The sequence below is a fragment of the Prunus persica genome, chromosome G2 (genome assembly GCF_000346465.2).
Source record: "Prunus persica cultivar Lovell chromosome G2, Prunus_persica_NCBIv2, whole genome shotgun sequence".
Classification (NCBI taxonomy): domain Eukaryota; kingdom Viridiplantae; phylum Streptophyta; class Magnoliopsida; order Rosales; family Rosaceae; genus Prunus; species Prunus persica.
The window spans coordinates 18536552-18646031 of record NC_034010.1 but is presented as its reverse complement, the minus strand read 5'-3'; the positions used below and the strand labels follow the sequence as shown (position 1 = coordinate 18646031).

The 109480-nt window shown below is 39.3% G+C and overlaps 9 protein-coding genes and 2 pseudogenes across 9 annotated transcripts; 5 read left to right on the top strand and 6 right to left on the bottom strand.

Moving 5' to 3' along the window:
* Positions 2324-5114, bottom strand: LOC18769141 (annotated as a pseudogene).
* LOC18770122 (cell division cycle 20.2, cofactor of APC complex) lies at positions 24920-27524 on the bottom strand. The gene is made up of 2 exons (XM_007201994.2): positions 27280-27524; positions 24920-27178 (listed from the first exon to the last, which is right to left on the bottom strand). The coding sequence occupies exon 2, from the start codon at positions 26913-26915 to the stop codon at positions 25584-25586; it is 1332 nt and encodes a 443-aa protein (XP_007202056.1). The 5' UTR covers positions 26916-27178; positions 27280-27524; the 3' UTR covers positions 24920-25583.
* On the top strand, positions 28478-33452 carry LOC18771531 (annotated as a pseudogene).
* On the top strand, positions 43051-50145 carry LOC18771422 (plasma membrane ATPase 1). The gene is made up of 21 exons (XM_007204457.2): positions 43051-43505; positions 43651-43770; positions 43888-43986; positions 44222-44359; positions 44575-44709; positions 44935-45114; positions 45266-45472; positions 45619-45738; positions 46148-46267; positions 46368-46490; positions 46584-46688; positions 46770-46914; positions 47029-47193; positions 47277-47515; positions 47614-47646; positions 47744-47825; positions 47911-48071; positions 48374-48586; positions 48892-49074; positions 49226-49404; positions 49519-50145. The coding sequence occupies exons 1-21, from the start codon at positions 43452-43454 to the stop codon at positions 49613-49615; spliced, it is 2898 nt and encodes a 965-aa protein (XP_007204519.1). The 5' UTR covers positions 43051-43451; the 3' UTR covers positions 49616-50145.
* LOC109947396 (receptor-like protein 12) lies at positions 50246-52511 on the bottom strand. The gene has a single exon (XM_020557354.1). The coding sequence runs from the start codon at positions 52509-52511 to the stop codon at positions 50379-50381; it is 2133 nt and encodes a 710-aa protein (XP_020412943.1). The 3' UTR covers positions 50246-50378.
* Positions 53071-53661, bottom strand: LOC18771460 (receptor like protein 30). The gene has a single exon (XM_007204347.1). The coding sequence runs from the start codon at positions 53659-53661 to the stop codon at positions 53071-53073; it is 591 nt and encodes a 196-aa protein (XP_007204409.1).
* LOC109947394 (receptor-like protein 12) lies at positions 56888-59806 on the bottom strand. The gene has a single exon (XM_020557353.1). It carries the CDS (start codon positions 59804-59806, stop codon positions 56888-56890), a length of 2919 nt encoding a protein of 972 aa, XP_020412942.1.
* On the top strand, positions 62122-65700 carry LOC18770948 (pentatricopeptide repeat-containing protein At2g44880). Its single transcript, XM_020558212.1, is given in 5 exon segments — positions 62122-63425; positions 63427-63593; positions 63596-64570; positions 64776-64870; positions 65095-65700. Coding segments are annotated over 3 exon segments (1785 nt in total). The 5' UTR covers positions 62122-62379; the 3' UTR covers positions 64168-64570; positions 64776-64870; positions 65095-65700.
* LOC109947625 (receptor like protein 30-like) lies at positions 65119-69581 on the bottom strand. The gene is made up of 2 exons (XM_020558210.1): positions 66484-69581; positions 65119-65584 (listed from the first exon to the last, which is right to left on the bottom strand). The coding sequence occupies exon 1, from the start codon at positions 69424-69426 to the stop codon at positions 66496-66498; it is 2931 nt and encodes a 976-aa protein (XP_020413799.1). The 5' UTR covers positions 69427-69581; the 3' UTR covers positions 65119-65584; positions 66484-66495.
* LOC18771048 (pentatricopeptide repeat-containing protein At2g44880) lies at positions 95712-98069 on the top strand. Its single transcript, XM_007203858.2, has 2 exons — positions 95712-95794; positions 96219-98069. Exons 1-2 carry the CDS (start codon positions 95712-95714, stop codon positions 97681-97683), a joined length of 1548 nt encoding a protein of 515 aa, XP_007203920.2. The 3' UTR covers positions 97684-98069.
* On the top strand, positions 107260-108489 carry LOC18770319. The gene is made up of 4 exons (XM_007203960.2): positions 107260-107336; positions 107504-107618; positions 107960-108020; positions 108091-108489. The coding sequence occupies exons 1-4, from the start codon at positions 107300-107302 to the stop codon at positions 108376-108378; spliced, it is 501 nt and encodes a 166-aa protein (XP_007204022.1). The 5' UTR covers positions 107260-107299; the 3' UTR covers positions 108379-108489.

Below are 109480 nucleotides of genomic sequence, written 5' to 3'. Positions count from 1 at the left end.
TTCGAGCCGACTGTCAAAATAGCACATATCATGTTGCTTGCATATGCATTTGCAAAAGGACTTTGGTGCTAATTGGTTAAGGTGGCTATGAACTGATTGTACAAAGCGCATCAAAGAATTGGAATTCTGTCCATACTTTGTTGTTCCATTTCCAAAAACAAAAGCAAAATTACTAATCTTAGATAATATTGATCAGTGCGTACATGCCTCTTTTCCTTTCTGTTCTTCTCATTTGTCATCTTTTTTGGACTGCCTATAACCAGTTTTAAGTATAAGTTGAGGGTGGTTTTGGATCCAAACAAAATTTTATTGAAAATCCTGGATTGAGGAGATCAAGTGAGGCCACCAAATTGTAAAGCCTGCAAAGGCCTAACTGAAATCAGCCCCAAGCTTATCTTCTTTGGTCTTTGTTATCCAAGTGACATTAGAGGGCGTATAAAGAGGCCAAAATTCCACAACTGTTTTTGTTTAGGCCATGGTTACTAAACTGTTATATATACAAACAATGTTAAGTGTGAACCATCCATCCCCAAAGCACAATCACAAGCACAAGCACGAAAACACAATATCACTATCAAGATTTTCACTTAGATTTCAAAAGACCAAGAAAAAAAAATCATGAAGGGAATTGTGATAGCAATGTTGGTTGTGCTAGTCCTGGCTCACCTAATGGTGCAGCAAGGAGAGGCAGTCAATTGTGGCCAAGTCAACTCGAATTTAGCCCCTTGTGTTACCTATCTGACCTCCGGGGGAGTACCCCCGGAGGCTTGCTGCAAAGGGGTGGAAAACATCAAGGCAATCGCGCAAACCACCGCAGATAGGCGGTAGGCTTGTGAATGTTGCAAGGCGGCCGCCAATCGCTTCCCTGATGTTGAGGAAGATGCAGCTACTACTCTGCCTGGCAAGTGTGGAATTGCGTTGAACATCCCTATCTCAAAGAGCATCAACTGCCAGAAGTGAGCGTCACATTTTAAAGAATTGCTCTTGCTAATGCTAAATGTGGAAATTTTTTTGCATTTTGGCATGAAATTTATGTTTTTTTTTTTTTTTTTTTTTTTTCTCTTTCTCCTAATTAACTTATGTATTTTGCTACATATAAAAAGCTTGCTAACTTGTCTTGTTTCTCTTGGACCAGTATCAACCAAGATGGAGGTGAACATGAGCGCAGGAAATAAAGCAAGGGATAGAGTTGAGGGTTATATGATCATGTCATTGTATGATCATTCCTTGTCTTAATAAAATCTTTTATGATTTCCGGTTGAAATAATAATGACTTTTTATGATTTAAGTGAGCCACTTAAATAAAAGATAATTTTCTTGGTACTTTTCTTTTCCTTCAATGCATATGAAAAAAATTCAGAATAGGTTTCAGTATTGCACAGGCAGAGTCTTGATGATGATGGTGTTTGCCCAAAACAAATGGCCACATGAATTCATCGCCGGCTCTCTTGCCATTCTCAGGCACAAATTGCTGTCAAAATGGGAGGGTGAATAAATTGATGAGCCAGAGTCATCACTCTGTGGGCTGTTGATCTCATCAAGTTCATGGCTTTCTCCCTCATCATCATCATCATCCAGAGATGGGGTAGAACAGGAACCACAAACTGAATGAAGAGCACAGCTGCCTTCCGTGGAAGAAGAGGCCTCACAAGGACTGCAAGGCTTAATTTCAGAACAAGACAAGGCAATAGGTTTATAACCATAGGCATATAATTCATCTTTATCCATGAGATCACATTCTTCTGGTTCTAGTTCTGGTTCTAGGATTCGGAAGTGGAAAGCCTTAGGGGGCTTCATAAATCGCATCCTTGGCCTGCAGCTTTGAAACCCAGGCTTGATCATTTGTGATGTACCTTCAATGTTGGAAGCCATAGATTCACGGCTGCCCAAAACCGATCAAACCCAGAATGCAAAAAAGAAATTGAACACCAACAAACAAGAAGTGGAATTTGGAACGAACCCAAAGGCCAAAAATTCAAGAAGAAATGGAAACTGAGAATAGAGTTGTGGGGTTTCTAATTTCCTAAAGAGAGGTATTATAGGGTTCTGATTTGGCGGTCTGCAAGTTTTCAACCTGATTACCGTTTTATTTTTTATTTTTATTTTTTTTTGTATATAAATCCTTTTCGCTTTTTTAAAAAGACCTCGTTTGACTTTAAAAAAACAAATATTAAATTCGTTTATGAAGGACTTAACGCATTTTTTTTGACACAAAGCTCAAATCCTCCCTTTTCTCTTTCTTAACTCATTTTTTTTCTGTGGAAGTGTGGGATTGAAATTGATTATTCCCATCTCAAAGAGCATCCATTGTACTTGCTCATGCTAAGTGGAAAGTTTATGCGTGTACTATATTTACTGACCAAAATTACAAACATGATAATCGTATTCAAGCTTGGAAGAACTCACACAAGCTCACTAGCAAATACTGTTGATGAGAAACCTTATGGAGAGAGATTGAAAATTCAGGGAACACGCTACCCACAAAAAAAGCAGGAAATGTTAAGGAAGAACATTAACAATGTCATTGCTGCTAGTGAGCTAGTTTAATACAGCAAGCTAGTACTGGGCAAATGCTAGTACTAATTCTGCTGCCTGCAGCACCAACAGCTCCACATTACTTGAATCTTCAAAAGCAAAGTCCCCCCTTGGGTCTCGGTGGCACATTGAAGAGAGAATCAAGGCCTCGGTGGCATACTGGTGTCGGCCTAATTGGAGTGATCAAAGAGACAACCACAAGCAATATATGGGGTTGGGTGTGATTCCAAAATTGGAATTCTTTTTTGCTGGGAAAAGAGAACTTATCTTTATTGATGTCTACGATTTCAAGGATTTCTTGAAATCCATTACTACCTAAATAATAAAAAGATTTCCTATTTCCCATCACTCTTTATACAGTGGAACTGAGAAAGTTTTCCTATTTCCCATCACTCTTCATACAGGGGAATTGAGAAATAATATGGCCTAAACCCTAAACCCTAAGCACTGCAACTGTTTGAGACCTTCGCTGAAGCTTTTCATTTCATCCCAACTTCAACTAGAAAGAATAGTACTGATCAAAGTTCCAGTTCAGCGTCCCATACCTGATTGTAGTTTTTGGCCCATAAAATCTCCATCCGATGTAATTTCTCATTTTCTTGTTCAGCGGATACAATTCACATGGGCAAAAGGCTCTTTGGGAGCTGGTTTAACCTCATCAGGGTCCCCAAAAACATTCCAGAAGTTACAGTCTTTCACCAGCTGCCGTTGCTACTGTGCAACCATTTGGGCTCTGAGCCATATGAAGGACTCTAGATGTATGACCCGTGTGTTCTGCAATTCTAACCATTGATGGGTATTTCCAAAGAGTAAGCTGATTCTGAGTAAACCCATGTGAGCTAAGCAGTTCTCGTTCATTAATATTCCACAGCAAAGCACAAACCAGAGAGCCAGTGTCCACCGAGTTCAGGCAAGCACCTGTGTGAGTGTTCCAGAACTTTATGCACCGATCATTCCCACCTCCACCAGAAGCGAGCAAATTTCTCTGGAAAGGACACTAAGCAAGGGCTTTTACAGCAGCTGTATGGTCTTCAAGCCTGTGAAGCCACTGTGTTGGTGCCACTGATCTGTTGTCCCATATATGGAGCAGGTTATCATTTCCTCCACTTGCTAATTGCTGCCCTGAGGCTGACCACTTAAGCCCACAAACCTCGCGTTCATGTCCTCTGTATGTCTCAACAATGTGCGATCTAATTCTTACATCATTGTTTACAATGCGGCCATCCATTCCTCCAGTTGTAAGAATGTGATTGTTCCATGCTAGTGAGCCTAACCGTGATCTGTGACAACCTCTCAAGGTTCTCAGATACTGCTTTGCAGTTGAATCCCATAGCTGTACTTCGGAATTGTCCAGTCCAATGGCAATGTGGCGTCCATCAACAGCCCAACTGACACTGGTAACAGGTCCCATTTCAACCTCAAATGTGACCGCTTCCGAATTAGAATGATCAGTAGCATCCCACAAATAAACTGTCTGCAAGAGCTATTGCGATAACATTGGAGCTTCCCCAATCCAACAAATTCAGGTAATAATCATCAATAAGGTGAGGAGCATCCAGTGTTGTCTCCGGAGTTTGAGGAATGTGTCTCTGTGGCTTAGAGTTCGCCGGTTTATCCTGTGGGAAAGAAGAGAAGTTTCTCGGGAAGAGCTCTACAGGGCTACAGGGGGAGAAGGCTTGTTTTTGAAAGCGAGGATTCTAGTGCGATTCATGTTCATTGCCTTTGCCAACTGCTTCCTATAGTCTCTTCCATATCTAGATGGGTTTTCCTTACCTTTCCTACCTTGAGTAAGCATGTAATGCGCAAAATCAAAATCCATTGCAGACCTATTTGGTATGAACCTGTCCAAATTTTCCCGAGAATTCCTTTTCTGAAGAAGCCGTTCTTCAAGAGGGCATCTAGACCTCATTGTTATGTTAAGATGCCACAAGATAATATATATGTGAAAAATGAAAACAATAACAAAAAAGCAGAGAGAGAGAGAGAGAGAGAGAGAGAGAGAGAGAGAGAGAGTAAAGATCAAATATCCTGCAAATATCCAACAAAACAATACGCAAAAAATAAGAACTCCTGCAAATGGATCACTCAGTATGCAAAACCCAAACAAAAAAGACGCAGAGCGAATATGAAAAACCCAGCAAGTAGATTAACGGGTGCACAAAATTAATGCCTGCAAACAACTCGTTAGGTTCAATTCAATAAACCCAAAAGTAAATTATATAAGAATACACAAAAGGAACGGAAATTGAATAGTGGGTTTTAATCTCTGACCGTTGGAAAACTAGGGTTTCCGGCAGCCATTTAAGCCAAAGATGGAAGCCCGCCGAAAACCGAATCAAACCCAGAAAACGCCCAAAACGAATTCAGAGAACTGAAGAGAATTGAAGCGCTAATCAAGACAAGAGCGAAGTCGACGGCCACTGAGCGTAAATTGTAGAGTTTCTAATTTTTGTTAAGATCAGAGAGCGGATTGGGTTGGATGTGATTTCAAAATCGAGTCCTATGTTTCGCGGTGACGACGATCGTATTATATTCCGTCGAATACGCGTAGAATAAGCATCGAATACGCGTCGAGTTAGCGTCGAAGGCGAATAAAAATGTTGAGCGAACGCCCAAACTGCTCTCTGTTATAAAATGACCTGGAATATGTACGAATATTGAGCTGCACGTAAAGTAGATGAGACACAACATTTAACGAGGTTCGGCTATGCCTACGTCCTCGGAGAGCAGCAGCAGTAACTTTTCACTATATAAAATAATATGGCTACAACTTTAGTGTTTACAACATGTGTGGCTCACTGAATTTTCTCTCTAGGAGAATTTCTCTCTGCTCTCTCTTTCCTCTTTCTTCCTTCTCTTCCTCTTGTCTCTTTCCTTTTCTCTCTTTCCTCTTCTCTCTTTCCTCTCTTCTCTTTCCTCTATTTGTTTCTTTCCGTTTCCCTTTCTCTTCTTTTCTCTTTTCCCTTCTTTCTTTCCTCTTTTCTCTTCTTTTCTATCTCTCTTCTTTCTTTCCTCTTCTTTGTTTCTTTCCTCTTCTTTTTCCGTTTCTCCCTTTCTCTTCTTTTCTTCTCTTCCCTTTCACTTTGCAGGTTGCCTATTTATAGGCATTGATAAATGGCACCCGTGATTCATCTTCACTATTCACTATTCACCCGTGAATAAACTCATGCACCAAAGTCTACAAACAAATAGTAAGTGGGCTCCACTACTTTATACTTTACAACACTCCCCCTTGGAGACCACAAATAATATGTCAGTTGCTTCATCAGATTTGCTTGGAGAAAACCTAATAAGGTAGAGAACTGATGGAAGGAAGAAAGAAGAGTACAACAATCTGTATAGCATACTTCTGGATGCTCCCCCTGATTAATATCTCCCCCTGATGTCTTCATGACTATCTTTTGGAGTGAGTGGAGGATGTAGCCATTAACAATTCTCATAGTTGAGTAAGTAAATATATTTCCAGTGAGCTATCTCTATGTAAATCATAGAAATTTTCAGAGTCCGCATATCTAATAACGCTTGGGCTATTTATAAGTTCACTTGAAAGAATATGCCCATACATGGTGTTATGCGAAAATAGCATCAAATATACCTAACATCATCCCAAAATGATGGTGATGGAGTTGAGCCCTATCTGGAAAATATGATGTCCGGTCGAATATACTTCCGGAAAATCCTTAAAGTGTCCAACGGATAATCCTCATAAAAATGCTTCAATACTTTCTTAGTATAAGCAAGAATCTCGTTAGTATAATGCTCGATCCTTAAGTCGAGACAAATATTTCTTGAATTCTGCAGAATCTTTAATGTGTTGCAATCACATCAATGTACTCACTGAGGTAATTTATGCATATTAATATTGAGTACAAATTTTGTGCTTCAAGCACATGTCCTTTAGGGACTTGCTTTATGCAATGTCAATCCTCTCAACGGATTTTGTTTAAAAGGGATTAAACTTTATGACACATTATATAGCTTTAACCCAGCTATTTATACATCTTTAGGAAATCACTTCAGGTGATATGCTCTGTGCATTTAATAACCCTTAAAGATAACATGTTGGTCTCCGTAAATGTGCAATAAAGGGGCACAATTGAATCCATAAATATGGAGAAAACCCAACATTCCTTGTTTCTGCCAGAAACATTGTGTCATACGAAGTAGGTATATTCTCTTTTATTCCGAACACCTAAGTATAACATTCAGTATTAACAAATTTTGGGGTTCGTATTGTGGGTTGTTCCTTCACGTTCATTCTTATCTATAATGGAATTACCTCATTCCATTTTGGCCAATGATATTGTCGACATTTAATAATTGAACGTGGTTCCAATCAACACAGCCCATTGATGATTTGAGTAGTTACTCCAAAATCAAAAATTGTTATTCATCAATTCATGATCCCACCATTCTCATTTGCATGCGCATGCATCAATTATAAACATTTCTTTACTTTTGGGTACCCAAGCCACTGCAGGGGGCTTTTATTATGTGAGAATGTGGATTATAACCTCCAATGGAGCGTTATTTTATAGTAGGGCGTGGATAATCTCCATTTAGGGAGTTGGAACATTTAGAACCCATATATCTGTCATGCTGCAGGCATGCCACAGATTAATACATACATGTTAATTAATTTATGGGACTTTAACCCATATTATGGGACTTTAACCCATATAATTTGCTACGCATTAGGCGTGCATAATATCAATATTGACATGTCAAAGGATTGTCCTTTCGGGACTTCAATCCACATCATTTGCTACGCAACAGGCGTGCATCATATTGATCACTGCTATACCCATATTCTGTTCTTATGGGACTTTAATCTGTGCAGTGTATTATCAATGTATCCAACTTGCAATCTGTAAAATTTGCGTTAGTAATTCATGGATACATACAAGCCATTCTTTTGGAACGGACTTATCTCCCCATTTGGTTACCTTTCAAGATAAAATATCAAATAGGTATATAAGCATAAAATAACACAAGTATTGCTTACATCCTTAGATGGGAGAAACTTTTCTCAAGTATCATTCAAGCTCGTATCGGCCCAGTAAATATAAAGTATCGCTTGATGATCTTGTTATATCCTGCAAGAGCAAAAATCACAATTCTCTTCTCTGTCAAAAACAAATAACTCTCAGAGTTAGGATCACTGCATGGATTCATTCTTCAGATGTTCATTCTAAAGAAATAAAATCTCTTATGAACAGAGAGTTATAAAAAGAGAAAAAAATGCAAAAATAATGTGATATTGATTGCAAGAGAAGGTAAGCAATCAGGGAAGGAAGCTGGTGGGAGCAGACAACAAGCTCAGCAATCAAGGAAGGAAGCTGGTGGGAGCAAACAACCAGCTCTCATTTCTCCTAGTCTAGAAGAACTTCCGGAGATTAGAGCATAAGGTCGCCTTCACAGTTCCCTGATGTGGCGGAAACGTGATCAGGGATAGTCTCACTTCCTGAATGGATGATCAGAGATAGTCTTGCTTCTCGGGCATATTAAGTGCTCACTGATAAGAAAAACAAGTAGATATCGCATCACTAGGTATGGAGAAAACTGGATGTCTTCTGCAAAGAAAATTTTGTTAGTAACACATTTATACACAAATACAATGAATAGGTAGAACCGGTGAATTTCAAATTAACCATAGGAAAATTGGGAGATTCTCGGGATACTTTTGAAAAAGTAGCTCCGTGAAATCTGCAAAGCAAGATCGGCTTTTGACAAAAATAATACTTGCAAACGCCGAAAGTGCCGACATGCATTATCAGAGGCCACGTGAAGTTTTGGACTCTGGGAAAGAAAAAGATAATATGGGGATCTGAGATAATATTGGGATCCTGGAAACTGTAGCCATATTTCCTCCTATAGATATGGCCTTTGCAAAACTTGATTGGAGCAACTGCGTTTCAACTTGCTCCTTTCCTGTTATAATAATTGCGCACATTCTTAAAATTTGCACCTGTGGTTTTTACGTCTTTTCAAAATGACGGTTTGGAACCTTGTGCCTTATAGGTTCAAATAACCACATCGACTTTCCCAAATTTCATATTTCAACGTATGGGAGCCCGGAACTTTTGTCTTGGGCTAAACACAAACTCAGAATTTATTTGCCCTTTTCAAATGGACATGAAATATGAATTGAGTAAAAGCCATGATAATATCACAATATAGTAGTGAAGAGCATTAACTACTATATACCCACAACTTCAAGTTCAGGATCTCTCATATATTTGGATCCATGGGCTTCCGGCCCAGATATAACAAAATATGTGGGGAGCCTCAATTCATTATTTGAGGTTTATATTAATATTATCCATTTCGCGGTGTATTCTTAACAACCGAAATTTACAAAATATATTTTTTCCTTGAGGTGTCGATTATAACAAAATCGAACTTTAAATTCATCATCTTCTTATGCCAAAGAAATATGTGGCATACCACAATTTGCAATAATACCTCAAGGGTTGTCCATTTAATTGTTGGAACTTCAGGTTCTCAACACTGTTAAATTTTGAACTTCAGGCCAAAGCCACATATTCTCATAGTATGGACATTTTTACAATTTTCTGTACATATTTCGGGACTTCAAGCCCTTACATAATTGTCCATATTTTGAGGAACTTCTGGCATCTCATTTAATTGCTCATCCATGAGTTTAAGGAACTGCAGGTTCCCTTTTGTATACAGTGACGGTTTACCCAAAATGGTTCATATTTATGCATACGTCACTATTCATGTGAATAGTACTATTCATCAAGTCATGAATACGTATCTATTCATCTGCCAGTACAGTTATCATCAATGTGTACGGCACTATGAACCAATACGGTACTGTTACATCATTAAGGAACTCTAGGTCCTTATTTACATGTCAGGGATCAAGGACCCTTAAGTCCGATCACATGTTTACAAATACAGTACCGGAGAGATTGACAGCTCTCATATTAATATCATCATCAAGGATCTTCAAGTCCTGATGTAATTGTATGATGAGGATCAAGGAACTTCTGGTCCTGATCTGCATACTGTAAAAACTCATCATACAGCACAATTAATCCATAAAATAAATTGCTGATAAATAAATTACTGGTATGGACGATAAACCCGCACCATACTTTAAATAAATGTAAATGTGCGGTAAAATAAATTCATAAATTAAATTGCTTGCTTTATGGACGTTAATCCCGCACCATACCTTACATAAATTAAATAGCTTGCTGTATGGACGTTAATCCCGCACCATACCTTAAATAAAATTAAATGTGCGGTAAAGTAAACGTGCTTGTATGGGCACTAATTCTGCTCCATACATTTAAATAAAAGCAAAGGCGTGGACGATAAACCCACACCACCCTTTAAATATTGCCGTATGGGTAATAAACCTACACCATACCATAAATAAAATAAATAAGCAAAGGCGTGGACGATAAACCCGCACCACCCTTTAAATATTGTCGTATGGGTAATAAACCTACACCATACCATAAATAAAATAAATAAGCAAAGGCGTGGACGATAAACCCGCACCACCCTTTAAATATTGTCGTATGGGTAATAAACCTACACCATACAGTAAATAAATTAAATGTGGGGACAAAACCACCACTAAAAATATATGGGGTTAAACAGTCCATAGAATTACTATATAAATAGATTATATAGAGTATATAATAGGCAAGCGAAGGAAACTAGTGCATGATAGACAAATATCACGCTTGCTCTGCCTTTCCACTTGTAACCAGCACACCTGTACTAATATTGGTGTTAAATAGTGTAGGATAATAATGAAATAATTGAAAGAATAAGGAGGCAGAGAGCTTTGCTTTAGCACTTCCCTGAGAAAGCTGTGTGGACGAAAACAAAAGGTACCAATACTCTTCAGCACCCAAAGCTATGCCCTTGCTGTAGCCACATATAAACTATTAACTTTACCCACCAAAATTGATCATATAATAATATAATATTTTATACTAATATATTAGTTTGAAAGCTAGACATATCATGTTGGCTTTTCTTCTTTCCACTTGCAATTAAGTTGAACTTGTTGTGTAGAGAAATAATAAAATAATAGAAAGCATAAGGAGCAACTTATCCTTTCGATGTTGTTTCTTTTTGACCAATTGCAATCAAAGCCCAAGTAAAGCCACCCGCATCTTCTTTTTCCAGTTAGTACTAGTTGTTGTCATTCATGAACTTTGCAGAGGCCAAGGCGCTGAGAGCTTCTCGTGCTGATAACGTGTTATAAAATGACCTGGAATATGTACGAATATTGAGCTGCACGTAAAGTAGATGAGACACAGCATTTAACGAGGTTCGGCTATGCCTATGTCCTCGGAGAGCAGCAGCAGTAACTTTTCACTATATAAAATAATATGGCTACAACTTTAGTGTTTACAACATGTGTGGCTCACTGAATTTTCTCTCTAGGAGAATTTCTCTCTGCTCTCTCTTTCCTCTTTCTTCCTTCTCTTCCTCTTGTCTCTTTCCTTTTCTCTCTTTCCTCTTCTCTCTTTCCTCTCTTCTCTTTCCTCTCTTTGTTTCTTTCCGTTTCCCTTTCTCTTCTTTTCTCTTTTCCCTTCTTTCTTTCCTCTTCTTTTTCCGTTTCTCCCTTTCTCTTCTTTTCTTCTCTTCCCTTTCACTTTGCAGGTTGCCTATTTATAGGCATTGATAAATGGCACCCGTGATTCATCTTCACTATTCACTATTCACCCGTGAATAAACTCATGCACCAAAGTCTACAAACAAATAGTAAGTGGGCTCCACTACTTTATACTTTACAACACTCTCGTTATGTTATGATATTTATTCGTCTTAATAGAATATCTGTTTGATTTGTTAAAATAATGATTAATTATAATTTAAGAGGGCCACTTAATAAATAAATAAATACATTTGTGTGATATTTAAGGAAAAATTAGGAAAGTAAAATACTGAACAAGAAAAATAATGTTATTCTTATCATATTTGTATACCACATCCTTATACCATCTTATGTGACAATTAAAGTGAATAGCCACATTAATTAAAAATATTTAATATTTTCTTTTCTTTTATGATTTATTCCTGTATTTGTTTTTCTAATTGTATTAATAAAAATACACTTCATTGATTTAATTAATGTAGCATATAATATGGACATGTCACGTCATGTGGCATAGAAATGTGGAATAAAAATATAGTATGTGTAGCATTACTCTTTTTAAAAATGACACCACCTCCACTTCCATGTCCAACTCCACCACTTGCATCACCACATTCACTACCTCCACAACCACCGCCACCACCACCTCCTCCTACTGCACCATTTCCACCACCAGCTCTTCCACCTCCACCACCACCTCCACAACCAACACCACCATGTTGCCACTACCACCATCATCACCAGCTCCTCCACAAGCGACATCCCCACCACTACCACTACCACTACCACAGTCACCAACTCCACCTTCATCACCACTACCACCTCCACTCCATCACTACCACCACATGATTAGTACATAACACTTTTAACATCATATCTATTTTAGTCATTATTCACAGTTACAACAGTTTTATATTAAAATTTACCAAACAATATTGACACTGCTTTTTGTACTAACAATACTTTAAAAATATTGTTTACGAAACATGGAACTGCTTTATTTTACAACTAATTATTTTCAAAGCACAATAGAAGTAACTTTTTTTAAAAAAAATGACAGCAATTTCAAACTGGGCCTAATTCATAAGCTGCAATAGTTGTAGTTGCATAGACTAACAAAATTCACAATATATATCTTGGAAAGGGGGCATAAGTTACTAGCTTGTACTAATTAAGTTTCCTGCATCACCAAAAGCTCTCCACATTAACCAAATGTTCAAAAGTAAAGTCCCCCATTTGGTCTTGGTGACAAATTCAAGCCATAATCCAGGTCTATGTTGCATACAGGTGTCGGCCTGATCGGAACAATCGATGAATCAAGCACCTTACTATGACAAACAGGGCACTTTATCTGAGACGTGAAAGAGCAGCCATTTGTCCAAACAATCCCGACAAAACAAATGACCACATGAAGTCACAACTGGCTCTCTTGCCATCTTCAAGCACAACTTGAAGTCAAAATAGAAAGCAAGTCTGGTGGAGAGGATGGTTCTGGACTTGCAGGGCAGAATGAAGCGTCAAGTTCATCGCTTTCTTGCTCATTATCATCATCTTGATGATGGGTAGAGCTCGAATCATCCCGATGTGGAGTATAGCAACCACTTTGTGAATTGTGTCTCTCATGACCTGGTTCACTTTCATGGGCATCACATGAATCACAGATTGAATCAACCCTAGAGCTCTCATACTCAAATTGGTCATATTGGGGATTAATTTCAGAACCAGAATATTCATCAGATACAGAGATATCACCATAATCATCTTCAACCATGAGTTCAAACTCATCTAGTTCTAGGATTCCATCAAGTTCTTGAATTTCATGCTCATGATCATCCTCTTGATGATGGGTAGAGCTTGAATCATCTCTTGAATCATCCAGAGATAGGTTAAAATCATCACTTTTTGGGCTAAATGTCTCATAACCATCTTCACTTTCATGTGTAGAATATGGATAAAAAATTGAACCCACATCAGAGTTATCGTACTCAAAGTCACAACCAAGATTAGGGCTTTTACCTTCCATGGAAGCACAAGCCTTAGATTCCGAGCAAGAAACTCATAAGGTTCAGAGATATAATCCCCATGGCCATAATCAACATCTTCATCCATGAATTGATACTCCTTTGGTTATAGGATTCTGAAGTGGAAAATCTCAAAAACGCAAAGAAATTAGACACAGAGAAAGAAGCGTAAATCGTGAGAAAGAACGAAAGCAAAGATTGAAGAAAGCACACAAAAAGAGAGAGAGAGAGTAAATATCAAATATCCTGCAAATTGTTATAAAATAACCTGGGATATGTGCGAATTTTGAGCTGCACGTAAAGTAGATGAGACACAGTATTTAACGAGGTTCGGCTACGCCTACGTCCTCGGAGAGCAGCAACAGTAACTTTTCACTATATAATAATATGACTACAATAGTGTTTACAATGTGTGACTCACTGAATTTTCTCTCTGCTTACTTACCCTCTTCTTTCCTCTTCTCTCTCTTTCCTCCTTTCCTTTTCTTCTTTCCGTTTCCTATCTCTTTCTCTCTTCTTCTTTTCCTTTTCTTCTTTCCGTTTCCTATCTCTTTCTCTCTTCTTCTTTTCCTTTTCTTCTTTCTCTATTTATAGACATATTAAATGGCACCCGTGATTCTACAATACACATCCGTGAGTGTGCAGCTGATAAACCTCCAAATATTTGCTTAATTTCTTTGTGGGCCCCATAAATGTGGGCTCCACATGTTTCTTCTTTACAACACTCCCCCTTGGAGACCACATGTCCCTAGATTGGATGCCTCATTAAAACCTTGCTTGGAAAAACCCAGTGGGAAAAAACCTAAGCGAAGGAAAAAGAGTACAACGTGCATATGTCCTATGTTAGAGGACTTTTGAATGCTCCCCCTGATTTTGCATGCTCCAACTTGATTGCTTGCAGAGTTGTCGTAATCCGATGCCATGCACTAACTTTTGGAATGTACATTTCGGCAATGATTTAGTGAAGAGATCTGCCAGGTTATCACTTGAACGGATTTGTCTGACTTTGATTTCTTGACTCTTCTAGAGCTCATGTGTATAGAAAAACTTTAGTGATATGTGCTTGGTCCTGTCACCCTTGATATATCCTTCTGTGATCTGAGCAATACAAGCTGCATTGTCCTCATTCAGAATTGTTGGAGTGTCTATTGTTGAGGGTAGGGCACATGTGCTTCGGATGTGATGGATTACCGACCTTAACCAAACGCATTCACGACTGGCTTCATGGAGGGCAAGTATTTCTGAGTGATTAGAAGATGTGGCCACTAATGTTTGTTTTGTTGAGCGTCATGAGATTGCAGTTCCTCCACATGTAAATACATACCCAGGCTGTGATCGTCCTTGATGTGGATCAGAGAGATATCTTGCATCAGCATAACCAATAATACTCTGGGCATTGGTCGATTCACTAGAATAGAATAACCCCATGTCTGTTGTCCCACGAAGGTATCGTAGAACATGTTTGATGCCGGTCCAGTGTCGCCTTGTTGGAGCAGAACTGTACCTTGCTAACAGATTTACTGAGAATGATATGTCTGGTCTGGTACATTGTGCTAGGTACAATAAGGCACCTATTGCACTAAGATATGGTACTTTTGGACCAAGGACCATTTCATCATTCTCTTTTGGACGATATGGGTCTTTCTTAGTGTCAAGCGATCGAACGACCATTGGAGTGCTAAGTGGATGGGCTTTATCCATGCCAAACCGTTCCAATACTTTCTCAGTATAAGTTGATTGATGCACCAAAATTCCATTAGCACTGTGCTCAATCTGCAAGCCAAGATAATATTTTGTCTTTCCAAGGTCCTTCATCTCAAACTCACGTTTGAGATAATCAACAGTCTTTTGAAGCTCTTTAGAAGTTCCAATTAGATTCATGTCGTCGACATATACTGCCACTATCGCAAATCCAGACTCTGATTTCTTAATAAACACACATGGGCAAATAGGATCATTTGTGTATCCTTCCTTCAGTAAATACTTACTGAGACGATTGTACCACATTCGTCCAGATTGTTTTAGCCCATATAATGATTTTCTCAATTTAACTGAGAACATGTCCCGTGGTTTGTTTCTAGCTGCTTCAGGCAACCTGAATCCTTCTGGAACTTTCATGTATATATCTGTATCCAATTCTCCATACAAATATGCGGTAATGACATACATGAGTCTCATTTCAAGTTTTTCTGAAACCGCCAAACTTATTAGGTAACGGAATGTAATTTGTCCATTACTGGAGAGTACGTTTCCACATAATCAATTCCAGGCCTTTGTGAAAAACCTTGCGCAACGAGTCGCGCTTTATACCTTGAGATCTCATTTTTCTCATTGCGCTTTCTTGTAAATACCCACTTGTAACCTACAGGGTTCACATTGGGTGGAGTTGGACTAATATGTCCAAAAACACTCCTTTTTTCCAAAGAATTTAATTCTGCCTGGATTGCATCTTTCCACTTGGGCCAATCTTGCCTCTGTGTACATTCATTAATAGAGCACGGCTCAATATCATCATCTTTTATAATCTCAGCAGCCACTGAGAATGCAAATATATCATCGATGATCATCTCATTTCTACTCCACAATTCATCAGTGGACGTATAATTTATGGAGATTTCTTGACTTTCAGGTACGGTTGCCATTCCAGGGGCACTTGTCTCACCAATGACGTTTTCCTTGTCAAGAAGTACCTGTCCCTCTTTGGGGGCATTTGAATTATGAATTGTGGGCTCTCTATTTATTTCATTTGGATTCATTTTGTCCATCAACTTCCTCTTTCGAGGAATTGAATCCTTTGAGCCTAGTGGTCTGCCACGTTTTAGGCGTGCAGCAGATGAACCATTTGCTGGGACATTGCTTTGTCCATTATGGACATCAATCCGTGCGGGTGCATTTGCAGCTGGGATATGAGATTTCGTCATCTTTGCTGCATCATTAAATGCATCTGGCATCTGATTGGCAATACTTTGGAGGTGAACGATCCTTCTTACTTCGTTTTCGCATTGAGCAGTATGAGGATCGAGATGAGACAATGTGGATACATTCCAGGATAATTCATGTCGTTTTTCAGGAATGAGTTTGCCTTGTTCTTTAGACACAGATTTTTCTCCCCCTAATGATGGGAAGATTGTCTCATCAAAATCACAATCCGCAAATCGTGCGGTAAAAATATCACCCGTCAGGGGTGCCAAGTATCTGATGATAGATGGTGAATCAAAACCAACATAAATTCCCAATCTGCGTTGAGGGCCCATCTTAGTACGTTGCGGTGGTGCAATGGGCACATATACCGCACACCCAAAAATTCTTAAATGTGAAATGTTTGGTTGATTTCCCAATACGAGTTGTATTGGAGAACATTGATTGTTGGTGACGGGCCTCAATCGCACAAGCGATGCTGCATGTAAAATGGCATATCCCCAAGCAGAAACTGGCAACTTTGTTTTCATTAGCAAAGTGCGTGCTATCAATTGAAGGTGTTTAATTAAAGCTTCTGCCAAGCCATTTTGAGTATGCACATAGGGAACAGGATGTTCAATATCAATGCCTAGTGACATGCAGTAGTCATCAAAAGTCTGAGATGTAAATTCACCAGCATTATCGAGTCTGATTGACTTAATGGGATAATCTGGGAATTGGGCTCGTAATTTAATTATCTGAGCCAAAAGCCTAGCAAATGCCATATTCCGAGTAGATAAAAGACAAACATGTGACCATCGGGTAGATGCGTCTACCAAGACCATAAAGTACCGAAATGGTCCACATGGGGGATGAATGGGTCTACAAATGTCCCCTTGAATTCTCTGCAAAAATGATGGAGACTCAACATCAACCTTTGGTTGTGATGGTCTGATCACCAACTTCCCTTGTGAACAAGCTTGGCAAAAGATGTCGCTTGATAACATAATGTGTTTAGTCAACAAGGGATGTCCTTTAAAGTTGGTGATGATCCTGCGCATCATGGTGGATCCAGGATGACCCAACCTGTCATGCCAAAGCTTAAAAGCATTTGAGTTAGTGGACTCTTGGTCCATGACACTATGTGCCTCAATTGTCCGTATGGTTGTGTAATACAACCCTGATGAGAGTTCACAAAGCTTTTCCAGTATACGCTTTTGAGTATCACTGGAGGTAATACAAAGATATTCCATGTTTTCCTCTTTCTTTGTTTCAACATGGTAGCCATTCAAACGTATATCTTTGAAACTCAACAGATTCCTTCTGGAGTTAGATGAATACAAAGCATCTGGAATAGATAGTATTGTTCCATTTGGTAACATAATTTGGGCTATTCCTGAACCTTCAATCAGATCTGCAGGACCTGATATGGTTGTTACCTTTGCTTTTGTAAGCATTAATTTTGAGAAATACTTCCGATCTTGAAGGATCGTATGAGTAGTTGCGCTGTCTGCAAGACAAATATCTCTGCCATAGCCTTTGTTTTGAGGGCATCCATAATTTGCATCCATGCCACCAAATAAGTAAAATAAGCTGGGATCAATAAAGAAGAAAACATTACCACTTTTATTGGATTGAAATTTAAACAACACTTCAGCTAATACAAATAGTATATTAAGGAATTTAATCTAATTCGGACACATAACCTTCATTCCCTCTTTCAGTAACAAAATCAGAAACATCTAGATGCGTCTTGTTTAGCTGACGTGATATTTCTGATGAGCCATCTGTGGCTGGCGGAGCATGGTCAATGTAATTTATCTCCACTTTCCTGTTCTTAAGTGAAGCTTGATAGAGATCCGCCAAATGCCTGGGCGTACGACATGCGCGCACCCAATGTCCCTTTGCACCACATCTGTGACAAGGGCTTTCAACATTTCTAGGCACATGGCTCATCTGTGCCTTTCCCTTATTACGGGATGCATTTTTGCCATTCGTGGATGGACCGCTCCTTGGACCTAAACCCTGTGAATGAGCACCACGATTTTTTCTACTTCCTTGCCAGTGGCCACGCTTGCCCCCTCGCTCACGTTTGTAGATACTGCCACGAGATGAAGTGGCATTCACTTCCTGAGATGCAGCATTTATTTCAGGAAGTGGTGCTGAGCCCGTTGGGTGAGATTGGTGATTCTTTAATAAGAGCTCACATTATTCTGCTCAGCTAACAAGAGGCAAGATACAAGTTCCGAGTACTTCTTGAAACCGCTATGTCTGTATTGCTGCTGAAGGAGGACATTTGAAGCATGAAAAGTGCTCAGAGTTTTTTCGAGCATATCCTCATCAGATATATTTTCCCCACATAGCCTCATTAATGAGGTAATTCTGTGCATAGCAGAGTTATACTCGGAAACTGACTTGAAATCTTGAAATCTCAAGTGGGTCCATTCGTATCTAGCTCTTGGGAGAGTCACCGTCTTCTGGTGATCGTATCTTTCACCTAGAGCTTTCCACAGAACCAACGGTTCATCAACCACCACATATTCGCTCTTCAGCGCTTCATGGATGTGGCGGCGAAGAAAGATCATGGCCTTCGCATTCTCTTCAGGCGAAGCATCATTCTCATCTACAATTGTTTGTCCGAGGCCATTGGCTCGTAGATGAATTTTGGCATCCAGGACCCATGATAAATAGTTGTCCTCGGAAAGGTCCAAGGCAGCAAACTCTAGTTTTGCCAAATTTGTCATCCAAAACTTTAGGCTCGAGATCTGGAATATTAAGCCACTTATTAATAGGAATTTCAGGTCCTCATCATTTAGGTATATTAATTGATGATAAAAGTAAAGTGTTATGAATTTGCTGGTATGGACGATAAACCCGCACCATACCTTAAATGTGCGGTAAAGTAAATGTGCTTGTATGGGCACTAATTCTGCTCCATACATTTAAATAAAAGTAAAGGCGTGGACGATAAACCCGCACCACCCTTTAAATAAATATTGCCGTATGGGTAATAAGCCTACACCATACCATAAATAAAATTAAATGTGGGGTTAAAACCACCACCGAATAAGAAAAAAAAAAGTTAGTATTAGTAACGGTCTCCCACTGATAATATGTTTAGTATTACCAAGGGTCCATTTTTGTTAATGGTTAGTAATAGAGAAGCAGATAAATATAGTATATTATATAGTGTTGAGTTGGAAAAATTTCAGAAATAAAAGGAGAGACTATCGTGCTGATAACGTGTTATAAAATAACCTGGGATATGTGCGAATTTTGAGCTGCACGTAAAGTAGATGAGACACAGTATTTAACGAGGTTCGGCTACGCCTACGTCCTCGGAGAGCAGCAACAGTAACTTTTCACTATATAATAATATGACTACAATAGTGTTTACAATATGTGTGACTCACTGAATTTTCTCTCTGCTTACTTACCCTCTTCTTTCCTCTTCTCTCTCTTTCCTCCTTTCCTTTTCTTCTTTCCGTTTCCTATCTCTTTCTCTCTTCTTCTTTTCCTTTTCTTCTTTCTCTATTTATAGACATGTTAAATGGCACCCGTGATTCTACAATACACATCCATGAGTGTGCAGCTGATAAACCTCCAAATATTTGCTTAATTTCTTTGTGGGCCCCATAAATGTGGGCTCCACATGTTTCTTCTTTACAACACAAATATCAGATTCCATCCATTACCGATGGCAAATAGCAAATACTATTCACTTTTAGTTTTAAATTTTTTTTTTTATCTAAATAATTAATTTGGTTTTCAGTTCCCACGTGTCAATATTTATTATGCACAGAGAGAGAGAGAGAGAGAGAGTAAATATCAAATATCCTGCAAATATCAATTTCCATCCATTGCCCATGGCAAAGGGCAAATACTATTCACTTTTAGTTATAATTTATTTTTTACCTAAACAATTAATTTGGAGAAGATTTCGGATAAGATTTTCGGTTCTCGCATGTCAATATTTATTATAAAATATTGCCATGTGTCAATTTTTTTAGAAGATTGTCGGATAAGATTTTTGGTTGCCATGTGTCGATGTTTATTATAAAATATAAATATCAAATTTCAGATAAGATTTTAGGATAAGATTTTTGGGTGCCACGTGTCGATATTTATTATAAAATACAAATCTCATATTTTAGATAAGATTTTCACCCTCTAAAATCGCGCCACGTGTCATGTCTATCTTCTAAATCTCTCTATAAAACCAAAGGCTCAACTCATACCTCTCACACCATATCTTCTCTATCTTTCCATTTTTCAAATTTTAGATTTCATACTCCACTCTAAATGTCAGATATAAGGAGATGCTTGGAGAGGCAATTGAAACTCTCTACACTAGGGACTACCTCTGCAAACCTACGCCTAGGGGCCTCCAAAGGCATCAACAAAAAGCTGAAGCTCAAGGTTTTCCAGGCATGATTGGAAACATCGACTGTATGCACTAACAATAGAAAATTGCCCAACTGTGGGGCAAGGAGATTATGAGAATAGGAAATAGCAAAAAAGTATCATTCTGGAAGTCGTTGCTAGATTAGATACATGAGTTTGACATGCCTTTTTCGGAGTTTTCGAATCTCAAAATGACATGAACATGTTGGGTTAATCCTTGGTATTCAACAATGTCTTCAGATGTCAAGCCTCGAATATCACCTATGAAATCAACAATACCGTCTACTAGAATGGATATTATCTAGCACACGACATTTGCCCGAGATGGATTACATTTGTCAAAACAATTCCGCATCCCCGATTGAAGAAGGAAAAATTATTCGCTACCTATCAAGAGGGGTACAGGAAAGATGTTGAAAGATGTTTTGGTATTCTCTAAGCTCGGTGGGCAATCATTAGGGGTGTTGCGAGTATGTTTGATGAGGAGGTGCTTCAGAGCATTATGATGACGTGCATATCCTCCATAACATGATTGTGGAGGATAAGTATGATTATGATGCTCCAGACGTGTTCGAACCTGATCCCATGAACACGTCCTTGACAAGAGTTTATGAAAGTCCCATTAGAGCAAATGGACAACCACTGGAGCATGAACCGTTGGTTAGGGATGATCGTTTCAACAACCGTATGATTGATTGATATACTGAGATGCAATCGTCTTATCCTCATGAACGACTTCCAGTTGACTTGATAGAATACTTATGGGCGGTGAGAGGCAATGACGGTGAACGAAGTCAAGTGACGATGATTTGTTTTCAATTTTGGTTTATGTTGATGTATGCTTTGTTTGTGTTTTGGTTTGAATTATGCTTTGGTTGTGTTTTGTTTTTAATTATGTTTTAGATTGATGTATGCAATATGTTGAATAAAAAGGTATTTTATTGAATGATTTCTTTATTCACTAAAAGAAAAGCAATACAACTAATTAAATAAAAGACAAGAAATACAACTACTTCAATTAAAGACAAGAAATACAACTACTTCAATTAAAAAACAAGCAATACAATTAAATAAAAGGCAAGCAAAATAACCTAATGGTTTTGATTATTTAACCCATTGGTGTTGCTAGGTCCATCGTCACGGAAAAGCCATCTTCTCATAACATCCATTCGTTCTAGCTTCCAAAATAATTTTGTTTCAAGGGACATATGGCTTGTAGCCATGCCCATGGTTTCCCGATCCTTCTTCTCAATGTCATGTTTGCATATATACTCCATTTCTCTTGCATATACTTCAATCATTGCCTTCTCGTTCGCATATTTTTTTCATGTCTCATGGTGCCGTTCCTTGCAATTTGCTCCAAAATTTTTGCAATATCATTGGTGGAAGTACTCCCTCTCTTAGCCTTCGCCGCCTTTCTCCCAATAGGCCTCGACTCATTTTGGATTAGTGAGTCTTGACTCATCGAGGAATCTGAAGGCGAATCCGATGTCGTTTAATTATGGAGTGGCGTCTCGTTCAACACAACGGTGGGGCCCGTGTGAATAATTTTGAATCTCAGACAATTTTTCACCACCTCAACGTTGTTGATGGTTGAAAGATTTTCTGCCTTACCCAATAGCACCGAACCACATTTGTGCTTGCATAATCTATTAAAAAATATTGAAAATGGAAGAAACATTATAAATAAATAAAATAAACTAAAGGAAATACAAGAAACATTTATAATAAAAAAAAATAGAAATGCAAGAAACATTAAAAAAATCAAGACATTAAATTTAATAAAACGAAAATTACAAATAATTTACCTAATTGCCAAGATTTTTGCCGCTTCGATGGTTGTCCCTTACTTTTGTCAACACATCTCTCCATTTCCCTAATTTTTTATTCAAAATTTTCCACCTACTAGCCAAGGCCATTTCCGTTCAAGCCGAACTCGAACTTTCACAAAATTCGGCATGAATTTTTCTCTACATATGAGAGAATTTCATCTCATTGCCCGTAATCGAACAATGACCAACTTGGACCCAACACTCACACAACAGAACATCTTCCATGGTTGTCCACTTCCCTCTAGCTTCGATGGAAGATGCCATAAGATAGTGAATAAAAATGAAAATTGAAAGTGAAGAAAATTGTGTAGAAAGTGAATAATATTAGAAGGAGAAGAAAGTGAAGAATATTGGTAGGTATTTATAGAAAAAATTTCCAGAATTTTTTGGTAGTTTTTTCAAAAAAATTCAGAATTTTATTTTCCAGAATTTTTAAGCCCATAAAAAAAAAAAAACAGCTATTAGTTTATGACAAGAATTTGGAAGGAAATGCATTGCATGATGGGTTTAAGGGATTTAAGTTGATTATATAGTGAGCTGACAAACACTGTGTGAGTGTAGAAAATATGTAGTAATTAATGAAAGAAGATTATACAGACCATAATCATTTATATATAATGATTTACTACAATATTTTATACTTTATACATTGCATGGTAAGATTACATGAGTGACTTAGTACCACAGAGTTCCTATGAGGTTCAAATTTTTCACTATCTTCATCATCTCTATGTGTAGGATAAGTGTATTGTGAAGAGTAGTCATCAAATGATAAATCTCCAAAATAGTTTTGCATGTAATTGTTAACATGCCATACATATGGATCCAAGATTGGTTGACGTTGTCCATAAGCTAAAACATTTACAGATTGGGTTTTGGATTCTTTCCATGAGCCGCTCGATTCCATCCCAAAAGGAATGGGATATGAAGAGGTTCGAATCCCCTTTGCGGGCATGTTTACGTATCAATAATGGGTATGGGAGGAAAGGGAATGATTTATATTCCTGACTTCCCTTGCGTTTACTTGCAATCAAGAATGAAAAAATAAGTGGACCCCACCTCAAAATCCGTAATCACATCCCCTCAAAACTAGGTATCATATCGGCTAGGGGGGAGTAGTCGATACGATTCCCATTCCTGTTTTCTCTTAGTAACTTCCAAAAATACCCTTACCACTTTATCATAATTCCAAAACACCCCAAACCTTAAAAAAAAAAAAAAAAAAAAAAACTCACGCCAAGAAGTTCCAAGACTCTCCAACCTTATAAAAAATAAAAACTCAGTTCTAAGAAGTTCCATGTATTTACTCGTATGAAGATTATGCATGTTATTATTATTTGATTGTTTACTAGTTACGTAGGTGAAAGATATATTGGAGTTTATTTTTTCGTTTGAAATTGGCTCTGGACAAATGTGTTATTAACATTATCATTGAACTGGGCTCCTGTTGTTCATCTTGTTCAGCATATTGATTCCTTATGTTTACACTGCCTTACTGGTTTGCTGCAGGATTAGTTTGGTCTCCTTCGCCAATTTGAGAATTATATATGTGTTGTGGTGAAAATGTTCAGGGCATTTTAGTGATCAAATTAATTTGGATTCTAATTCATGAAAGTTAGTAAACAATAACAATGGGAATCTACCTCATTCCTTTGCCAATTCCATATGTTTAGTAAACAGCTTAATGAGAATGATTCTTCCCATACTGATTCAGTAGTTCCTCGATTCCTAAATTCTCTTATTCCTTACTTTCTCTATTACTGATACATAAACATGAACTGCGAGTGTGCTTTGTGTTTTTTTTCTTTCCTTTTTTCCATTACATCGATATTTTCTATATTTTCGATATTATAGTGATATTATAACGATATCGATATTTGGACCAAATGTTGCTGAAGTGTGAGCGAAATTATTGATATTTATACAATATGTGTATGGATACGTTCCAAAACATCTACTCAAAAAAACGATAATATCCTCAATATTTCGTCAAAATTATCGATATTTTAAACTATGAGTATATGTAACAGTACATGATTGATCATGCTTTCATTATATGTAGCATTACTCAATTTATATATCTCGTGCTTACATTAATATTTGCATATTGATCATGCTAAGTAATCTTCCCTTTGTTTTGTTGGACCAGTATCGAGGAAGATGGAGGTGAGATCTTGAGCGCAGGAAATAAATCAAGGGATAGAGTTGAGGATTATATTATCATTCCTTGTCTTAATAAAATCCATGTACGATTTCCGGTTGCGAAATGATTTATTATGATTTAAGAGAGCCAAATTCATTCATAAGATTTTTAGAAAAAGGAAATTTTTGTTGCATCTGTTCCTTAATTCAATTGGAGTGTGAAAATTGAGGATTATATGATCATTCCTTGTCTTAATAAATCCAAGTTGAGATCATGAGCGCAAAAACATCTTTGTCAAATCAAAACCAAGCAATGGACCATGCACAGATTAAAACTGAATCTCATAAAAACTTTCTTATTTGGCAAACAAAAGATAAGCTTTAATTGGATCACCAAAATTACAAACATGATAATTGTATTCAGGGAACACACTTGGAAGAGAAACCTTATAGAGAGGAGATTGAAAATTCAGGGAACACACTACCCAAAAAAAGCAGGAAGTGTTAAGGAAGAACATTAACAATGTCATTGCTGCTAGGAAGCTAGTTTAATACATAGGTCATCAAAATGAGACATAATAGAATCTAGGCAAATGCTAGTACTAATTATGCTGCCTGCAGCACCAACAGCTCCACATTACTTGATTCTTCAAAAACAAAGTTCCCCCTTCGGTTTCGGTGGCCTCTTTGGCATACTGGTGTCACCTAATCGGAGCGATCAACGAGACAACCATAAGCATATATCAGGGCAGGGGTGTGATTCCAAAATTGGAATTCTATTTTGCTGGGAAAAGAGATCAGTTCTAGCTTTATTGATGTCTATGATTTCAAGGATTTCTTGAAATCCATTACTAACTAAATAGTACAAAGATTTCCTATTTCCCATCACTCTTCCTACAGGGGAATTGAGAAAGAATATGGCCTAAGATCGCTGTTTGTGTAAGCACTGCAACTGTTTGAGACTTTTGCTGAAGCTTTTCATTTCATTTCAACTTGCGCTAAAAAAAATAGTACTGATCGAAGTTCCAGTTCTGCATCCCAAACTTTATTGAAGTTTTTGGTTCATAAATCTCCATCTGATGTAAGTTCTCATGTTCTTGTTCAGCGGATACGACTCACTTGGGCAAAAGGCTCTTTGGGAGGTCGTGGAGCTGGTTTAACCTCCTCAGGGTCCCCAAAAACATTCCATAATTTCAGTGTTTCACCACCTGCTGATGCTACTGTGCAACCATTTGGGCTCTGAGCCATATGAAGGACTCTAGACGTATGACCCGTGAGTTCTGCAATTCTAACCATTGATGGATATTTCCAAAGAGTAAGCTGATTCTGAGTAAACCCATGTGAGCTAAGCAGTTCTCGTTCATTCATATTCCACAGCAAAGCACAAACCTGAGAGCCAGTGTCCACCGAGTTCAGGCAAGCACCTGTGTGAGTGTTCCAGAACTTTATGCACCGATCATTCCCACCTCCACCAGAAGCAAGCAAATTTCTCTGGAAAGGACACCAAGCAAGGGCTTTTACAGCAGCTGTATGGTCTTCAAGCCTGTGAAGCCACTGTGTTGGTGCCACTGATCTGTTGTCCCATATATGGAGCAGGTTATCATTTCCTCCACTTGCTAATTGCTGCCCTGAGGCTGACCACTTAAGCCGACAAACCTCGCGTTCATGTCCTCTGTACGTCTCAACAATGTGCGATCTAATTCTTACATCATTGTTTACAATGCGGCCATCCATTCCTCCAGTTGTAAGAATGTGATTGTTCCATGCTAGTGAGCCTACCCGTGATCTGTGACAACCTCTCAAGGTTCTCAGATACTGCTTTGCAGTTGAATCCCATAGCTGTACTTCGGAATTGTCCAGTCCAATGGCAATGTGGCGTCCATCAATAGCCCAACTGACACTGGTAACAGGTCCCCTTTCAACATCAAATCTGGCCAGTTCCGAAGTAGAACAATCAGTAGCATCCCACAAATAAACTGTGTTTGCAAGAGCTATTGCAATAACATTGGAGCTTCCCCAATCCAACAAATTCAGGTAGTAATCATCAATAAGGTCAGGAGCATCCAGTGTTCTCTCTGAAGTTTGAGGAATGTGTCTGTGTGGCTTAGGGTTTGCCGGTTTATCCTGTGGCAAAGAAGAGAAGTAGCTCGGGAAAAGCTCTACAGGGGCAGGAGGCTTGTTCTTGAAAGCGAGGATTCTAGTGCGATTCATGTTCATAGCCTCTGCCAACTGCTTCCTATAGTCTCTTCCATATCTAGATGGGTTTTCCTTACCTTTCCTACCTTGAGTAAGCATGTAATGAGCAAAATCAAAATCCATTGCAGACCTATTTGGTATGAACCTGTCCAAATTTTCCCGAGAATTCTTTTTCTGAAGAAGCCGTTCTTCAAGAGGGCACCTAGACTGTGACCCCAAGGTATATGAAGACCTCATTGTTATGTTAAGATGCCACAAGACTATATATATATGTGAAATAAAAACAATAACAAAAAAGCAGAGAGAGAGAGAGAGAGAGAGAGAGAGAGAGAGAGAGAGAGACTAAAGATCAAATATCCTGCAAATATCCAACATAACAATAAGCAAAAAATAAGAACTCCTGCAAATGGATCACTCAGTATGCAAAACCCAGACAAAAATGAAACAGAGAGAATATGAAAATTCCAGCAAGTAGATTAACGGGTGCACAAAATCAAAGCCTGCAAACAAATCGTTAGGTTCAATTCAATAAACCCAAAAGTAAATTATATAAGAATACGCAAAAAGAACGGAAATTGAATAGTGGGTTTTAATCTCTGACCGTTGGAAAACTAGGGTTTCCGGCAGCCGTTGAAGCGAAAGATGGAAGCCCGCCGAAAACCGAATCAAACCCAGAGAACGCCCAAAACGAATTCAGAGAACGCAAGAGAATTGAAGCGCTAATCAAGACAAGAACGAAGTCGACGGCCACTGAGCGTAGATTGTAGAGTTTCTAATTTTTGTTAAGATCAGAGAGCGGATTGGGTTGGGTGTGATTTCAAAATCGAGTCCTAAGTTTCGCGGTGACGAAGACCATATATATTCGGTCGAATACGCGTCGAATTAGCGTCAAATGCGCGTAGAATTAGTGTAGAATACGCGTAGAGTTAGCGTCGAATACGCGTAGAGTTAGCGTCGAATACGCGTCGAAGAACGAATAAAAATGTTGAGCGAACGCCCAAACGGCCCATTTTAACTTCCTGCTCACATGTTTGATTTGTTAAAAATTAGTACACATGGGCAATTAATAAATAAATAAATAAATACATTTGTCTGATATTTAAGGAAAAATTATAGTTAGTAAAATATGTAAGGGGAAAAGTATGAATAAAATATGTAGGTGTTTTACTCGGTAAAATTTTAGAAAGATACAACTGAAAAATTCGACCACTATATAATTTATTTTAATATTTTAATATATAATTTTTTCAAAAGTGAATTTTTTTTATAGCTAAAACTTAAATTTACTTTTTAAAAATAAAAAAACACCCTCTTTATTTTGAAAATAATAATAATAATAATAATTTTGGGCTGGAAACAAAGCCCAATGGGCGGATAGAGGTAAATGGGTCCAAAAAAGACCGCAGAAAAGGACCGCGCACTTGTACTTCTGCTTCAGCTAAAGTAAGCTCTCTCTCTCTCTCTGTCTCTCTTCTTCTCCCATAATTTTATGATTATTGTTGTTATAATATTTTGCGGTTTGGAATAACCTTTTGTGCCTGTTAGCTGTTTGTGAGAAGTTCTGTGATGTAATTTTCTTTATGGGTTTTGGCTTGATGTAATTTTCTAATGATCTGGGTTTGCCCCGTCATGGAGAAAGTTTTAGAATTAAGGAAAAAAGGTTTAGCTTTAGGTTTTTCTCTTGTATTTTTAACTTGCCAAATAAGAGTCTTTTAGAAGGAAGGTTCTCCTTTAATCAGATTATGTGAAATATATGAGAAGGAGGAGGTTGTGCAAGGGATGCTGGAAAGAAAGCAGAAATGGTGTCTGAGATGAATGCCTTTAACAGGTTTATAATATAACTGTGGAAGGCTATTAGGTTTTTATTGGCTCACATATTCAGCGTCTTCTATAGAGAAAGTCTAGAATGAATTTGGAATCTTTTACTCTAATTCTTTACCCAAATCTATCCGCCATGCTCAAGCGTAGTATGTAATGTATATCTAATTTTAAACACAAATATATAGTTCATTGCTTGCTCTTTTGCATTTTCAATTGTCTTTATGTAGTTCTCACTTCTTGGTTACTGAATACATATACCAGAAAGTCATTTCTTTCAGCTTGTTAATTTCTATTAAACTGTGGCACATCCCATTCTCAGTTCTGTAATTGTCTATTTTTCTTACGGTTAATTTATTTAGGGACCGTTGGCGTGGAGTTCTAAAGGTCCCATTGAACCCTAATCCCAGGACCTACTACCGAGTTGCAGCATCTCTTTGCCTCTCAAGAACTTACGGTCACGAACTTCCAAGACACTAACCGTAAGTTCTGCATGCTCAACCCTTTGACTCACTATGTCACAGAGCTTACTATTAATAACTCAAAGACATGCAAACTTTTGTTTCCTGTCTTCAACTGAATTCTCCTGAAAGATTCACACTTTAGTCAGCTTTCCTTCTTTCTCCTGAAAATGTTAGAAATATATGACTACTAATTTCCTATGAGGCGTAGTTTGTGAATTCTGAATGTATTTGTCTTTTCTTCAGGACAGATCTTAAACCCTTACTATATTTGTCTCCTTTCTGACTTTGGAAGAATGAAGACTTGACTGTGTCTTAAAATTTTCCTGGAGACGGGTTCCTTCAGCAAATCCCATCTTTTTCAATGGAGATCGAGTAGCAGGCACTGGTAATCCAGTCATTGAGAGGCTATCTGACTTGCAAAATATAGCTGAAATAATGGTCTCAAAGATTGGTGAGTCGACCAATGCTTGGGTTAGAGCAACTCCAGTGGTATGACCAAGCCTCGGGCTGGGGAAACAAAAGAAGCCAAAATCTGTTTCCAGCAAGGAGCCCAAGCCCGGGCTGGGAGTGGATCCCACGAAGACGGGCTAGCCCGAAGGCCAGTTTCGTCCAAGCTCGAGCTCGAGGGTTGATGACGTCAGGCTCGACGTCAGTGTGCGCTGACGTCAGCCTTGCGCAAGCTCCAACGGGTTGAAGACAGGTGTCACGCCCCCAGGGCTCCGATCTGCTTCTCCTCCTCCAATCCAACGGCTGGCATTTTTTTGGCAATAAAATTGTGAAAAAAAATCGAAAATTTTTAAAAAAAATACTAAAAAATCCTGATTTTTTTCCTTATAAATACCTATAAATACCCTTCACTTTCAATACCAATCCTCGTACATTTTATTATATTTCTACTATTATTCACTCTTTGCTCAACATTTTCCTCTTTTTCACCTTGTATTTTTATTTCTTATCTTTATGGCTTCTTCTATCGAAACCGGAGGGGCATGGAGCACCATGGAAGATGTTTCCTTGTCTGAGGCTTGGCTCCAAGTTTGTCATTGTCTCGTGTCAGGCAATGAGATGAAATTTTTTCATATGTGGAAAAAAATTCATGCCGAATTTTGTGAAAAAATTCCGGGTTCAACTCGTACGGAAATGACATTGTCTAGTAGGTGAAAAATTCTCAATAAAGAGTTGGGAAAATGGAGAAATGCCTTGGCAAATGCGATAGACAACTATAGAAGCAGAGAAAATCGTAGTAACGAGGTAAGTATTTTGTAAATTTTGTTTTATTAAGTTTAATATCCTAATATATATATTTTGTTAATATTTATTGCATTTTCAATATTTTGTTAACATTTCTTGCATTTTCAATATTTTATTAATATTTCTTGCATTTCCAATTGTTTCTTAATATTTCTTGCACTTCCAATTTATTTGTAAGGTTAATTGCATTTCCAATTTTTTATTTTTGTTACTTGCATATCCAATATATTTTAAATATTTCTTGCATTTCCATTATTATTTTTAAATAAATGATTCAAGCACAGATGTTGTTTGGTGCAACTGGGCAAGGCCAAAAAAGTTTCAACCATCATGAATGTTGGGAGGTGGTGAAAAATTGCAAACGCTTCATAATTATTCCCACGGGTCCCGTCGTTATGTTAAACGAGACGCCACTCCGTGATTCAATGACATCAAATTCACCTATTGATTCCCTTATGAGACAAGACTCACCCATTAAAAAGGAGCCTAGGCCCATTAGCCGAAAGGCTGCGAAGGCAAAGAAAGCGGGTAATTCAAGCAATAATACATCAAAATTTTTGGAGGAAATTGCAAGGCAGAACCAAACCAGAATTGAAATGGAGCAGAAACGCCAAAAGAACGATATGGCAATTCAAGTCGAGTAAACAAAACAATTTTGGAAGCTAGAACGAAATGTTATGAGAAGAAGACTTTTCCAGGATGATGGGCCTAGCAACACGGATTGGTTAAATGATGAAAACCATTAAATTAGTTGGCATACCTTTTATGTATTTGTATTTTTCATGTTTTCTATTAAAGTTGTTGTAATTCATGTATTTTATTTTAGTATTAGTAATTGTTAATGACTTGTATTGGATTTCTTTATTTAATAAACAAAGCATTCAATAAAATACCTTTTTATTCAACATATTCCATACATCAAACAAAACATAATTAAAATATAAAAAAAAACTACAAATAAGGCACAATAATAATAACAAACCACAACCAAACTATAATAAATAAAAAAACAACACAACCAAACCATAACTAAATAAAACATAACCAAAGCATCTATGCTCCATCATTCATCTTCATTGCCTTTTACTGCCCATAAATGCTCCATCAAGTCAAGTTGACGCCTTTCATGAATATACGAAGATTGCATCTCTGTATATCGGTCTATCATCCGGGTCATGAAACGACCATCCCTTACCAACAGTTCTGGCTCAAACGGTTCTCCACTTGGCCCCATGGGCCTTTCATAAATTCGTGTCAAGGCCGTGTTCATGGGATCCGGTTCGTAGACCTCTACAACATCATAATCGTACTCATCCTCCACAATTATATTATGGAGGATAATGCAAGTCATCGTAATGCTTCTGAGGATCTCCTCATCAAACATACGGGCCGCACCTCGAATAATCAACCACTGAGCTTGAAGGATACGGAAGAAGTCCCAAAACCCCAGCAGCATCACACTTTTGAACAAAGTATGCATCATAATTGCAAATATCGTGCATGACTTTATTGAACAAATGGGGTTGGATTCTAAATCGCCTTCGAAAATCAACATTAGAGTACAAAGAAGTTGGGATAAAATAATCTTCCAAAAAATTCTTACCCCGAGAATGCCTATGTCTGTCCACATTCCGGCCACGGCAGACTTGTGAACCACGGCGGCGACCTTGGTTCTCTTCATCTTGCAAAGTCACTGCTATAACAACTTGTTCATCGACTTCTCTCTGCAACATATTTATTTTATCTGCTCTACGGTTTCTCTCATTTGTTTCTCGCTCTTGCCTCTCCAAGCATCTCCTAAATTCTTCCATTGAGAATGAATGAAGTATGAATTCTAAACTCTGAGAAATGGAAATATAGAAAGATGTGGTGTGAGAGGTATGAGTTGAGTATCTGGTTTTATAGAAAATTTTGGCAAGATAGACATGCCACGTGGCTTGATTTGATTGGATGAAAATCTTATCTGAAATTTGAAATTCATTTGAAATTTGAACCCAAAAATCTTATCCGATTATGAATAGTCTTGACACGTAGGAATCCGGAAATCTCATCCGAAAATATTATCAAAATTAATTATTGAGGTAAAAAAATTTGTGAAAAAAACAAAAAAATGAATAGTAATTGCCCTTTGCCATGACAACGGCTGGAAACACACAATACTATTTGCAAGGGCAACCACTATTCACGTAAATAGTGCCTGCCCTATCTCCCCCCGGCCATGGCAAAGGGCAAATGGGTAAAGTTGCTCTTATTGATGCTTCTGTTTTCAATGGGCCTTTTGCTGTGTATCGCCACTTTGTACCATCTGTTAATCAATGGGGAGAGCCAAAGTCATACTGCCCTGTTGGATCCCCAGCTTTTGAGTCCATTATTTAGCTCATATCAAGTTGCCTTCAAGAGGTATATATAGACCTGACGTTGTAGTGTTCCTGGCATCGTTATTTTTTTTGGTTATTTAATCACTCAAGTAGTGTTTGCTCAACTGTACATTTTATGGGGAAGAGAAGAGTGTGCATGCAGATGAAATACGCTCTGCATAATATCAGTGATTGTCAAAATTTAATTTGGATAGACTGAGGGCTATTGCTTAAAAGACTCATCCTTCTTCTGAACTCTGAATTGCTCTTAGCAGTAGATGGTTCCCATCTCTAAACTTTTGACATTTGCAGGTTAAGAATGACATTGCGAGAGAGAAAGAACTGCTTGTACCAGGAATATCTGCATCACATTTTAATCTACCTAAAACATTAATGTTTGGATTCAGAAAGGGTGGTACTGTATTTAACCAGCTAGTTACTGAGCTTGGCTTCGCAGTTAAACCCTCTGGAGATCCACCGCTCTTGGAGGAGAAGGAAAGTGGTTTGGAAGACGAGATTCATATCATATCCATAACAAAACAAAGCCTGTTAAATAGCATCAGAGAAATTCATTACGTGGATGTTGGATTAAACTCCCCGGGTGCATATGTCACTGACCATAGCGTGATTGAGAATATCTCCGAATGCCTAATACAAGGAGCTAGAGGAATCAGTTTTGTCCTTCATGGAACTCTCCCAGGCAATGGTGTGACAGCAGAAGATCTTGGATACGCAAAGAAAAAGACAAATTGGTTTATCTGCTGGAGTCTGAATCTCAGAGAAGTGGAGGGAAATTGCAGGTGTGTGAGAAATTTTATTTTCCTGATAGGCCCCCAGATTTGCAGATGCATTTTGAAGTAATTGATAAATTGGATTTGAGTTAACAGCTGTAAATATAGACCAAGATTATTGTAATTATGTTGTTTAAAAAAAACAAAGAGTAAATGGAAATATTCATTGGAGAACTGTTTATCATTCTTTTATACAAGTGGAAAAAAATAAAATAATGATTAGAGTAAAAGTTTCTAGGCAGTCAATGGAAGAGTCTTTAGAGAAGGGAATGAATTTTTGAGGAATTTCTTCCTTTGTAATATTCCTCTCCATGGAATTGTTATATTAACTATTTTCCTAGAGGATTACCATGGAAGACAACGAAACATAAGTTTGTACCCTTGAGAACCATCTCATTAGGTTCCATATGCCCAGGCATGCATATGTATTTTACAGCCTTTGGGTCCCAAATGTGTAGCTTTGCAAATTTTAAGTTGCCAATAACAGCAGGGAAGTTTAGATTTGCAATGAAAAAGATAGATTGGTTCTTCTGCCTCAATCTGAACCTCAGAGAAGTAGGGGAAAATTACAGGTGTGAAAATGTTTATTTTGCTGGTGGGCACCTGATTTGCAGATGCATTTTGAAATAAATGATAAATTGGATGTGAGTCAAGCCGCTATAAAATTGTAAACTGTCATTGTTTAATTGAATTATGCGAAAAGAAAGTAAATGGAATTTTTTTTATGAACTAAATGGACTTTGCAATTGCATTATCATTGGCTTTGGCTTACATTATGAAAACACCATGATTGTTGTAATTATCATAAAGTTTTAAAAAAAAAAAAGTGCATTTTTGCTCACCACTTTAACTCAAGATGTACTCTTATCACCATTCTCAATACTTGACATGTGTCTATGAACATAACCATGGTTCCACAGATACAAAACAAAAATATTTCTAAATAAGAAAACAGAAGAATCTTCGATTAGTGGTGGGAATTGTTGGATAATTTTTTTTTTTCCAAGAGAATACCATGGAGGACAATAGACAAAAGTTTTCACTCCTTGAGAGAATCATGTCATTAGGTTTCATATAAGACTTGTCACATTCCTAAATTGCCATATGCATCATGCAGCTACAGGGTTTAGGTCCAAAATTTGTAGCTTAGCAAATTTAAAATGCTAATACAATGTCTTTTTAATTAATTTGTTTTTTATTTAACAAATTTGTATCTAGAATAGTACTTTCTAAGTTGAAGAGGTGATTTGACTCAAAAATGGTTTGTGTAGCTGTCATTGTAAAGGGAATTTTTTTATATGGCTTAAAATATAGCAATGGGGTCATGCCGTACAAAGCCGTCCTTGGGATTGAATTGTTTACAATGGATTTTAGAGGACCAAGAAAAGAAGGAAAAAGAAAGGGAACAACCTGAATAAAACAAAGTGAGAGAATCCTTCGGTGAAGCAGCTGCTTCTTCCGATGGCTGAACAGTGGTTGCGAAAAACTCCCCATACTCTTCAAGCCTTCTATGTTTTCTTCTTTCTTGTTTTTTATATCTTATTATAAGCGATCAGGAAAAGAAATTTTACACATATATTCATTAAGTATTTGAAAGTTTAACCAATTAAACTATACCCACTGACATCGCTACTTCATTGTTTAAAGCTCTGGCTGACCATATTTTTCTTCTGCAACTTAGGTTGCAGTAAGTCGAAAGTTTTTGTTCTATTTTACACATAATTTTGACTTGACTTGGTAGTGATCAAAGTAGAATAACTAGCCCATAATCCGGCCTTGTAATGTAGCCCTTGAGGAAATTGATGAGCCAAAAACCTTTCCACTGACATGTTCTACAAAGCCACCAGAATTAAAATATAGTATATGACCTAGGACTTGGGGTATCAATATCTTGAAACCGACTCCTATCTCTGGCCACCAAAGAATTACAAGGAATGATTTCTTGTCTGACAAGTTGAGCATATTATTATGTTGTTAGATTCTGGATAATACCGTACTTTCAAAAATAAGTTTATTTCTTTCAATTATTATGATTGACAACGAACAATATGACATGTTAAAAAAAATGGACATTCCTAACATTACTCTTGTGGTACAAAAAAGATGATTTCTCTAATATTATCCTTATTATTAACATTCTAAAAGATTAATGATGCACTCCGCAAAATGTAATTTTTCGATTAATTTTTTTTAGAAAGTGACTTGAAATTGAGTTGTTAGAGTTTAACGACTTGAATATCACTCCATTCCTGGTTTCCAAAGAATTAATAGGAATGATCTCGTCTCACAAATTTAGCATTGAGCATTATGCTATTAGATTCTCGATAAGACCGCATATTCAAAAATGAGTCCATTTGTTCAATGATTATGATTGACAAACGAAGCATATAACACATCACCCAAAAATTACTATTATAAAATATAAAAGTTGTTATTGGCACTTTAAAAAATTACAATTATGCACTTCTTAAACTGTAATTTCTTCCTTATATTTAAACAAAGAAGAGTACAAGATTACTTTTTTGGAGTCTCAACAATAATAGTTCTGTTATAAAAATAACCTGGAATATGTATGAATATTGAGCTGCACGTAAAGTAGATGAGACACAACATTTAACGAGGTTCGGCTATGCTTATGTCCTCGGAGAGCAGCAGCAGTAACTTTTTCACTATATAAAATAATAGGGCTACAACTTTAGAGTTTACAATATGTGAGGCTCACTGAATTTTCTCTCTCTTTCTTCTTCTTTCTTTTCTTTCTTCTTTCTCTTCTTTTCTCTTCTTCTTCTCTCTTCTTTTTCTCTTCTCCCCTTTCTTTCTTTTCTCCGTTGGTCACACTCCCCTTTACAATTGGTATGCCTATTTATAGGCTAATGTTTAGGCAAAATACAGGGAAGGGAAGGTTCCTGGAAGATGCAAGGAAACTTCCTGAATTGATAAATACAGGGAAGGAAAGTTCCTGGAAGATGCAAGGAAACTTCCTGAATTGATAAATACAGGGAAGAGAAAGTTCCTGGAAGATGCAAGGAAACTTCCTCTGTGGGCTCCACCTTCAAACTTTTACAACACTCCCCCTTGGAGACCACAAATGATATGGAATATGCCTCGTTAAAAACCTTGCCAGTAAAAACCCAGTGGGACAAAAACTGGTCGAAGGGAAAAGAGTACATAATCACGTGTAACATAAAATTCTGTGTATATTGACGCGCGTGCGACACTGCCTCGTTAAAACCTTGCCAGGAAAAACCCAGTGGGATAAAAACCTGGACGAAGGAAAAAGAGTACAGTGTGTAAGGGTCTGTATTGACAGCACGCTCTCCCTGATGCTTGGCAAAATATCTTTAAGTCATACTGTTGATCATCTGTCTGAATATCATGGTTGACACTGCTGCTATGAGTCAATAGTGTATGAAGGTCTTTATTAATACCATGCTCCCCCTGATGAATATCTCCCCCTGAAAACTTCATGACTAGCTTTTTCCAGTAAGCGACCATAGAGATTTCCTGAGTCCGCATATCTTAGAACACTTGGGCTATTTATAAGTTCACTAAAAAAATATGCCCGTATATGGTGTTATGCTTAGATAGCATCAAATATACCTCACATCATCCCAAAATGATGGTGATGAAGTTGAGCCCTATCTGGAAAATATGATGTCCGGTCCAATATACTTCCGGAAAATCATTACAGTGTCCAACGGATAATCCTCATAAAAATACTTTAATACTTTCTTAGTATAAGCAAGAATCTCGTTGGCATAATGCTCGATCGAGACAAATATTTCATGAATTCTGCAGAAGCTTTAATGTGTTGCAATCACATTATAATCAATGTACTCACTGAGGTAATTTATGCATATTAATATTGAGTACAAATTTTGTGCTTCAAGCATATGTCCTTTAGGGACTTGCTTTATGCAATATCAATCCTCTCAACGGATTTTGTCTAAAAGGGATTAAGCTTTATGACACATTATATAGCTTTTACCCAGCTATTTATACATCTTTAGGAAATCGCTTCTGGCGATATGCTCCGTGCATTTAATAACCCTTAAAGATAATATGTTGGTCTCCGTAATTGTGTAATAAGGGGGGGCACAATTGAATCTGTAAATATGGAGAAAACCCAACATTCAGTGTGTCATACAAAGTAGGTATATTCCATTTTATTCCGAACACCCAAGTATAACTTTCAGTATTAACAAATTTTGGGGTTCGTATTGTGGGTTTGTTCTTTCACGTTCATTCTCATTTATAATGGAATTACCTCGTTCCATTTTGGCCAATGATATTGTCGACATTTAATAATTGAACGTGGTTCCAATCAACACAGCCCATTGATGATTTGAGTAGCTACTCCAAAACCAAAAATTGTCATTCATCAATTCATGATCCCACCATTCTCATGTGCATGCGCATGCATCAATTATAAGCATTTCTTTGCTTTTGGGTACCCAAGCCACTTCATGGGGCTTTTATTATGTGAGAATGTGGATTATAACCTCCAATGGAGCGTTATTTTACAGTAGGGAGTGGATAATCTCTATTTAGAGAGTTGGAACATTTAGAACCCATATATCTGTCATGCTGCAGGTATGCCACAGATTAATACATACATGTCAATTAATTTCTGGGACTTTAACCCATATTATGGGACTTTAACCCATATAATTTGCTACGCATTAGGCGTGCATAATATCAATATTGACATGTCAAAGGATTGTCCTTTCGGGACTTCAATCCACATCATTTGCTACGCAACAGGCGTGCATCATATTGATCACTGCTATACCCATATTCTGTTCTTATGGGACTTTAATCTGTGCAGTGTATTATCAATGTATCCAACTTGCAATCTGTAAAATTTGCGTTAATAATTCATGGATACATACAAGCCATTCTTTTGGAACGGACTTATCTCCCCATTTGGTTACCTTTCAAGACAAAATATCAAATAGGTATATAAGCATAAAATAACACAAGTATTGCTTACATCCTTAGATGGGAGAAACTTTTCTCAAGTATCATTCAAGCTCGTATCGGCCCAGTAAATATAAAGTATCGCTTGATGATCTTGTTATATCCTGCAAGAGCAAAAATCACAATTCTTTTCTCTGTCAAAAACAAATAACTCTCAGAGTTAGGATCACTGCATGGATTCTTTCTTCGGATGTTCATTCTAAAGAAATAAAATCCTTTATGAACAGAGAGTTATAAAAAGAAAGAAAAGATACAAAAATTGTGATATTGATTGCAAGGTAAGGTAAGCAAGCAAGGAAGGAAGCTGGTGGGAGCAGACAACAAGCTCTCATTTCTCCTAGTCTAGAAGGACCTCAGGAGATTAGAGCATAAGTCGCCTTCACAGTTCCCTGATGATCAGGGATAGTCTTGCTTCCTGAATGGATGATCAGAGATAGTCTTGCTTCTCGGGCATATTGAGTGCTTACTGATAAGAAAAATAAGTAGATATCGCATCACTAGGTATGGAGTAAACTGGATGTCTTCTGCAAAGAAAATTTCGTTAGTAACACATTTATACACAAATACAATGAATAGGTAGAACCGGTGAATTTCAAATTAACCATAGGAAAATTGCGAGATTCTCGGGATACTTTTGAAAAAGTAGCTCCGTGAAATCCGTAAAGCAAGATCGGCTTTGAAAATAATACTTTGAAAAACGCCGAAAGTGCCAACAAGCATTATTAGAGGCCACGTGAAGTTTTGAACTCTGGGAAAGAAAAAGATAATATGGGGATTCGAGAAGATATTGGGGTCCTGAAAAGTTGCCACATTTTCGTCTATAGATATTGCCTTTGCAAACTGCGTTTCAACTCAACTTCCTTCATTTTCCGAGCCTTTAGTTTTTCTAAGACTTTCTTCGAAACCTTCTTAAAAAAAAAATGGCTTCCTCTTCTTCCTGCCCAAATTATTTCAATTTAAATGATGCTCCCACAACAACCAATGACGCCCAAGTTTGGCGTCCATCCTTTGTATCCAAAAATCGTCATCTCACAGTTAATGATTCTGTGATGATGAATGATGCTACTACTGTCATAGTAGCTAGGAATTTCATTACTCCAATGGATGAAATGTTGTTGACAGGGAGATCAGAGGAAGAGGCTATTGATGACTCAATGGCTTTTAGCATTCAGAGTGCTGCTTCTGTTTCTAACATGGCTGATCGTTTGCGTGCTAGAGCAAACGAGGTTGAGAAGCTGACAACTGAAAATTCGTCTCTTCAAAGAATGCTTCATGAGTCTTAACAGGAGGTTGAGAAACTTAAAGTTGAGAATAATTCCTTGTTGAAACTGGTGAGTTCGTACTCTGTTGATACACTGAGAAGGCTAGACATGCTGCAGGTCTCCAATGAAAGAATTTTGGGAGACCACGAGAAGCTCATGGCTAAGCTTAAGAGGCGCCGTCCTCTTCCTTCAGAGGCTTCCAGAACATAATGTAATTTTATAGATTTTACAGGGCCTGCACCTTCATTGCAGGAAAAAATCTATCTGTTGTATGTTCCTGTTATAATAATTGCGCATATTCTTAAACTTGCACCTGTGGTTTTTACGTCTTTTCAAAATGACGATTTGGAACCTTGTGCCTTATAGGTTCAAATAATCACATTGTCTCTCCCAAATTTCATATTTTATCGCATGGTAACCCGGAACTTTTGGCCTGGGCACAAACTTAGAATTTATTTGCCCTTTTCAAATGGACATGAAATATGAATTGAGTAAAAGCCATGATAATATCGCAATATAGTAGTGAAGAGCATTAACTACTATATACCCACAACTTCAAGTTCAGGATCTCTCATATATTTGGATCCATGGGCTTCCGGCCCAGATATAACAAAATATGTGGGGAGCCTTAATTCATTATTTGAGGTTTATATTAATATTATCCATTTCGCGGTGTATTCTTAACAACCGGAATTCACAAAATATATTTCTTCTTTGAGGTGTCGATTATAACAAAATCGAACTTTATTAAATTCATCATCTTCTTATGCCAAAGAAATAGGTGGCATACCACAATTTGCAATAATACCTCAAGGGTTGTCCATTTAATTGTTGGAACTTCAGGTTCTCAACACTGTAAATTTTGAACTTCAGGCCAAAGCCACATATTCTTATGGTATGGACATTTTTACAATTTTCTGTACATATTTCTGGACTTCAAGTCCTTACATAATTGTCCATATCTTGAGGAACTTCTGGCATCTCATTTAATTGCTTATCCATGAGTTTAAGGAACTGCAGGTTCCCTTTTGTATATAGTGACGGTTTACCCAAAATGGTTAATATTTATGCATACGTCACTATTCATGTGAATAGTACTATTCATCAAGTCATGAATACGTATCTATTCATCTGCCAGTACAGTTATCATCCATGTGTACGGCACCATGAAACTGCAGGTTCCCTTTTGTATATAGTGACGGTTTACCCAAAATGGTTAATATGTATGCATACGTCACTATTCATGTGAATAGTACTATTCATCAAGTCATGAATACGTATCTATTCATCTGCCAGTACAGTTATCATACATGTGTACGGCACCATGAACCAATACGGTACTGTTACATCATTAAGGAACTCTAGGTCCTTATTTACATGTCAGGGATCAAGGACCCTTAAGTCCGATCACATGTTTACAAATACAGTACCGGAGAGACTGCCAGCTCTCATATTAATATCATCATCAAGGATCTTCAAGTCCTGATGTAATTGTATGATGAGGATCAAGGAACTTCTGGTCCTGATCTGCATACTGTAAAAACTCATCATACAACACATTTAATCCATAAAATAAATTGCTGATAAATAAATTACTGGTATGGACGATAAACCCGCACCACACTTTAAATAAATGTAAATGTGCGGTAAATTAAATTCATAAAGTTAATGTGCTTGTATGGGCATTAATTCTGCTCCATACATTTAAATAAAAGTAAAGGCGTGGACGATAAACCCGCACCACCCTTTTAAATAAATGTAAATGTGCGGTAAATTAAATTCATAAACTAAATTGCTTGCTGTATGGACGTTAATCCCGCACCATACTTTAAATAAAATTAAATGTGCGGTAAAGTAAATTGTGCTTGTATGGGCACTAATTCTGCTCCATACATTTAAATAAAAGCAAAGGCGTGGACGATAAACCCGCACCACCCTTTTAAATAAATACTGTTGTATGGGTAATAAACCTACACCATACAGTAAATAAAATAAATATGCGGTAAAATAAATTTGCGATAAAGTAAATGTGCATGTATGGATATTAAACCTACACCATACAATAAATAAATGTGGGGTTAAAACCACCACCGAATAAAATAAGAAAAATGTTAGTATTAGTAACGGTCTCCCACTGATAATATGTTTAGTATTACCAAGGGTTCATTTTTGTTAGTGGTTAGTAGTATAGATAATAGTGCAGCACAAAAATTATACCTGAGAGCTTCTCGTGCTGATAACGTGTTATAAAAATATCCTGGAATATGTATGAATATTGAGCTGCACGTAAAGTAGATGAGACACAGCATTTAACGAGGTTCGGCTATGCCTACGTCCTCGGAGAGCAGCAGCAGTAACTTTTTCACTATATAAAATAATAGGGCTACAACTTTAGAGTTTACAATGTGTGAGGCTCACTGAATTTTCTCTCTCTTTCTTCTTCTTTCTTTTCTTTCTTCTTTCTCTTCTTTTCTCTTCTTCTTCTCTCTTCTTTTTCTATTCTCCCCTTTCTTTCTTTTCTCCGTTGGTCACACTCCCCTTTACAATTGGTATGCCTATTTATAGGCTAATGTTTAGGCAAAATACAGGGAAGGGAAGGTTCCTGGAAGATGCAAGGAAACTTCCTGAATTGATAAATACAGGGAAGGAAAGTTCTTGGAAGATGCAAGGAAACTTCCTGAATTGATAAATACAGGGAAGAGAAAGTTCCTGAAAGATGCAAGAAAACTTCCTCTGTGGGCTCCACCTTCAAACTTTTACAACAAGTTCCTTAAAGATATTTATTATACATATATTTGCTCATTACAGTTCTTTAATTATTTTTATTTGATCAAAGTCGGTCGTTGTGTGGCAAATTAATTATCATTGCTATGAGTTTATAGTATATTAAAATATTCGGCAAAATCAACTTTCTTTCACTTCATTCATAACCTTTGTCTTTTCTAAAAAGAGAATCAAATGGGGAAAAGAGACATTATAATATTGGAGAGAGAGAGAGAGAGAAACATTAATAAATGAAAATTTGCGGACTCCGTACGGAACCTACAGAATAGAAACGTTGCGATGCGACCAAAGTCCCCAACAGCAAATGGCGGCAAAGTAAACAACCATTTGAACCCAAAAAAAAAAAAAAAAAAAAAAAATTGTAAATAAGAAAGCATTGGTTTGGTTGGCAGAGCTCTATGCTGGCATTGGCCGGCTGATCTTCACAAGCGACGGAGATGTCATTTTGCATCTGGACCCACTCACATACTCTTCTTAACTGGTACATCTTATATTGTACTTTGCCAAACACGTTGATTGGTTGTGTTTTGTTGGTCCCTTGGTGGTGTGGTGTGTCTATATATTCCAAGGCATTTGTACATTTCTTGGCACGCTCTACTCTCACTCCAAACACTCCCAAGTGCTTTCCTTTGGCTCTTGGGCTCAGGGGAGGCTAAGAGGGTAACGAAAGTTTGTGGCTTTATATGTTGCAGAGCTGGGATTTTGCTTAATTAGCAGACCACAGGCTTCTCTGGGTTGTGATTTAATCACATTCTTGGTTAGTAATTTTCTTTGATTTGACTATTGTGTTTATGTTGATCAGCTGGCTTTTTTTTTCTTCTTCATTTTCTTTCTGTTGTTTTGTTAATGGTGCCATAATCTGTGTGTTGGTATCTTTTATGGGGATATAATTTCCGGGAAAAGTTAATCATGTTTATAGATAGTGTGATCCTGCAATAAGTTCTATGTCCTTGCAAAGAAAATGAAAGGAAAAAGAAGGCAAATTTTGATATGAAGTACTGTCTGTGCAGGCTCCTTACCGACAACTTGCTAGTCGAGGAGTTGAGGAGGCTAAAGGGAATCCAAAATGGTGGCGGACTCGATTGCTCTTGATGCGATCATCAAGGAAGCTGTTGATCTGGTATGACCAAATGAGCATTATTAGTAGTTTCAAGTTCTGCAATTTGACAGCAGAAAGCAGAGAGAAAATAAAATGTTTCATTACTGTATATTTTGATAGTTGGAGCTGAATAGTCCTTGATAAAACTTGGATGTGATTTATGCAGGAGAATGTACCCCTGGAAGAAGTTTTTGACCATCTGAAATGCACAAGAGATGGTTTGAGCTCTGATGAAGTCCAAGAGCGGTTGGATTTATTTGGCTATAATAAACTTGAAGAAAAAAAGGTCAGAAACCAACTGATACGCATGAATATCTCTTTATATTTGTTTATGTGTATGTGTACCCTGGTTGTCATTCCTCTACTTCACTCATTGATTGTTCTACTTTCTGTTCATCCATAGGAAAGTAAATTCTTAAAGTTTTTGGGCTTTATGTGGAATCCTCTGTCCTGGGTTATGGAAGCTGCAGCTATCATAGCCATTGCTTTTACACAAGGAGGGGTAAGTCTATATTACTTCAGGCCAATGACCATTTGGTCTAATGGTTATTACTTTCCACTATGTTGATGAGGGTCCTGAGTTCAAATCTCATTGACGGCCGTTTCTGAATAAATAAATAAAATATGATACTTAAAGAAAAAAAAATTGGGAGTGATTTTCTTCAGTGCAATGAATCTACAGTTCCATGATTCTGACATAACCTCTTTTTTTTTTTTTTTTTTTTTTTTGGGTGCAGTCAAAACCAGCTGATTACCATGATTTTTTTGGCATCCTGGTCCTCCTCGTTATCAATTCTACCATCAGTTTTATAGAGGAAAACAATGCAGGAAATGCAGCTGCTGCTCTTATGGCTCGGTTGGCCCCAAAAGCAAAGGTCTTTCTCTTGATGTCTTTTGGATAAGCTAGCTTTGCAGTTTGACCTTCCCTTTCTTCTTTTGTTTCTTGTTGAAGCTCTTGCCTACATTAGCCTTACTTGGACTGGTCAATGATTAAAATTGCTCAAGATAGATTGGAATTCCTTTCATGTAGTAAGAAACTACGAATTAGCATCTTGTTTCTACTTTGTTTTGACCTATGAATGCTTACCAGGTCCTGCGTGATGGAAAATGGGCTGAAGAAGATGCAGCTGTATTGGTTCCTGGAGACATAATTAGCATCAAACTTGGTGATATCGTTCCTGCTGATGCACGTCTTCTTGAAGGAGATCCTTTAAAGATTGATCAGGTAAATCAATAAAATAAGATAAGTGTGTATATATGTTAGATGCCACAGAATAGACCATGTTGGAAAAAAGATATCTGTTAATGAGATAGAGTCAACAATCTTCTCCACATGCTTTCCTGTTTCTCACTTAAGTTTACAAGCTTTTTATCTGAAATCTAGGAATATTATTGATATAGTGTAGTATCAGCTTTTCCCGGAAATTGAAATTTTCCTTTTCACTTGTAGTCTGCTCTTACTGGAGAATCACTGCCAGTGACCAAAAATCCTGGTGACGGGGTTTACTCGGGATCAACATGCAAGCAGGGAGAGATTGAAGCAGTTGTTATTGCAACTGGAGTTCACACTTTCTTTGGAAAGGCAGCTCATCTTGTGGAAAACACAACACATGTTGGCCATTTCCAGCAGGTTCTTTTATAAGCCATTTTGTGTTGAGTGTTGGGTTCTGAAAAATGAAAGTTTTCTAGCAGTTATGGAAAAACTTCTCCACATTGTAATAATAACTAATGTCGCATGTGCTAAACAATAACAAATGGTAATAATGATTTCATGGTTGCAGGTTTTAACATCAATTGGAAACTTCTGCATCTGTTCCATTGCTGTTGGAATGGTGATTGAAATTGTAGTAATATATGGAATTCATGGGAGGGAATACCGTGTTGGTATTGATAACCTACTTGTCCTCCTAATTGGTGGGATCCCTATTGCTATGCCAACTGTTCTTTCTGTTACAATGGCCATTGGTTCACATCGTTTGTCTCAGCAGGTTTGTGATTGCACAAACTCCACTACAGAGATTGATTTGGAAGATAAAATTGAAGATATTTAATAGATATTCCTATTTAAATTCAAAGGTGCAGATATTCCTATTTAAATTCAAAGGTGCATAATAGAAATCCATGTTTTTTGCAGGGTGCCATAACAAAGAGAATGACTGCCATCGAAGAAATGGCTGGAATGGATGTACTATGCAGTGATAAAACAGGGACACTGACACTTAACAAGCTTACAGTGGACAAAAACATGGTTGAGGTATTACTTGTGTTCCCTTCAACTCACTTTAAAAGCAATGGAACAACATAAAACATAGTAAATACTTCACCCTTAGGAACATATTTTTGTAAGTTCAGTCACCGACACACATCACAGGAAGAGAGATGTACCAAAACCAACATATTTTACACACTTAAATTAAGTGATGTCCATTAGACAATTACACATCTTAGGTGATCAGTGAAGATCAAGGCAGCAAATTTTTGCTAATGCATATTAAGAGAACTTTTACTAATTATTCCTAGATATGAATCGAAAGCTCATGCTTTCTTCTTCTTTTTCCCCTGGTAAATGAAAGATTACACTTTTTCTTATAATGAAAGCCTTTTAATGAAAGATCAATATGTTGCCATTTTAATTTATTTTGATGTTATCCATGTCACGGCAGGTTTTCACGAAAGGTGTTGACAAGGATCAGGTTATACTTATGGCTGCAAGAGCATCGAGATTAGAGAATCAAGATGCTATTGATACTGCAATTGTTTCAATGTTGGCAGACCCTAAGGAGGTATTGTTCAAATTACTCTTTCTAAATCATTGATTTTAGTAGTCTTATCTTTAGTTTTGGGCTGATTTTTTTTATGTAATTCTTATGTCAACTTTTGAAGGCACGAGCTGGAATCAGAGAAATTCACTTCCTTCCTTTCAATCCTACTGATAAAAGAACTGCACTTACATATACTGATGCTGCTGGTAAAATGCACAGGGTCAGCAAGGGTGCACCAGAGCAGGTGAAATACTGAAGTCAAAAAATTTCAGCAGTCCTGTAAACCTTAAGATTGCTTACAAAATTTTTGAGCTCTAATCAAATGTATGTTATGCAGATTCTTCATCTGGCACATAACAAATCAGAAATTGAAAAGAAGGTACATACAATGATTGACAAGTTTGCTGAACGTGGACTACGATCCCTTGGTGTTGCCCGTCAGGTAATTAATGTCATTTGAATTCTTTACAGCCTGGTGGACATGTTTTTTGGTTTAGATTTTTGAGACAGAGATTTCCTCCAGGAAGTACCAGCTGGAACCAAAGATAGTCCTGGTGGCCCCTGGGAATTTGTTGGCCTTCTCCCACTCTTTGACCCTCCTCGCCATGATAGTGCTGAAACAATCAGAAGAGCTCTGGATCTTGGTGTCAATGTTAAAATGATCACTGGTACATGCCACTGATCTTAGATTTTTTTATTTTTACTGGCTTTTTCTTTTTCCTCCATATACAGTTTCACCATAAGCTATTAGAGATGTAACCTTCATGCATCACCATTTGCAGGGGACCAACTTGCAATTGGTAAGGAAACAGGAAGGAGGCTTGGGATGGGCACAAACATGTATCCCTCTTCAGCTCTGCTTGGTGAAAGTAAGGATGGGGATCTTGCTACCATCCCCATTGATGAACTCATTGAAAAAGCTGATGGTTTTGCTGGCGTCTTTCCTGGTTTGTCTTGTTCTTTTATTGTTTAAGCGCTGTGGATTTGATTGTTTTATTCTGTTTCTCATCATATCTTTCTTTCCCTTCAGAGCATAAATATGAGATTGTGAAGAGATTACAAGCTAGAAAACATATCTGTGGAATGACTGGTGATGGAGTGAATGATGCCCCTGCCTTAAAGAAAGCTGACATTGGAATTGCAGTAGCAGATTCCACAGATGCTGCCCGCAGTGCTTCTGATATAGTTTTAACAGAACCTGGATTGAGTGTAATCATTAGTGCTGTGTTAACAAGTCGTGCTATCTTCCAGAGAATGAAAAACTATACGGTAACCTAATGATTTCAAAACATCCATGAACTACTTAGTAAAATATTTAATTGTCCAGAACACCTGCTTAGTTTCTTTTTCTTGTTTCCCCTTCCCAGATATATGCTGTGTCGATCACCATACGTATTGTGGTAAGCTTCCATTTAAGTTACTATTTTTATATGGAATCTTATAGAATGTTTCTTGCCATCAATCTAATCCCATTTCCAACATAAATGTGTATTATAGCTCGGTTTTATGTTGCTGGCTGTCTTCTGGAAATTCGACTTTCCTCCTTTCATGGTTCTTGTCATTGCTGTTCTTAATGATGGTTAGCTTTTCTAGTTTTACCCTTTTCCATCCATTTAATGAATTTTTGCTCCTGCTCATTACCTAACTTGTTAGCTTGCTGATAGGTACTATCATGACCATATCGAAAGATAGGGTCAAACCGTCTCCATTTCCCGACAGTTGGAAGCTCAGTGAAATTTTTGTAACTGGAATTGCTCTTGGTGGTTACCTGGGTCTAACGACTGTTTTGTTCTTCTGGATATCGTATGAAACCAACTTCTTTCCGGTAAATGGCCTCCCTTTTCTTGTCATGTTGTGAAGAATTTCATAAAACTTCGAACTTTTGTGGTTGGCTAACAAAATTCAGGGTGCCCTTTTAAATTTTATACATAGCAGACATGATTGTTTTCTTCCCAAGTGTTTTTGTTACAAAAGAAGTTATGTCTTTTGTTATTTAAAATAGGGTTGTATTCTACAGCTGATAAGCTCATTGCAAAGTCTATTGTATGTTCACTTAAAGAATAGATGAAATGGTGGATAGATTTTCATTACTTTCTTGACTTTGGACACTGACCTTTCTTCTTGCAGGAAAAATTTGGTGTTGGAGACTTCAATCAACACCATTTTAATATGACAAATAAGAAAGTTGCTGCTAAACTAAACGACCAGATGTCGTCGGCTCTGTATCTTCAAATCAGCACCATCAGCCAGGCCTTGATATTTGTCACTCGCTCCCGGGGTTGGTCTTTCACCGAAAGACCTGGCTTTTTGCTTGTTATTGCCTTCATCGTTGCTCAACTGGTAATGAATTTATAATGGTTACATGAAACATAATTTCTGCCAACTATAGGATAATATGGTTTCTGAAACAGACCATAAAAACTAGCTTAATTAATACAAAAAAAAGGACCTATTTTGGTCAACTGAACACCATTCTAAAACACATCCCCTCAATTTTTTTACTTTTCTTGAAGTGGATATTTTCTGATTTATTGCCTATAGTTTATGTGAGATGTGAGAATGTCTCAAATTCAGTTCCTATCTTGATATTACCCTTGTAATTCCTATGTTTCGAAATATTTTTGATGGTGAATAATTGTTTGCAGGTTGCGACTGTGATATCTGCCACTGCAACCTGGAAATTTACTAACATCAGAAGTATTGGTTGGGGATGGACTGGTATAATTTGGTTGTACAATATTATCATTTACATGCTCCTTGATCCCATCAAATTTGCTGTCCGTTATGCTCTCAGTGGCCAGGCATGGGGTTTGGTAGTAGATCAAAGAGTGAGTACCTGACTTCACCTTGATTGCTTAATACTGTAAACAAACTTCTCATAAAATATACAATGGCGATGAACGAAACTATTGTATACCTTTAATCATCATGAACTCCTTAGTTAAGACTGATTTGGTATGCTTTTATCCATCTTACCAGACCGCATTTACCAGCAAAAACGACTTTGGAAAGGAAGCTCGTGAGGCTGCATGGGCAACTGAACAGAGAACACTACATGGACTCCAATCTGTCGAAAGAAAAATGTTTTCGGAGAGGAACACTTTTAGGGACATTAATCTCATGGCAGAAGAAGCTAAAAGGCGGGCAGAGATTGCAAGGTAAAGCTTACAATGGTAGAGATAATAGCCGAGTTCAATGCGAAGATATAATGAGAATTCATTTGCCTATTTGCTTATCCTTCGGTTTCTTACTTTGGGTTTTTGATATTGCAGGTTGAGGGAGCTTCACACTCTCAAAGGCAAGGTTGAGTCATTTGCCAAGCTTAAGGGTTTAGATATCGACGCCATTAACCAACACTACACTGTCTAACTGCTGTGATCTGGATAGTGATCCCATTCACATTCTCCTTTATACATATACGTTCTTCATGTATTCGTTAACAAATACCAAGTCCAAGCTGGATTTTGAATAAGATTGATGTATTTCATGATGATATCTATATAACAAGTCAAATGGAATTGCAGTTATTTAAAACATGTGTCGATATGGAGACACTCTCGCTGTCGCTTTTTTCTTACAAGAACACCAAACACCACCGGAAACAAGTTTGTGGACTTCTTTGTCTCTCATTCATCTTAGAGCTCATGATGTTTGACACAGAGGAATTGCAGATATCAAACCACACCACAGCTGCAATGTTCTGTGTAAAACAGAACTTGGTTGAAATCTAGAGGAAAGCACAAAGTTAAACGAGTGTAACTAAAATCTAAAGGCATATGCAACATCAAATTGTAAAGGCAACAGGGAAAGAAAAAAGAAGTAATAAATCTAATCAATATTAAATCATCCAAAACCGTAACAGTAGAAGTGATTGGTAATAAGAAAAACACATGTATACTTAAAACAGAAAAACAAATAAACCAAAAGATCAAGCACACAAACAAATACAAATAACAGTAGGAGCACACACAGATTTTTATTTATTCCATAGTGGTGCCAGACCAACATCAACAGAAATGCAGACTGCACTACAGACTCTACAAAGGGTAGAAGGAGAAGGAAAAAAGCACAGAACACAGAGAAAACAGAGAACAACAGCAGATGCAAAGCCTAATTTGTAAACTCAATTTATTCATTCCCAGCTCTCCCCTTTGGTTATCATCAGTCTGATCATTCCAACAATCTTAACAAACAACTCCTTCCTCCTTGTGATTGCAACGTCCGCAAGAACCACTCCAACGACCAACCCGCTTCCCAATCCCGCCAAAACAAATTTCCAATCAAATTCAAATGCTCCAGCTGAGCCTGAATCATTTTGTTCCACGCTTGAAGGCGGCTGTTGAGGGGTCTTAGCAACTCCGTATTTGTTTTGCAATGGACCTCCACACAATCCAGGGTTTCCCTCATATGAAGTGCTATCGAATGTAGTAAGTTGCCTTCCTTGTGGTATAGGACCTGTAAGATTGTTGTGAGAGACATTAAATTTTCCAAGGAAGGTAAGCTGCCCTAGTTGTTGAGGGATTTCTCCTGAGAGATGGTTGTGTGAGAGGTCTAATGATTCAAGCTGTGTTAAGCTCCCCAATGATAATGGGATGGAACCAGTGAGAATGTTGTTGGACATATTGAGTGAGCGAAGCCCTTTTAGGTTCCCAATAAATTCAGGAATCCTTCCTTCAAATTTGTTGCTTGAGAGATGAATGGCCGTAAAGTCTTCTCGAATCTTTGGAAAGTATCTCTCCACACCTTTATTTGTTATTGTACTTGAGTACGGATCTATTATAGAAGTTATAGAACCGTAATAAATGTAAACAAATATGACTGCCTTCATATATTTGGGCTGGTTTAGACTGATTCTCATGCCATTCCCAGAGAAAATGTATTCAAGTGGAAACTCACCTGTGAAATTATTGTAAGACAGATCAAGAAAGTGCAACTCGAGGAAATGATGATTCTTCTGGGGCTTGCCTATCACATCATAGAACTCATTATGGTCCATGGCTAAAATTTTTAACCTTGGGAGAGTCCCAAGCCACAAGGGGAAAACGTCATTGAATTTATTTCTTGACAGCACCATAAACTCAAGCATCACACAATTCGCCAATGACCTTGGTAGTTGCCCTTGCAATTGGTTATGACTAACATCAATCATTCTCAGATTGCTTCTGCTAGCCATGGTATATGTTTGAGGAAGAATGCCATGAAAAGAGTTGTTCCCAAGATTCAAAACTTGCAGACCATTACTGAAGTTCCCAAGACACTGCGGAAGCGTGCCACTCAATCTGTTATTCGACAAATCAAGAAACTGAAGTTGCCTCAAACTGCAAATCAATGGTGAAACTTGTCCAGTTAAGAGGTTGTTTGAAATTTGATAGTATTCGACATTTGGCGAAGGTATAGGTAGTTCTCCGAATAGCATGTTGGATGACATGTCGATGTACTTCAAAGTTTCTGTGCTTGCATTCCAGATCCATTTCGGTACTTGGCCACGTATTTTGTTTCCATGAAGCCCCAACCACTGCAAGTTTTCTTGATATCTCAGGAAATCTGGGAACCCTCTTAGGTTGCATGAACCCAGTCCCAGACTCCTGAACTGTGGAATAGTTACGTTCATAGTTCTCGATTCAATGAGCAAGTATAAATTATTATAACCTAGAAGGAGTTCCTTGAGATTGTGTAGCTTGAGAAACATGTGAAACTCAACTGTACCGCTGAGTCTATTTTCATATAGATGAAGTCGCTGGAGATTCATGAGATTGGATAGTGACTTGGGAATGGAACTATTTAATTTATTTCTATCAAAATTTAGATGAGTTAGTCTAGTAAGGTTACCTAGCCAAGGTGGGATTGGACCAGTGAACTGATTTTCTTGAAGCAAAAGATGAGTGAGCTGGGTAAGGTTTGCCAACGAATCAGGAATTGGACCTCCAAATTGGTTTGCAGAAATGTCAAGATAAGTGACCTGCCTAAGATTACCTAGTGAAACTGGAACCAACCCTTCTGAAAAATTGCATGCAGGCGCATCCAATTCTTGCAACAAATCAAGCTTTGCGATTGAACGCAAGTTTACGAAAATCCTAGTATACCCAAGTCTCAGTGACATGAGAAGACTACTTCGATTAAGTTCAGGCATATAACCAGTAAGACCCTGGTTGTGTTCCACATTCAGATGACGTAGGTTTTGTAATTTGAAAGTTCTTGCTGGGAATTCACCGAACAGCTCACAGTTCTCAAGTGCCAGGAATATCAAAAATGATAAATTTGCCATGGAATTGGGCACTATCGAAGATATATTTGAAGGAAGTTGAGGTTCCACCCCAAAACCAATTGGCAATGGGGGGAGTAACCCAACTCCTTATAAGCCCTTGCTAGGTTTCTCAACTTTCCAATGTGGGACTCTTTACCTTCACATTCTCACACGCCCCTGCACGTGTGGCGAATTTTCAAGCCTAACACGTGGACAACACATTTTGGGTGACGTGGAGCACGTGTGGCCGTTGGGCTTTCACACGTGGGCAACCCGCTCTGATACCATGAAGGAAGTTGAGGTTCCACCCCAAAACCAATTGGCAATGGGGGGAGTAGCTCAACTCCTTATAAGCCCTTGCTAGGTTTCTCAACTTTCCAATGTGGGACTCTTTGACAACACATTTTGGGTGACGTGGAGCACGTGTGGCCGTTGGGCTTTCACACGTGGGCAACCCGCTCTGATACCATGAAGGAAGTTGAGGTTCCACCCCAAAACCAATTGGCAATGGGGGGAGTAACCCAACTCCTTATAAGCCCTTGCTAGGTTTCTCAACTTTCCAATGTGGGACTCTTTACTTTCACATTCTCACAATATTAATGTAACTGAGATCAAGCTTTTCTAGACTAGTTAAGTTCTGAACTAGGCTTCTCATATTGGATGGATGGAGTTTCAACAATTTTTCACCAGAAAATCTATCAAGATTGAGAGATAGATCGAGGGATAACAACTTGGACAAGTGTGAAACTTCCGATGGAACTCGACCAGAAAAGGAGGAGGCAGAGAGGTTGAGATAAGTGAGCCTTGGAAAATTCCTAATGCTACTAGGAATTTGAGAGTAATTGAAGTCATTATTAGCAAGGTTCAGTCTCTGAAGATGAACAAGACGGAAGAGGCTGCTGTTGGAGTTGATGGATCCGTAAAGACCACTGCTACTAAGATCAAGTCCGATCACATGGCCTGTCTCCTCATCACAATCCACGCCGTCCCATGAACAGCAGTTGCCATTGTAAAATGAAGCAGATGCATACATAAAGCTTTGCATGAATTGCAGCAAAGCAGAGCTTTCGTCATCATGGCATGATGGCTGCTGCTGCTGCAAAGAGTGCAAAGAGTTGGCAATAACCACAAGATGAAACCACACCACCACAACAACTAGTTTTGAAAGCATATTGCCAATGGACACATTAAAAAAACACATGGTGTTTTTAAAACTTTATTTTGCACTCTTGAGATAAACCTGTAGGGAAATGCAAGGTGAGAGACCTGTTTATTGACTGACTGGCATGAGGAGCAATAATTTCACCACAAGATTAAGTTCCAAACATTTGCATGACTTCTTCAAGTCAACTGATAAGTTTAGAATGGGGTGAGATAGATCACAAGTTTAAACATGATAGCAGTTCCATACTAAAACAATGTCTTCACTTTATCGCGGGTTGGTAGTGTGAACACTGAAGAGGCTGCTGTTAGGGTTGATAGAGACATGGCCTGTCTGGACATCACACTCGACGCGGTTTGATTATGAGCAGGAGGTGCAATTTGATTGAATTCAATTGTGTCAGAGCATAAGTTAAAAGCAGATGGATGAGCACCATCTTCTCTGTTTCACATTGTGTCGCTGTATCTCTTTTCTTACCAAGAGATACTTTTTTTGACTAAAGAGTATAAAATTACTCAAATAAACGAAAATAAAAATCGTACGAATCTGTGTGTTCTCATACTGTTTGCTTCGTTGGTCTTATTTCGACATCATTGTGTTGTGAAGGGTTGTTGCGACGTAGTTGCTGTGATGAGATTAAACAGGTGAAACAAATAATAACTTCTCATTTTCATGCACTTGACATCTTGTGAAAATGGCTTACATCTAAGATAATTAAAACACAACGCGATCTAGTCCAGTAGAAAAGGATTTTGACTTGTAGATCAGTGATCTCAAGTTCGAACTCCATGGCATTTGATAGCATGTGTGAGAAACCCCTCTCCCCTTATAATGTAGACTATTGCTTGTCTTTAAAAAAAAAAAATTCAAAGGTTGAGATTTAGAAATTAAATTTGATTGTTAGAGATTTATATAAATTAAATTAAATTAAATCAATTGTTAGAGTTATTGATGGAGTTTAATTGAATTCAATTGAGTTTGACTGAATTCTACAAACTCTACATAGATTTTGACTAAATTCGTGTATACATTTTAATTGAGCTTGTTAGAGTTTTATTATTGATTTTAATGGAGTTTATAGCACTCAAAAAACAAAGGGTTTAAGGGTGATGACGGTGGTGGTGATGGCAATGGTGGTGGCGTTGGTGGTTTGTGGGTGATGGTGGGGGAGGTAGTGGCAGTGGCGGAGCTAGGATTCTTAGTATGGAGGGGCCAAAATTTCAAAATCACTTCTACTAGGTTTTTCATCTTCAACTGGGAGGGCCATCACTAATCTAATTGCAGTAATTGTTTTGTTATATCATATATTTTATAATATATTACAAGAGATTATTAATTAAGTGGGGGGGCCAGGGCCATGGCAGGCCTGGCTGTAGCTCCGCCCCTGGGTAGTGGAGGTGGAGATGGTGAAGGTGGCGGTGGAGGCGGCAGCAGTGGGTGGTGGTGATGGTGCTGGGGGATGACGGCGATGGCTGCGGTTGTGGTGGCGACGATGATGATTGTGGTCGTGGGTTCTGCAGGTCCGTTTGACCAGGGTTAGAGTAGTTTGACCCTTGGTTGACCGTGAGTCTCCCGGAGTAATCTCACCTTTCCAGGGGAGATTATCGGGTGCTAGACTATTGTGGAGGGTTACACAATATTATAATTAATATATATAATTATAATTATAATATATTTGTACAAGGGTACAAAAGAGTCTAGAATGTCAGTTTGGAGTGCTATACGCACTACCTTAGGTACCTCCCCGGATTTTGGTTTCACTACAAGTACCACCAAGTGAAAGTTAGGTCTCACGTGGCGTAGGTTATCCGGCGTGTGGACAGGCCCTATACATGGCGTTGGTTATACCGGCGTATAGGGAGATTTGTGATATGATGTTCAGGTCTCACGTGGCGTAGGTTATCGGCGTTGAGACAGGCCCCATACGTGGCGTTGGTTGTACCGGCGTATGGGGAGATTATGTGATATTGTGTTGAGGTCGCACGTGGCGTAGGTTATTTGGCGTGTCGACAGACCCCATACGTGGCGTTGGTTGTACCGGCGTATGGGGAGATTTGTGATATGATGTTCAGGTCTCACGTGGCGTAGGTTATCCGGCGTTGAGACAGGCCCCATACGTGGCGTTGGTTGTACTGACGTATGGGGAGATTATGTGATATTGTGTTGAGGTCGCACGTGGCGTAGGTTATCCGGCGTGTCGACAGACCCCATACGTGGCGTTGGTTGTACCGGCGTATGGGGAGATTTGTGATATGATGTGCAGGTCTCACGTGGAGTAGGTTATCCAGCGTTGAGACAGACCTCATACGTGGCGTTGGTTGTACTAGCGTATAGGGAGATATTATAATAGTATGGCATGGTCGCACGTGGCGTAGGTTATCCGGCGTGTTGACAGGCCCCATACGTGGCGTTGGTTGTACCGGCGTATTGGGAGATTATATGAAATACAGAGAAATGAAATAAGGAATCGCCCAAGTGTGGAGTTGGGTTTTAGGAAAGAACTACGTGTGGCTTGATCCCTCAATGAGGGTACGTAGGCAGCCTAAGGTTATTAGGTGTAGCCGCAGACTAAATATTAGTCATAATTTGTATTTGAATTGTTTGGTAGTTGGTTGAGAATTATTGAAAGGCCGAAGGCCATTTATGAGAATTTGCATGAAATTATATTGTGCATGCTGCCAGTTGTGAATATTAAATGCGTTTTTATGCATGTTGAAATTTTAGGAAATGTCCAATTTATAGGGGAGACTCTGCCGAAATTTCGGCAGGAAGTCTCGGTCTTTAGTAAGTGGGCCTGGCATTGGGATGATGTCGGGAATTCTAAAGGGTTCGCCTCGGGTTTATGAAAAATTCGGGACGGGTCCTTTCAATTCATTTTGAGTAATAATGTGAAGTTATATTGGCTTTTCTTTGCTGATTTTTATATCTTTCTCTTTTGAGTTTTAGTAGATACTGATTTCTCTTTTGAGTTTTAGTAGATACTGATTTCTCTTTCAGAATTGTTTTCTCCTTTGGCAGAAATTTAAAAAAAAAAAAATACATGTTTTTACTTCCAAATTGTCACTTAATGTCACGATATAATCCTATTTCTTTGTTATAAAATGAAATTGATATTTGAAACATAACTGATGTAGTTATTTTGGAAGGATGATACATCCATACAGAGATAAATGGTAGAACTAGATGGAAAGAAACAACGCAAGGAAAAAACAGAAAGCAACACCAAATGCATATCCTAATTAACTGAGTTTCTGGGTCCCCTACTCTTCCTCCTTTTCTTGATTATCAGTATGATCCTTCCAACAATCTCAAGGAACCACTCACGCCTCCTTGAGATCGCTACATCTGCAAGCACCACTCCCACTACCAACCCACTTCCAAATCCTGCCAAACCAAATTTCCAATCAAGTTCAAATCCAGAGCCTGAATCGTTTTCTTCTTTGCTTGAAGGTGGCGGTTGAGAAGCATTAGGATCTCCACATTTCTTTGGCAACACATCTCCGCACAATCCCGGGTTTCCCTCATATGAAGTGACATCGAACGTAGTAAGTTGGCCTCTATATGGTATAGGACCTGTGAGATTATTGTGAGAGACATTGAAATTTCCAAGGAATGTAAGCTGCGTAAGTTGTTGTGGGATCTCTCCTGAGAGCTTGTTCTGTGAAAGGTCTAACGATTCAAGCAGTGTTAGGTTGGCCAAGAATGATGGGATGCTACCAGTGAGAATGTTATTGGAAACATTGAGAAAGCGAAGGCCCTTTAAGTTCCCAATGAATTCAGGAATCTTCCCTTCAAATTTGTTGCTTGAGATATCAACGACCCCAATGTCTTCTCGAATCTTTGAGTAGTATCTATCAACACCTTTATTTGTTACTGTGATTGAGAAGTCATACCTGAAAGCCCCTGAGGTACCACCGAAAGTAATAGTTGTTGAGTTTGTGTCCATATATGTGGGTTGGTCTGGAGTGATACCCCTCATGGGATTTCCAGAAAAGATGTATTCAGATGGAAACTCGCCTCTGAAATTATTGTCAGACAGATCAAGAATGCGCAACTCAGGGAAATGAAGATTCATTTTTTGTTTCCCAATCACACCATAGAACCCATTATGGTGCATTGACAAAAGTTTCAATTCTGGGAGACTCCCCAACCAAAAGGGGAAAACATCATGGAATTCATTGTTTGACAGAATAAGAGATTCAAGCACCACACAATTCGCCAATGGCCTTGGCAACTGCCCCTGCAATTGGTTAAGGCTAACATCAAAAATCCTTAGATTGCTTGTGTTGGTGTATGCTTGAGGAAGAACGCCATGAAAAGAATTATTTCGAACATCGAAAACTCGTAGATCATCGCTGAAGTATCCAAGACACTGAGGAAGCATGCCACTCAACTTGTTTGGCAAAACAAGAATTTGAAGAGCAGTTAGATCACAAATCAATGGTGAAATCTCTCCAGTCAACTTGTTGTCTGAAATTTCGTAGAATAAGATGCTTGGTTGAGGTATCGGTAGTGGTCCTTGTAGCATGTTACGATAGAGTCGTAAAACTTGTAGGTTGACCCAGGGAAGGACAACAGGCGAAGGTTGACCAAAGCCGGTAAGGGAGTTTACAGAAAGGTCCAGATACTCCAAAGTTTCTGTGCTTATGTTGAACATCCATTTCGGCACTTGGCCAGCCAAGTTGTTTCTAGAAAGGTCCAACCAGATTAAGTTTTGTTCATGTCTTAGGAATTGTGGGAACTCTTTTATGTTGCAGGAACTCAACTGGAGAGCCCTCAAGTTGGGAAGAGTTGCATTCATAGTTCTAGATTTAGTGAGCACTTCCAGTTTGTTACCAGATAGTTGGAGATCGGTGATATTTTCTAGCTTAAAAATATCCACTGTACCATGCAGACTATTACTCCCTAGATAAAGGATTTGGAGATCCATAAGATTGAATATTGACTCGGGAATTGAACTGCGCAGTCTATTATCGGAAAGATTTATGTCAGCTAGCCTGCTAAGATTACCCAGCCAAGATGGGATTGGACCAGTTAGTTGATTAGAAGAAAAACGAAGATCAAAGAGCTGTGTGAGGTTTCTAAGAGAAGACGGGATGTAGCCACTTAGATTGATGTGTTCCAGGTATAGATAAATAAGTTTGGTTTGCTTACCGATCCAAGACAAGGGACCGCCACTGAAATTGTTATCAGAAAGTGACAAAAATGTCAGTTGGGTCAGGTTAGCAAACCAATCAGGGATTGGACCACTGAAGTTGCATGCCCTAACCTGTAATGAATCAAGGTTCCTGATTGAAGACAAGTTTCCTGAAATGCTACTGCCACCAAGCTTGAACGACACGAGACGACTGCTTCGATTAAACTCAGGCAAATAACCTGTGAGATCTTGGTTAGATCTCACATCAAGAGTTTCAAGGTCTTGCAACTCAAAAATTCTTGCCGGAAATTTTCCAAACAAGCCACAATCTCTGAGGAGGAGAGATGTCAAAAATGATAAATTTGCTATAGAATCGGGTATTGTTGAAGATATGTTTATGAAACTGAGGTGAAGCTTTTCTAGAGTGGTTAAGTTTCTAATGAGGCTTCTCAAATCAGATTCTCTAATACTCATCAATCCTTCACCATGAAATGGATCTAGATTGCGAGATAGATCAAGGGATGACAACTTGGACAACTGGGAAAGCTGGGATGGGACTTGACCAAAAAAGAAAGAGGCAGAGAGGTTGAGGTACGTCAGCTGTGGAAAGTTCCCAAGGGTAATAGGAATTTGAGAGTAATTGAAGTTATTGTAAGCAAGGTTGAGCCTCTGGAGATGAACAAGACGGAAGAGGCTACTGCTGGAATCGATAGATCCATAGAGACAACTGCTACTAAGATCAAGGCTGATCACATGACCCGTCCTCTTATCACACTGGACGCCGCTCCATGCACAGCAGTTGCTAGTTCCTCCTTCAGCCGGGTTCCACGATGAAACCTTTGGATAGGCACCATCACCCGAAGCATATTCGTTAATAACAAAGCCCTGCTTGAATTGCAGCAAGGCGGCCCTCTCCTCATCGTGGCAAGAATACGGTTTTAAAGAGGAAAAAGCGGTAGCCACCGCCACAAGATGGAACAAAAGAAGTTTCAAAAGCACACACATGGACGACCCCATAATATATGTTTTGGAACTATTGAAGTGAAACTGAGAGATATAGACTCAAACTCTTGAGCCGTATATATATCGCAATATTCTTCAAACTAGTTGAGGATAGAGAGTGGAAAACAGTGTGCCTTGCAATTTGCATAAACTTGTAAGAATTAGTTATTGACGTTCGCGCTCAGCTTATGAAATGGGGTGAGGTGAGAGGTTAATATAATCTAAGTCAAGTAGTATTGACTACTCTACTCTGTGCATTAAAAGTCATCAAGAAAACGAAATGCAACAAACTTCCGAATTGTTTTGTCCTATGGCAGAATTTTTTTATATAAATAAAAAATAAACATGTTTTTACTTCCAAATTATTTACCGTTCTTATTCATTTGGTGGAACTTTGGACATGATGGATTTTGGACAATGAATCTGCCGTCCTTAGGAGATGGTATGGATAATGAATCTGCTGTCCTTAACAAGGGGGTATATAGTTGGCAGACACAGGGGCGGAGCCACCTTGAGGCCAGCGGGGTGGAAAACAGTGTGCCTTGCATTTTGCATAGACTTGTACACCAAGTGAAGTCCGCGTCGAACTTATGAAATGGGGTGAGGTGAGAGGTTAATATGATCTCATCTTTTATTTCTTGTCCTTTTCATGTACACTAAGTCAAGGAGTATTGACTACTCTGTTTCTTCAAAGTCATCTAGAAAAAGACATGCAATAAATTTCATCTTTGCAACTTGCAATGCAAGATTTGTAACTCTAATAAGATGGCTGTAAGACTGTTAGCAAAATGGCAAGTCAAGGGGACAAGGGAACAACTCAACTATAGTATGTAGGGTTTATAGTTGGCATAAAAATGTATCGACAATGTATATTGAGTATATAGGGTTTCTTACAACTTTAGGGTTCTTTTGTTTTTTATTTCGGACAATTTATGTAGTTGTATTGGGACGTTTTATAATATTATCAATAAAATTCACAAATTTTTCTCTATTTCTAATGGATTCCAGTTCTTCTTAACAAGGAGGGCATAGAAATTAAACGAAAGTTGTCCTTGAGGAAGTTCGTCTATTCATACTGGGTGGGTTGTCCCTACTAACTCAGGGCATAAGGCGTGATTAATGCAACCTCACACACCAAATTGGACCATCTTGGATCTTGCCCACTTAGTTTAGTCTCCATCATACGCAAATCACAACGCAATCACAGTACCCGGAACTACACGGGTGATTATACTTTAACGTATATGGCTATCAAAACGTTGCAATATAAACCCTAATATTTTGGCTCTTGGGCATCCGATAAATTTTCCATTAATCTTGCCAATGTTGGTGGCACATGTGGGCACCATCTATGCTGATAGTGACAACATATGTGTGCTAGGAGGGCATAGAAATCAAAATTATCAATAACATTGACATTTCATTTGTTGAAAAATTTTAAAGACTTTTTTTGGGCCGGAGGTGTATCTAATCCATATTTATAAAGAGTTTTTTCAAGCGAGTGACTTTCATAGAGTTTGAATTGGATACACCATAGTCTAAACCTAAATTGAAACCTTACCTGACCAAATTTATGTGATTTGGGTCGGGTCTCGACTCTCACCTGTACAAAACCGACATCCTTGCAGAATTTTTTTAGAGATTTTCTATTTAAACCTCATACTTCTCTTAGTTCACCCCAATACTTAAATCATTAAGCTGTAAGTTTTGTTATTGTATAAAAAGACAAAAAAAGGTCATCACACACTCCACCACTCTTCATATTAAGTTTTAGAAAAATACAAACTCATGTACATCGTATTGCCAGAGATGTAGAACATTGACGAGCATGCCTTTTTAAAATCTGTGGGAGCTGATGGAAAGACTTGTTGATTGCTTGGCTATTGATTGCTTCATTTTTTATTTTTATTTTAATACCTGATGTTTTGGTAAAGCTGTTCTATTTCTCTAGAAAGTAATAAATTTCAGATTTGGAGTTCCATTTGTTTGTTTTTTTTTTTGGCTGGGAACAGTAATATTATTGTCACTTCTGGAATTCCAGTATGCATCTAAAATCATAATCCTGCTGCTACTGCTTCAATAGTTGGGTTATTTTTCTTGTTGCTTTTCCACTCTAATAAAAGCTTCAATGCATTCTCCATTGATGGCCGATCAGATGGCCTACTCCTAGTGCAAAGTGTAGCGACCTCAAGTATCAGTTTTATCTCCTCTCGGACGGAACGTTCAAAAGAGTTGTCGATTTCAAATGCCAATGAAAATTGAATACCTCATTGTCATTATTAAATACTCAAGATAGAAAATGATGAAATGTCTAGCAGTTAGCATTAGAGCTTGCATAACGTAGGGTAGTTTGTGGGGTTTAAATAGAAAATTTCTTTCATTTCTTTTTTTTTTCAGCTTAGGGTGTATTTAAGGGTAGTTTGGGAAAATAGTGGGGTTTTCTTAGAAATTGTAAAAATTTAAATTATAAGTTAAGGTGAACTTAGAATATAAGGTGAACTAGGAGAAATGTCAGGTTTAAATAGAAAATCTCATCATTTATTTAAAAGGCCATTCAACTGACAGGGAAGCAAAACTGAGAAAGTTGTATGATGAGAGAGCAAGTATGGAGATGGAGCTCATTAGAAAGAAAATGCTTACACCTTCTCCAACAAACGAAAACAACACCCTCGCTTCTCAAAATACACTCCTTCATGCTCCGACACTCCCTCGAAACAAATGTCAATCTCCTCACCAAATTCATCACAACCTGCGGTTCCATCGCCCTTTTCGCCTCTCATCAAAACCCACTTGCTCTGATTCGACATGGTCGCCACGTCTTCAATTACAGACCCAATAAAGATGACACATTTCTCTCTAACTCTATGATCATAGCCCGCATGGATATGCGCCAATTCGCTGACTCTTTCACTCTCTATAGAAATCTTAGGAAGGACACGGGTTTCAAGCCCGATGGCTACACATTCACAGCTTTGGCAAAGTCGTGTGGTTTAGATGTGGCCATCTGGGAAGGGCAAGAACTTCATTGTCATGTTATTAAAGTTGGGTTGTGCTTAGATTTGTATGTGTCGACTTCATTGGTTGATATGTATGCAAAGTTTGGGAGCATGAGTTGTGCAAGTAAGTTGTTCAATGAAATGACGGAGACAAGTCGACTATCGTGGACAGCTCTCATTTGTGGGTATGCAAGGTTAGGAGATATGGGTAATGCAAGGAGGCTTTTTGATCAAATGCCTGAGAAGGACTTGGCTGCATTTAATGCTATGATTGATGGTTATGTCAAATTGGGAGATATGGGCCCTGCTCGAAGTTTATTTGATGAGATGACGGATAGGAATGTGGTATCTTGGACCAGTATGATGTATGGTTACTGCCATCATGGTGATGTACAATCTGCTAGATCACTCTTTGATGCCATGGCTGAGAAGAATCTAATTTCTTGGAATGTGATGATTGGGGGTTACAGTCAAAACAAACAGCCCCATGAAGCCTTGAAATTATTTCATGAACTGCAGTCACATATGTCTCTTGAACTGGATGGCGTGACTGTAGTTAGCATTCTTCCAGCTATTGCAGATTTGGGCGCCTTGGATTTAGGTCTTTGGGTTCACAAGTTTGTAAGAAGGAAGAAGCTTCTGCACTGCGCTTGTTGATATGTACGCAAAATGTGGTGAAATTACAGAGGCCAAAAGACTTTTTGATGAGATGCTTGAAAAGGAAACAGCTTCTTGGAATGCCTTGATAAATGGGTTTGCAGTAAATGGCCATGGCAAGGAGGCACTGGAGGTATTTTTGGAGATGCAGTGCAAAAAGTTATGCCGAACAATATAACCTTTATTGGTGTTTTGTCTGCTTGTAACCATTCTGGTCTGGTAGAGGAAGGGAAAAGATGGTTTAAAGGAATGGAGGGCTTTGGGCTTATCCGGCAAATTGAGCATTATGGTTGTATGGTTGATCTTTTGGGAAGGGCAGGATGCTTGGAGGAAGTTAAGAAATTGATTGAGAGCATGCCTTATGATGCTAATGGAATAATTTTGAGTTCTTTTCTTTTTGCATGTGGCCATGCTGAGGATGTCACAAGGGCCAACAAAGTTTTAAAGAAGGCAGTCAAAGTGGAGCCATGGAATGACGGAAATTATGTCATGCTCAGAAATTTGTATGCTAAGAAGAGAAGGTGGAGCGATGCAGAGGAAATTAAGAGGTTGATGAGGAAGAATCAAGCAAATAAAGAGGTTGGTTGCAGTGTGATAGAGGTTGATGGTAGAATCAAGGATTTTGTGGCTGGTGACAGGGTGCATGCGTATTTCGAAGCTATACATTTAACCTTGCGGCAGACTTGGAAGCACTTGATGGGTGATTTTATAGAAAATGGGTGAATTGCTTCAGTCTAGAGGAAAAAAATATGCATAACCTCTACCAACCGCTCCCCTTTCATCAGTTGTAGTTTATGCCGAGTATACGGGGTAACCTGAAAAATATGCAAGGGCCCTTTTGAGGAACTATTCAAATGGCAGCCGGGCATGGGGTTTATTGAGAAAGGCATTTGAAGGCATTTGGAACTTGGAAGCTGCACGATACCTTCACAAAATGAGAATACCAGTTACAACTGCTGAAGGCTGCCCTAAGCCAACAGTTGGTCCCAAGCTAAGAAGCAGATACCTTGCTTGGACTGACAAAACAGGACATAAACTTTACCCTCAAACCTCTCTGTCACTCTTTCTCTCTCTCTCTCTCTCTAAAGAATGGGAATGACTATGAGTTTCATGGAATTGGGAGGAGGTTGGTTCATTAATTTCTTTTCCATTTTATATAGATTGCATTTGAAGTTTTAGTTTTGTGTTTGTCCTCTCATTATCTCACAAACTTTGCTTTTCTCTCTCAAATTTGTCTTCACAGTAGTTTTTTCTTTCCTTTTTAGAAGAGAGTCTTTGAATAATTTTATATAACACTTATAATCATCTTGAGCTGGTTATTTACATTATAGGGAAGCCATCCGCCGAGATGTTCACTTTTGCAATGGGGAGAAAGATATCAGAGATTTTGAGATCTTCCACATCGCCATTGTTGATATTATATCAAGTAAGCGTGTATAAGTAAAATGTTAATTACAAAACGTACGAAGTTAAAAATAATAATACAAAATGCCTTAATTTAACTCAAATCATCCAAACACTATTTTGTGCTTTGAACTTTAATTGTAAAGAAAAATAATGAATACAAATTATAAGCAAAATTTATTAAAAGCTTCTAATCCTTGCCCCTTAACATTAACAAGCTCTCTCTAACACACTAACAATTAGCAGGCTGTATTCAAACAATGGAAAAAAGCCAAAGAGGAAGACAGGAAGAACCTCCTCATCGAATTTCTGAAGAAAAATGTGAAGCTTGGCAAGGTTGATGACACTACTACTACCATGATAACAGGAATACTAACACCTCCAATGGCTATGGCTGCTAAAAGAATCGTGGAGATTGTGCTCCAGCTGAAAATGATCGAGGCCATTCCAGACGTCCTTTTCATACCATCAGCAGCTGTGCTGGTGCTCATTTATGCCTCCAACAGTATCCACAACCGTGATGGCGCAACCATTTCAGACGTCCTTTTTGTAATATCCGAAATGTTGGCGCTCATTTATGCTAAGATCTCCAACATGATGACTTACAGCTGGATATTCCAACACCATCCCCGTACATCGTTCAATAATTCATTCACTCAAACATAAAGTAAGGTACATTCTGCAATGCCCTTCTGCTTGTACAACTGACACCAGCAAAAGCCAATCTCCATCAGTTCTGCTCACGGAAAAAGTCCAGAAAACTCCTTGAAGATCAAACTTACTTTCAATTCCAAGACATATACAGCTATGTACACAAGAAATAATTTGGAAAAATAAAGCAATTGAGCATCACCTAGCCGACAATCAACCATATTTCCGCCACGAAAACAGTTCATTATACTTTAGAAGAAAGCATACACAGACGTCAAGTATCATATTTGATTAGATGTATAGTTTATCATAGACTTCCCATTTTTGTCAGCTAAGTTCTTAAAATCTAATCTAATTTGAATCCAAGACAATTCAACTTATTATATGAAGACTGCAAACCCCATCTAAAGTGTCAAACTCACTCAATCACAAAAACTTACTCCAATTTAAAATCTAAATTGGAACCAGATCGAACCATAAAGGGAGAATTTAATATGACAGACTGATTCCTCCAACCAAGAACTTGCCTTTGAGAGAATTGCATAGATGACAGAGGTATTATTCAATCAATCAAAGAAATAAGGAAATAGGTATATTTCTAGTAGTGTTAGATATTCCCATGTGTGAAGAACAACTTCACATGCATGTTATTAAGCTTGGGTTGTGCTTAGTTTTGTAATGTATGCCCAAATTTGAGAATATGGTTTGTGCAACCAAGGTGTTTGATGAAATCACAGAGGCAATTCGAGTGCCGTGGGCAGCACTTAGTTGGACGCTATTCAGGGTCAGACATTTGAAACATTTCACCATATATAAAATGAGATGGCTATTTTCTTTATTATAAAATGAAAATGACATTTGAAACATTTCACCATATATAACTGATGTAGTTATTCTGGAAGGATTATACATCCATACGGTACAGAGATAAATCGTAGAATTAGATGGAAAGAAATAGCACAAGGGAAAAATAGAAAGCAATACCAAATGCATATCCTAATTAACTGAGTTTCTGGGTCCCCTACTCTTCCTCCTTTTCTTGATTATCAGTCTGATCCTTCCAACAATCTCAAGGAACCACTCACGCCTCCTTGAGATCGCTACATCCGCAAGCACCACTCCCACTACCAACCCACTTCCAAATCCTGCCAAACCAAATTTCCAATCAAGTTCAAATCCAGAGCCTGAATCGTTTTCTTCTTTGGTTGAAGGTGGCGGTTGAGAAGCATTAGGATCTCCACATTTCTTTGGCAACACATCTCCGCACAATCCCGGGTTTCCCTCATATGAAGTGACATCGAACGTAGTAAGTTGGCCTCTATATGGTATAGGACCTGTGAGATTATTGTGAGAGACATTGAAATTTCCAAGGAATGTAAGCTGCGTAAGTTGTTGTGGGATCTCTCCTGAGAGCCTGTTCTGTGAAAGGTCTAACGATTCAAGCAGTGTTAAGTTGGCCAAGAATGAAGGGATGCTACCAGTGAGAATGTTATTGGAAACATTGAGCAAGCGAAGGCCCTTTAGGTTCCCAATGAATTTAGGAATCTTCCCTTCAAATTTGTTGCTTGAGATATCAACGACCCCAAAGTCTTCTTGAATCTTCGAGTAGTATCTATCCACACCTTTATTTGTTACCGTGATTGAGAACTCATAGATGTAAGGGGTTGGTGTACCACCGACAGTAAGACTTGAGTTTGTGTCCATATATGTGGGTTGGCCTAGAGTGATACCTCTCATGGGATTTCCAGAAAAGATGTATTCAAATGGAAACTTGCCTCTGAAATTATTGTGAGACAGATCAAGAATGCGCAACTCAGGGAAATGAAGATTACTTTTTTGTTTCCCAATCACACCATAGAACCCGTTATGGTGCATTGACAAAACTTTCAATTCTGGGAGAGTCCCCAACCAAAAGGGGAAAACATCATGGAATTCATTGTTTGACAGAATAAGAGATTCAAGCATCACACAATTCGCCAATGGCCTTGGCAACTGCCCCTGCAATTGGTTAAGACTAACATCAAAAATCCTCAGATTGCTGGTGTTGGTGTATGCTTGAGGAAGAACGCCATGAAAAGAATTATTTCGAACATTTAAAACTCGTAGATCATCGCTGAAGTGTCCAAGACACTGAGGAAGCATGCCACTCAACTTGTTATTTGACAAATCAAGAAACTGAAGAGCACTCAGATCACAAATCAATGGTGAAATCTCCCCTGTTAACTTGTTGTCTGAAATTGTGTAGAATAAGATGCTTGGTTGGGGTATCGGTAGTGGTCCTTGTAGCATGTTAAGATAGAGTCGTAAAACTTGTAGGTTGACCCAGGGAAGGACAACAGGCGAAGGTTGACCAAAACCGGTAAGGGAGTTTACAGAAAGGTCCAGATACTCCAAAGTTTCTGTGCTTATGTTGAACATCCATTTCGGCACTTGGCCAGCCAAGTTGTTTCTAGAAAGGTCCAACCAGAACAAGTTTTGTTCATGTCTTAGGAATTGTGGGAACTCTTTTATGTTGCAGGAACTCAACCCGAGAACTCTAAAATTGGGAAGACTTGCATTCATAGTTCTAGATTCAGTGAGCACTTCCAGTTTGTTAGCAGATAGTTGGAGATGGGTGACATTTTCTAGCTTAAAAATATCCACTGTACCATGCAGACTATTATCCACTAGAAAAAGGATTTGGAGATCCATAAGATTGAATATTGACTCGGGAATTGAACTGCGCAATCTATTATAGGAAAGATCTATGTAAGCTAGCCTGCTAAGATTACCCAGCCAAGATGGGATTGGACCAGTTAGTTGATTCGAACGAAGATGAAGATAAAAGAGCTGTGTGAGGTTTCTAAGAGAAGACGGGATGTAGCCACTTAGATTGATGTTTCCAAGGTGTAGATAAGTAAGTTTGTTTTGCTTACCGATCCAAGACAAGGGACCGCCACTGAAATTGTTATCAGAAAGTGACAAATATGTCAGTTGGGTAAGGTTAGCAAACCAATCAGGGATTGGACCACTGAAGTTGCATGCCCTAACATCCAGCTCCTGTAATGAATCAAGGTTCCTGATTGAAGACAAGTTTCCTGAAATGCTACTGCCGCCAAGCTTCAGCGACACGAGACGACTGCTTCGATTAAACTCAGGCAAATAACCAGTGAGATCTTGGTTAGATCTCACATCAAGAGTTTCAAGGTCTTGCAACTCAAAAATTCTTGCCGGAAATTTTCCAAACAAGCCACAATCTCTGAGGAGGAGAGATGTCAAAAATGATAAATTTGCTATAGAATCGGGTATTGTTGAAGATATGTTTATGAAATTGAGGTGAAGCTTTTCTAGAGTGGTTAAGTTTCTAACAAGGCTTCTCAGATTGGATTCTCTAATACTCAAGAGTTTTTCACCAGGAAATGAATCTAGACTGACAGATAGATCAAGGGATGACAACTTGGACAACTGTGAAAGCTGGGATGGGACTTGACCAAAAAAGACAGAGGCAGAGAGGTTGAGGTACGTGAGCTGTGCAAAGTTCCCAATGGTAGTAGGAATTTGAGAGTAATTGAAGTTATTGTCAGCAAGGTTGAGCCTCTGGAGATGAATAAGACGGAAGAGGCTACTACTAGAGTTGATAGAGCCATAGAGACAACTGCTACTAAGATCAAGGCTGATCACATGACCCGTCCTCTTATCACATTGGACGCCGCTCCATGCACAGCAGTTGCTAGTTCCTCCTTCAACCGGGTTCCATGTTGAAACCTTTGGATAAGCACCATCACCGGAAGCAGATTCGTCAATAACAAAGCCCTGCTTGAATTGAAGCAAGGCGGCCCTCTCCTCATCATGGCAAGAATAATATGGTTTTAAAGAGGAAAAAGCGCTAGCCGCCACCACAAGATGGAACAAAAGAAGTTTCAAAAGCACACACATGAACGACCCCATAATATATGTTTTGGAACTCTTGATTTTGGACTTGAGTGTTAAGAAAGAATTGAAGTGAAACTGAGGGAGGTAATCATAAACTATATATAGACTCAAACTCTTGAGCAGTATATATCGCAATATTCTTCAAACAAGTTGAGGATAGAGAGTGGAAAACAGTGTTCCGTGCAATTTGCATAAATTTGTAAGAACAAGTTATTGACTTTGAAGTACACCAAGTCAAGTCCGCGCCTAACTTATGAAATGGGGTGAGGTGAGAGGTTAATATGATCTCATCTTTTATTTCTTGTCCTTTTCATGTACACTAGTAGCCAAGGAGTATTGACTACTCTATTTCTTAAAAGTCGTCAAGAAAACGACATGCAATAAATTTCATCTTTGCAACTTGCAAGGCAAGATTCCTTACTCTACTTCTATTAGTCTGGGGTTGTTTTGTCCTATGGAAGAAATTATTATTATTATTATTTTAAAATTTTAAAATAACATGTTTTTACTTCCAAAATTATTTATGGTTCTTATTCATTTGGTGGAACTTTGGACATGATGGATTTGGACGATGAATCTGCACCCTCTAATAAGATGGCTGTAAGACTGTTGGCAAAATGGCAAGTCAAGGAGACAAGGGAACAACTCAACTACAGTATGATAGGAATACCATTAACAAGGAGGTATATAGTTGGCAGAAAAATGTATCGACAATGAATTGAGTATATAGGGTTTCTTACAACTTTAGGGTTCTTTTGTTTCTTATTTAAGCCAACTTATGTAGTTGTATTGGAACGTTTTATAATATTATCAATAAAATTCACAAATTTTTCTTTATTTTCTGGTGGATTTCAATTCTTCTTTTAGGATCATGCTTTGATTGTTCATTTACTTCCAATTCTCATCAAACCAAAGTTGTCCTTTTGTACACTCATTGTGGAGAAAGTTCGCATCTTCATAGTGGGTGGGCAATCACTCTACCCATATAATATTGAGTGCTGTTAAACGACCCTGAAAATTAATTGAGTACACCCTATGATCTAAGTGCATTCTAATATTTAAATCAGAATGTAAAATTAACTAAGTACACCCTATTTAACTACCAAAAATACTCATGGTACACCATAATACACTCTATCTTGCCAAAGAAAACCAACAACATTCATCGATCTACCTATGATCCCTTTTTCTCCATACTTTGATTCTCAAAAATTTTAACTGTACAATCTGGACAATATTGTTCTTTTTTATATATCTTAAATATAACTAATGATACAAAAACGTTCAACATAATTCTTTGATATTGATCCTAAATCAAATAATAAGTAATACTAAGTAAGGGAATCACTCTTATTAAAATACTTAATTTTGCACCTTCGGGGTTTTAAAATTTTTTTCCCAAGAAACATATTATTTCATGCCGTCTTTTTTTATATTTATAAGAGCATTTCCATCGGTTAGGGGGGGGGGGGGGGTCAAAGCCAAAAACGTGATTCCAGCGGGCCTTTTTTGCCAGCCTATGGGTCCCACGGAACCGGGCTGGCCCGAAGGTAGATCGAGCCTGAGCTAAAGCCTAGGGGGTGATGTCATCATTGACGCTAGCCTGGCGTCAGCCCTTACTTTCCGCCAACAGCTAGAAGCCACGTGCCGGCCTCTGGGCTTTTAGATGGATTTTTCCCCTCCAATCCAATGGCTGCCTTTTTTTCTTTTTTTTCTTTTTTTCTTTTTTTGCAATAAATTTGAGAAAAAATATTCGAAAAAATATTTAAAAAATACCCAAAAATTCTGGAATACCTACCAATACTCTTCACTTTCAACAACAAATCCTCTTACATTTTCTTCTACTTCTACTATTATTCACTTTCTACTCAACATTTTACTCACTTTCAAATTGTAGTTTTATTTATCATTTTATGGCTTCTTCTATCGAAACCGGAGGGGCGTGGAGCACCATGGAAGATGTTTTGTTGTGTGAGTGTTGGGTCTAAATTAGTCATTGTCCCGTCACAGGTAATAAGATGAAATTCTCTCATATGTGGAGAAAAATTCATGCCAAATTTTGTGAAAGATCCGAGTTGACTCTTACGGAAATGACATTGTCTTGTAGGTGGAAAATTCTTAATAAAGAGTTGGGGAAATGGAGAGATACCTTGGCAAAAGCGAGGGATAACCATAGAAGCGGGGAAAATCTTAGCAATGAGGTTAATTATTTGTAATTTTCCTAATTTTTTTTTATAATGTTTCTCGCATTTTCTAAAATATGATAATTGAAAATATAAAGAAGATCTGGTGTGAGAGGTATGAGTTGAGTCTCTGATTTTATAGAAAGATTTAGGCAGATAGAGATGACACGTGACACAATTTTAGATGGTGAAAATCTTATTTGAAATTTGAAATTCATTTGAAATTTGAAATTTATCTGAAATTTATATGAATTTTAAAATTTGAAATTTCTTTTACATTTGAAACGAAAATCTTATTCGAAAATTTTATCCGCAAAATTCATTCGAGTTATGAGATATGAATTTTATAATAAATATTGACACGTAGGAACTCAAATATCTTACCCGAAAATATTATCCAAATTAATTGTTTAGGTAAAAAAAAATGAAAAATGAATAGTATTTGCACTTTGCCATGACAACCGGTGGAAACACATCTTACCTTTTGCAAGGGCTGCCACTATTCACATTAATAGTGGCTGCACTTGCCTCCCCTTGCCCTTTGCCATGGCAAATGGGTGGAATTGCTCTAATGAATCCAATATCTAAAACCAAAAAACAACTATGATTGCCTTCTCAGCCAGGGGTTGACAAGGTTAGCCTATTTGCAATATCTATCTTTTTTTCAATGAAATCTTTGATTCATGAACACCCAAAACAAAAAAACAAAAAACAAAAAAACACTGATTGCCTTGCTTGCTGTTATAAGCCCCAACATGATTCGTGTGGCTACTTATAAGTTTGGAGGAGAAGAGTGATTGAAAGGAGAATAGGTTCTGTTAGGCTTGGTTTTGAGAGATTAAAAAGTTCGGCTATCCAAATGCTAAGATGAAGAAGAAGAGAAGTGTAAGGAAAAATATGTGGAAAAATATATGGTCTCATCTTTTAGATGGTTTTTAAAGAATGATGCTAAACGAACCTTAAAATTAATTGAGTACACCCTAAAAATATGTGGTGTCATGTTTCACAATTCAATATATCCTTTTTAATCATTTTATATTAGGATAAATTAGTAATTCAATAAATACTTTGATAGTTGTTCACCCGTTTTATATTTGTTCCTGTGATGGTAGGTAAAGTTCCCCATTGCCTTGAAAACCATTGACTAGTCAACAAGTCAACTTTCTTTAGTGTGCGAGCATGCCACTGCTAGCAATGAAAATCCTAGCAGACTTCTTGAAAATAAATAACTTGCGCCCCAAGTTACTAATTTCTAAACAAGTGATTGTGAATTTGGTTCTCCCATGTAAGTTCTTTTCTTGCCTTAGACTGGTGAGGACTTCACAACTTTTCACAGTACAAAACTGGTTGTTCTGGCTAGAATAAATGATAGGAAAGTGAACTATTTTAGGCAGAACTGCCTTTTACAAAGCTCAAAAAGGAAGACCAACTTTAAAAAGACAAAAAGAGCTTCTGGACTTCCATTTCTGCCTGGATAAATGCTTCAGATCCAGGCTGGATTGGGTACGCCTGTGCTAGACTGGACTATCAACACCTTCAATTGTCAAGTTTCAGTTTTGTAAATCGATACCAACGTTCAAGTTTGGCAGAGCTTTAATCTATTTCAAGCCCTGGAAGGCTTTTTGAACTGGCAGAATTGTGAATTCTTCAGTCTAGAAGGGGTAGAAGTGGCTGGATTTGATGATTACTGAGCTTGAACTGCACTGTAATACCTGTTCTGCTCAATCAGGGCTCTCCATAAATTTGTTGAGGATTTCATATTTGTAAAACCCGAAGTCTGTTTGACTTGGCTTATGCTGAACCAAATTTGTAATGAGAGAAATCTCGCCTTGAATGATTACTTCTCTGGAACTGAATTGAAGTTAGAGATTCTGGATTGTAGCTGACTCGTTTTTCGTGGCTCAATGAGCTATTGGTTGCTTCAATGTTTTGAAGGTTTTTTGGGATCAAGTGATCATTTTGAGTTTTTGTTTTTGATTGATTTTTTGGCTGTCCTTTAATCTATTCACCTCTCATATTTATAGGAAATGCTGGAGTGGGATTTCTAATCTTTTAATAATGGGCGGCAGATTTTCTAAAAGCAAGATCTTTCATTTTTAAATGTCAAAGAAAAAGGGATGTTATCTATTCTGGCAGAGAAGAACCATCACCAGTCAGTTCTTTATAGTGATCACTTCTCTACTTTTTGAAAGAAAACCTAATCTCTTTTGCCCTCTAACTTCTCTTTGTAAGAGTTCAATCTGCCGTGATGGTTAGTTTGATTTTCCAGATGAACAACTCCCTACATCTTACTTATCTTTTTAGAAAATGTAGTCTACTTATCTCTTGGAAATGATGGCTGCCATGATGCAGATTTATATAGAAAGGGACTTGAATCTTCTGGTGACAGAGATTCAGAGACGTCTTCCTTTTATACTTGCCTTCATTAACTCTCTACTAGCTTCTCTGTGATAGTTGATATTGTTGACTCTTCAAAGTCAGGCAATCACATGAGTTGAGAATAGATTTTTCAAAAGTCTGCTGTCTTGTTCCTTGGCTTCTTTTGAGAGTAATGGTGAGGATTTTAGAGGCTAGGCCCAATCCAATTCTTTCTTCTAGGATTTTTAACGATCTGCTTGGTGGCCATTTTTGCCATTTTATGGCAATTTTACTGACTTGCTTTGTGTTTTTACAATTCTACCACTTCGTAAAAAAACCATGAACCTCTGGTGTGGATTGGGCTTTTCTTTTGGAGTCAAGGCCCGATTTTCTGTTTTCCTGTTCCTGGGCCTTTCTGTGAGAAGTGGGCTGGCGTGTGAATTCTTTTTAGGCCCAAACAATGCCCCCTTAAGTCTGAATCGTTTTAAAACGGTTTTAGACTTAATGATTGGCCAATCAATGATGCGCGTCATTTCCTACCGTTGCACTAGCACACGTCTACCTATTCAATTAGGTTTTGTGGGGAAATTTGCCGAACTCCATTACTGTTCATGAAAACCTAGCTCTGTCTCAACTTCCATTTCCTTTGAAACCCTCTATTCTTTTTGGGTCTATTACTTTCAATCCCACTCTGTTCGTCTGAATTCAAGAAACAATGTCTTCTCCAAACACTCGTGCCAAGGGATCTTCTTCTTCACGCTCTCCTACTTATCTCACTGGAGATGGCGTCAAAAATCATGCGATAGGGGTTTTTAGCAAGCTCCATCCATTTGCGCAAAAGAATCTGGCCGAAAATGTCCTCCATCTTTTCGAGCACACCCTTGTTCTGGGCCCTCATTGGTTTGGTCATGTACCGAAGGAGATGGCCATCTTGTTCAGGGATGATGCTGAGGCCCTTCTGTGCTATCAAAGCTCTACTTCTCTAGCCTCTCACACCTAGGTCAGCAAGAACCTGAGTGGCTCGTTTCCTTTAAGCGAAATGAGGAATAGCGTGGTGAAATGGTCAAATTGGCTTCTTCCAAGGCACAGAACTCACTGGAAGAGGGCAGGTATTTACGATGCAATCCTTCTGTCCAAGCAATCCATTAACAGAGACGAGAACCTTCTGGCTGCTGCTCTGTGATTCTGGCATTCTGCCAGCAGCACTTTTGACTTCCGCCTTGGTCCTATGACTCCAATCTTGCTGGACATGGCTCAGGTATTTCGTTTCAGACCTCATGGCAGGCCTGTGGACGCGGTTGGTGATTACCATAAGAGGTAAAATCAAGAAAAACTGGCCAAGCCATTCACCATTTCTCATGTCACAATTAATCAGAACTGCTCGTTCTCGAATTATCTGAAGAAGTTCAGCACAGAGAGAGATAGAGATCAACAGCACATGTTGTTCCTCCCGTATTGGCTGAACAGGTTCATCTTTCCCAACCGTTCCTCAGTAGTTCTGCTTGAATACAGACATCTGGTGGAGTCTCTGCAGTATCACACGGATGTGGGGCTTGGGCCTACAATTCTGGCTGATCTCTACAAGAATCTGCATACTGCCGCCTTGGAGAATCCTCTGAATCTGTCTGCTCTTGGCTCATTTTGGATGATCCAGATATGGCTACAAGTGTACTTCCCATAACTGAGGTTTCCAGACATCGTTCTGCCTTAAGACCAGGTCATGGCTCATTCGTTGATGTCAGCAGAAGGGCCCAAGCGCTCTATTGAGGAATATCTGATGTTCTTTAGGCACTGCACCAAGAGATCTACTGCAGAGTGGCAAGTGGTGCTCAAGAGGACCTATCCTTGGTTTCAGCCTGGATAGACTGTTTGAGAAAGAGCCAGAAGAAGAAGAAGCCAGGATCGATTTCAGGAAGAAGTTCCTGAGCGTAATGCTGCCTAAGGACATGCCATTTGGTGGAGGCAAACCTTCCAACTATCATCTGGGGGCAGAAGTGTATCATCCCAATCTTTGCTCTAGGCAACTTGGCTGTCCTCAGCTAATTCCTCTTAAGTCATACAGAAGCTGTAACTAGGCTACCTCTTGGAGGGATTCAGACGACCTAGACGTGCGTAAGGTCTGCAGATGCTCAGTTAATAAAATTATCAACAGTGTGGATGCTCTCTACCTATCATGAGAGCCTAATTCCTGCAGTTATGTAGACTTTGACGTTTGGTGGAAAGCCAGATTCCAAGGTTTTTCTGCCTCAAGTACGCCCTAAAATGCTTTTCGATAGCCGGGACTCTTGGACTGTCTATGCAGGGGCAGAGGCCAAGAATTTTATAGTGCATATGATTAAAGACATTAATGCACAAGTCATTGAAGGTATTTTCTTCATTCAACCTCTTTTTTTTCGGTTCTGTTTGTATCAGTCCTATTTTGCCTGTATTATGATGTCTAACAATCTATCATGCTTGTACCAGATCCCTCTATGACACAGAATATTGGAAGCCAGATTGTCCATTCTGGAGAAGTGATTGGTAAGTTTCTAGAATTCTGTCATTCTATATTTTTTTGCTGGACTGCCTTCTAATTTCTTCTTTTCTGTGTAGTTAATTATGTTATAGTTGCCGGGGACATGGAGCTTCCTTTTGGAGATGAAGAAGATCAGCATGAGTCCTTGGCAGAACAACCAATTGTTGAGGCCACTCCTTCTTTCAGAAGAAAAAGAAAAGAGGTTGCTCCTGTCCAGGACAGTGCTGTCCAGCCTGAACCTTCTGGTAAGATTCTAACATTTTGAACTACTTTCTTGAATCTGTTATGTTCTGCCCATTCTCCTAACCTTTATTTTTTGTTTTGTGCAACTAAAAGTCCTCCTCCTCCTCCTACAAGGCCAAAAAGACTTAGAAAGATAATTGAAGTTGAATCTGATGAGATAGAAGAGCCTGCAGCTGTTCCAACTGAGACTTTTGGAGCTGATGATGAGCTGCGATAGGCTTTTGAAGCTGTTGAGCAGGAGAAAGAACAAGAAGAATGGGATGTCCCTTCAAAAGAGAAGAACAAAGAGTTTGAAGAAGAAGTGAGACTCTATTATTGCTGCACGAACTCTTGTGTCTGTTTTTTTTTTTTCTAACTTTTGGCTTCTGTCCATCTGTAGGAGATTCCTGCTGAGGTACTAGCAGAAAGTATTGCCTTGGCCAAACAAGAAGAAGAAGCTTAGAGGGCAAAGCCCACAAGCTCAGAATTGGCCCTATTTGACGATGTGGAGGTAGATCATTCTGCTGCTACCCCAGAGCTTGTAGTAAAGGCATAATACTCTGCTGCTGCTCCTGTTCCTGAGGTAACTTCAGTTTCAATTCTATCTTGTCTTCTTAGTTCTGTTTGTCTTGACATTCTCTAATTTTTTATTCCTGTCTTTCCAGGTAGTAGAGAACAAAACTGCTGGGATCCTAGCTGTGGTGACCAGTCCTCTCAAGCCTCCCATTGTGGGTGTGAGTATTTTTGTATTTTAGCCTTTCTTTTTATCTAATTCTACCTGAAACTGACTTGAGTTCTTTTTGTAGATACCTATCCATTCCATCCCTGGTTCTTTAACCACGGCTTCTTTTGCTGATCCAGAACTTGGAGAGTTTGAAACCATAGACCTGAATGCTCAACTGGACAAGCTTAAGAAGCTCAGTTCTACTCCTGGCAAAGCTAAATCCAAGGCAGTGGACGAGGTCGTGGATAGAATGAAAATCTGGCAATCTGCCGAGCTGGACTTGGATGATAGTGGTAAGGCTTTTAACCATCTGATGAAGGATATGGACCTGCTGCATAGGGAGAACATGGCTCCTAAGCCTATCCTCGAGCTTAGCCTGGGCCTGGTGAGGGATGTGCTTAATCTCCACAACCGTTATGAGGATCTCAAGCCCTCCTTCAAGGCCTCTGAATTCTATAAGGCCACTAATGAGGCCAACTTGGCCGATTATGAAAACAGAAGGCATAGCTGGACCAGATGGTTGCAAGCTACAAGGAAGCCAAGACCGCTGCTGACAAGCTAGAGAGACAAATTGAAGAACTTAAAAAGCAGCTGGCTGTGCTGAGGGAGAGGCAGAACAAACTGGAAGCTGGACTGGGTACCAAGACCAAGGCCATTTTTCTTGTGCAGAACATGGTTGCAGCTTCTAGGCCGGCTTTGGAGATTTCAGAGGGCTCTCTCCATCAAGGGATGCTTCTCCAGCAAGAAATTTCTACCAAGAAGACGGATTGCAAGAAACCCTTAGGAAACTAAGGCTTTAATTTTTAATTTTCTTAATGTAATAAAACCTTAGTCATAAACAATGACTATATCTAATAAAGGTTATTTATTTTTGTGGAATTTTGCATTTTCAATTTCTTTTGACGAAAATAAAAGAAAGCAGAAAATAAAATAAAATATACTTATCAAATTTCATTAAGAACACAACTCTGAACAGAAATTTAAACAACATTTCCGTCTTGTTCTCTCTCTAATCCAGGATAGTTGGATAGAATTTCTTCAGCCATTTTCCATTGATTGGTGTAGCATGAATATCTCCATCTCGATCCTGTAATCTGTATGCCCCTAATCCAAGAATTTGTTGAATTATGAAAAGTCCTTCCCATGTAGGTGATCATTTTCCATAACCAGCCACATGTGTTCCGAGGGGTAGAACTGCTTTCCAGACTATTTATCCCTCTTTAAAACTCTTGTTTTTAACTCTTTTGTTGTAGGCCCTTGATATAGCATGTTTCCCTACTAAGAGTTTGTTAAGAGTATCAATTCTACTAGTATCCAAACCTTCTAGTTCTAGCAGCATGGCTTGAGAGTAGTCTTCTCCAATCAGATTGTGCTGCTGAGCAATTCAGAAAGATTGGACTTCTTTTTCCATGGGCAGAATTGCATCATGACCATAGGCTAGAGCATATGGGGTCATGTCGGTTGCACCTCTCTTTGAAGTTCTATATGCCCAGAAAGTTTCTGATAGTTTCTCATGCCACTGCTTTGGATTTTTCTCAAGCATTTTCCTGATGATGTTAATGATCACCTTGTTACTTGATTCTGCCTGTCCATTAGCTTGAGCATAATAAAGAGTGGATTGAAGTAACTTGAACTTGAATGCTTCTGCCATATCTAGCATTTCTCCAGATATGAAAGAAGATCCCCTATCAGTTGTGATTGATTCTGGAATACCAAACCTTTGTATAATCTACTCTTCTATGAAGGTGATGATCTCTTAAGATGTAGTGGATTTGACATGTTTGGCTTCCACCCATTTGGTGAAATAATCTGTAGCTATAATGATGAAACAGTGTTATTTGCTATTGGCTAGATAGATTTTGCCAATAAGGTCCATTGCTCATCCTCTTAATGGCCATGGCATAACCACTGGATTCATGGGAACTGAAGGAGCCTGCTGGATTGGACCATGCCTCTGACAAGCTTCACATCCTTTGGAATATTCAGTGTAGTCTTTCATCATAGTTGGCCAGAAGTAGCCATACCTTCTAATCAACCAGCAGATCTTCCTTCCACCTTGATGAGCTCCACAAATTCCTTCATGGGTTTCTCTCATGACCTTTATGTATTCTTTCTTTCCAAAGCATCACAGGAGCAATTCATCCTTGCTTTTCCGGACCAAATCTACATCCCACATGAGGTAGTTTAAAGCCATAATTCTGACTCTTTTTTCAAACGGCAGAGTTGGATAGTGCAAGTAATTTATGATGGGGGTTCTCCAGTCAACTTCAGCGATTATGGCAGAATTGACATCTATCTCCATTCCTCTAGTCAGAACAGATGGTAGACTTTTCTTTCCCACCTTGATAATCCTTTGCACACAGTCTTCAGGCATTTGTACCCTTGTTGCTATCTAAGCCATTTCATTAGTTGCAAAGTTTTCTTCTCTTGGGATATGTTCCCAAGTAGCTTCCCTGAATTCTGTCAGAAGATTTCTGGCTGCCACTAGATAGACAACTAGAGAAGGATTTAGACACTTGCGTTCTCCAGTAATCTGTTTTAATACAAGCATAGAATCTCCTAAAATTTCCATAGATTGGATTCCTAATTCTACCAGCATTTCAAGGCCAATGATTAAAGCTTCATATTTAGCCCTGTTATTGATGCATTGGAAATCTAGCTTGAAAGGATAACAGAGTATGATCCCCAGTGGATCCTCCAAAACAATCCCTACCCTAGAGGCCACATCAGTCTTTGATTCATCAAAGTACAGTTTCCAACGTGTGAGGTGGACTGAATAGATGGGATTGTTAAGGCAAGTATGAGCTCTAGTTAATAGATCTGCATTTGCGATATCCAAGGAATCCATGTTTTTAATCTGTTCCCCTGGATGATCTGCTAGGAAATCTACTATAGCTTGTCCTTTGACAGCTTTCTAAGGAACATATCTGAAAGCAAATTCTGTCAAGGCCCAAATCCATTTGCCAATTCTGCCTCTCAACATTGGCCTTGTTAGAAATGTATTTGATTAGGTCTGTTTTGGCAATGATGTAGATGGTGATTGGCAACATGTAGTGTCTGAGTTTCACAGCAGTGAAATATAAGGCAAGAGAAAGCCTTTCAATTGCAGAATATTTCCTTTCTACTTCTGTCAGAGTTATGCTTAGATAATAGATTGCATGTTCCTTCCCTTCCTTGTTATCTTGAACTAGCAGACTCCCAATGGATACTTCTTATGCAGAAACATATAATTTGAGTGCTCTGCCTCTCTTTGATAGGGACAGAACTAGTGGATTTGAAAGGTAGTGTTTGATTTCCTCAAAAGCCTGCTGGTGCTGTTTTTCCCACTTAAATGTTTGTTCCTGCTTCAACCTTAACAAGGAGGAGAAATGCTGGACTTTTCCGGCAGAATTGGATATGAATCTTCTTAGAAAGTTGATCTTTCTTAGGAGACTCTGCAATTCTTTTTTGTTTCGAGGTGGTGCGGCTTCCATGATGGATTTTGCCTTAACTTTATCAATCTCTATACCTCTTTGGTGGACCAAGAAACCTAAGAAATTTTCTGCCTGAACTCCAAAAACACATTTCTTGGGATTCATTTTCAACTTGTGTTGTCTCATTCTCAGGAATGCCTTTTTCAGATTTGACACATGATCCCCCTTTTCTGGGGACTTAATCACCACATCATCTATATACACTTCTAGAGAATGACCTATCATTCATGGAAAACAGAATTCATTGCTCTTTGATAAGTGGCTCCCTCATTTCTCAAGCCAAAAGGCATTACAGTGTATTCAAAAGCACCTATATGTCCTGGACACATGAAGGTTGTCTTATGGATATCTTTTTCTGCCATCATAATCTGATTATATCCTACATTGTCATCCATAAAAGATAGCATTTGGTTATGAGCAGCTCCATCCACTAGCATGTCTGCCATTGGCATAGGATATTCATCTTTGGGAGATGCTTCATTTAGATTTCTATAATCCACACAGACCCTAAACAATATTGGCTAGCCAATCAGCATGGATGGTTGGTCTGATGAATCATGCCTTGACTAGTCTTTCTATTTCTTCTTTGTCTTTTAATTCTGTCTCCATAGACATTCTTCTTCTGGCCTGTTTGACTGGAAGGTAACCTTCTTTGATTGGCAACTTGTGTTCTACCAATTTTCTATCCAATCCAGGCATCTCATGGTAATGCCAAGCAAAATAGTCTCTAAAATCATGCAAAAGTGCAATGATTTCACTCTTGAGTGGTTCTTTCAACAATGCACTAAGTTTATCTCCTGTAATGGATCTTCCACTTCTGGTAAAGAGTCATCAAGTGCTGCTAGTGCAAAATCTAGTACTTCCTCCTGTAAACTTTCTTCTTGTTCTTCAGTGCTTTCATCGGTGAATTCTACCATATTTATGGTTGGATTCTACAAAGAAAGCCTCCATTCTTCCTAATATACCGACGATCTTTTTGTAATGCATCGGATTGTTGCAGCTCGATCCTTTTCTTGTTGATTGGGACTAAACATCAGAGTTCTGGATGTTCAAAACAAAAGGTCTATTCCAATCCTCTAGAGAACTGGATAGATAATTTTTAATGAGTCTCTGGGCTGTGACACCATGGTGGCAGCTTTCTAGTTGACTCCAAAGAATGTGAAAAGCCCAAGATCATCATGGTAATACCTGGCCTCAAAACATATGGCAGAAGGTAGAAATGGCCGTGGATCGGCCTCTACTATTTCCATGAAACTCTCTTCATGCCAAAGGGCTAATTGCTGATGCAGAGTGGAAATAACACATAGACTCTGGTGGATCCAGTCTCTGCCAAGTAGTGCATTGTGCGTAGTAGAAGTGGTATCTACCACGAAAAATGCAATCTTCAGCTTCTTGGTTCCTACTATGACATATACATCTAGTATTCCATGAGTCTTAGTGTTGCAATTAGATCCTTCTCTGTTCTCCTCATCTTGATCAGCAACCTATGAGGCAGAAGATTAATGGTTGCACCTCCATCTACCATCACTTTGGGAATAGGAACACCCCCAAAGTTTGCTGTTATGAACAGAGGTCTGAGGTGATTGGCCATTTCCTTTGTGGGTTTGGAGAAACAAAGCTGTTCTGCAGCCAATTTCATGGCAGTTCCACCTGCTTTGGCAGTAGGTGTTTGCTGTTCTTGCGCCTCCTCTACTTCTGCCAATCTACACTCAAAAATTTTCTGGGAGAGCACATCTCCTTCCAAAGCACTTTCTTGTCATTCTGCTGCTCTAAACTTTTCTGGCAGGATAAAGACCATGTTGATGCCTAGATCACCCTGTAGCAGGCTTTCTAAAAGACCATGTTGATGCCCAGATCACCCTGTAGCAGGCTTTCTAACTCTGCACTGAAAGCCTCAGTTTCTTCATCCAGCTCTCCATCATACTTCATCTGTTCTTCTCCATATTATTCTGTCCAGTCTTCTTGTTCTTCTGTTTCGAGGAGCCCAATCTAGTCGTCTACAGATGGTTCATAGTCCAACTGCTCCTCTTCTTGTCCTTCTATTGGAATAGGTCCGGATTGACCTTGTGACTGTGAAGGTTCTGACCGATTGGCTGAGGGTGAGGCAGGCTGAATAGGAGGTTTTCCTGAGATTCTATCTTTGTCAGCTCTTCTGGCTGACATGTTTGTTCTGCTTGAGGAACTACTTCTAGACTTCTCCCTCTTCTGGTAGAACTGGTCTCTGGAAGTACCTGTATGTCATCCATATTCTTGAGGAAGGTGCATTATTGCCTTTGAACTCTCCTCTTCTGTGTTCTGGTTAGTTCCAGAGTTGGTCTACCTCTCTTTCCAATAGAATACCACCTGCCTTCTATGATAGTTGCCAAAGGCTTATCATTTTCGGGCATTTTAATTTGTATTTCCTTCTTTGGCTGCTCTGTCATTCTTCTGTTGCCTTGGGCAGGTCTTAGATAGTTCTTTTGTCTAGCTCTATCTCTAGGTGGAGCCGAAACTGGGCCATGTTGGTATGATGTTCCAATCCTGTCAAAAACACTAGGTGTAGGCTGATTTTGCCTGTCCAAAGTTACCTCCAACTCACTTTCACATTTTCCCTTGCTGCACAGAACTACCCCAGCCGAGATGGTTGCATTTGGCCTCTGATGTGGCTAGCTTCTACAGTTAGCTTGCCTCTCTTCTGTTTTGGCCAATTTAAGTTGACCATGTTGACCTGAGGTTGGGGAAAAGGATCTATTGTTACCGAGGGAGGTTTCTTAGCCAATTTTAGCCTTCCTGCTGCTATTCCTTCTTGTCTGACATCCTTGAAGACAACACAATTGTTGGTGGAATGGTTCCAAGAGTTGTACCATCTGCAATATTGTCTGCCCTTGAGTTCTTCTGGCTTGGGCAACCTGTGGGGTGTCTCTATTGCCTTATGTAGCAGCATCTCATCAAATAAAGCATCAACCTTGGTTAGATCAAAGGAATAGACCTTGTTCTATGTTGGTTTGTTTGGAACGAACCCTCCTGTGAATGGTGGTGGCTTTTGGTCCTTTGGTGGCTTTGTCAGAGCCTTGCAGCTGATGGGATGTTTTAATTTCGCCATTTCAGCCACGGAAACTTCTCTTTCTTCCGAGCCTTCTGTGCCTTCTTCTGATTCTACCTTAACCAAATGTATTAAAGAAGACGGGGTCTTGTAATATATGTCTTTGGAAGAGTTCCTCTTTTGTTGGTCTTCCCTGAGCAGCTCCTCGTACTTGGATGCTTTGTCTGCCAGTTCTGCCAGATCTCCAAATAGCATCCCATCAAATCTCTTCCTCAGAGAGATTTCAAGGGCGGTTTGAGCCATTTGGATAAAGTGCCTTTCTTCCATAGGGATTCGGCATTTCATTTTGAGCTTTCTGAACCTAGTTATGAAGTTTTGAGCAGGCTCATCTTCACTCTATTTGAGGGCAGCAAGGTCACTGATAGTGACTTCTGGTTGAATCCTGAACCCTGAACGTCTATTCCTAGTACTACCACTGCTAGTAATGAAAATCCTAGCAGACTTCTTGAAAATAAATAAATTGCGTCCCAAGTTATTGATTTCTAAACAAGCGATTGTGAATTTGGGTGAGGAAGATCTCCCAAGTAAGTTCTTTTCTTGCCTCAGACTGGTGAGGACTTCACAACTTTTTACAGCACAAAATTGGTAGTTCTTGCCAGATGAAATGATAGGAAAGTGAACTATTTTAGGCAGAACTGCCTTTTACAAAGCTCAAAAAGGAAGACCAACTTTAAAAGACAAAAAGAGCTTCTGGACTTCAATTTCTGCTTGGATAAATGCTTCTGATCTAGGCTGGATTAGGAATGCCTGTACCGGACTGGACTATCAACACCTTCAACTGCCAAGTTTCAGCTGTAAATCGATACCAACATTCGAGTTTGGCAGAGCTTTAATCTATTTCAAACCCTGGAAGGCTTTTTGAACGGGCAGATTTGGGAATTCTTTAGTCTGGAAGGGGCAGAAGTGGCTAGATTTGATGATTACTGAGCTGGAACTGCACTGTAGTACCTGTTCTGCTTGATCACGGCTCTCCATAAATTTGTTGAGGTTTTCATATTTGTAAAACCCGAAGTCTGCTTGACTTGGCTTATGCTGAACCAAATTTGTAACGAGAGAAATCTCGCTTTGAATTATTACTTCTCTGGAACTGAATTAAAGTTAGAGATTCTGGATTGTAGCTGACTCATTTTTCGTGGCTCAATAAGCTATTGGTTGCTTCAATGTTTTAAAGGTTTTTTGGGATTCAGTGATCATTTTGAGTGTTTGTCTTTTATTGGTTTTTTGGCTGTCTTTTGATCTGTTCACCTCCTCTCATATTTATAAGAAATGTTGGAGTGGGATTTCTAATCTTTTAATAATGGGCGGCAGATTTTCTAAAAGCAAGATCTTTCATTTTTAAATGTCAAAGAAAAGGGGATGTTATCTATTCTGGCAGAGAAGAACCATCACCAGTCAGTTCTTTATAGTGATCACCTCTCTGCTTTTTGAAAGAAAACCTAATCGCTTTTGCCCTCTAACTTCTCTCTGTAAGAGTTCAATCTGCCGTGATGGTTAGTTTGATTTTCCAGATGAACAACTCCTTGCACCCTACTTATCTCTTTAGAAAATTTAGTCTGCTTATCCCGTGGAAATGATGCATGCCCTGATGTAGATTTATATAGAAAGGGATTTTGATCTTCTGGTGGCAGAGATTTAAAGACGTCTTCCTTTTATACTTGACTTCATTAACTCTCAGCTAGCGTAAGGTGTACTTAATTAATTTTAAGGTTCGTTTAGCAACACTCATAATATTTTGGCTCTTGGGCATCCGATAAATTTTCCGTTAAACTTGCCAATGTGGTGGCACATGTGGACGCCATCTATGCTAACAGTGACAACATATGTGCGCTAGGAGGGCATAGAAATTAAAATTATCAATAACATTGACATTTCTTTTGTTGAAAAATTATAAAGACATTTTTTAAGCGAGTGACTTTCGTAAAGTTTGAATTGGATACACCAGAGTCTAAACCTAAATTGAAACCTTTACCCGACCAAATATATGGGATTTGGGTTGGGTCTCAACTCTGACTCGCACAAAACCCACATCCTTGCAGAAAAAAATGATTTAAAATAAAAAAAGAGAAACCCCGCCATTCAAATGACAGGGAAGCAAAACTGAGAGAGATATGTATGATGAGAGAGCAAGTATAGAGATGGAGCTCATTAGAAAGAAAATGCTAAGACCTCCTCCAACAAACGATAACAACACCCTCGCTTCTCCAAATACACGCCTTCATGCTCCTAAACTCCCTCGAAACAAATGTCAATCTCCTCACCAAATTCTTCACAACCTACGGTTCCATCGCCCTTTTCGACTCTCATCAAAATCCACTAGCTCTGATTCGACATGGTCGCCGCGTCTTGCCACAATCGGTGTCTATCGTCCCACATTAAAAATCTACACAACTTGCACACCTCCCAAGGTTTACTAAATCCGTACTTACTCAAGCATCGGAGAACCTTCGGCCGGTACCACACCTGTGCCCTAAAGTCTTACCGAGCGTTCATTATCTTGCAAATCACACGCTCCACCGAGGCAAAGAAACTACCAAAGGCCCAACATCACTAAGTTGAGCGGGAAAAGTGCTGAACCATTTTTTCGCATCAACAGTTTGGCGCCGTCTATGGGAACCGATCTGAATCAACCCACTATCCCTAGAACACATGGGGACCACTTCAGCAACAACGTTCTTGTTGGAAGATGGATTATCATTTGGAAGGCAAAGAGGAGCAAGCCCCGCGCTGCCCCATTGCACTCCTTTGGGTAATTCACCCGTGATTCAAATTGCCGCTGCAGTAGAGCTTCTGGTCCAAATCATTTCTCTTCGGCAGGACATGGCGAAACTCCAAGAACATAACAATCTTCTCTCATCTTAAGCAGACGAAACCCAACAACTACTCAATCAGCAGCATACGCAAAATATCCAAACAAATCAATCCTCCCAGAGCCTGCAGACTCCCAGTCGGAAGAAGAAGGGTAAGAAGGTAGCAAAGGCAACACCTGCGCCCTCCAAGCAGTTGGTAGTTCCAACACCCAACGATCAACCACACCTACCGAAAAAGGTTTACTCCGATTGTCGTCATCGGATCAACGACCGAGATGCCGAAAGATAGAAATCTCCGATCAGAATCAATGCTCACCTAAGGGACTTGCAATGAAAGTTTTGGGAAGTAAATCACCTATTCGAAGGGTTCGGGGCTTAGAATCCACCGCCGAATCAGATTATGAATATGTCCCTTCCAAGACCAAAGAGTCTACCTACCGTTTGGCAATGCCAACAAGGTACTCGGAGGCCAGACCAGTAAGCCCGCAAAGGTGTTCGGAGGACCATGGCTCCGAGGAAATCCCTAGCTGAGATCCCGTCGTCCGACTTCTTTTTCAGAAAGTCCAGAAGATGGAAAACGATCGAGTTCGTTCTCAGGAACCAGACTGGGGAAGACTTCGGCCAGGGTCGTTCACTGAACGTATAAAGCACTCATGGCAGGATAGAGACATACAGCCTCTACGTATACCGTTCTACACTGGGGTGGAAGATCCCTTAACGCATCTTCATTCCTTCCAATCGGTGATAGGGTGCAAGGGACTCAGCGACGAAGGGCAATGCCTGCTGTTTCCGTCTGCGCTTACTGGAGCGACATTGAATTGGTTCTACCGTCTTGAGCCGGGAACGGTAGACTCCTTCGACGAGTTGAAACAGATTTTTCTTAACCACTTTATGATATAGAAGAACCGTTTGTACTCTGCCGACAACTTGTACACGATCCAACAAAGGGAGGACGAACCGCTACGGGAGTACGTTGCACGTTTCAGTCATGAATAATCGAGGTGTCCGGAAACGGATGACAAGGCAGCCTACGGCGCCCTTAAGAGTGGCCTTCAGTCCTCATACTTTCGATACCCAGTGCACAGTAGCAACTGGCGCACCTACGACAAACTGATGAAGCAAGCGGCAATCCACGCCAAGGCGAAATATTTCAACTCGAAATTCGGGCCTTGGGCTCGCCAGGAGGAACTAGTGTTGAATAGTCATCACGGGCAAGAATCTCCATACGCCCCAAGAAAAGATGACGAACCTTCGACGGGGCACAAACGGAAAGATAACCATGACAATCGGCAAGGAAACCCAAAAAAAGGAAAAGGGAGATACGGTCGCAATGACCACCGGGCGCCCCTGCCGAATCCCGACCGCGCTCAGAAAGTCTTCGCTCTGCTGAATACCACTTATGAAGCTGTACTAATGAACGAACACGAGATCATACCAAAGCCGAATCACTGAAAGCCCAATCGACAGGACAATCGGGATACCGACAAATTCTGCCGATACCACTAGTACAACAGCCATAACACTGAGGAGTTCATAAGCCTGAGAAAAATCGTCGAACGTCTGATTCGGCAGGGGCTCCTCTTGGAGGATTCGTTCATCCTCTTGGCTTCGGCAGACCTTCTGGAGTCTGTCACTATGCAAAACGAGCATTCGGTAAGAAGCCAAGATGATATTAGTAAAACATGCAAAGCAAACGAAATGCACTTACTCTCGACAGGGCTGATGAGGTGGGCACTGATCAAGTTCTCAGTAAAAAAAAACTTCGGATACACCCTGTCAGCAGCAGGAGCCTTCAGCCTCACTCTATCGACCTGATAAATCTCAGTTTAAGTCGACCTCGGCTGCTTCAGTTTACCTGCAAAAAGGGCAGAGAAATGATTAGAAGTCCCTCATAAGAGATACCAATTGTTAACCTACCGATCGGCATGTTGGCGACCTACCGTCGATCTGGAAGGTGGTGGGAACATGGAAATGGACGAGCGTTCCCGAAGGCAATTACTAATCGCTAGATAAAAGCACCGGTCGATTCCTCCATAACTTCTGAGAGGTCGGAACAGCGTTGACAAAGTGCCCCCGTTCGGAAGCCTTCAGACAGTTGGCCTGAACCCAGCCTCCATGATCGGCACACTTGGACTTCGTGACGCTGTACAAATAGGAGAATTGCTCGTAGGACGGCTCCCTTTCCCCGGCAACACCGAACACTACTGTAACACCCCGACCCCAAATTTCCCCAAATTTAACCCTTATTTAATTATTTAAGGGTATTTTAGTCATATTTTTAACCGGAGAGAGTTTGGGACCGCGACTTGTATTTTTGGATAGGTCGTACTGAGACGAGTTCATAGACACGTAGTGGGCTTGAATCGGAGTTGTAACGAGAGAGATATGATCAAAAGAAATCCAGTGGCACAATCGTAAATATTTCAAAATGTTGGATTCACTACATGCACCACCAAGTGAAAGTTAGGTCCCACGTGGCGTAGGTTATCCGGCATTGGGACAGACCCCATACGTGGCGTTGGTTGTACCGGCGTATGGGGAGATTCGTAATATGATGTTCAGGTCTCACGTGGCGTAGGTTATCCGGCGTTGAGACAAGCCCCATACGTGACGTTAGTTGTACCGGCGTATGGGGAGCTATTGTGATATGGTGTTGAGGTCGCACGTGGCGTAGGTTATCCGGCGTGTCGACAGACCCCATACGTGGCGTTGGTTGTACCGGCGTATGGGGAGATTTGTGATATGATATTGAGGTCCCGCGTGGCGTAGGTTATCCGGCGTTGGGACAGGCCCCATACGTGGCGTTGGTTGTACCGGCGTATGGGGAGTTATGTGATATGATGTGCAGGTCTCGCGTGGCGTAGGTTATCCGGCGTTGAGACAGACCCCATACGTGGCGTTGGTTGTACCAGCGTATGGGGAGGTATTATGATAGTATGGCATGGTCGCACGTGGCGTAGGTTATCCGGCGTGTTGACAGGCCCCATACGTGGCGTTGGTTGTACCGGCGTATGGGGAGATGTTATGTGAAATATAGAGAAATGAAATAAGGTATCGTCCAAGTATGGAATTGGATTTTAGGGAAGAACTACGTGTGGCTTGATCCCTCAAGGAGGGTACGTAGGCAGCCTAAGGTTATTAGGTGCAGCCGCAGACTAAATATTAGTCATAAATTGTAATTGAACTGTTTGGTAGTCGTTTGAGGAATTATTGAAAGGCCGAAGGCCATTTGTGTGAATTGCATGAAACTAGATTGTGCATGCTGCCAGTTGGGAATATTAAATGCGTTTTTATGCAGGTATAAATTTTGGGAAATGTCCAATTTATAGGGGAGACTCTGCCGAAATTTCGGCAGGAAGTCTCGGTTTTTAGTAAGTGGGCCTGGCATCGGGGTGATGTCAGGAATTCCAAAGGGTTCGTCTCGGGTTTTGAGAAAATTCGGGGCGGGTCCTTTCAGTTGGTATCAGAGCTCTAGGTTCAATTCCCTGTGGACCCTGCACTTTATGTGCATCCTTAAATTGTGGGGATCAAAATGGGTACCATCTCGGAATGGCACATTTGCGATGTTGAGGTCGTCACAAAAGTCAAATTATTTCACAAAGGAAAGGTACATAGGCCACTGGAGCATAAGTAGAGCTGGAGCTTTACCACAGACAGTGGTTGTTTCAGAAGTTCCGGAAGATTGCGAATAGAAGCCGAAAGTTTGCATAGGGTAACACCTGTACGTATGGTACAATTGGATGTCCCTGTGACAAAGTTGTCCGTTGAGTCCGCATAAGCGGGAGGTAGGGAGTTGATCAACCTACTTCTAGGGATCCTCCATTGCCTGGACATGTTGCTAATTTTCGACTGTGTGCCTAGAGCATCGAGTCGAAGATACTAAGAGCACAAACTTTCTCTGGGACGAGCAAATCCCTGACATTGGACCAAGGGATCCAAGGTCTGAAAGGGGCGCGTTAGTATAATCGAAATCACAAGTGTGGAAAAGATTTGGATAGCCTTACTTCTCTTTCAGAAAGAGGCTCGTGTGTGGTGGGAATACTGTGGTCAAATCCAAGGATGAGACCCAGATGGATTTAGTAATCCTACCTATGGAGATGGAGAGTACTTTGGGGTCTCATCTCTTGTGAGCACGGCGGAGTAAGAGATCTTTCATTGGAATCAGAAATGGATCATGGTCGAGAGAGATCGATGATGATTACAATTCGGTAAAAATGATCCTTTCTGACTTTCCTCTCAAGGAATCGTGTTGGCAATGTTGCTTATCGATTCTAAAGAAAGAAGGAAAATATCAATAAGTCAAGGAATGCGGATCCTCTTTTAGTAGAACCGCTAGAAGAGAATCAAATCACAAATGGAAGCGTCTAGCTTTCAAGGGGAGCGCTGGGGGAACCCAAGTGGCAGTTGCGGGCCCCAATGCTCATAATCCTTCGAGCGACAGGTAGGAAATTTCGGGGACGAAATTTTTATAAGGGGGGTAGTCTGTAACACCCCGACCCCAAATTTCCCCAAATTTAACCCTTATTTAATTATTTAATTATTTAAGGGTATTTTAGTCATATTTTTAACCAGAGAGAGTGTGGGACCGCGACTTATATTTTTGGATAGGTCGTACTGAGACGAGTTCATAGACACGTAGTGGGCTCGAATCGGAGTTGTAACGAGAGAGATATGGTCAAAAGAAATCCAGTGGCACAATCGTAAATATTTCAAAATGAGATTTTTATAAAAATCTGATTTTCTCTCTCTCTCTCTCTCTCTCTCTCTCTCTCTCTCTCTCTCTCTCTCTCCCGCGACCTCTCTCCCTCTCCCGCCGGCTCTCTCTCTCTCTCTCCTCGTATCTCCGGCCACCGACCACGGCTGTGGGCGGGGCAAGGTACCAAAACGACCGGGACGACGTCCTCTTCCTTCTCCGACCGTTCCTCGCCGGCGACGCGGCCGGTGCTGGCCGGAAAATGCAGAAAACCGCCGGTTTTCAGTCGAAACTTCAAGCTCCTCGATCTCCTTCGTTTCTCAACCAAATCGTTCGAGTAAGGTATGGTTTCTCAGCTATTTTTCATGCTCTAACTGATGGTTGGCTGGGTTTTGATCGATTTTACCTCTAGATCACTCGATTTTCGAATTGAAAATCGGCCGAACTTCGGCAGCCATGATCGGCCATTTCCGGCCACTTTTTGGGGTAGATCCAAGAACAAAAGTGGCTCCAAATAGGGTGTTATACCTAGGGTAGGAATTTGGAGCCGTGATTTTGAGATTTTCCGGCGAAGCGTTATCGCTTTGGGCACCCACGCGCTGCCGGCGCGTGCGGCGGCGAGTGGGCACTGTAGAAAAATAGCATTATGTTCCGATGAGATCCTTAGGTGGTCACGAGTGCGTAGGATTTCGCGGATCTCAATTCGGACGTCGTTTGACTATCGAACGGATATTCGCATATTGCGTGTTATCCGGGTTCGATAGGTTGGGACCGTCGGATGGTCCCAAATTTAATATATGTTAATCTAGGTATTTCTAGGATCGTGTAGGAATTCACGGATCGTGAATCGGAGTCCCGGATGTTCCGAATAATAATTTAAAGCTTATATTTTATATTAACTGTCAGATCATGCGATCGTGAGAAATCCGACCGTCCGATCTGAACCAAACTCGCAGGACAAGTGTCCTATACCTGGTAGAACCCATAGAGACCTTCGGATTGGAAATTGGAGGTCGTGGGTTCCGCAGGTCCGTTTGACCAGGGTTAGAGAAGTTTGTCCCTTGGTTGACCGTGAGTCTCCCGGAGTAATCTCACCTTTCTAAGGGAGATTATCGGGTACTAGATGATTGTGGAGGGTTACACAGTATTAGAATTAATTTATATAATTATAATTATATATGGTTGTACAAGGGTACAACAGAGTCTAGAATGTCAGTTTGGAGTGCTATACGCACTACTTTAGGTACCTCCCCGGATGTTGGATTCACTACATGCACCACCAAGTGAAAGTTAGGTCCCACGTGGCGTAGGTTATCCGGCGTTGGGACAGACCCCATACGTGGCGTTGGTTGTACCTGCGTATGGGGAGATTCGTAATATGATGTTCAGGTCTCACGTGGCGTAGGTTATCCGGCGTTGAGACAGGCCCCATACGTGGCGTTGATTGTACCGGCGTATGGGGAGCTATTGTAATATGGTGTTGAGGTCGCACGTGGCGTAGGTTATCCGGCGTGTCGACAGACCCCATACGTGGCGTTGGTTGTACCGGCGTATGGGGAGATTTGTGATATGATATTGAGGTCCCGCGTGGCGTAGGTTATCCGGCGTTGGGACAGGCCCCATACGTGGCGTTGGTTGTACCGGCATATGGGGAGTTATGTGATATGATGTGCAGGTCTCGCGTGGCGTAGGTTATCCGGCGTTGAGACAGACCCCATACGTGGCGTTGGTTGTACCGGCGTATGGGGAGGTATTATGATAGTATGGCATGGTCGCACGTGGCGTAGGTTATCCGGTGTGTTGACAGGCCCCATACGTGGCGTTGGTGGTACCGGCGTATGGGGAGATGTTATGTGAAATACAGAGAAATGAAATAAGGTATCGTCCAAGTATATTGGATTTTAGGGAAGAACTACGTGTGGCTTGATCCCTCAAGGAGGGTACGTAGGCAGCCTAAGGTTATTAGGTGCAGCCGCAGACTAAATATTAGTCATAAATTGTAATTGAACTGTTTGGTAGTCTTTTGAGGAATTATTGAAAGGCCGAAGGCCATTTGTGTGAATTGCATGAAATTAGATTGTGCATGCTTCCAGTAAGGAATATTAAATGCGTTTTTATGCAGGTATAAATTTTGGGAAATGTCCAATTTATAGGGGAGACTCTGCCGAAATTTAGGCAGGAAGTCTCGATTTTTAGTAAGTGGGCTTGGCATCGGGATGATGTCAGGAATTCCAAAGGGTTCGTCTCGGGTTTTGAGAAAATTCGGGGCAGGTCCTTTCAACTACGATCACTCCCATCAAGGCCACCCAAAAGTTGGGATTATATTGGCCAGAAGCATACCCGATCTGGGCCAGTATCTTCTGCACCGCAGGTTGTAGCTCCAACCGAACCCCCTGCAGAAGAACGTCGGTGAAGAAGACGACTTCACTGTCCTTCAATCTGCTAAGTGATTCGGTAGGACCCGGGATCCTCATCCTTACTGAATCTGGGATAAGATACTCAGCACGAAGCTTGACTACTCCCATTCAGTAATCTTATTGCGCTCTAAGTAATCTATCCCAAAACGATTTTCTTTCAGCACGCCTATAGGCACCCTAGGGTTTCCTCGATGAACTATGGTCACCCTCGGCTGGGATATAGGTTCGGCAGCTAGCTCTCTATGGCCAGACGTGGAGGTTTCCGATTGATGGCTGTTGTGCTCCCCTGACACCCGAGTGTCCCTCATCTGGGACTCGCAGCACTGATCCACGCCTGCATGACTACCGTTACGATACACCATAGCCAACGGCACTGGCTGCCTTGTCATAGCCCTTTTTCCAATGTCGTGGGTAGAAACGGAGCTTGGGCATTCACCGAGTACTTCGACATCGGTATCTTCTCCGCCCTCGGCATCGAGGCTCACGAACTCGCTATTTGTATCAAACAGGTCGTCCGACGACTCCCCATCGAACGCATTAGGTTCACTCTTAAATAGTGACTCGTTATCGGACATCTACAAAACACATAAAAGGAAACTAAAGGCTATGCAAAAGACTAGCCTACCGATCTCTACATCACTACCTATGGCAACTAGACTACCGAACGGAACCCTACTTAAACGTCAATCTAGTTCATGCCAAGGAAGGACGTGCACAGGGTAAGAGTATCAAATAAGAGTGCCAAACGGTACCTTATCTCGAACTTTAAAGGAAGAATAACGAACTGGATCGCCGATCACCTTCGTCGGAAATCGCCTTAGCTGTCGATTGACTTCGTCGGAAATTGTCTTGACTACCGATCGTTTGCTCAGAAATCGCCTTGGTTGCCATTAGCTCTCGCCGAAAATCGTCTCAGCAAAGCTCTCGCTTCACTCACAAATGCAAAGTGAGTTTCTCTTCCGGAGTCACCCCTATTTATAGGGCGAGGGTTCACAATGGTACGCCTCGAAAAACCAAACGGCGCATTAATACGCCGCTCCGCATGAGTGGACACACCACGTGTCGTTCGCTTTGTGGATAATCTAACAGCATGCGGGGCGCAGAAGACGAAGCATCCTTCAATCCCATCACTCCTCGTTTTGAGCGACCTTCTGAATCCCCAAACGTCTGCTTCTAAATGAAGACGCACGGAGGGGCTAGGATTAAGCCCCTCCATCCGCTAAATTACCGAACGGTAGGACAACATTTTGCTTACAGAAGAGAATATCAAGTCCCCATCCGAGAACTCTCGAATGAGAACTTGGGGGACTCTTGTTTATACCAAAATGAACAGTCAATGAGGACCAAACACGTGGAAAAAATTGGCCCTTGGGAGGATCATTACTTCAACTAGTCCCTATGTTCACCCCTTTCAAATGCATATCCCATTTTTGCACAGCAGGGTTATGAAAATCCACAAGAAGCGACTGGCCGTATTGTATTTGCCAAATGCCATTTAGCTAATAAACCCTTCGGCACCCCTCCTACAGATTCATCGATTAGGGCAACCCTCTTTCTCCGGACACGTGACAGGTCCACAATCGGTGTCTACAATCCCACATTGAAAATCTACACAACTTGCACACCTCCCAAGGTTTATAAAAGAAGCACAATTCCCCAAAATGGAGGTAATCTGAACTTTCGGCATACTGTCTATTGATCTGTCAGTTTAAGCTTACTAAATCCGTACTTACTCAAGTATCGGAGAGCCTACGGCCGGTACCACACCGGTGTCCTAAGGTCATACCGAGCGTTCGTTATCTTACAGATCACACGCTCCACTAGGGATGGCAAAAATCCCTGCGGGGGCGGGTCCCCGTCGGGTCCCCGACCCTAATGGGGGGAGATTTTGGGGCCAAATGGGTATTGGGTACGGGGATCCCCAAACTTAAAAAATTCCCGACGGGTATGGGAAAGGGATTGTATTGGCATCCCCATTCCCAAATCCGACCCAAAAATATATATGTTTATATTTAAATAAATAAATATATAATTATAATATTTATGTTTAACCCTAAGTTAACCTCTCTCTTCTAGTTCTTCCTAATCTTTTCTAGAATTTCATATTGATGTGATTTTGAATAGTTGAGTTGAACTTTATAGTTAATTTGGATGTGTTGAATGATAATTTAATATGAAACTTAATGTTGAAAAATATGATAAATATTTTTTGTGCAAAAAAAATAGGGAATTTGGAGCGGTTATGGAGGATAGTCCCTTGACGGGAATGGGGACGGGGATTCCCCGAAACCTATTAAACAGGGATAGGTTCGGGGATGGGGGCGGGGATGTAGAGCGGAGACGGGCAATGTCCCCGATGGCTACACATTCACAGCCTTGGCAAAGTCCTGTGGTTTAGATGTGACCATCTGGGAAGGGCAAGAACTTCATTGTCATGTTATTAAAGTTGGGTTGTGCTTAGATTTGTATGAGTCGACTTCATTGGTTGATACGTATGCAAAGTTTGGGAGGATGAGTTTTGCAAGTAAGTTGTTCACTGAAATGACAGTGACAAGTCGAGTATCGTGGACAGCTCTTATTTGTGGGTATGCAAGGTTAGGAGATATGGGTAATGCAAGGAGGCTTTTTGATCAAATGCCTGAGAAGGACTTGGCTGCATTTAATGCTATGATTGATGGTTATGTCAAATTGGGAGATATGGGCCCTGCTCGAAGTTTATTTGATGAGATGACGGATAGGAATGTGGTATCTTGGACCAGTATGATGTATGGTTACTGCCATCATGGTGATGTACAATCTGCTAGATCACTTTTTGATGCCATGGCTGAGAAGAATCTAATTTCTTGGAATGTGATGATTGGGGGTTACAGTCAAAACAAACAGCCCCATGAAGCCTTGAAATTATTTCATGAACTGCAGTCAAATATGTCTCTTGAACTGGATGGCGTGACTGTTGTTAGCATTCTTCCAGCTATTGCAGATTTGGGCGCCTTGGATTTAGGTCTTTGGGTTCACAAGTTTGTAAGACGGAAGAAGCTTGATAGGGTAATCAACATCTGCACTGCGCTTGTTGATATGTACGCAAAACGTGGTGAAATTACAGAGGCCAAAAGACTTTTTGATGAGATGCCTGAAAAGGAAACAGCTTCTTGGAATGCCTTGATAAATGGGTTTGCAGTAAATGGCCATGGCAAGGAGGCACTGGAGGTATTTTTAGAGATGCAGTGCAAAAAGTTTATGCCGAACAATATAACCTTTATTGGTGTTTTGTCTGCTTGTAACCATTGTGGTCTGGTAGAGGAAGGGAAAAGATGGTTTAAAGGAATGGAGGGCTTTGGGCTTATCCGGCAAATTGAGCATTATGGTTGTATGGTTGATCTTTTGGGAAGGGCAGGATGCTTGGAGGAAGTTGAGAAATTGATTGAGAGCATGCCTTACGATGCTAATGGAATAATTTTGAGTTCTTTTCTTTTTGCATGTGGCCATTCTGAGGATGTCACAAGGGCCAACAAAGTTTTAAAGAAGGCAGTCAAAGTGGAGCCATGGAATGATGGAAATTATGTCATGCTCAGAAATTTGTATATCAAGAAGAGAAGGTGGAGTGATGCAGAGGAAATTAAGAGGTTGATGAGGAAGAATCGAGCAAATAAAGAGGTTGGTGGTAGTGTGATAGAGGTTGATGGTAGAATCAAGGAGTTTGTGTCTGGTGACAGGGTGCATGCGTATTCTGAAGCTATACATTTAACCTTGCGGCAGACGTGGAAGCACATGATGGGTGATTTTATAGAAAAGGGGTGAATTGCTTGAGTCTAGAGAAAAAAATATGCATAACCCATACCAACCCCTCCCCCTTCATCAGTCGTAGTTTATGTACAGGGTAACCTGAAAAATATGTAAGGGCCCTTTTGAGGAACTCTTCAAATGGCAGCCGGGCATGGGGTTTATTGAGAAAGGCATTTGGAACTTGGAAGCTTGAGATTGCTACCAATTATTTGGCAGAGAAAAGTTTTGAACAGTCCAAATACCAATTTTCTTTGAACTTGTGACAGAGAACATTCCCTTCGTATTGTACTCTCTCTACAGTGTAGATCTATTGGTGTATACGGGGAGGTTAACTATGTATCAATTTATACGGAAAAACATTGGAATATATAAGGGGAAGCAGAGACTCTTCCCATTAATCAGTTTCCGAAAGAGGTGTTGTTTACCAAAACAAATATACTGCTTCTATATTCTTTCGTAAGCTCGTTGGCCAAACCACCTTGCTCAAGGAAGCAGAAATGTAGGGCAACTACAGCTGCAAGATACCTTTACAAAATGAGAATACAACTGCAGACGCCTGCCCTAAGCCAACAGTTGGTCCCAAGTTGAGAAGCAGATACCTTGCTTTGACAGACTAAACAGGACATAAACTATACCCTCAAACCTCTCTCTCTCTCTCTCTCTCTCTCTCTCTCTCTCTCTCTCTCTCAAGAATGGGAATGGCTATGAGTTCCATGGGATTGGGAGGAGGTTGGTTCATTTTCTTTTCCATTTTATGTAGTTTGCAGTTGGAGTTTTAGTTTTCTGTTTGTCCTTTCATTATCACTCAACCTTTGCTTTTATTACATGAAGTGTGCAAACCCCCACAAACCCCATCTAAGTATCAAACTCACTCAAACTTACTCCAACTTTAAAACTAAATTAGAACCAGATCGATCCATAAAGGGAGAGTTTAATATGACAAACTGATTCCTCCAACCAAGAACTGAAACCTTTGAGAGAATTGCATGGATGAAAGAGGTATTATTCAATTAATCACAGAAACATGGAAAGGAAATAATAATGGAGAGGAAATGATAAAAGAGAATTGCACAATACCCTGTGCTTGCTATTTAAAATGAGTCAAGAGTATCGATATGACTGTGATCGAATGAAGTGCCAAGCTCTAGCAGAAACCATTTCCAATTGCAGGTAAAACCTCTTTGAAGGTGAATTAAACACAACCAAATTACACGTGATAGATATGTACATACATAAGCATATGCACCAAACCTGTAAAAATATAAAATAAAAATCTCCACAATCTCACAATCCAAATTCAGAGATTCCAAAACCAATAACTAAAACAATCTATATATATGTTCTTAAGACAATCTCCTTATACAGGCAAGATTACTCTATCATTTCTCTTCTTAAGATAATGTTTCTTTTCCATATGTTAGTCAAACCTGTATAAAACCAGTACCAGATATAGAAATGGTCAACAAACCTCTACACGTATATCATTTGCAATTTCACTACAGGACGACGGACCGCAAATTGAACATTAATTACGGTTGTATGGTAGATCTTTTGGGAAGGGCAGGAGATGCTTTTAGCAAGTCGAGAAATTGATTGACAACATGCCTTATTATGATGCTAATGGAATAATTTTGACCTCTTTTCCTTTTGCATGTTGCCAATCTGAGGATATCACAAGAGCCAACAAAGTTTTAAACAAGGCAGTCAAACTGGAGCCATGGAATTGAATGATGGAAACTATGTCATGCTGAGAAATTTGTATGCCAAGACGAGAAGGTGGAGTGATGCAGCGGAGGAAATTAATTAAGGAGGGTTGATGAGGAAGAATATCAAGTAAATAAAGAGATTGGTTGTAGAAATATTCTGAAGCTATGCATTAATTTAACCTTTGTTGACGTGAGTTAACCTAACAAATCAAGGAGATTTATCCCTAAGTTAATTAGGTGATTTATTTTCTTTTTTCAGTGTAGTTGAAAATCCTTGTATAATTGGGAGATATTATCCTAATTAATTCATGTATCTATTTCCTTGTAAAGCACACTTGTAAACTCCTATATATTCCTCCTTACGGAGAAGAACACAAAATTGTCAAATATTCAAATCAAATTCGTATTTTAGCATGATATTAGAGCGGCCGATCCTAGGTCGTCTCTAAGCTTTCACTTCAATCCTTATACCCTCACACTCAAACACAAACCCTAAACAAATTCCTCAAATCAAATTCCTAAATTCTCAAATCAAAACCCTTTACCAAATCCCTAACTCCAAACCCTTTCCCCCAATTCCCACACACAAACTCATATCAAATCTTACTTTTGCTGTGATGTCAGGCTCCACTGCAATTCTCTCTCACCTTGAAGATTCAAAGAAGCTTGCGGTCAATCATGTTGAACAGACTACATTGGCTCTTGCTTTTATAGCCACCACCAAAGGTTCTGCTTTCAATACCTTATCTCAAAAACACACATGGATTATTGATTCGAGTGCTACAGATCACATGACATTGGAGCCTCGCCAAATTATTACTCACAAATCATCCATGCAGTCGGTGGTGTCTAATTTCAATGGTATCCTCTCCCCTATGGTTGGGGATAACTCTATATCTCTCTCTAACTTCATACATCTGGATTATGTGTTGATTGTTCCATCCTTGGATCATAACTTGTTGTATGTTGAATAAATTACTACTACTTTGGAGTGTACTGTAATGTTTATGGGGAATCATTGTGTTTTTTAAGACATCCTCATTGGGAAGACAATTGGTTGTAGTACTAGCGTGGCAAACTCTATTACTTGGACTTGGCGCTAGATAGTGAGACCAAGGTTGGTAAAGCTTTCACAACAAGTGGAGATAGTTCCAAGAGGCAATGAGACAAAATTTAGTTATGGCATAAACGCTTTGGGCATGCCTCGTTCGGTTATTTGAATAAGTTGTTTCCATCATTATTTTCTTGTTTTGATGATTCCAGCTTCCAGTGTGATACATGTGAATTGGCTAACAGCCATCGTGTTTCGTTCCCATTAAGTATACATAAAAGTTTGGTTCCCTTCTCACTTATTCATTCTTATATTTGAGGTCTTGCTTAGCAGCTACTCAGGCTGGAGTTCGATAGTTTGTCACTTTCATTGATGATTGCACACGCATGACCTAGATTTCACTTCTCAAGACTAAAGGAGAAGTGAGTTTGAAGTTTCAACAATTCCACAAAATGGTGGAGACACAGTTTCATGCTAAAATTCAAGCTTTCCATTCTGACAATGGAGAGAAATTTCTCAACCATAATCTACATAAGTTTCTTTAAGATCATGGCATCATACATCAACGCTCGTGTCCATATACTCCCCAAAAAAATGGGGTGGATAAGTGCAATAACCGACATGTACTGGAAGTTGTTTGTGCCTTCGTCTTTGATGCCAACATGCTCGGTCATTTTGGGGAGAGGCAATCCTATTTGCAGCTTACCTTATCAATCGGATGCCCTCAAGTATCTTAAATTTCCAAACTTCTCTTCAAACACTTCACCACTATATCCGAATACCGAATACCCCAAACCTTGAACCACGAGTTTTCGGCTGTGTTATTTGTGCACTTACATGAACACCAATGAAGCAAATTCGATCCTCGAGCAGATAAATGTGTTTTCACTTGCTATGTCCCCCATAAGAAAGGATACCGATGTTACTACCCACCCAATCCTAAAGCATAGACATCCATAGATGTTGTGTTTCGGGAACATGACATGTATTTTTCCGAAGCACTGGAAGATAGTTTGGAAACACTCATTCTGGCTCAAAACGACCGGTCGTCTCCTTCACTCGACCAATCGGTTCTGGAGTTTCACGTCCAGGAGGAGTCTCAGCTCAATTCCTACCAGTCACCTTTCTCATGCTACCTGTCACCCCTTATTTTCATTGAAGTGTTGAGGCTCTAGATGAAACCAACGGGATCACCTATACCCAGCGACCAATCATCTACCTATTGCTAAAATCAGGGGAAGGAAGTTGACCTGTGTTTTGAGATTTTGCTCGCTCTGGACCCATACCCGTTTTCATCCATTATACTTGTCACAACCCTACTCCACTAGCAAGATATTGTTCACTTTGTGTCTCCCCCTCACGGTTTTGTTCTTGGGCTCAAGCTAATGCTATCTTACCCAAAAGGCCTCTTACTAGGAAGAGATGTGTCCGCACATATAAGGCACTTCACATTTCCGTCCCTGAGACGACCTTTCTTGCTTCCAAAGATCACGAGTCTCACAATACCATACCAATCACCTGCTGAGGACGTCGTTCATGTAACATATTCCCCTAAAACTAATAACACTAATGAAATATATCATGATGATTTAATTTCAGAAAGCATAAAGGATACAGATACCCCTATATACCAACTTCCAGAGAGGAAGAACCGTGGTAAACCTCGAGTACAGTATGAAGCATATCCTAAAGCCAAAGGAAAATACATCATCAATAATTATATATCTCTAAGAAGATTATCAGAGTCACTTGTACATTTTGTGAAGTAGCTGGCCGATATATATGTCACAAGTAGTGTAAATGAAGCAATAGAATACTTAAAGTGAAAAGAAGCCATGAATGAGGAAATGCGAGCTCTCCAGGAGAATACCATATGGGAGCTCATGTCTTTACCTCACAGAAAGAAGACGGCAGGATGCAGGTGGATCTATATTGTGAAACTCAAAGCAAATGGATCCATTGAAAGATATAAAGCCAAATAGGTGATGAAGGGGTATACACGAAAGTATGGGGTAGACTATTAGGAGACCAATGCCTCAATAGCCAAGATCAACAACATTAGAGTCCTACTATCTCCAACAGCAAATCAAGATTGGCCACTACATCAGTTCGATGTTAAAAATGTCTTCTTACATGGAGACTTGGAAGAAAAGGTGTACATGGATTTACCTCCAAAATTTAATCTAGCTCATGCCAAGAAAGATCAAGTTTGCAAGCTCAAAAAGTCATTATATGGGTTAAAACAGTCTCCTAGGGGGTGGTTTGGAAGATTTACTAGTTCCATGAAGAATTTTGGGTACACTCAAAGTAATTCAGACCACACCTTGTTCTTAAAGCATAATGGAGGAAAAAATCACTCCATTAATTATCTACATGTGGATGACATGATCGTAACTGGAAATGACCGAGGAGAGAAACATAAGCTACAAAAATATTTGTGTCAAGAATTTAAGATGAAAGATCTAGGTCCTCTGAAATACTTCCTCGGAATTGAAGTAGCTGTTAGAAATGTGCCATAAGAGCCAATACATTTGATGTAATCTCCTCAGAATACATTTCATATATGATAATAAAGGGCAAACTTATTTTGTTATCACTTACATTAGTTAAAGAAACAAGTCCGAGGAATACTAAATAGGAGATAAAGAAATCTAAAGAAGATTAGATTCAAGAGACCTTTGATCTCTAACTATAGTATCCCAAAATGTTTCTAATCATAGGGTTATCAAATGGGCATTGATAAACCGTCAAGATTAGCACATATTATGTATGCTCAATAAGGAGGATGGTTAGTATCAAACCATTTGTGTAGTTGACACTAATATAAGTATGTGGCTATGCATTAGTGAATGAGTACACTGAATGCGATCAATCGGAGTTCTCGTATGGAGTTTTATCTATATGTTAAACGAGAACTCATAGTTGTAATAATGCAAATTAGTCCTTAGACTTGAGGCATCATGGTTGCCTTGTGATGTGTTATTGATCTTTGATAGCTCGCAAAGGCAAGTGGTAAAAGATTTACCTTATGTGTTATTGGGATCTCTTAGTTCATCATAGGGGCATGAAAAATGTACAATAAGGAATCTCTACCTTTGATAAAGAGGGAGAATGTTTCGAGATATGATTCGGTAAATCTTTGGCCAAAGTATTTTGAGCTTGATTTAGAATGTTGTTCTTAATCATATTCTTTCGAATCACATAAGGTTATAAATTATATTAAGGGTTTGATATAATCAACCCATACCCTAATAATATGATTTGAAACATTTTATAAGAAAAGGACCATATTACATTGCAATTCCAACTTAATAGGTTCTCCATCTATTCTGGTTAGCTTGGGTAGCCTTGATATATTTCTAGATGTCACTCTTGGCTCGTGGAAGTCCTAGAATTGATTGTGACCGATCCATATAAAAGAAGAATTAAAAATGAGTTTTAATTCCAGCTGATTAGAAAGAGTTCTAATATTTTCCCACTCCCTTTCTAATTAGAACCTAATGGATTGCACACCTTAAATGATTAACTTTGAGTAATACAAATGAGAATGAGAGAATCAAGTTGATTGATTTGATGTGGATGATTTACTATGTGTAAAAATGTATTTGGGCCTCAGTATGAGTCTGCTGACTAATAAGAATGCTAGGATGTAAGCTTGCCGACACACTTATTAAGATGAATCACGAGTTGTGTGAAGACATGGACCACTTGCCAACCAATAAAGAACAATACCAGCGCTTTGTTGGAAGGTTGATATATTTAGCGCACACAATACGAGATATTGCATATGATGTGAGTGTGGTTAGTCAGTTTATGCATTTACCCACTAGTTCTCATAAGAATGCAGTTGATCGGATTTTAAGGTACTTAAAGTCAGCCCCTAGGAAAGGATTAATATTCTCAAAGTATGGAAAACTCGAAGTTATTGGATATAGAGATGCAGATTTGGCTAGATCCATTACAGATAGACACTCTACATCGGGTTACTTTACATTCGTTTGAGGTAACCTTGTTACTTGGCGGAGTAAAAAAACAAAATGTGGTTGCTCGGTCTAGTGCATAAGCAGAGTATCAAGGTATGGCCCAAGGAATTTGTGAATTATTGTGGATCAAATGCCTCTTGATAGAATTACGTTTTAAACTAGCAAAGTTCATGCAATTACATTGTGACAACAAGTCAGCGATTGATATAGCTCACAATCCAATTCAATATGATTGAACAAAACATGTTGAGGTGGACAGACATTTCATCAAAGAAAAGTTTGAGAACAAAATCATCTACCTACCCTTTGTACAATCAAAAGATCAGTTAGTTGATGTCTTGACAAAGGCTATCTCCAGACGAGTGTGTCATAACTCAATTATCAAGTTGGGCATTGGTGATGTGTATGTTGTAAGACATCGTTTTGTCTTGACTCACTAAGTGTGGTTTTATGATCGTACTAAAGTTCTAGAGTTTGACATTGATTAGGAGTTTTATATTCAATCTAATCTGCTACTCTGATAAGGATAAGTGTTTAAAGTAAACAACTAGAGTTAGAAGATATCCTATCTCATTGTGGATTGGGAGACCTAAACCTAATGCAATTAGGAGAGCTAGAGAGTTTCTTGATGGGTAAGACTTTCTAGCCAATGCATATAAATAGAGGCCCCTGTTTATTCGATCAATCCATCACAAAGAGCATTCATACCCCACCTAGAATAAGAGTGAAGAAAGCATCGAATTGAGTGGAAGGCTTCTGTTCTGATTCAAACGAGATCTCAGCTTTATCATCCTCATCTGTTCCTATGACCAATCCAGGTATGCCAGTGTTTTTGTTCTTTATGTATGCAATATTTAAGTTAACATATGCACTAACTTACGGAGGAGTGTTGACGTGAGTTTACTTAACAAATCAAGGAGATTTATTTCCTTTCTTCAGTAAAGTTGACTATCCTTGTATAATTGGGATATTCTCATAATCACGTGATTAGTGGCAGCCCTTACCTTTTTTTTTTTCACCCCTATGGGCAAGGGCAATTACTTTTCACATTAATTTATTTTCTGTTTTTTTTTTTTACTTAAACCATTAATTTTGATAAGATTTTGGATTGCCACATGTCACTATTTATTATAAAATTCTCATCTCAAATTTCAGATAAATATTCAGATAAGATTTTCGGATTAAATTTTAGGATAAATTTTCGGTTGCCACATGTCCATATTTATTATAAAATTCACATCTCAAATTTCATATAAAATTTTCGGATAAGATTTCCGGTTGCCACATGTCCATATTTATTATAAAATTCACATCTCACTCATCATACAATTGAAATACCTACTCACTCATTATACAATTGAAATACTCCTGGTCCTCATAGTCCGACACAATTGAGTACAAGGAACATTCAATCATTGGCAGAGGCAATTCCACCGGATCACGACGTAGGGGAGTATTTTCCTTTGGAGGATGTAATAGTGCCATTATTTCCGACGCGGAACTCACCACTAGAATCGACTGTGGACATTGTTCACTTGAGGAGCCATGTGTAATGGTTTTCCTCTTTTTTGTTTTGCCTTGAATTATTTATTTAAAAAATTGAAATTGGAAATGCAAGAAATATTTTCAAAAAAAATTTACATTAAATTGAATGAAACGGAAATTTTTTTTTTTACCTCGTCTCCAAGATTTGACCGCTTTGAACGTTTGTCCACGACCCTCCGGCTTCAATGCAAAAGGCCATTTGTATTTTTACACAAATGGAATTTTGTAGTAGAAAATTTGGTGTGGAAAGTGAAAAATATTGGAAGAAGATGAATTTGTATGAAGATTTAGTGTGGGAAGTGAATAATATTTGTAGGTATTTATAGAAAAAAAATTCCATAATTTTTTTATATTTTTTACAAAAAAATTTGATTTTTTTTTTCAAATTTTTTTAAAGCCAAAAAATGGACAGCCGTTGGATTTGATCAGATTTTTGGATTGGAGGCTCCAGGAGAAGCCACATGGCTTGTAGCTGTTGGTTTCTAGCAGCTGTGGGTCAGCGTTGACGTCCGCATCCCGAAGGCAAGAGAACGGGCCAGATCTGCCAGTGGGCTTGCCTGGGCTCGTGGGACCGACCCCGTGCCCGAGCTGGACTTGGCACGCTGGAGTTGCATTTTGGCCCTTGGGCCCCCTCCTGCCCGAATAAACCCTATGCAATGGAGTTGCTCTTATGGAGAAGAACACAAAATTATCAAATATTCAAACTATATTCATATTTTAGCAACCTTGAGGCAGAGTTGGAAGCATACGATGGATTTTATAGAAATTGGGAAAAACGTGTAAGGGCCCTTTTGAGGCACCTTTCAAATGGCAGAGAAAAGTTTTGAACTTGCCAAATACCAATTTTCCGTGAACTTGTGAGTCATGACTGAGAACATTCCTTTCTTACTGTACGTTCTCTACAATGTAGATCCATCGATGTATACGGGGAGGTTAATAATTTATCAATTTATACGGAAAAACATTGGAATATATAGGGGGAAGTAGAGACTCTTCCCATTAATCAGTTTCCAGAAGATCGTTGTTTTCCGGAACAAAATGCTTGTATATAGTATATTCTTTCGTAAGCTCATTGGCCAGACCACCTTGCTTGTTAAGCAAGAAAGAAGAAAAATATAGGGCAACAACAGCTGCAAGATGCCTTTGCAAAATGAGAATACCGCTGCAGATGCCTACCCCAAGCCAACAGTTAGTCCCAAGCTAAGAACCAGATACCTTGCTTGGACTGACTAAACAGGACATTTACTGTACCCTCAAACCTCTCTGCCACTCTCTCTCCCTCAAGACATATATATATACATACACATTCATAGTTATTGGACCTGCTATGACAAGGTTTCTAAAGAATGGGAATGGCTATGAGTTTCATGGGATTGGGAGGAGGTTGGTTCATTTTCTTTACCATTTTATATGGTTTGCCATTTGGAGTTTTAGTTGTTTTTGTCCTCTCAGTATCTCACAAACTTTGCTTTTATCTCTCATATTTTTCTTTGCAGTTGTTTTTCTATATGACACTTATAATGATTTGGAGCTGGTTATTTGCATTACAGGGATGCCATCCGCCCAGATGTTAAATTTTGTAATGGGAACGGTGTACAAGCAGTTCATAGAGAAAGATATCAGCAACTTCGAGGACTTCCACATCGCCATTCTTGATATTTTCAAGTAAGCGTGCATAAATATAACCACAAGAAAAATGTTTATTACAATATGTATGACGTTAAAAATAATCATGCAAAATGCAAACATGGGTTAGACTAGTTGACTAGGGCAGTGAGCCGCAACATAACTCTTTCCTTTTTATTTTTAATCGGCCTAAAGAGTATTGTTGTAAACAAACAAAGAACTAGTCTCTAAAGCATGTTCTTTCATAAATATTCTCACCAAATTTCAGCAGATTTCCTAAATTTTGGACAAAGACTATAAACTATAAGCATGTTTTTTATTAATTTTTTTAAATTTATTAAAAGCTTCTAATCCTTGCCCCTTAACACAATCTTATCCAGCACTTTTAACGCAGCTTTGCCTGGTAAACACTACGATGCGCCACCACACGAAGAAATAGAGGTCAGTTAAAATTACCCATGCATCTTCGCTTCACTTGCCAAGCTCTCTCTAACACATTAACAATTAGCAGGCTGTATTCAAACAATGGCAAAAAACACCAGAGGCAGACAGGAAGAACCTCCTCATCGAATTTCTGAAGAAAAATGTGAAGCTTAGCAAGGTTGATGGCACTACCATGATAGCAGGAATACTAACACCACCAGTAGCCATGGCTACTAAAAGAGCAGGGGAGAACGTTCCCCAGCTGAAAATGATCAAGGCCATTCCCGATGTTGTTTTTGTACCATCAGCAACCGTGCTGGTGCTCATTTCTGTTAAGATCTCCAGAAGGGTTTTCATGGGGAAAATAGCATCTTGATCATAACCTATATTTTAACATAAGGGCATGTACAATACAATTGCTACAATAATACAATGTATGTTGCTGAAATATTTCTCATCAGAATAAACAGAAATGGCTTCGTACAAACCAGAGCGTGAGACTTTGATGCAGGGCAGCGGCTATAAGCTGCTGTCCAGCGACCCAAACATACCCAAAATACAGAGGATAGAAGGATAAAGCAGTAGAATCGAAGTTGGAACGAAGATAACTGAGTTCTAGGGCAAAATCCCAATAGAAACTCTATAGACTCTGTCTGAAATTATATTCATCAACAAAAACTAAATACAAGAGTCTCTTAATAGTCTATTTCTACTAGAATATAGAAAACCTAATTGACATAGGAAATTAAACACCTAAACAGGAATTTAAACCAAATCCTAGTAAGAATAGGAAAACAAGTAATAAAATAACCTATTAATTTATTACTACTAAAACTTGGCCTTATTGGCTGATGCCCACTTAGATTAGGGAAGTCTAATAGATGCTCTTGCATCAACTCCATCGCGTTGGGAAGAATTCTTACTGGAATTCCAATCGTTTGGTGAAAACCGCCTAGACATAACCTCTTCTTAGATAAGTTGTCCATAGAACTTTGGCCTTGATATTGAACCTTCCCACTCCAAAGAAATAGATATTTAGAATATTTGATCCTTCTGGAACAGTACCAGATATCTTCTGCAGCCAAGCTCTCAGCCAAAAACTCTTCACGCCAAAACCAGTAGTCTAATAAGGTCAATGATGGTCTTGGTAGTTTGCAAATTAAAATAATCAACCCCAAGAAAATCAGCGTACTCGTAAGTATCACCTTCGAAGGAATTCATCTCATCTCCAACAATTCCCTCAAGAATTTCTTGAATCACCTTTCCTTCAAACGTGGGTTGATTGTGTTGCTTCAAAAGTTCAAACCCAACTTCTTCGTGATTCACTGCCTTCAAGATTCCACTAGATTCAGCTTGTTTACTCTCACCAAATACCTTGTCAAAAGCTTTCTCAATTCCCAAACAAACTTCACAATCTTCTTCCAAACAATAGTCAAACACGGGAGGCTTTTCTAAATTTAGGAGATTGTCATCTTCCA

What these genes read in the sequence shown, in the direction of transcription:
- LOC18770319 (XM_007203960.2), top strand. Translation starts at nt 107,300, where the DNA reads ATGGGAATGGCTATGAGTTTCATGGGATTGGGAGGAG. An exon ending in GCCATTCTTGATATTTTCAA is followed by an intron (nt 107,619 to 107,959) that starts GTAAGCGTGCAT and finishes AATCTTATCCAG; the next exon opens with CACTTTTAACGCAGCTTTGC. An exon ending in CACCACACGAAGAAATAGAG is followed by an intron (nt 108,021 to 108,090) that starts GTCAGTTAAAAT and finishes AACAATTAGCAG; the next exon opens with GCTGTATTCAAACAATGGCA.
- LOC18771460 (XM_007204347.1), bottom strand. Translation starts at nt 53,661, where the DNA reads ATGCTTTCAAAACTAGTTGTTGTGGTGGTGTGGTTTCATCTTGTGGTT.
- LOC109947394 (XM_020557353.1), bottom strand. Translation starts at nt 59,806, where the DNA reads ATGGGGTCGTCCATGTGTGTGCTTTTGAAACTTCTTTTGTTCCATCTT.
- LOC18771422 (XM_007204457.2), top strand. Translation starts at nt 43,452, where the DNA reads ATGGTGGCGGACTCGATTGCTCTTGATGCGATCATCAAGGAAGCTGTT. An exon ending in CAATGTTAAAATGATCACTG is followed by an intron (nt 46,915 to 47,028) that starts GTACATGCCACT and finishes CACCATTTGCAG; the next exon opens with GGGACCAACTTGCAATTGGT. An exon ending in AGGCGGGCAGAGATTGCAAG is followed by an intron (nt 49,405 to 49,518) that starts GTAAAGCTTACA and finishes TTGATATTGCAG; the next exon opens with GTTGAGGGAGCTTCACACTC.
- LOC109947625 (XM_020558210.1), bottom strand. Translation starts at nt 69,426, where the DNA reads ATGGGGTCGTTCATGTGTGTGCTTTTGAAACTTCTTTTGTTCCATCTT.
- LOC18771048 (XM_007203858.2), top strand. Translation starts at nt 95,712, where the DNA reads ATGGCAAAAATCCCTGCGGGGGCGGGTCCCCGTCGGGTCCCCGACCCT. An exon ending in TGGGGCCAAATGGGTATTGG is followed by an intron (nt 95,795 to 96,218) that starts GTACGGGGATCC and finishes GCGGGGATGTAG; the next exon opens with AGCGGAGACGGGCAATGTCC.
- LOC18770122 (XM_007201994.2), bottom strand. Translation starts at nt 26,915, where the DNA reads ATGAGGTCTTCATATACCTTGGGGTCACAGTCTAGGTGCCCTCTTGAA.
- LOC109947396 (XM_020557354.1), bottom strand. Translation starts at nt 52,511, where the DNA reads ATGGCAAATTTATCATTTTTGATATTCCTGGCACTTGAGAACTGTGAG.